Source organism: Drosophila virilis, unplaced genomic scaffold, assembly GCF_030788295.1.
Source record: "Drosophila virilis strain 15010-1051.87 unplaced genomic scaffold, Dvir_AGI_RSII-ME tig00002308, whole genome shotgun sequence".
NCBI classification, from domain to species: Eukaryota; Metazoa; Arthropoda; class Insecta; order Diptera; family Drosophilidae; genus Drosophila; species Drosophila virilis.
This window is the reverse complement of record NW_027212912.1, coordinates 1-124,243: the sequence shown is the minus strand read 5'-3', so window position 1 is coordinate 124,243 and position 124,243 is coordinate 1. Positions and strand designations below refer to the sequence as shown.

Below are 124,243 nucleotides of genomic sequence, written 5' to 3'. Positions count from 1 at the left end.
TGCCATAGGAACGATCGGTCGAAAATTAACTTGTTGTATGAAAAACATTTTGTTTTTCAAGATATCTTGACCAAACTAGGCATTTATTAGTTTTACTCTGCTCCTCATATATATGCAAAATCCTTTTAAAATCGGATTACAATATCATATAGCTGCCACAGAAACGATCGGTCGAAAATTAAGTTATTGTATGAAAAACCATTTTGTTTTTCAAGATATCTTAACTAAACTTGACATTTATTAGTTTTACTATGCATCTTATATATGTGCAAAATCCTATTAATATCGGACCACTATATCATATAGATGCCATAGGATCGATCAGTCGAAAATTAAATTTTTGTATGTTTTTCAAGATATCTTGACCAAACTCGGCATTTATTAGTTTTACTTTACTCCTCATATATATATGCAAAATCCTATTAAGATCGGACTACTATATCATATAGCTGCCATAGGAACGATCGGTCGAAAATTAAGTTTTTATATAAAAAAACATTTTTTTGTCAACATATCTTGACTAAACTCGGCATTTATTATTATTATTAAGATCAGACTACAATTTCATATAGCTGCCATAGGAACGATCGGTCGAAAATTAAGTTTTTTGTATGAAAAAACATTTTGTTTTTCAAGATATCTCGACTAAACTCGCCATTTTTGTTATTATTAAGATCAGACTACAATTTCATATAGCTGCCATAGGAACGATCGGTCGAAAATTAAGTTTTTGTATGAAAAAACATTTTGTTTTTCAAGATATCTTGACCAAACTCGGCATTTATAAGTTTTACTTTACTCCTCATATACGTGCAAAATCCTATTAAGATCGGACCACTATATCATATAGCAGCCATAGGAATGATCGGTCGAAAATAAAGTTTTTGTAAGAAAAAACATTCTGTTTTTCAAGATATCTTGACTAACCTCGGCATTTATTAGTTTTAGTACCCTCACCATATATGTGCAATATCCTATTAAGATCGGACCACTACATCATATAGTTATAATAGGATCGATCGGTCGAAAATTAAGTTTTTGTATGAAAAAACATTTTGTTTTTCAAGATATCTTGACCAAACTCAGCATTCATTAGTTTTACGCTGCTCCTCATATATATGCAAAATCATATTAAGATCGGACCACTACATCATATAGCTGCCATAGGAACGATCGGTCGAAAATTAACTTGTTGAATAAAAAACATTTCGTTTTTCAAGATATTTTAACCAAACTCGGCATTTATTAGTTTTACTTTACTTCTCATATATATGCTATATCCCTCTAAAACCGGACCACTATACCATATAGCTGCCATAGGAACGATTGGTCGAAAATTAAGTTGTATGAAAAAACATTTCGTTTTTCAAGATATCTTGACCAAAGTCGAAATTTTTACTTTTACTATGCTCTTCATATGTATGCCAAATTCTATAGATCGGATCACAAACATATAGCTGCCATAGGAACGATCGGTCGACAAACAAATTTTTGTATGAAAAAACATTTTGTTTTTCAAGATACCTTGACTAAACTCGGCATTTATTAGGTTTACTATGCTCCTTATATATATGCAAAATTGTATTAAGATCGGACCACTATATCATATTGCCGCCGTAGGAACGATAGGTCGAAAAGTAAGTTGTATGAAAAATCATTTTGTTTATTAGATATCTTGACCAAACTCGGCATTTATTAGTTTTACTTTACTTCTCATATATATGCAATATCCCTCTAAAACCGGACCATTATACCATATAGCTGCCATAGGAACGATCGGTCAAAAATTAAGTTGTATGAAAAACCATTTCGTTTTTCAAGATATCTTGACCAAAGTCGAAATTTTTAGTTTTAGTATGCTCTTCATATTTATGCCAAATCCTATAGATCGGATCACTATATCATATAGCTGCCATAGGAACGATCGGTCGACAAACAAATTTTTGTATGAAAAAACATTTTGTTTTTCAAGATACCTTGACCAAACTCGGCATTTATTAGTTTTAGTTTACTTCTCATATATATGCAAAATTCCATTAATATCGGACCACTATATCATATAGCTGCCATAGGATCGATCGGTCGAAAATTAAGTTTTTGTATGAAAAAACATTTTGTTTTTCAAGATATCTTGACCAAACTCAGCATTCATTAGTTTTACTTTACTCCTCATATATAGGCTAAATCCTATTAAGATCGCACCACTACATCATATAGCTGCCATAGGAACGATCGGTCGAAAATTAACTTGTATGAAAAAACATTTTGTTTTTCAAGATATCTTGACCAAACTAGGCATTTATTAGTTTTACTCTGCTCCTCATATATATGCAAAATCCTATTAAAATCGGATTACAATATCATATAGCTGCCATAGAAACGATCGGTCGAAAATTAAGTTATTGTATGAAAAACCATTTTGTTTTTCAAGATATCTTAACCAAACTTGACATTTATTAGTTTTACTATGCATCTTATATATATGCAAAATCCTATTAATATCGGACCACTATATCATATAGATGCCATAGGATCGATCAGTCGAAAATTAAGTTTTTGTATGTTTTTCAAGATATCTTGACCAAACTCGGCATTTATAAGTTTTACTTTACTCCTCATATATATATGCAAAATCCTATTAAGATCGGACTACTATATCATATAGCTGCCATAGGAACGATCGGTCGAAAATTAAGTTTTTATATGAAAAAACATTTTTTTGTCAAGATATCTTGACTAAACTCGGCATTTATTATTATTATTAAGATCAGACTACAATTTCATATAGCTGCCATAGGAACGATCGATCGAAAATTAAGTTTTTGTATGAAAAAACATTTTGTTTTTCAAGATATCTTGACTAAACTCGCCATTTTTGTTATTATTAAGATCAGACCAAAATATCATATAGCTGCCATAGGAACGATCGGTCGAAAATTAAGTTTTTGTATGAAAAACATTTTGTTTTTCAAGATATCTTGACAAAACGCAGCATTTATTAGTCTTACTACGCTGCTCATATATATGCAAAAGCCTATTAAGATCGGACCACTATAACATATGGCTGCCATAGGATCGAGCGCTCGAAAATTAAATTTTTGTATGAAAAACATTTTTTTTTTCAAGATATCTTGACTAAACTCCGAATTTATTAGTCTTACTACGCTCCTCATATATATGCGAAATCCTATTAAGATCGGACCACTATATCATATAGCTGCCATAGGAACGATCGGTAGAAAAATATGTTTTTGTATGAAAAAACATTTTGTTTTTCAAGATATCTTGACCAAACTCAGCATTCATTAGTTTTACTTTACTCCTCATATATAGGCAAAATACTATTAAGATCGCAGCACTACATCAAATAGCTGCCATAGGAACGATCGGTCGAAAATTAACTTGTTGTATGAAAAAACATTTTTTTTTTTAAGATATCTTGATCAAACTAGGTATTTATTAGTTTTACTCTGCTTCTCATATATATGCAATATCCCTTTAAAACCGGACCACTATACCATGTAGCTGCAATAGGAACGATCGGTCGAAAATTAAGTTGTATGAAAAAACATTTCGTTTTTCAAGATACCTTGACCAAACTCGGCATTTATTACGTTTACTATGCTCCTCATATATATGCAAAATTGTATTAAGATCGGATTACTATATCATATAGCCGGCGTAGGAACGATCGGTCGAAAATTAAGTTGTATGAAAAAACATTTTGTTTATTAAGATATCTTGACCAAACTCGGCATTTATTAGTTTTACTTTACTTCTCATATATATATGCAAAATTCTATTAATACCGGACCACTATATCATATAGCTGCCATAGGAACGATCGGTCGAAAATTAAGTTGTATGAAAAAATATTTTGTTTTTCAAGATAACTTGACCAAAGTCGAAATTTTTAGTTTTACTATGCTCTTCATATGTATGCCAAATCCTATAGATCGGACCACTATATCATATAGCTGCCATTGGATCGATCGGTTGAAAATTAAGTTTTTGTATAAAAAAACATTCTGTTTTTTAACATATCTTGACTAAACTCCGAATTTATTAGTCTTACTACGCTCCTCATATATATGCGAAATCCTATTAAGATCGGATTACTATATCATATAGCTGCCATAGGAAAGATCGGCCGAAAATTAAGTTATCGTATGAAAAAACATTTTCTTTTTCAAGATATCTTAACCAAACTTGGCATTTGTTGGTTTTACTATGCTTCTCATATATATGCAAAATCCTATTAATATCGGACCACTATATCATATAGCTGCCATAGGATCGATCGGTCGAAAATTAAGATTTTGTATGTTTTTCAAGATATCTTGACCAAACTTTTATTAGTTTTACTTTACTCCTCATATATATGTTAAGTCCTATTAAGATCGGACTACTATATCATATAGCTGCCATAGGAACGATCGGTCGAAAAATAATTTTTTTTAATGAAAAAACATTTTGTTTCCCAAGATATCTTGACTAAGCTCGGCATTTATTAGTCTTCCTACGCTTCTCATATATGTATATGCAAAATCCTATTAAGATCGGAACACTATATCATATAGCTGCCATAGGATCGATCGGTCGAGAATAAGTTTTTGTATGAAAAAATATTTTGTTTTTAAAGATATCTTGATTAAACTCGGCATTTATTAGTCTTCCTACGCTCCTCATATATGTATATGCAAAATCCTATTAAGATCGGAACACTATATCATATAGCTGCCATAGGATCGATCGGTCGAAAATAAGTTTTTGTATGAAAAAATATTTTGTTTTTCAAGATATCTTGACCAAACTCGTCAACTATTAGTTTTACTAAGCTCTTCATATGTATGCCAAATCCTATTAAGATCGGATCACTATATCATATAACTGCCATAGGAACGATCGGTCGACAAACAAGTTTTTGTATGAAAAAACATTTTGTTTTTCAATATATCTTGACCAAAGTCGAGATTTATTAGGTTAACTATGCTTCTCATATATATGCAAAATCCTATTAATATGGGACCACTATATCGTATAGCTGCCATAGGATCGATCGGTCGAAAATTAAGTTTTGTACTCGGCATTTATTAGTTTTACTATGCTCCTCATATATATTCAATCGCTATTAAGATCGGAACACTATCATATAGCTGCCATAGGAACGATCGGTCGAAAATTAACTTTTTGTATGAAAAAACATTTTGTTTTCAAAGATATCTTAACCAAACTCGGCATTAATTAGTTTTACTTTACTTCTCATATATTTTGCGAAATCCCATTAATACCGAACCGCTATATCATATAGCTGCCATAGGATCGATCGGTCGAAAATTAAGTTTTTGTATAAAAAAACATCTTGTTTTTTAAGATATCTTGACAAAACTCAGCATTCATTAGTTTTACTTTTCTCCTCATATACAGGCAAAATCCTATTAAGATCGCACCACTACATCATATAGCTGCCATAGGAACGATCGGTTGAAAATGAACTTGTTGTATGAAAAAACATTTTGTTTTTCAAGATATCTTGACCAAACTAGGCATTTATTAGCTTTACTCTGCTCCTCATATATATGCGAAATCATATTAAGATCGGACCACTATATCATATAGCTGCCATAGAACGATCGGTCGAAAATTAAGTTTTTGTATGAAAAAACATTTTGTTTTTCAAGATATGTTGACTAAGCTCGGCATTTATTAGTTTTACTTTACTTCTCATATATATGCGAAATCCCATTAATATCGAACTCGGCATTTATTAGTCTTACTACGCTCCTCATATATATGCGAAATCCTGTTAAGATCGGACCACTATATCATATAGCTGCCATAGGAACGATCGGTAGAAAATTTTGTTTTTGTATTGTAGCATGCTTACATATGTATATACATACATATGAATAAGGCTGCAACACTTTGTTGTTATGCCAACAGAATGCAAACATAAGCAGCGACTTAGTCGCAGCGCGCCTAACGATAAGTGCCCTCTGCGTATATTCAAGTGCAGACGAAATATGATCCGCACTTGATAACAACGACCGCCCAAATAGCTAAGTCAGCGTTCTCACGCTTGACCGTCGTAGTGTATACATATGTGCGCGCATGACTCTCTCTGACTCTCTTGCTGTATATAATAAGCCAAAAAACCATGTATGTAAAACGGCTGCTCACTGCTTGACGGTGGACAGCTCGAACTCGAAAAGAAAACATATAATAAAGAACCATCAAGGAAGACGGACATCTTTTAATCTTGGAACCATTACATGGCGACCGTGACAGGACGTCACAAAAACATGAAAACGTTAAGATACATAACTTCAACTCTAATTTTAAACCAGTCATAAAAGTAATTAAAGAAAGTAAATTAAAAGGAAATAACACTCAAAAACAACTGAAACAACGAGGCATCTGGAACGGCACACACCCTGGAGAATCAAAAATTAACTGAGTGACTACAGGGGGCATGAGCTCTAAAAATACTTTAAAGCTAAAAAGGCGCAGTGGCATTAAAGAGCGGATCAGGCAAAGAAAGTCTGAGATGGTAAGACTCTTATATAAGTCCCAAACCCAATACCTTGGGAAACTGCAGTCAAGCTACATGACGAACTCAAACATCTTGAGTCGTTAAACAAAGTAAAGAACCCTCCCTGTCCCTCAGAGGAAAAACTTATTAATCCAGATACACATCGACCACAGCCACAACCGATCCCGAGAAGGCAACGTGAATGCCCAGCAGACTGCGAGGGACCGCTTTACAGCCAACATTGCCTGGGCACATGTCAGCGGCCACCCACGAGTAAAAACTAGTACGAGAGGCAAACCGCCCCTTGTACCAACGCTGGAACAAGAAGAAGTACGAGAGGCAGACCGCCCCTTGTACCAACGCTGGAAAACACCAAGGGTGAACTGACCGACAGCGCCACAGAGGGCGCACAGCAAAAAAAATTTATAATTATAATTATTATTAAAATATTTGTAAAACTATTGTAATGCCCGACGACAATTGAGTCGACCGGCAAGACGTTTGGCCCGTAAAGCCATCGAAATATTAGGCAGGGCAAAATGTACATTCAGTAAAAACTGAATTAATATTAAATTTCTCACCGCCCACGGGCGTAAATACAAAAAATTTTAAATATAAACTCAAACTACAAACCTTATAAAGTTAATGAATAGCGTTAACAAAACTATAAGTTCATATATAAATCAAGGACCCAAGTATATATTAAGAATAACAACCCCAAATATGGGTTTGGTAGACGTTAAGACTGTTGACTCGACGGCTAACGTAATAAATAAAGTTGAGGTCAGCAACACAGATGTAAAATTGATAACAATTTTTGTCGTTATGATATTTGTCATATTAGTAGGACATCTATTGTACAAATTATACACGTATCATAATAAATGCATAAAAAAGAAATACCAAAGTCACGCAAATGACCTGGATAAAATCTAAATTTTTCTTGAACAATGATAAGCGACAAAATAAAATAAATAAATAAAATGAAATTTCGAGAAATATATATATTCTTATTACCAGAAATGCCTAATAATAAGTTTGCGATAGAAGTATACTTAGAAGCAATATATAATAGCGACGCAGACTTTAGAATTCGTGCATTGAATATTCTACAACAATAAGATAAAAGGCATAATTTTAAATACACTGCCATATGTTGGCATTAAAGAAATAGTGGTCCAGTGGACGGCGAGTGCCCAATTATAATGGTAAAACTTCATAAATAGAGAACTATGGAATGGAGTGAATTAGCGAAAAAAATAAATAATTTCAAAGATAAATTCGAAAAATCTTATAAGTGTGTTAATAAGAACGCACCTATAAGGGTTGAAACGCTAATTCACCACATAAACATATTAGTGCTAAACTATAATAACATAGTTCAACTTTATTTAAGTAAAGAAAATAGGCTTACAGAGCAGCATGTAAATCAATGTAAGAAAATAATCAAATCACTTGGGACTAGAATATCGAATATCAGCACTAGGCACAACATAGTAATAGATATCCCAACAGATTTAAAATTAATGGCAACTTTTGAACCAGATCAACTAGAAGAACTGAATGAGTCTAAGCCAACACTAAATAGTGACCCTGATATTGAAGCTGATAGCGACATTGAGCCACTTAAATTAACAGAACCAAACATGGCTGTAAATCAAGTGGCCTTAGACCGCGAATATGTAAGACAGTTATCGTCTACAATTCCGGAATTTGATGGCAAAAAGCTATCACTGGCCAGATTTCTAACGGCTTTAAGAATAGTCGATCGTACTAAAGGTACACAAGAAGACTTAGCCGTAGAAGTCATAAAGTCTAAAATAATTGGCCCAATTTTGTACAAAGTACAAAATGAAACATCCATTATTGGTATTATAAATAAATTAAATACCAATATCAAAGGCGAGTCAACTGACGTTATCAAAGCTAAGTTGCTTAACATAAAGCAGAAAGGCAAGTCAGCCTCGCAATATACAGCTGAAATTGACAGTTTGCGTAAGCAACTGGAAGCAGCCTATATTGACGTTGGACTAGATTTTGATAACGCAGAGAAATTTTCTACTAAAGAAACAATATCTGCCATGACAAGGAATTGCGAATACGAAAAGCTTCGCATAATATTAGAAGCGGGCAATTTCAGCAATTTCAATGATGCTATGGGTAAATATATCCAATGCAGCACTGAAATGACTGGATGCCCAAGTACAATATTGTACTACAAAGGCAGAAACGATCGTGGAAATTACAGCCGTAACAACCAAAGAGGTAGAGGCAATAGCCGCGGCAATAGTAATTTCCACTATAATGGTAATAACAACAATAGGGGTAATTTCAGAGGAAATTACCGAGGTGGCAACCGAGGTAGAAACAATTCAAACCGAGGTGGCTACCAAAACCAGAACAGTAACAATAGAGGTAATGTCCGAGTAACTCAAGGTAACTCGGAAAACCAACAGACCCCCTCAGATGTTCAAAGCCAATAAATGGCTCAATAAAAACCATCAACCTTAATCTTAGCATGTTTGTAAAAATTAAGAATGAAAGAACAGGTAAATCAATTACACTGTTAGTAGATACTGGTGCAGATATATCCATATTAAAAGAAAATACAGATATATTCGAAAATGTAAACGAAACAATTACTACCCAAATATCGGGTATTGGCGAAGGCATAATTCCTTCAAAAGGCTTAGCCTTTATAGAACTCACTACAGGCAAATATATAATTCCACATAACTTTCATTTAGTCGAACAAAACTTCCCAATACCGAGTGATGGCATACTAGGCATAGATTTTATAAAACAATATAATTGCCAACTAGATTTCACTCAAAGTGGCGACTCACTTATTCTTCGCCCAAACAACTTAAATTATCCAATTCGATTAAAAATACTTCATACTTGTGACAATAATGCCACAGTACTCCCAGCTCGTTCCGAAGTTGTCCGTGAAATACAAATTCCCTCAATACAAAATCAAATTCTTATACTAAATCAAGAAATTGATGAAGGAATTTACATCGCAAACACGATATCCAATCACAAAAATACATATGTCCGTATTATAAATACAACAAATGCCAATAAAATAGAAAACTTAAATAAAATAAAATATGAAACTTTGAACAATTATGATATAGTAAAAGAAACCAACGAAGGAAGAGACAATTTCGTTATGGAAAAATTAATCAAAAACTTTCCACCTTTATTTAAAAATCAATTAAAAGATTTATGCACCAGATATACCGACATATTCGGATTAGAAACCGAATCGATAACATCTAATAATTTTTACAAGCAAAAGCTTAGATTGAAGGATGATGAGCCCGTATACATAAAAAATTATAGAAGTCCTCACAGCCAAGTACAAGAAATTCAAGCCCAAGTGCAAAAACTAATAGACGACAAAATAGTCGAACCATCAGCCTCAGAGTATAATAGCCTACTTTTATTAGTTCCGAAGAAGTCCCTTCCGGACTCTGACAAGAAGAAATGGCGATTAGTAATTGACTATCGTCAAATTAATAAAAAGCTATTGTCCGATAAATTTCCGCTACCGAGAATTGATGATATTCTAGATCAGCTAGGTAGAGCAAAATATTTTTCATGCCTAGACTTAATGTCTGGCTTTCACCAAATCGAACTCGAAAAAAGTTCTAGAGATATAACGTCATTTTCAACGAGCAATGGCTCGTATCGCTTTACGCGATTACCATTTGGCTTGAAAATAGCCCCAAACTCCTTTCAAAGAATGATGACAATAGCATTTTCTGGTCTCGAACCATCTCAGGCCTTCCTTTATATGGATGATCTGATAGTAATCGGCTGTTCCGAAAAACATATGGTCAAAAATTTAACTGAAGTTTTTGACAAATGTAGGAAATTCAACCTGAAACTACATCCAGAAAAATGTTCATTTTTCATGCATGAAGTCACATTTTTGGGACATAAATGCACTGATAATGGAATCTTGCCAGACGATAAAAAATACGACGTCATAAAGAACTACCCAGTCCCACATGATGCGGACAGCGCTAGGCGATTCGTTGCATTTTGCAATTACTATAGGCGCTTTATTAAAAATTTTGCCAACTATTCACGTCACATAACAAGATTATGTAAAAAAGACGTTAAGTTCGAATGGACATCTGAATGCCAGAATGCCTTCGATCACCTCAAAATGGCTCTTATAAACCCAACCTTGTTACAATATCCAGATTTCGCTAAAGAATTCTGCATAATAACTGATGCAAGTAAGCAAGCGTGTGGAGCGGTTTTAACTCAAAACCATAATGGACTCCAACTTCCAATTGCATACGCATCAAGATCCTTTACTAAAGGAGAAAGTAACAAGAGTTCTACTGAGCAAGAATTAGCGGCTATTCATTGGGCAATAACGCATTTCCGACCATATATTTATGGTAACCATTTCACGGTTAAAACTGACCATAGACCGCTAACCTACTTATTTTCAATGGTAAATCCAAGTTCAAAGTTAACACGTATGAGGCTTGAATTAGAGGAATACAATTTTACGGTAGAATATCTGAAGGGTAAAGATAATTTCGTAGCCGATGCGTTATCAAGAATAGCCATAAAACAGCTACAGGAAATAACAGGCACAATCCACAAAGTCACTACAAGATATCAAAGTAGACAAAATTCCTGCGCAGGAAAATATCAGGTAGAGTTGCCAAGGCAATCTACAGAAAAAGCTTCACAGCCCAACGTATACGAAGTCATTAACAATGACGAGGTACGCAAAGTAGTGACCTTGCATATAAAAGATACGCTTTGTTTCTTTAAACATGGCAAGAAAATTATTGCAAGAATTAACATTGGTGATCTATATACAAATGGAAATATTGACTTAGGTCAACTATTCCCAAGGCTCGAAAATGAAGCCGGTATATTGAAAATAAGCCAATTGAAAATGGCACCGTGGGAAAATATCTTTGATACAATTTCAATAGATAATTTCAAAAATATGGGCAATAAAATATTGACTAAATTAAGGGTAGCGCCACTCAACCCGGTGACCACAATAACAAATAATAAAGAAAAAGAAGCTATATTGTCTACACTACATGACGACCCAATACAAGGAGGTCATACTGGCATTACAAAAACCTTGGCCAAGGTCAAACGACATTACTTTTGGAAAGGTATGACTCGAGATATTACTGAGTACATACGTAAATGTCACAAATGCCGGAAAGCTAAAATAACTAAGCATAGTAAGACCCCATTAATTATAACTGATACACCTGTACATGCGTTCGATAGGGTTATAGTGGACACAATTGGTCCGCTACCCAAATCTGATAATGGTAATGAGTACGCAATCACATTAATTTGTGACTTGACTAAATACCTAGTCGCGATACCAATACCAAACAAAAACGCTAGTACAGTAGCCAAAGGTATATTCCAATCTTTTATTCTAAAGTACGGTCCAATGAAGACGTTCATTACGGACATGGGAACAGAATACAAGAACTCAATTATAAATGATTTGTGCAAGTTTATGAAAATAGACAACATAACATCAACTGCACATCATCACCAGACAGTTGGAACAGTCGAAAGAAGTCACAGAACTTTTAACGAATACATACGATCTTATATATCAGTTGATAAAACTGATTGGGACGTATGGCTCCAATACTTTGTCTATTGTTTTAATACGACCCCTTCTACGGCACATAATTATTTTCCGTATGAATTAGTATTTGGTAAGACATGTAATCTACCAAAATACTTCAATAGCATAGCAAACATAGAACCAATATTTAACATAGATGATTATGCTAAGGAGAGTAAGTATAGATTAGAAGTAGCATACAAAAGAGCAAGAAATATGCTAGAATTAAATAAGATGAAACAAAAGAAGCGATATGACTTAAATAGTAAGGAATTAAAATTATCCATAGGAGATAAGGTTTTATTAAAAAATGAAGTAGGACATAAACTAGATTTTAAATACACAGGGCCCTATAGAGTAGAAAAAATAGAAGATAGGGATAATATAGTTATTTCCGGAAATAAGAATAAAACGTAAACAGTCCATAAGGACAGATTAAAAATTTTTAATTCATAATCAAGCATGCAAAAATACAAAAAAAAAAAATATATATATAAAAAAAAAAAAAAATAATAATATATAATAATAATAGAAATAAATAATTATTAAGGAAAATAACTCCATTGTATTACGTTATTTATTAAAAGGTGGGAGATGTAGCATGCGTACATATGTATATACATACATATGAATAAGGCTGCAACACATTGTTGTTATGCCAACAGAATGCAAACATAAGCAGCGACTTTGTCGCAGCGCGCCTAACGATAAGTGCCCTCTGCGCATATTCAAGTGCAGACGAAATATGATCAGCACTTGATAACAACGACCGCCCAAATAGCTAAGTCAGCGTTCTCACGCTTGACCGTCGTTGTGTATACATATTTATTTATTTATTTATTTATTTATTAATGGTCGACAAAACGAGTGTCTTCCTCATTATTCAAAAGATTGTACAATATAATTATATGCTAAAAGCCTAGTTAAAGGATACAATTTTCTAAATAGCATCACCGACCGATGGAGGTGTTTTATTTGCCAGTCCGGCCAGCTGTGCCCCTTTTCACAGCTAATTTTGTCAGTGACGCTATTAGAGCCTACATCTAAGCAGAAGGTTGTAAGTAGGAAAAAAGTGATCTCAAGTGAAATTAAAAATAATCTTAATTTGCTATATTAATAAAGAAAATACAATAAATAGGAAAAAAGAAAGTAAGAAAATTGTTAATAAAGTAAAGCAATGTAAGTTAGATAAAGAGTGTTAAGTGGATAGGACAAAGAGAAAAGTAATGGGAAATCACCGACACGGTGGGGGAAATTTTTTCAGCCTGTCCGGCTAGCTATGCCCCTGCTCATAGCTGGGAATGGTCAGCGACTTCCCGAAGGTATCCTGAAAGCAACGATTTTATTAGGGGTAGAGACAGTTCGGTAGAGAAAACGTGATGCAAACTATTATAATTTTTACATAGCACGCGAAAAGAATTGTGCATAGCGTAATCAGTTGTGCACGTAGATAGTAATAAGGGGCGATAATTTCTGGTTGGTCTAGCCAGAACAGAGAATTGAAGACGCCCTAGCAGAAAAGGAGAATCAATGTCGCCAATAATCAATTTATGTATAGAATTGTCCTACGGTTGATTAACGACGGAAGGTTGAGAAAAAGCAGTCTGCTGGAGTAGAACGGCAACCGAAGATTAGGGTCCCAATTTAAACCTCGTAAGGCAAAAAGCAGAAATTGCTTCTGAACAGATTCAATACGATCCTGGCTGTTGATATACTGTGGAGACCAGATGCAAGGCCAGTATTCAAGGATAGGGCGAACAAGAGAGATGTACAGAAGTTTTGTTATAAAAGGATCGTTAAACTCTTTAGACCATCGTTTAATGAATCCAAGTACACCTTTTGCCTCATTAACAATGGTATCTATATGAAGATTGAAACAGAGTTTAGAATCAAAAATAACGCCTAGATCCTTAACTGTTAGTATACGTTGCAAAGGGATATTGTCAATTGTATAACTGACAAGATAAGGTGTAGTACGATTAAAAGTCATAAACTTACACTTTGAACAATTTAGATGCAATTGATTGGCCGAATCGTCTTGTAGACGAGAATGATGTAGGGAGTTAGTGTATGATAGAAAAAGTTTGACATCGTCCGCATACATGAGTACACGGGCATGTGATATAACAGAGGGAAGATCATTTATAAAAAGTGTAAAGAGTAAAGGTCCAAGATGACTACCTTGAGGAACACCAGAAGTAACGTGAACCCTTTTAGAGGTAGTCAACCTCAGTATTACTCTTTGGGTCCTACCTTTTAAATAAGAATTAATCCAAAGTAAAAGGGACAGAGGGAAACCTATTCGGTCAAGTTTAAAAAGTAAAATGTCATGGTGCACAGAGTCAAACGCCTTACTGAAGTCAGTGTAAATGACATCAGTTTGCATTTTCGAAAGGAAAGCATCATTTACCAAGGAAGTAAACTCAAGCAGATTGGTCGTAGTTGACCGATTCTTTACGAATCCATGTTGAACAGGGGAAACAACTGATTTGCAGAAATGCTGCAAATTCGAAGTGATTATTTTTTCAAATAATTTAGGAATAGCAGACAGTTTTGCAATGCCCCTGTAATTTTGTATATCAGACTTCCCACCTTTCTTGTGAAGAGGAATGATATAAGATTCTTTCCAAAGAGATGGAAAGACAGAAGTTTCAAGGGATAGATTAAAAAGATTTAGCAATGGATAGAAAAGGGAAGAACTACACTCCTTGAGTAGACAACTAGGAATATTGTCCGGCCCAGGAGAGTAAGAAGATTTTAGAGAGTTTATAGCAAATAGGAGAGAGGAGTGTGAAATAATGGGGGGAGGTATAGAACTAGCGGAGGAAATAGTATAAGGGTAAGAATTAGTATTAGGACAGACTGAAGAGTAAGTTGATTGGAAAAAATTAGCAAAGAGGTTAGCAGAATCAGTGTCATTGCTAGCTTTATCCATCCCAAGAAAAAAGAAGATGGCAAACTTGAAGACTTACGCTTCAAGTTTACAAAACTATAAAACTGTCTCGGATTTCGGGCGAATTGCCTTTTACAACGAATTAGATAATTCTCATAGCATTGAGAATAAAGAAGAAAAAAGTTCGACTTGGCTATGGAATATTTAGCCAAGTCTGTACACGAACCAGACTTTTTAAACTTTTTAAAATATTTGGATTTTACATTTTTTAGATGTGATAATCTGGGAGTAAACCAGGGTGGTTTTGAAAAAGTAGTCGAAGGAATTGACTTAGGAATACACACATCTAAGAGGGAGTTTAGGGTGATATAAAAAGATTTAATGGCTGTATTCATATCAACTGTCATATAAGAAAGACCAATCGGTTGAATAAATAAGCTGATTCAGCAAGGAATAATTTCCTTTGCGAAAGCAATAGCGGGGCTTATTGGCTGATGAGCACGAAATGGAAGGATTACAATTTAGCATTGCAATCTCTAAAGTTGGATGATAGACATCCTCAGGAAGAGATAAAGGAGGTGACCTAGACACATTAGAAATAAGGTAGTCGTTAACAAATACAAGGTCAAGTGTTCTATTCATATGATTAGAAATTGAATTGATTTGAAACAACGAAGATCAAGCATGCAGTCTAAAAATTCGTGCTGTGCTGAGGGCACTAGATAATTTTCAGCAGTGAATAATGACCAAGAGATGTTCGGCAAATTAAAATCACCCAACACCAATAATATGTCATTATCCCGCACGTGTGAAGAAACTTCTTTAATACAAGTAATATGATTCATATAAACTTGAATATCAGAAGAAGGTGGGACATAAGAGCATGTTACATAGATATTCCGTGTAGGACAAGACACCTTAACTGAGACAATCTCAGCGTCAGTAGGCGTACTAAAACAGAATAGTTCAGACTGGAGAGTGGCTTTAACGGCAATTAACACCCCACCACCTCGAGTCGGCCGATCATTTCTAAACAAAATAAAGTTATTCGGTAATATATCAAAATCAGATATGGTTGAGTTTAACCATGTTTCTGAAAATGCTATTATGTCCGAATCGAAGGAAGTGCTGGCAATAAAAAGATTTTTTAGCTTTGAAGTGAGACCTCTGACATTCTGATAATGAATAAGGATTTGGTCAGCATGACTCTCTCTGACTCTCTTGCTGTATATAATAAGCCAAAAAACCATGTATGTAAAACGGCTGCTCACTGCTTCACGGTGGACAGCTCGAACTCGAAAAGAAAACATATAATAAAGAACCATCAAGGAAGACGGACGTCTTTTAATCTTGGAACCATTACAGTATGAAATAACATTTTGTTTTTCAAGATATCTTAACATAACTCGGCATTTATTAGCTTTAATTTACTTCTCATATTAATGCAAAATTCCATTAATACCGGACCACTATATCATATAGCTGCCATAGGATCGATCGGTCGAAAATTAAGTTTTTGTATAAAAAAACATTTTGTTTTTCAAGATATCTTAACCAAACTCGGCATTTATAAGTTTTACTATCCTTTTCATATATATGCAAAATCCTTTTATTATCGGACCACTATATCATATAGCTGCCATAGGATCGATCGGTCGGAAATTAAGTTTTTGTATGTTTTCAAGATATCCTGACCAAACTCGGCATTTATTAGTTTTACTTTACTCTTCATATGTATATGCAAAATCATATTAAGATCGGACCACTATATCTTATAGCTGCCATAGGATCGATCGGTTGAAAACGAAGTTTTTGTATGAAAAAACATTTTGGTTTTCAAGATATCTTGACTTAACTCGGCATTTACTAGTCTTATGGTCGAAAATTAAGTTTTTGTATGAAAAAACATTTTGTTTTTCAAGATATCTTGACCAAACTCGGCATTTATTAGTTTTACTTTACTTCTCATATATATGCAATATCACTTTAAAACCGGACCACTATACCATATAGCTGCCATAGGAACGATCGGTCGAAAATTAAGTTGTATGAAAAAACATTTCGTTTTTCAATATATCTTGACCAAAGTCGAAATTTTTAGTTTTACTATGCTCTTCATATGTATGCCAAATCCTATAGATCGGATCACTATATCATATAGCTGCCATAGGAACGATCGGTCGACAAACAAATTTTTGTATGAAAAAACATTTTGTTTTTTAAGATACCTTGACCAAACTCGGCATTTATTAGGCTTCCTATGCTCCTCATATATATGCAAAATTGTATTAAGATCGGACCACTATATCATATAGCCGCCGTAGGAACGATCGGTCGAAAATTAAGTTGTATGAAAAAACATTTTGTTTATTAAGATATCTTGACCAAACTCGGCATTTATTAGGCTTCCTATGCTCCTCATATATATGCAAAATTGTATTAAGATCGGACCACTATATCATATAGCCGCCGTAGGAACGATCGGTCGAAAATTAAGTTGTATGGATAAACATTTTGGTTATTAAGATATCTTGACCAAACTCGGCATTTATTAGTTTTAGTTTACTTCTCATATATATGCAAAATTCCATTAATACCGGACCACTATATCATATAGCTGCCATAGGATCGATCGGTCGAAAATTAAGTTTTTTTATTAAAAAACATTTTGTTTTTCAAGATATCTTGACCAAACTCAGCATTCATTAGTTTTACATTACTCCTCATATATATGCAAAATCCTATTAAGATCGCACCACTACATCATATAGCTGCCATAGGAACGATCGGTCGAAAATTAACTTGTTGTATAAAAAAATATTTTGTTTTTTAAGATATCTTGACCAAACTGGGCATTTATTAGTTTTACTTTGCTCCTCATATATATGAAAAAACATTTTGTTTTTCAAGATATCTTAACCAAACTCGGCATTTATTAGTTTTACTTTACTTCTCATATATATGCAATATCCCTTTAAAACCGGACAACTATACCATATAGCTGCCATAGGAACGATCGGTCTAAAATTAAGTTGTATGAAAAAACTTATCTTTTTCAAGATATCTTGACCAAAGTCGAAATTTTTAGTTCTACCATGCTCTTCATATGTGTGCCAAATCCTATAGATCAGATCACTATATCATATAGCTGCCATAGGAACGATCGGTCGAAAAGACAAGTTTTTGTATGAAAAAACATTGTGTTTTTCAAGATACCTTGACCAAACTCGGCATTTATTAGGTTTACTATGCTCCTCATATATATGCAAAATTGTATAAAGATCGGACCACTATATCATATAGCCGGCGTAGGAACGATCGGTCGAAAATTAAGTTGTATGAAATCACATTTTGTTTATTAAGATATCTTGACCAAACTCGGCATTCATTAGTTTTACTTTACTCCTCATATATAGGCAAAATCCCATTAAGATCGGACCACTACATCATATAGCTGCCATAGGAACGATCGGTCGAAAATTAACTTTTTGTATGAAAAATTATTTTGTTTTTCAAGATATCTTGACCAAACTGGGCATTTATTAGTTTTACTCTGCTCCTCATATATATACAAAATCCTATAAATATCGGATTACTATATCATATAGCTGCCATAGGAACGATAGGTCGAAAATTAAGTTATTGTATGAAAAAACATTTTGTTTTTCAAGATATCTTTACCAAACTAGGCATTTATTAGTTTTACTATGCTTTTCATATATATGCAAAATCCTATTATTATCGGACCACTATATCATATAGCTGCCATAGGATCGATCGGTCGAAAATTAAGTTTTTGTATGTTTTTCAAGATATCTTGACCAAACTCGGCATTTATTGGTTTTACTTTACTCCTCATATGTATATGCAAAATCATATTAAGATCGGACCACTATATCATAAAGCTGCCAAAGGAACGATCGGTCGAAAATTAAGTTTTTGTATGAAAAAACATTCTTTTTTCGAGATATCTTAACTAAACTCGGCATTAATTAGTTTTACTTTACTTCTCATATATATGCAATATCCCTTTAAAACCGGACCACTATACCATATAGCTGCCATAGGAACGCGATCGGTCGAAAATTAAGTTGTATGAAAAAACATTTCGTTTTTCAAGATATCTTGACCAAAGTCGAAATTTTTAGTTTTACTATGCTCTTCATATGTATGCCAAATCCTATAGATCGGATCCCTATATCATATAGCTGCCATAGGAACGATCGGTCGACAACCAAGTCTTTGTATAAAAAAACATTTTGTTTTTTAATATACCTTGACCAAACTCGGCATTTATTAGGTTTACTATGCTCCTCATATATATGCAAAATTGTATTAAGATCGGATTACTATATCATATAGCCGGCGTAGGAACGATCGGTCGAAAATTCAGTTGTTGTATGAAAAAACAATTTTTTTATCAAGATATATTGTCCAAACTTGGCATTTATTAGTTTTACTTTACTCCTCATTTATATGCAAAATCCTATTAAAAGCGGACCACTATATCATATGGCTGCCATAGGAACGATCGGTCGTAAATTAAGTTTTTGTAAGAAAAAACATTTTGTTTTTCATGATATCTTGACTAACCTCGGCATTTATTAGTTTTACTTCGCTCCTTTTATATGTGCAAAATCCTATTAAGATCGGACCACTATATCTTATAGCTGTAATAGGATCGATCGGACGAAAATGAAGTTTTTTTATGAAAAAACATTTTGTTTTTTCAAGATATCTTGACCAAACTCGGTATTTATTAGTTTAACTTTACTCATCATATATATGCAAAATCCTATTAAGATCGGACTACTATATCATATAGCTGCCATAGGAACAATCGGTTGAAACTTTAGTTTTTATATAAAAAAAGATTTTTTTTTCAAAATATCTTGACTAAACTTGGCATTTATTATTATTAATAAGATCGCACCACTGTATCATATAGCTGCCATAGGAACGATCGGTCGAAAATTAAGTTTTTGTATTAAAAAACATTTTGTTTTTCAAGATATCGTGACTAAGCTCGGCATTTCTAAGTCTTCCTACGCTCCTCATATATGTTCAAACGCTTTTAAGATCGGAAAACTATATCATATAGCTGCTATAGGAACGATCGGTCGAAAATTAAGTTGTATGAAAAAACATTTCGTTTTTCAAGATATCTTGACCAAGGGCGAAATTTTTAGTTTTACTATGCTCTTCATATGTATGTTAAGATCGGATCACTATATCATGTAACTGCCATAGGAACGATCGGTCGACAAACAACTTTTTGTATGAAAAAACATTTTGTTTTTTAAGATATCTTGACCAAAGTCGACATTTATTAGTATTATTACTCACATTTATTACTATGCTTCTATTATATATATGCAAAATCCAATTAATATCGGACCACTATATCATATAGCTGCCATAGGATCCATCGAAAATTAAGTTCTTGTATGTTTTTCAAGATATCTTGACCAAACTCGGCATTTATTTGTTTCACTTTAATCCTCATATATATGCAAAATCCTATTAATATCGGACTACTATATCATATAGCCGCCATTAGAACGATCGGTCGAAAATTAAGTTTTTGTATAAAAAAACATTTTGTTTTTCAAGATATCTTAACCAAACTCGGCATTTACTAGTTTTACTTTACTTCTCATATATATGCAAAATCCTATTACGATCGGAACACTATATCATATAGCTGCCATAGGATCAATCGGTCGAGAATTAAGTTTTTGTATGAAGAAACATTTTGTTTTTCAAGATATCTTAACCAAACTCGGCATTTATTAGCTTTACTTTACTCCTCATATATATGCAAAATCCCTTTAATACCGGACCACTATACCAAAGACAATAAAAACACTAAGATGAGTAGCGTCCATACATTTGAATGCGACGCAAAATTACTGGCCTGGCCTTTCATCTGGTCTTTGAGGCTTCGTAAGGCATGTCTGCCGACTGGTTGTTCGTTCTCCAAAGACCAGACGAACGAATGTCGAAGTCGTGGCATGCTGATGCTGACACGAGTTACGAAGTTAGCCTGCCTTCAGCAAAGCTGGTCGATGCTGCTTTGCGTCGCTTCGTTTTCGAAGTACATTGAGCGAAAAAGCTTACAACTAACGATCGACGCAAAGTGATTGTGCTTTATTAATGAAATGCATGCTTTATTTAAATGATATATTATCCTAGATATTAACAAAAAATTTTACAGGAAAATGTAAGAACTTTTATAATTTTTACACAAGGCGCTTCTTGCGCAATAACTGTGTTAAGAAAATGGCACACATAGATTGATTTCATTTTTCTTTTTGGACAGTGTATGCTCGAGAAAAGTGTTTGTCTCAGCCAATAGCGTGCGTGCACCTTACGTTGTATGCGTGAATTATACATGCATAAGATCTTTAAGGTATGTATGCATGTGTTGTTATTCACTGCTCTGGCTTTAGCTGGCAAGAAATTAATTTTGTTAGTTTTCTAGCGCAGTTCATGACCTATCCCAAATTTGTGTTGATATATGAATGCATTTTGTGTACTGAGGTTAGCTCCGCAGAAAATACTCGAAGGTCATATTTAGTTATGACCCCATTATAATTATAATGGTCTCCTCGTGGTGTTCCCTGCGTACTTTGTTCTTTATAATTCGAACAACAAAAATAATAAAATAAAAAAAAAATAATTAAATGTATCTTTGAAAAAATAATAATTTAATTAATAATTTCATATATAAAAAATTACATAAATATTTGCATCGACTTAAAAATACAAATTTTTTTGTACGGAGTACACAAAATGCATTCATATATTAACAGAAATTTTGGGTAGGTCGTGATCTGCGCTAAAAAACTAAGAAAATTGTTTCTTTGTTTCTACTCATCTTAGTGTTTATATTGTCTTTGACTATACCATATAGCCGCCATAGGATCGATCGGTCGAAAATTAAGTGTTTGTATCTTTTTTAAGATATCTTAACCAAACTCAGCATTTATTAGTTTTACTTTACTCCTCATATATATGCAAGATTCTATTACGGTCGGACCACTATATCATATAGCTGCCATAGGATCGATCGGTTGAAAATTAAGTGTTTGTATCTTTTTTAAGATATCTTAACCAAACTCAGCATTTATTAGTTTTACTTTACTCCTCATATATATGCAAAATCCTATTAAGATCGGACCACTATATCATATAGCAGCCATACGAACAATCGGTCGAAAATAAAGTTTTTGTAAGAAAAAACATTTTGTTTTTCAAGATATCTTGACTAACCTTGGCATTTATTAGTTTTACTACGCTCACCATATATGTTCAAAGCCCTATTAAGATCGGACCACTACATCATATAGCTGTTATAGGATCGATCGGTCGAAAATTAAGTTTTTGTATGAAAAAACATTTTGTTTTTCAAGATATCTTGATCAAACTCGGTATTAATTAGTTTTACTTTACTTCTCATTTATATGCAAAATCCTTTTAATACCGGACCACTATACCATATAGCTGCCTAAGGATCGATCGGTCGAAAATTAAGTTTTTGTATGAAAAACATTTTTTTTTTCAAGATATCTTAACCAAACTCGGCATTTATTAGTTTTACTTTACTTCTCATATATATGCAAGATCCTATTAAAATCGGACCACTATATCATATAGCTGCCATAGGATTGATCGGTCGAAAATTAAGTTTTCGTATGGAAAAGCATTTTGTTTTTCAAGATATCTTGACCACACTCGGCATTTATTAGTCTTCCTACGCTCCTCATATATGTATATGCAAAATCCTATTAAGATCGGACCACTATATCATACAGCTGCCATAGGAACGATCGGTCGACAAACAAGTTTTTGTATGAAAAAACATTTTGTTTTACAAGATATCTTGAACAAAGTCGGCATTTATTAGTTTTATTATAATCCTCATATATTATAATCCTCATCCTCAAAATCCTATGAAGATCGGACCACTATACCATATAGCTGTAATAGGATCGATCGGTCGAAAATTAAATTTTTGTATGAAAAAACATTTTGTTTTTCAAGATATCTTGACCAAACTTGGTATTTATTAGTTCAACTTTACTCCCCATATATATGCAAGATCCTATTAAAATCTGACCACTATATCATATAGCAGCCATTGGAACGATCGGTCGAAAATAAAGTTTTTGTATAAAAAAAACATTTTGTTTTTCAGGATATCTTGACCAAACTCTGCATTTATTAGTTTTACTTTACTCCTCATATATATGCAAAATCCTATTAAGATCGGACCACTATATCATATAGCAGCCATACGAACGATCGGTCGAAAATAAAGTTTTTGTAAGAAAAAACATTTTGTTTTTCAAGATATCTTGACTAACCTCGGCAATTATTAGTTATACTACGCTCACCATACATGTTCAAAACCCTATTAAGATCGGACCACTACATCATATAGCTGTAATAGGATCGATCGGTCGAAAATTAAGTTTTTGTATGAAAAAACATTTTGTTTTTCAAGATATCTTGATCAAACTCGGTATTAATTAGTCTTACTTTACTCCTCATATATACGCAAAATCCCTTTAATACCGGACCACTATACCATATAGCTGCCTAAGGATCGATCGGTCGAAAATTAAGTTTTTGTATGGAAAAGCATTTTGTTTTTCAAGATATCTTGACCAAACTCGGCATTTATTAGTCTTCCTACGCTCCTCATATATGTATATGAAAAAAACTATTAAGCTCGGACCACTATATCATATAGCTGCAATAGGATCGATCGGTTAAAAATTAAGTGTTTGCATCTTTTTTAAGATATCTTAGCCAAACTCAGCATTTATTAGTTTTACTTTACTCCTCATATATATGCAAAATCCTATTAAGATCGGACCACTATATCATATAGCAGCCATAGGAGCGATCGGTCGAAAATAAAGTTTTTGTAAGAAATAACATTGTGTTTTTTAACATTATATCTTGACTAACCTCGGCATTTATTTGTTTTACTACGCTCATCATATATGTGCAAAATCCTATTAAGATCGGACCACTATATCATATAGCTGTAATAGGATCGATCGGTCGAAAATTAAATTTTTGTATGAAAAAACATTTTGTTTTTCAAGATATCTTGACCAAACTTGGTATATCATATAGCTGCCATAGGATCGATCGGTTGAAAATTAAGTGTTTGTATGTTTTTTAAGATATCTTAACCAAACTCGGCATTTATTAGTTTTACTTTATTCCTCATATATATGCAAAATCCCTTTATTACCGGACGACTATACCAAAGACAATAAAAACACTAAGATGAGTAGCGTCCATACATTTGAATGCGACGCAAAATTTCTGGCCTGGCCTTTCATCTGGTCTTTGAGGCTTCGTACGGCATGCCTGCCGACTGGTTGTTCGTTCTCCAAAGACCAGACGAACGAATGCCGAAGTCGTGGCTTGCTGATGCTGATACGAGCTACGAAGTTTGTCGCCAGCCTGCCTTCAGCAAAGCTGGTCGATGCTGCTTTGCGTCGCTTCGTTTTCGAAGTACATTGAGCGAAAAAGCTTAGAACTAACGATCAATTGATTGTGCTTTATTAATGAAATGCATGCTTTATTTAAATGATATATTACCCTAGATATTATCAAATAATTTTACAGGAAAATTTAAGAACTTTTATAATTTTTACACAAGGCGCTTCTTGCGCAATAACTGTGTTAAGAAAATGGCACACATAGATTGATTTCACTTTTCTTTTTGGACAGTGTATGCTCGAGAAAAGTGTTTGTCTCAGCCAATAGCGTGCGTGCACCTTACGTTGTATGCGTGAATTATACATGCATAAGATCTTTAAGGTATGTATGCATGTGTTGTTATTCACTGCTCTGGCTTTAGCTGGCAAGAAATTAATTTTGTTAGTTTTCTAGCGCAGATCATGACCTATCCCAAATTTGTGTTGATATATGAATGCATTTTGTGTACTGAGGTTAGCTCCGCAGAAAATACTCGAAGGTCATATTTAGTTATGACCCCATTATAATTATAATGGTCTCCTCGCGGTGTTCCCTGCGTACTTTGTTCTTTATAATTCGAACAACAAAAATAATAAAATAAAAAAAAAAATAATTAAATGTATCTTTGAAAAAATAATAATTTAATTAACAATTTCATATATCAAAAATTACATAAATATTTGCATCGACTTAAAAATACAAATTGTTTTGTACGGAGTACACAAAATGCATTCATACATCAACAGAAATTTTAGGTAGGTCGTGATCTGCGCTAAAAAACTAAGAAAATTGTTTCTTTGTTTCTACTCATCTTAGTGTTTATATTGTCTTTGACTATACCACATAGCTGCCATAGGATCGATCGGTCGAAAATTAAGTGTTTGTATCTTTTTTAAGATAATTTAACCAAACTCGGCATTTATTAGTTTTACTTTACTCCTCATATATATGCAAAATTCTATTACGGTCGGACCACTATATCATATAGCTGCCATAGGATCGATCGGTTGAAAATTAAGTGTTTGTATCTTTTTTAAGATATCTTAACCAAACTCAGCATTTATTAGTTTTACTTTACTCCTCATATATATGCAAAATCCTATTTAGATCGGACCACTATACCATATAGCAGCCATACGAACGATCGGTCGAAAATAAAGTTTTTGTAAGAAAAAACATTTTGTTTTTCAAGATATCTTGACTAATCTCGGCATTTATTAGTTTTACTACGCTCACCATATATGTGCAAAATCCTATTAAGATCGGACCACTACATCATATAGCTGTAATAGGATCGATCGGTCGAAAATTAAGTTTTTGTATGAAAAAACATTTTGTTTTTCAAGATATCTTGATCAAACTCGGTATTAATTAGTTTTACTTTACTCCTCATATATATGCAAAATCCTATTTAGATCGGACCACTATACCATATAGCAGCCATACGAACGATCGGTCGAAAATAAAGTTTTTGTAAGAAAAAACATTTTGTTTATCAAGATATCTTGACTAATCTCGGCATTTATTAGTTTTACTACGCTCACCATATATGTGCAAAATCCTATTAAGATCGGACCACTACATCATATAGCTGTAGTAGGATCGATCGGTCGAAAATTAAGTTTTTGTATGAAAAAACATTTTGTTTTTCAAGATATCTTAACCAAACTCGGCATTTATTAGTTTTACTTTACTCCTCATATATATGCAAAATCCTATTTAGATGGGACCACTATATTATATAGCTGCCATAGGCTTGATCGGTCGAAAGTTAAGTTTTTGTCTGAAAAAACATTTTGTTTTTTAAGATATCTTGACCAAACTCGGCATTTATTAGTTTTACTATGATCCTCATATATATTCAAAATGCTATTAAGATCGGACCACTATATCATATAGCTGCCATAGGAACGATCGGTCGAAAATTAAGTTTTTGTATAAAAAAACATTTTGCTTTTCAAGATATCTTGACTAAACTTGGCATTTATTATTATTATTAAGATCGCACCACTATATCATATAGCTATCATAGGAACGATCGCTCGAAAATTAAGTTTTTGTATGAAAAAACATTTTGTTTTTCAAGATATCTTGACCAAACTCGGCATTTATTTGTTTTACTTTACTCCTCATATACATGCGAAATCCTATTAAGATGGGACCACTATATCATATAGCTGCCATAGGATTGATCGGTCGAAAATTAAGTTTTTGTATGGAAAAACATTTTGTTTTTCAAGATATCTTGACTAAACTCGGCATTAATTAGTCTTCCTACGATCCTCATATATGTATATGCAAAATCCTATTAAAATCGGACCACTATATCATACAGCTGCCATAGGAACGATCGGTCGACAAACAAGTTTTTGTATGAAAAAACATTTTGTTTTTCAAGATATCTTGACCAAAGTCGGCATTTATTAGTTTTATTATAGTCCTCATATATGTGCAAAATCCTATTAAGATCGGACCACTATATCATATAGCTGTAATAGGATCGATCGGTCGAAAATTAAATTTTTGTATGAAAAAACATTTTGTTTTTCAAGATATCTTGACCAAACTCGATATTTATTAGTTCAACTTTACTCCTCATATATATGCAAGATCCTATTAAAATCGGACCACTATATCATATAGCAGCCATAGGAACGATCGGTCGAAAATTAAGTTTTTGTATGGAAAAACATTTTGTTTTTCAAGATATCTTGACTAAACTCGGCATTTATTAGTTTTACTTTACTCCTCATATACATGCGAAATCCTATTAAGATGGGACCACTATATCATATAGCTGCCATAGGATTGATCGGTCGAAAATTAAGTTTTTGTATGAAAAACATTTTGTTTTTCAAGACATCTTGACTAAACTCGGCATTAATTAGTCTTCCTACGATCCTGATATATGTATATGCAAAATCCTATTAAAATCGGACCACTATATCATACAGCTGCCATAGGAACGATCGGTCGACAAACAAGTTTTTGTATGAAAAAACATTTGGTTTTTCAAGATATCTTGACCAAAGTCGGCATATTAGTTTCATTATAATCCTCATATGTACGCAAAATCCTATTAAGATCGGTCCACTATATCATATAGCCGCCATGGGAACGATTAGTCGAAAATACAGTTGTTGTATGAGAAAAACAATTTGTTTATCAAGATATATTGTCCAACCTTGGCATTTATTAGTTTTACTTTACTCCTCATTTATATGCAAAATCCTATTAAAAGCGGACCACTATATTATATAGCTGACATAAGAACGATCGGTCGAAAATTAAGTTTTTGTAAGAAAAAACTTTGTTTTTCAAGATATCTTGACTAACCTCGGCATTTATTAGTTTTACTACGCTCCCCTTATATGTGCAAAATCCTATTAAGATCGGACCACTATATCTTATAGCTGTAATAGAATCGATCGGTCGAAAATTAAGTTTTGTATGAAAAAAATTTTGTTTTTCAAGATATCTTGACCAAACTCAGTATTTATTAGTTTAACTTTACTCCTCATATATATGCAAGATCCTATTAAAATCGGACCACTATATCCTATAGCTGCCATAGGAACGATCGGTCGAAAATTAAGTTTTTGTATAAAAAAACATTTTGTTTTTCAAGATATCTTGACTAAACTTGGCATTTATTATTATTATTAAGATCGCACAACTATATCATATAGCTGTCATAGGAACGATCGCTCAATAATTAAGTTTTTGTTTGAAAAAACATTTTGTTTTTCAAGATATCTTAACCAAACTCGGCATTTATTGGTTTCTTCTCATATATATGCAAAATCATATTCAGATCGGAACACTATATCATATAGCTGCCATAGGATCGATCGGTCGAGAATTAAGTTTTGTATGAAAAAACATTTTGTTTTTCAAGATATCTTGACCAAACTCGGCATTTATTAGTTTTACTTTACTCTTCATATATATGCAAAATCCTATTAAGATGGGACCACTATATCATATAGCTGCCATAGGATTGATCGGTCGAAAATTAAGTTTTTGTATGGAAAAACATTTTGTTTTTCAAGATATCTTGACTAAACTCGGCATTAATTTGTCTTCCTACGATCCTCATATATGTATATGCAAAATCCTATTAAGATCGGACCACTATCGGTCGACAAACAAGTTTTTGTATGAAAAAACATTTTGTTTTTCAAGATATCTTGACCAAAGCTGGCATTTATTAGTTTTATTATAATCCTCATATATATGAAAAATCCTATTAAGATCGGACCACTATATCATATAGCCGCTATGGGAACGATTGGTCGAAAATTAAGTTTTTGTAAGAAAAAACATTTTGTTTTTCAAGATATCTTGACTAACCTCGGCATTTATTAGTTTTACTACGCTCCTCTTATATGTGCAAAATCCTATTAAGATCGGAGCACCATATCTTATAGCTGTAATAGAATCGATCGGTCGAAAATTAAGTTTTTGTATGAAAAAACATTTTGTTTTTTGCAAGATATCTTAACCAAACTCGGCATTTATTAGTTTTACTTAACTCCTCATATATATGCAAAATCCTATTAAGATGGGACCACTACATCATATAGCTGTAATAGGATTGATCGGTCGAAAATTAAGTTTTTGTATGGAAAAACATTTTGTTTTTCAAGATATCTTGACTAAACTCGGCATTTATTAGTCTTTCTACGCTCCTCGTATATGTATATGCAAAATCCTATTAAGATCGGACCACTATATCATACAGCTGCCATAGGAACGATCGGTCGACAAAAAGGTTTTTGTATGAAAAACCATTTTGTTTTTCAAGATACCTTGACGAAAGTTGGCATTTATTAGTTTTATTATAATCCTCATATATGTGCAAAATCCTATTAAAATCGTACCACTATATCATATAGCCGCTATGGGAACGATTAGTCGAAAATTTAGTTGTTGTATGAAAAAAACAATTTGTTTATCAAGATATATTGTCCAAACTTGGCATTTATTAGTTTTACTTTACTCCTCATATATATGCAAAATCCTATTTAGATCGGACCACTATACCATATAGCAGCCATACGAACGATCGGTCGAAAATAAAGTTTTTGTAAGAAAAAACATTTTGTGTTTCAAGATATCTTGACTAATCTCGGCATTTATTAGTTTTACTACGCTCACCATATATGTGCAAAATCCTATTAAGATCGGACCACTACATCATATAGCTGTAATAGGATCGATCGGTCGAAAATTAAGTTTTTGTATGAAAAAACATTTTGTTTTTCAAGATATCTTGATCAAACTCGGTATTAATTAGTTTTACTTTACTCCTCATATATATGCAAAATCCTATTTAGATCGGACCACTATACCATATAGCAGCCATACGAACGATCGGTCGAAAATAAAGTTTTTGTAAGAAAAAACATTTTGTTTATCAAGATATCTTGACTAATCTCGGCATTTATTAGTTTTACTACGCTCACCATATATGTGCAAAATCCTATTAAGATCGGACCACTACATCATATAGCTGTAATAGGATCGATCGGTCGAAAATTAAGTTTTTGTATGAAAAAACATTTTGTTTTTCAAGATATCTTAACCAAACTCGGCATTTATTAGTTTTACTTTACTCCTCATATATATGCAAAATCCTATTTAGATGGGACCACTATATTATATAGCTGCCATAGGCTTGATCGGTCGAAAATTAAGTTTTTGTATGAAAAAACATTTTGTTTTTTAAGATATCTTGACCAAACTCGGCATTTATTAGTTTTACTATGATCCTCATATATATTCAAAATGCTATTAAGATCGGACCACTATATCATATAGCTGCCATAGGAACGATCGGTCGAAAATTAAGTTTTTGTATAAAAAAACATTTTGCTTTTCAAGATATCTTGACTAAACTTGGCATTTATTATTATTATTAAGATCGCACCACTATATCATATAGCTATCATAGGAACGATCGCTCGAAAATTAAGTTTTTGTATGAAAAAACATTTTGTTTTTTAAGATATCTTGACCAAACTCGGCATTTATTTGTTTTACTTTACTCCTCATATACATGCGAAATCCTATTAAGATGGGACCACTATATCATATAGCTGCCATAGGATTGATCGGTCGAAAATTAAGTTTTTGTATGGAAAAACATTTTGTTTTTCAAGATATCTTGACTAAACTCGGCATTAATTAGTCTTCCTACGATCCTCATATATGTATATGCAAAATCCTATTAAAATCGGACCACTATATCATACAGCTGCCATAGGAACGATCGGTCGACAAACAAGTTTTTGTATGAAAAAACATTTTGTTTTTCAAGATATCTTGACCAAAGTCGGCATTTATTAGTTTTATTATAGTCCTCATATATGTGCAAAATCCTATTAAGATCGGACCACTATATCATATAGCTGTAATAGGATCGATCGGTCGAAAATTAAATTTTTGTATGAAAAAACATTTTGTTTTTCAAGATATCTTGACCAAACTCGATATTTATTAGTTCAACTTTACTCCTCATATATATGCAAGATCCTATTAAAATCGGACCACTATATCATATAGCAGCCATTGGAACGATCGGTCGAAAATTAAGTTTTTGTATGGAAAAACATTTTGTTTTTCAAGATATCTTGACTAAACTCGGCATTTATTAGTTTTACTTTACTCCTCATATACATGCGAAATCCTATTAAGATGGGACCACTATATCATATAGCTGCCATAGGATTGATCGGTCGAAAATTAAGTTTTTGTATGAAAAACATTTTGTTTTTCAAGACATCTTGACTAAACTCGGCATTAATTAGTCTTCCTACGATCCTGATATATGTATATGCAAAATCCTATTAAGATCGGACCACTATATCATACAGCTGCCATAGGAACGATCGGTCGACAAACAAGTTTTTGTATGAAAAAACATTTGGTTTTTCAAGATATCTTGACCAAAGTCGGCATATTAGTTTCATTATAATCCTCATATGTACGCAAAATCCTATTAAGATCGGTCCACTATATCATATAGCCGCCATGGGAACGATTAGTCGAAAATACAGTTGTTGTATGAGAAAAACAATTTGTTTATCAAGATATATTGTCCAACCTTGGCATTTATTAGTTTTACTTTACTCCTCATTTATATGCAAAATCCTATTAAAAGCGGACCACTATATTATATAGCTGACATAAGAACGATCGGTCGAAAATTAAGTTTTTGTAAGAAAAAACTTTGTTTTTCAAGATATCTTGACTAACCTCGGCATTTATTAGTTTTACTACGCTCCCCTTATATGTGCAAAATCCTATTAAGATCGGACCACTATATCTTATAGCTGTAATAGAATCGATCGGTCGAAAATTAAGTTTTGTATGAAAAAAATTTTGTTTTTCAAGATATCTTGACCAAACTCAGTATTTATTAGTTTAACTTTACTCCTCATATATATGCAAGATCCTATTAAAATCGGACCACTATATCCTATAGCTGCCATAGGAACGATCGGTCGAAAATTAAGTTTTTGTATAAAAAAACATTTTGTTTTTCAAGATATCTTGACTAAACTTGGCATTTATTATTATTATTAAGATCGCACAACTATATCATATAGCTGTCATAGGAACGATCGCTCAATAATTAAGTTTTTGTTTGAAAAAACATTTTGTTTTTCAAGATATCTTAACCAAACTCGGCATTTATTGGTTTCTTCTCATATATATGCAAAATCATATTCAGATCGGAACACTATATCATATAGCTGCCATAGGATCGATCGGTCGAGAATTAAGTTTTGTATGAAAAAACATTTTGTTTTTCAAGATATCTTGACCAAACTCGGCATTTATTAGTTTTACTTTACTCTTCATATATATGCAAAATCCTATTAAGATGGGACCACTATATCATATAGCTGCCATAGGATTGATCGGTCGAAAATTAAGTTTTTGTATGGAAAAACATTTTGTTTTTCAAGATATCTTGACTAAACTCGGCATTAATTTGTCTTCCTACGATCCTCATATATGTATATGCAAAATCCTATTAAGATCGGACCACTATCGGTCGACAAACAAGTTTTTGTATGAAAAAACATTTTGTTTTTCAAGATATCTTGACCAAAGCTGGCATTTATTAGTTTTATTATAATCCTCATATATATGAAAAATCCTATTAAGATCGGACCACTATATCATATAGCCGCTATGGGAACGATTGGTCGAAAATTAAGTTTTTGTAAGAAAAAACATTTTGTTTTTCAAGATATCTTGACTAACCTCGGCATTTATTAGTTTTACTACGCTCCTCTTATATGTGCAAAATCCTATTAAGATCGGAGCACCATATCTTATAGCTGTAATAGAATCGATCGGTCGAAAATTAAGTTTTTGTATGAAAAAACATTTTGTTTTTTGCAAGATATCTTAACCAAACTCGGCATTTATTAGTTTTACTTTACTCCTCATATATATGCAAAATCCTATTAAGATGGGACCACTACATCATATAGCTGTAATAGGATTGATCGGTCGAAAATTAAGTTTTTGTATGGAAAAACATTTTGTTTTTCAAGATATCTTGACTAAACTCGGCATTTATTAGTCTTTCTACGCTCCTCGTATATGTATATGCAAAATCCTATTAAGATCGGACCACTATATCATACAGCTGCCATAGGAACGATCGGTCGACAAACAAGTTTTTGTATGAAAAAACATTTTGTTTTTCAAGATATCTTGACGAAAGTTGGCATTTATTAGTTTTATTATAATCCTCATATATGTGCAAAATCCTATTAAAATCGTACCACTATATCATATAGCCGCTATGGGAACGATTAGTCGAAAATTTAGTTGTTGTATGAAAAAAACAATTTGTTTATCAAGATATATTGTCCAAACTTGGCATTTATTAGTTTTACTTTACTCCTCATTTATATGCAAAATCCTATTAAAATCGGACCAATATATCATATAGCTGACATAAGAACGATCGGTCGAAAATTAAGTTTTTGTAAGAAAAAACATTTTGTTTTTCAAGATATCTTGACTAACCTCGGCATTTACTAGTTTTACTACCCTCCTCTTATATGTGCAAAATCCTATTAAGATCGGACCACTATATCTTATAGCTGTAATAGAATCGATCGGTCGAAAATTAAGTTTTGTATGAAAAAAAATTTTATTTTTCAAGATATCTTGACCAAACTCAGTATTTATTAGTTTAACTTTACTCCTCATATATATGCAAGATCCTATTTAAATCGGACCACTATATCCTATAGCAGCCATAGGAACGATCGGTCGAAAATAAAGTTTTTGTAAGAAAAAACATTTTGTTTTTCAAGATATCTTAACCAAACAGCATTTATAAGTTTTACTTTACTAATCATATACGTGCAAAATCCTATTAAGATCGGACCACTATATCATATAGCAGCCATAGGAATGATCGGTCGAAAATAAAGTTTTTGTAAGAAAAAAAATTTTGTTTTTCAAGATATCTTGACTAACCTCGGCATTTATTAGTTTTACTACGCTCACCATATATGTGAAAAATCCTATTAAGATCGGACCACTACATCATATAGCAATAATAGGATTGATCGGTCGAAAATTAAGTTTTTGTATGAAAAAACATTTTGTTTTTCAAGATATCTTGACCAAACTCGGCATTTATTAGTTTTACTTTACTCCTCATACATATGCAAAATTCTATTACGGTCGGACTACTATATCATATAGCTGCCATAGGATCGATAGGTTGACAATTAAGTGTTTGTATCTTTTTTAAGATATCTTAACCAAACTCAGCATTTATTAGTTTTACTTTAATCCTCATATATATGCAAAATCCCTTTAATACCGGACCACTATACCATATAGCTGCTATAGGATCGATCGGTCGAAAATTAAGTTTATGTATGAAAAAACATTTTGTTTTTTGCAAGATATCTTAACCAAACTCGGCATTTATTAGTTTTACTTTACTCCTCATATATATGCAAAATCCCTTTAATACCGGACCACTATACCATATAGCTGCCATGGGATCGATCGGTCGAAAATTAAGTTTTTGTATGAAAAAACATTTTGTTTTTCAAGGTATCTTGACCAAACTCGGCATTTATTAGTTTTACTGTACTTCTCATATATATGCAAAATTCTATTACGGTCGGACTACTATATCATATAGCTGCCATAGGATCGATCGGTTGACAATTAAGTGTTTGACAATTGCTGTTTTTAACCAAACAGCATTTATAAGTTTTGCTTTACTCCTCATTTACGTGCAAAATCCTATTAAGATCGGACCACTATATCATATAGCAGCCATAGGAATGATCGGTCGAAAATAAAGTTTTTGTAAGAAAAAACATTTTGTTTTTCAAGATATCTTAACCAAACAGCATTTATAAGTTTTACTTTACTCCTCATATACGTGCAAAATCCTATTTAGATCGGACCACTATATCATATAGCAGCCATAGGAATGATCGGTCGAAAATAAAGTTTTTGTAAGAAAAAACATTTTGTTTTTCAAGATATCTTGACTAACCTCGGCATTTATTAGTTTTAGTACGCTCACCATATATGTGCAAAATCCTATTAAGGTCGGACCACGATATCATATAGCTGTAATAGGATCGATCGGTTTAAAATTAAGTGTTTGTATGTTTTTTAAGATATCTTAACCAAACTCGGCATTTATTAGTTTTACTTTACTCCTCATATATATGCAAAATCCCTTTAATACCGGACCACTATACCATATAGCTATCATAGGATCGATCGGTCGAAAATTAAGTTTTTGTATGAAAATCATTCAATTTTCAAGATATCTTGACCAAACTTTGCATTTATTAGTTTTACTACGCTCCTCATATATGTGCAAAATCCTATTAAGATCTGACCACTATATCATATAGCTGCAATAGGATCGATCGGTTGAAAATTAAGTGTTTGTATCTTTTTTAAGATATCTTAACAAAACTCAGCATTTATTAGTTTTACTTTACTCCTCATATATATGCAAAATCCTATTAAGATCGGATATAGCAGCCATAGGAACGATCGGTCGAAAAAAAGTTTTAGTAAGAAAAAACATTTTGTTTTTCAAGATATCTTGACTAACCTCGGCATTTATTAGTTTTACTACGCTCCTCATATATGTGCAAAATCCTATTAAGATCGGACCACTATATCATATAGTTGTAATAGGATCGATCGGTCGAAAATTAAATTTTTGTATGAAAAAACATTTTGTTTTTCAAGATATCTTGACTAAACTCGGCATTTATTAGTCTTTCTACGCTCCTCATATATGTATATGCAAAATCCTATAAAGATCGGACCACTATATCATATAGCCGCCATGGAAACGATCGGTCGAAAATTCAGTTGTTGTATGAAAAAACAATTTGTTTATCAAGATATATTGTCCAAACTTCGCATTTATTAGTTTTACTTTACTCCTCATTTATATGCAAAGTCCTATTAAAATCGGACCACTATATCATATAGCTGCCATAGGAACGATCGGTCGAAAATTAAGTTTTTGTAAGAAAAACATTTTGTTTTTCAAGATATCTTGATTAACCTCGGCATTTATTAGTTTTACTACGCTCCTCATATATGTGCAAAGTCCTATTAAGATCGGACTACTATATCATATAGCTGTAATAGGATCGATCGGTCGTAAACTACGTTTTTATATAAAAAACATTTTGTTTTTCAAGATATCTTGACCAAACTCGGTATTAATTAGTTTTACTTTAATCCTCATATAGATGCAAAATCCCTTTAATACCGGACCACTATACCATATAGCTGCCATAGGATCGATCGGTCGAAAATTAAGTTTTTGTATGAAAAAACATTTAGTTTTTCAAGATATCTTAACCAAACTCGGCATTTATTAGTTTTATATCACTCCTCATATATATGCAAAATCCTATTAAGATCGGACCACTATATCATATAGCAGCCATAGGAACGATCGGTCGAAAATTAAGTTTTTGTAAGAAAAACATTTTGTTTTTCAAGATATCTTGATTAACCTCGGCATTTATTAGTTTTACTACGCTCACCATATATGTGCAAAATCCTATTAAGATCGGACCACTACATCATATAGCTGTAATAGGATCGATCGGTCGAAAATTAAGGTTTTGTATGAAAAAACATTTTGTTTTTCAAGATATCTTGACCAAACTCGGTATTAATTAGTTTTACTTTAATCCTCATATATATGCAAAATCCCTTTAATACCGGACCACTATACCATATAGCTGCCATAGGATCGATCGGTCGAAAATTGAGTTTTTGTATGAAAAAACATTTTGTTTTTCAAGATATCTTAACCAAACTCGGCATTTATTAGTTTTACTTGACTCATCATATATATGCAAAATCTTATTAAGATGGGACCACTATATCATATCGAAAATTAAGTTTTTGTATGTAAAAGCATTTTGTTTTTCAAGATATCTTGACTAAACTCGGCATTTATTAGTCTTCCTACGCTCCTCATATATGTATATGCAAAATCCTATTAAGATCGGACCATTATATCATACAGCTGCCATAGGAACGATCGGTCGACAAACAAGTTTTTGTATGAAAAAACATTTTGTTTTTCAAGATATCTTAACCAAACTCGGCATTTATTAGTTTTACTTTACTCCTCATATATAAGCAAAATCCTATTTAGATGGGACCACTATATCATATAGCTGCCATAGGATTGATCGGTCGAAAATTAAGTTTTTGTATGAAAAAACATTTTGTTTATTTATTTATTAGTTTTACTATGCTCCTCATATATATTCAAAATGCTATTAAGATCGGACCACTATATCATATAGCTGCCATAGGAACGATCGGTCGAAAATTAAGTTTTTGTATAAAAAAACATTTTGCTTTTCAAGATATCTTGACTAAACTTGGCATTTATTATTATTATTAAGATCGCACCACTATATCATATAGCTGTCATAGGAACGATCGCTCGAAAATTAAGTTTTTGTATGAAAAAACATTTTGTTTTTCAAGATATCTTGACCAAACTCGGCATTTATTTGTTTTACTTTACTCCTCATATACATGCGAAATCCTATTAAGATGGGACCACTATATCATATAGCTGCCATAGGATTGATCGGTCGAAAATTAAGTTTTTGTATGGAAAAACATTTTGTTTTTCAAGATATCTTGACTAAACTCGGTATTAATTAGTCTTCCTACGATCCTCATATATGTATATGCAAAATCCTATTATAATCGGACCACTATATCATACAGCTGCCATAGGAACGATCGGTCGACAAACAAGTTTTTGTATGAAAAAACATTTTGTTTTTCAAGATATCTTGACCAAAGTCGGCATTTATTAGTTTTATTATAATCCTCATAAATGTGCAAAATCCTATTAAGATCGGACCACTATATTATATAGCTGTAATAGGATCGATCGGTCGAAAATTAAATTTTTGTATGAAAAAACATTTTGTTTTTCAAGATATCTTGACCAAACTCGGTATTTATTAGTTCAACTTTACTCCTCATATATATGCAAGATCCTATTAAAATCGGACCACTATATCATATAGCAGCCATAGGAACGATCGGTCGAAAATTAAGTTTTTGTATGGAAAAACATTTTGTTTTTCAAGATATCTTGACTAAACCTGGCATTTATTATTATTATTAAGATCGCACCACTATATCATATAGCTGTCATAGGAACGATCGCTCGAAAATTAAGTTTTTGTATGAAAAAACATTTTGTTTTTCAAGATATCTTGACCAAACTCGGTATTAATTAGTTTTACTTTACTTCTCATATATATGCAAAATCATATTCAGATCGGAGCACTATATCATATAGCTGCCATAGGATCGATCGGTCGAGAATTAAATTTTTGTATGAAAAAACATTTTGTTTTTCAAGATATCTTGACCAAACTCGGCATTTATTAGTTTTACTTTACTCCTCATATACATGCGAAATCCTATTAAGATGGGACCACTATATCATATAGCTGCCATAGGATTGATCGGTCGAAAATTAAGTTTTTGTATGAAAAACATTTTGTTTTTCAAGACATCTTGACTAAACTCGGCATTAATTAGTCTTCCTACGATCCTCATATATGTATATGCAAAATCCTATTAAGATCGGACCACTATATCATACAGCTGCCATAGGAACGATCGGTCGACAAACAAGTTTTTCTATGAAAAAACATTTTGTTTTTCAAGATATCTTGACCAAAGTCGGCATTTATTAGTTTCATTATAATCCTCATATATACGCAAAATCCTATTAAGATCGGACCACTATATCATATAGCCGCCATGGGAACGATTGGTCGAAAATACAGTTGTTGTATGAGAAAAACAATTTGTTTATCAAGATATATTGTCCAAACTTGGCATTTATTAGTTTTACTTTACTCCTCATTTATATGCAAAATCCTATTAAAAGCGGACCACTATATTATATAGCTGACATAAGAACGATCGGTCGAAAATTAAGTTTTTGTAAGAAAAAACTTTGTTTTTCAAGATATCTTGACTAACCTCGGCATTTATTAGTTTTACTACGCTCCCCTTATATGTGCAAAATCCTATTAAGATCGGACCACTATATCTTATAGCTGTAATAGAATCGAACGGTCGAAAATTAAGTTTTGTATGAAAAAAAATTTTGTTTTTCAAGATATCTTGACCAAACTCAGTATTTATTAGTTTAACTTTACTGCTCATATATATGCAAGATCCTATTAAAATCGGACCACTATATCCTATAGCTGCCATAGGAACGATCGGTCGAAAATTAAGTTTTTGTATAAAAAAACATTTTGTTTTTCAAGATATCTTGACTAAACTTGGCATTTATTATTATTATTAAGATCGCACAACTATATCATATAGCTGTCATAGGAACGATCGCTCGAAAATTAAGTTTTTGTTTGAAAATCCATTTTGTTTTTCAAGATATCTTAACCAAACTCGGCATTTACTGGTTTCTTCTCATATATATGCAAAATCATATACAGATCAGAACACTATATCATATAGCTGCCATAGGATCGATCGGTCGAGAATTAAGTTTTTGTATGAAAAAACATTTTGTTTTTCAAGATATCTTGACCAAACTCGGCATTTATTAGTTTTACTTTACTCTTCATATATATGCAAAATCCTATTAAGATGGGACCACTATATCATATAGCTGCCATAGGATTGATCGGTCGAAAATTAAGTTTTTGTATGGAAAAACATTTTGTTTTTCAAGATATCTTGACTAAACTCGGCATTAATTTGTCTTCCTACGATCCTCATATATGTATATGCAAAATCCTATTAAGATCGGACCACTATATCATACAGCTGCCATAGGAACGATCGACAAACAAGTTTTTGTATGAAAAAACATTTTGTTTTTCAAGATATCTTGACCAAAGCTGGCATTTATTAGTTTTATTATAATCCTCATATATATGAAAAATCCTATTAAGATCGGACCACTATATCATATAGCCGCTATGGGAACGATTGGTCGAAAATTAAGTTTTTGTAAGAAAAAAAATTTTGTTTTTCAAGATATCTTGACTAACCTCGGCATTTATTAGTTTTACTACGCTCCTCTTATATGTGCAAAATCCTATTAAGATCGGACCACCATTTCTTATAGCTGTAATAGAATCGATCGGTCGAAAATTAAGTTTTTGTATGAAAAAACATTTTGTTTTTTGCAAGATATCTTAACCAAACTCGGCATTTATTAGTTTTACTTAACTCCTCATATATATGCAAAATCCTATTAAGATGGGACCACTACATCATATAGCTGTAATAGGATTGATCGGTCGAAAATTAAGTTTTTGTATGGAATTTGTATTTTCAAGATATCTTGACTAAACTCGGCATTTATTAGTCTTCCTACGCTCCTCATATATGTATATGCAAAATCCTATTAAGATCGGACCACTATATCATACAGCTGCCATAGGAACGATCGGTCGACAAACAAGTTTTTGAATGAAAAAACATTTTGTTTTTCAAGATATCTTGACGAAATTTAGCATTTATTAGTTTTATTATAATCCTCATATATATGCAAAATCCTATTAAAATCGTACCACTATATCATATAGCCGCTATGGGAACGATTAGTCGAAAATTTAGTTGTTGTATGAAAAAAACAATTTGTTTATCAAGATATATTGTCCAAACTTGGCATTTATTAGTTTTACTTTACTCCTCATTTATATGCAAAATCCTATTAAAATCGGACCACTATATCATATAGCTGACATAAGAACGATCGGTCGAAAATTAAGTTTTTGTAAGAAAAAACATTTTGTTTTTCAAGATATCTTGACTAACCTCGTCATTAATTAGTTTTACTACCCTCCTCTTATATGTGCAAAATCCTATTAAGATCGGACCACTATATCTTATAGCTGTAATAGAATCGATCGGTCGAAAATTAAGTTTTGTATGAAAAAAAATTTTATTTTTCAAGATATCATGACCAAACTCAGTATTTATTAGTTTAACTTTACTCCTCATATATATGCAAGATCCTATTTAAATCGGACCACTATATCCTATAGCAGCCATTGGAACGATCGGTCGAAAATAAAGTTTTTGTAAGAAAAAACATTTTGTTTTTCAAGATATCTTAACCAAACAGCATTTATAAGTTTTACTTTACTCCTCATATACGTGCATTTATTAGTTTTACTACGCTCCTCATATATGTGCAAAATCCTATTAAGGTCGGACCACTATATCATATAGCTGCAATAGGATCGATCGGTTTAAAATTAAGTGTTTGTATGTTTTTTAAGATATCTTAACCAAACTCGGCATTTATTAGTTTTACTTTACTCCTCATATATATGCAAAATCCCTTTAATACCGGACCACTATACCATATAGCTATCATAGGATCGATCGGTCGAAAATTAAGTTTTTGTATGAAAATCATTCAATTTTCAAGATGTCTTGACCAAACTTTGCATTTATTAGTTTTACTACGCTCCTCATATATATGCAAAATCCTATTCAGATCTGACCACTATATCATATAGCTGCAATAGGATCGATCGGTTGAAAATTAAGTGTTTGTATCTTTTTTAAGATATCTTAACAAAACTCAGCATTTATTAGTTTTACTTTACTCCTCATATATATGCAAAATCCTATTAAGATCGGATATAGCAGCCATAGGAACGATCGGTCGAAAAAAAGTTTTAGTAAGAAAAAACATTTTGTTTTTCAAGATATCTTGACTAACCTCGGCATTTATTAGTTTTACTACGCTCCTCATATATGTGCAAAATCCTATTAAGATCGGACCACTATATCATATAGCTGTAATAGGATCGATCGGTCGAAAATTAAATTATTGTATGAAAAAACATTTTGTTTTTCAAGATATCTTGACTAAACTCGGCATTTATTAGTCTTTCTACGCTCCTCATATATGTATATGCAAAATCCTATTAAGATCGGACCACTATATCATATAGCCGCCATGGGAACGATCGGTCGAAAATTCAGTTGTTGTATGAAAAAACAATTTGTTTATCAAGATATATTGTCCAAACTTGGCATTTATTAGTTTTACTTTACTCCTCATTTATATGCAAAGTCCTATTAAAATCGGACCATTATATCATATAGCTGCCATAGGAACGATCGGTCGAAAATTAAGTTTTTGTAAGAAAAACATTTTGTTTTTCAAGATTCCTTGATTAACCTCGGCATTTATTAGTTTTACTACGCTCACCATATATGTGCAAAATCCTATTAAGATCGGACCACTACATCATATAGCTGTAATAGGATCGATCAGTCGAAAATTAAGTTTTTGTATGAAAAAACATTTTGTTTTTCAAGATATTTTAACCAAACTCGGTATTAATTAGTTTTACTTTAATTCTCATATAGATGCAAAATCCCTTTAATACCGGACCACTATACCATATAGCTGCCATAGGATCGATCGGTCGAAAATTAAGTTTTTGTATGAAAAAACATTTTGTTTTTCAAGATATCTTAACCAAACTCGGCATTTATTAGTTTTATATTACTCCTCATATATATGCAAAATTATATTACGGTCGGACTACTATATCATATAGCTGCCATAGGATCGATCGGTTGACAATTATGTGTTTGTATCTATTTTAAGATATTTTAACCAAACTCAGCATTTATAAGTTGTTCTTTACGCCTCATATATATGCAAAATCCAATTAAGATCGGACCACTATATCATATAGCAGCCATAGGAACGATCGGTCTAAATTAAAGTTTTTGTAAGAAAAAACATTTTGTTTTTCAAGATATCTTGACTAACCTCGCCATTTATTAGTTTTACTACGCTCACCATATATGTGCAAAATCCTATTAAGATCGGACCACTACATCATATAGCTGTAATAGGATCGATCGGTCGAAAACTAAGTTTTTGTATGAAAAAACATTTTGTTTTTCAAGATATCTTGACCAAACTCGGTATTAATTAGTTTTACTTTAATCCTCATATAGATGCAAAATCCCTTTAATACCGGACCACTATACCATAGAGCTGACATAGGATCGATCGGTCGAAAATTAAGTTTTTGTATGAAAAAACATTTTGTTTTTCAAGATATCTTAACCAAACTCGGCATTTATTAGTTTTACTTTACTCCTCACATATATGCAAAATTCTAATATGATCGGACCACTATATCATATACCTGCCATAGGATCGATCGGTTGAAAATTAAGTGTTTGTATGTTTTTTAAGATATCTTAACCAAACTTGCATTTTTTAGTTTTACTTTACTCCTCATATATATGCAAAATCCTCTTAAGATCGGACCACTATATCATATGGCTGCCATAGAAACGATTGGTAGAAAATTTTATTGCTGTATGAAAAACATTTTGTTGTTAAGATATCTTGACCAAACTCGCCACTTATTAGTTTTGCTTTACTCCTCATATAAATGCAAAATCCTATAGGGATAGGACTACTATATCATATAGCTGCCATAGGAACGATCGGTAGAAAATTTGATTGTTGTATGAAAAAACATTTTGTTTTTAAAGATATCTGGACCAAACTCGATATTTATTAGTGATACTTTACCCCCCATATATATGCAAAATTCGATTACGATCGGACCACTATATCATATAGCTGCCATATGATCGATCAGTTGAAAATTAAGTGTTTGTATGTTTTTTAAGATATCTTAACCAAACTCAGCATTTATTAGTTTTACTTTACTCCTCACATATATGTAAAATCCTATTTAGATCGGACCACTATATCTTATAACCGCCATTGTTTTTCAAGATATCTTAACCAAACTCGGCATTTATTAGTTTTACTTTACTTCTCATATATATGCAAAATCCCATTAATACCGGACCACTATATCATATGGCTGCCATAGGATCGATCGGTTGAAAATTAATTATTTGTATGTTTTTCAAGATATCTTGACCAAACTCGGCATTTATTAGTCTTTCTTTACTCCTCATATATTTGCAAAATCCTATTATGATCGGACCACTATATCATATAGCTGCCATGGGAACTATCGGTTGATAATTAAGTTTTTGTATGAAAAACATTTTGTTTTTTCAAGATATCTTGACTAAACTCGGCATTTATTATTATTATTAAGATCTCACCACTATATCATATAGCTGCCATAGGATCGATCGGTATATCATATGGCTGCCATATGATCGATTGGTTGAAAATTAATTATTTGTATGTTTTTCAAGATATCTTGACCAAACGCGGCATTTATAAGTCTTACTTTACTCCTCATATATATGCAAAATCCTATTAAGATCGGACCACTATATCATATAGCTGCCATAGGAACTATCGGTTGAAAATTAATTTTTTTGTATGAAAAACATTTTGTTTTTCAAGATATCTTGACTAAACTCGGCATTTATTATTATTATTAAGATCGCACCATATCATATAGCTGCCATAGGAACGATCGGTCGAAAATTAAGTTTTTGTATGAAAAACATTTTGTTTTTCAAGATATCTTAACCAAACTCGGCATTTATTAGTTTTACTTTACTTCTCATATATATGCAATATCTCTTTAAAACCGGACAACTATATCATATAGCTGCCATAGGATCGATCGGTATATCATATGGCTGCCATAGGATCGATTGGTTGAAAATTAATTATTTGTATGTTTTTCAAGATATCTTGACCAAACTCGGCATTTATTAGTTTACCTTTACTCCTCAAAATATGCGAAATCCTTTTAAGATGGGACCACTATATCATTTAGCTGCCATAGGATCGATCGGTCGAAAATAAAGTTTTTGTAAGAAAAAACACTTTGTTTTTCAAGCTATCTTGACTAACCTCGGCATTTATTAGTTTTACTATGCTCCTCATATATGTGCAAAATCCTGTTAACATCGGACCACTATATAATAAAGCTGTAATAGGATCGATCGGTCGAAAATTAAATTATTGTATGAAAAAACATTTTGTTTTTCAAGATATCTTGATCAAACTCGGTATTAATTAGTTTTACTTTACTCCTCATATATATGCAAAATATCTTTAACACCGGACCACTATACCATATAGCTGTCATAGGATCGATCGGTCGAAAATTAAGTTTTTGTATGAAAAAACGTTTTGTTCTTCAAGATATCTTAACCAAACTCGACATTTATTAGTTTTACTATATTCCTCATATATATGCAAAATTCTAATATGATCGGACCACTATATCATATACCTGCCATAGGATCGATCGGTTGAAAATTAAGTGTTTGTATGTTTTTTAAGATATCTTAACCAAACTTGTATTTTTTAGTTTTACTTTACTCCTCATATATATGCAAAATCCTCTTAAGATCGGACCACTATATCATATGGCTGCCATAGAAACGATCGGTAGAAAATTTTATTGCTGTATGAAAAACATTTTGTTGTTAAGATATCTTGACCAAACTCGCCACTTATTAGTTTTGCTTTACTCCTCATATAATTGCAAAATCCTATGGGGATAGGACTACTGTATCATATAGCTGCCATAGGAACGATCGGTAGAAAATTTGGTTGTTGTATGAAAAACATTTTGTTTTTTAAGATATCTTGACCAAAGTCGGCATTTATTAGTATTATTATAATCCTCATATATATGCAAAATCCTATTAAAATCGGACCACTATATCATATAGCTGCCATAGGATCGATCGGTCGAAAATTAAGTTTTTGTATGAAAAAACATTTTGTTTTTCAAGATATCTGGACCAAACTCGATATTTATTAGTTTTACTTTACTCCTCATATATATGCAAAATTCGATATATCATATAGCTGCCGTATGATCGATCGGTTGAAAATTAAGTGTTTGTATGTTTATTAAGATATCTTAACCAAACTCAGCATTTATTAGTTTTACTTTAATCCTCACATATATGTAAAATCCTATTTAGATCGGACCACTATATCATATAACCGCCACTGTTTTTCAAGATATCTTAACCAAACTCGGCATTTATTAGTTTTACTTTACTTCTCATATATATGCAAAATCCCATTAATACCGGACCACTATATCATATGGCTGCCATAGGATCGATCGGTTGAAAATTAATTATTTGTATGTTTTTCAAGATATCTTGACCAAACTCGGCATTTATTAGTCTTACTTTACTCCTCATATATATGCAAAATCCTATTATGATCAGACCACTATATCATATAGCTGCCATAGGAACTATCGGTTGATAATTAAGTTTTTGTATGAAGAACATTTTGTTTTTTTCAAGATATCTTGACTTAACTCGGCATTTATTATTATTATTAAGTTCGCACCACTATATCATATAGCTGCCATAGGAACGATCGGTCGAAAAGTAAGTTTTTGTATGAAAAACATTTTGTTTTTTCAAGATATCTTGACTTAACTCGGCATTTATTATTATTATTAAGTTCGCACCACTATATCATATAGCTGCCATAGGAACGATCGGTCGAAAATTAAGTTTTTGTATGAAAAAACATTTTGTTTTTCAAGATATCTTGACCAAGCTCGGCATTTATTAGTTTTACTTTACTCCTCAATATATGCGAAATCCTTTAAAGATGGGACCACTATATCATATAGCTGCCATAGGATCGATCGGTATATCATATGGCTGCCATAGGATCGATTGGTTGAAAATTAATTATTTGTATGTTTTTCAAGATATCTTGACCAAACGCGGCATTTATAAGTCTTACTTTACTCCTCATATATATGCAAAATCCTATTAAGATCGGACCACTATATCATATAGCTGCCATAGGAACTATCGGCTAAAAATTAATTTTTTGTATGAAAAACATTTTGTTTTTCAAGATATCTTGACTAAACTCGTCATTTATTATTATTATTAAGATCGCACCACTATATCATATAGCTGCCATAGGAACGATCGGTCGAAAATTAAGTTTTTGTATGAAAAAACATTTTGTTTTTCAAGATATCTTAACCAAACTCGGCATTTATTAGTTTTACTTTACTTCTCATATATATGCAATATCCCTTTAAAACCGGACAACTATATCATATAGCTGCCATAGGATCGATCGGTATATCATATGGCTGCCATAGGATCGATTGGTTGAAAATTAATTATTTGTATGTTTTTCAAGATATCTTGACCAAACTCAGCATTTATTAGTTTTACTTTACTCCTCAAAATATGCGAAATCCTTTTAAGATGGGACCACTATATCATATAGCTGCCATAGGATCGATGGGTCGAAAATAAAGTTTTTGTAAGAAAAAACATTTTGTTTTCAAGCTATCTTGACTAACCTCGGCATTTATTAGTTTTACTATGGTCCTCATATATGTGCAAAATCCTGTTAAGATCGGACCACTATATAATATAGCTGTAATAGGATCGATCGGTCGAAAATTAAATTATTGTATGAAAAAACATTTTGTTTTTCAAGATATCTTGACTAAACTCGGCATTTATTAGTCTTCCTACGCTCCTCATATATGTATATGCAAAATCCTATTAAGATCGGACCACTATATCATATAGCCGACATGGGGACGATCGGTCGAAAATTCAGTTGTTGTATGAAAAAACATTTTGTTTTTCAAGATATCTTGACCAAACTCGGCATTTATTAGTTTTACTATGCTCCACATATATATTCAAAATGCTATTAAGATCGGACCACTATATCATATAGCTGCCATAGGAACGATCGGTCGAAAATAAAGTTTTTGTAAGAAATAACATTGTGTTTTTTAAGATATCTTGACTAACCTCGGCATTTATTAGTTTTACTACGCTCATCATATATGTGCAAAATCCTATTAAGATTGGACCACTATATCATATAGCTGTAATAGGATCGATCGGTCGAAAATTAAATTTTTGTATGAAAAAACATTTTGTTTGTGAAGATATCTTGACCAAACTTGGTATTTATTAGTTTAACTTTACTCCTCATATATATGCAAGATCCTATTAAAATCGGACCACTATATCATATAGCTGTAATAGGATCGATCGGTCGCAAATTAAATTTTTGTATGAAAAGATGTTTTGTGTTTCAAGGCATCTTGACCAAACTCGGTATTTATTAGATTAACTTTACTCCTCATATACTTATATTAAAAATGCTATTAAGATCGTACCACTATATCATATAGCTGCCATAGGAACGATTGGTCGAAAATTAAGTTGTATGAAAAAAATTTCGTTTTTCAAGATGTGTTGACCAAAGTCGACACTTATTAATCTTACTTTACTCCTCATATATATGCAAAATTCTGTTACGATCGGACCACTATATCATATAGCTGCCATAGGATCGATCGGTTGAAAATTAAGTGTTTGTATGTTTTTTAAGATATCTTAACCAAACTCGGCATTTATTAGTTTTACTTTATTCCTCATATATATGCAAAATCCCTTTAATACCGGACCACTATACCAAAGACAATAAAAACACTAAGATGAGTAGCGTCCATACATTTGAATGCGACGCAAAATTTCTGGCCTGGCCTTTCATCTGGTCTTTGAGGCTTCGTACGGCATGCCTGCCGACTGGTTGTTCGTTCTCCAAAGACCAGACGAACGAATGCCGAAGTCGTGGCTTGCTGATGCTGACACGAGCTACGAAGTTAGTCGCCAGCCTGCCTTCAGCAAAGCTGGTCGATGCTGCTTTGCGTCGCTTCGTTTTCGAAGTACATTGAGCGAAAAAGCTTAGAACTAACGATCGACGCAAAGTGATTGTGCTTTATTAATGAAATGCATGCTTTATTTAAATGATATATTACCCTAGATATTAACAAATAATTTTACAGGAAAATTTAAGAACTTTTATAATTTTTACACAAGGCACTTCTTGCGCGATAACTATGTTAAGAAAATAGCACACATAGATTGATTTCACTTCTCTTTTTGGACAGTGTATGCTCGAGAAAAGTGTTTGTCTCAGCCAATAGCGTGCGTGCACCTTTCGTTGTATGCGTGAATTATACATGCATAAGATCTTTAAAGTATGTATGCATGTGTTGTTATTCACTGCTCTGGCTTTAGCTGGCAAGAAATTAATTTTGTTAGTTTTCTAGCGCAGATCATGTCTTATCCCAAATTTGTGTTGATATATGAATGCATTTTGTGTACTGAGGTTGGCTCCGCAGAAAATACCCGAAGGTCATATTTAGATCTGACCCCATTATAATTATAATGGTCTCCTCGCGGTGTTCCCTGCGTACTTTGTTCTTTATAATTCGAACAACAAAAATGATAAAAAAATTAATTAAATGTATCTTTGAAAAAATAATAATTTAATTAATAATTTCATATATCAAAAATTACATAAATATTTGCATCGACTTAAAAATACAATTTTTTTTTGTACGGAGTACACAAAATGCATTCATATATCAACAGAAATTTTGGGTAGGTCGTGATCTGCGCTAAAAAACTAAGAAAATTGTTTCTTTGCCAGCTAGAGACTTTGCCAGAGCAGTGGATAACAACACATTCAAATATGCTGTTATGTATGTATATTCACACGCATACAAACATAATTGCTTGCACGGCCTTCATAGAGCCGAAGCTGAGAGCAAATTCTATTTTTAGCTTTTTCGTTCTCTCGGCTGTGGGAGCGCAATGCTATTGATTTAATTTTTCGTTCTCAATTTTCAAAAAATCAAGCTGCATAGTAGCATTTTGTTGTATGGCGTTACTCATCTTAGTGTTTATATTGTCTGACTATACCATATAGCTGCCGTAGGATCGATCGGTCGAAAATTAAGTGTTTGTATCTTTTTTAAGATATCTTAACCAAACTCAGCATTTATTAGTTTTACTTTACTCCTCATATAATGCAAAATCCTATTAAGATCGGGCCACTATATCATAAAGCAGCCAGAAGAACGATCGTTCAAAAATAAAATCGTTCGTTTGTAAGAAAAAACATTTTGTTTTTTAAGATATCTTGACTAACCTCGGCAGTTATTAGTTTTACTACGCTCACCATATGTGTGCAAAATCCCATTATTAATGGTCGACAAAACGAGTGTCTTCCTCATTATTCAAAAGATTGTACAATAGAATTATATGCTAAAAGCCTAGTTAAAGGATACAATTTTCTAAATAGCATCACCGACCGATGGAGGTGTTTTATTTGCCAGTCCGGCCAGCTGTGCCCCTTCTCACAGCTAATTTTGTCAGTGACGCTATTAGAGCCTACATCTAAGCAGAAGGTTGTAAATAGGAAAAAAGTGATCTCAAGTGAAATTAAAAATAATCTTAATTTGCTATATTAATAAAGAAAATACAATAAATAGGAAAAAAGAAAGTAAGAAAATGTTAATAAAGTAAAGCAATGTAAGTTAGATAAAGAGTGTTAAGTAGATAGGACAAAGAGAAAAGTAATGGGAAATCACCGACCCGGTGGGGGAAAATTTTTCAGCCTGTCCGGCTAGCTATGCCCCTGCTCATAGCTGGGAATGGTCAGCGACTTCCCGAAGGTATCCTGAAAGCAACGATTTTATTAGGGGTAGAGACAGTTCGGTAGAGAAAACGTGATGCAAACTATTATAATTTTTACATAGCACGCGAAAAGAATTGTGCATAGAGTAATCTGTTGTGCACGTAGATAGTAATAGGGGGCGATAATTTCTGGTTAGTCTAGCCGGAACAGAGAATTGAAGACGCAGAAAACGAGAATCTATGTCGCCAATAATCAACTTATGTATAAGGACAACACCGAGAATTGTCCTACGGTTGGTTAACGACGGAAGGTTGAGAAGAAGCGGTCAGCTGGAGTAGGACGGCAACCGAAGATTAGGGTCCCAATTTAAACCTCGTAAGGCAAAAAGCAGAAATTGCTTCTGAACAGATTCAATACGATACTGGCTGTTGTTATACTGTGGACCAGATGCAAGAGCAGTATTCAAGGATAGGGCGAACAAGAGAGATGTACAGAAGTTTTGTTATAAAAGGATCGTTAAACTCTTTAGACCATCGTTTAATGAATCCAAGTACACCTTTTGCCTCATTAACAATGGTATCTATGTGAAGATTGAAACAGAGTTTAGAATCAAAAATAACGCCTAGATCCTTAACTGTTAGTATACGTTGCAAAGGGATATTGTCGATTGTATAACTGACAAGATAAGGTGTAGTACGATTAAAAGTCATAAACATACACTTTGAACAATTTAGATGCAATTGATTGGCCGAACACCAAAGTTGCATAGCGTTCAAATCGTCTTGTAGACGAGAATGATGTAGGGGGTTAGTGTATGATAGAAAAAGTTTGACATCGTCCACATAAATGAGTACACGGGCATGTGATATAACAGAGGGAAGATCATTTATAAAAAGAGTAAAGAGTAAAGGTCCAAGATGACTACCTTGAGGAACACCAGAAGTAACGTGAATCCTTTTAGAGGTAGTCAACCTCAGTATTACTCTTTGGGTCCTACCTTTTAAATAAGAATTAATCCAAAGTAAAAGGGACAGAGGGAAACCTATTCGGTCAAGTTTGAAAAGTAAAATGTCATGGTGCACAGAGTCAAACGCCTTACTGAATTCAGTGTAAATGACATCAGTTTGCATTTTCGAAAGGAAAGCATCATTAACCTAGGAAGTAAACTCAAGCAGATTGGTCGTAGTTGACCGATTCTTTACGAATCCATGTTAAACAGGGGAAACAACTGATTTGCAGAAATGCTGCAAGTTCGAAGTGATTATTTTTTCAAATAATTTAGGAATAGCAGACAGTTTTGCAATGCCCCTGTAATTTTGTATATCAGACTTCCCACCTTTCTTGTGAAGAGAAATGATATAAGATTCTTTCCAAAGAAATGGAAAGACAGAAGTTTCAAGGGATAGATTAAAAAGATTTAGCAATGGATAAAAAAGGGAAGAACTACACTCCTTGAGTAGACAACTATGAATAGTGTCCGGCCCAGGAGAGTAAGATTTTAAAGAGTTTATAGCTAATAGGAGAGAGGAGAGTGAAATAATGGGGGGAGGTATAGAACTAGCGGAAGAAATAGTATAAGGGTGAGAATTAGTATTAGGACAGACTGAAGAGTAAGTTGATTGGAAAAAAATAGCAAAGAGGTTAGCAGAATCAGTGTCATTGCTAGCTTTATGCATCCCAAGAAAAAAAGAAGATGGCAAACTTGAAGATTTGTGCTTCAAGTTTACAAAATATAAAACTGTCTCGGATTTCGGGCGAATTGCCTTTTACAACGAATTAGATAATTCTCATAGCATTGAGAATTAAGAAGAAAGAAGTTCGACTTGGCTATGGAATATTTAGGCAAGTCTGTACACGAACCAGAATTTTTAAACTTTTTAAAATATTTGGATTTTACATTTTTAAGATGTGATAATCTGGGAGTAAACCAGGGTGGTTTTGAAAAAGTAGTCGAAGGAATTGACTTAGGAATACACACATCTAAGAGGGAGTTTAGGGAGATATAAAAAAAATTAATGGCTGTATTCATATCAACTGAGTCATATAAGAAAGACCAATCGGTTGAATAAATAAGCTGATTCAGAAAAGAATAATTTCCTTTGCGAAAGAAATAGCGGGGCTTATTGGCTGATGGGCATGAAATGAAAGGATTACAATTTAGCATTGCAATCTCTAAAGTTGGATGATAGACATCCTCAGGAAGAGATAAAGGAGGGGACCTAGACACATTAGAAATAAGGTAGTCGTTAACAAATACAAGGTCAATTGTTCTATTCATATGATTAGGAATTGAATTGATTTGAAACAACGAAAGATCAAACATGCAGTCTATATAATCGTGCTGTGCTGAGGGCACTAGATAATTTTCAGCAGTGAATAATGACCAGGAGATGTTCGGCAAATTAAAATCACCCAACACCATTAATAGGTCATTATCCCGCACGTGTGAAGAAACTTCTTTAATGCAAGTAATATGATTCATATAAACTTGAATATCAGAAGAAGGTGGGACATAATGCTCATAGTTCTTTGCCCCTATCTAAGAAGTACCGGGAAAATAGCATGCATCATATTCTCACACAGCCAGCAATTAACAAATTGTGGCAGTGCAGAATCGTCAGGCTGCTTGAACGTGCACGGTTTCTTACAGCACGACATAATTATTAAATGCGTATGCAAGTTACGAGAACGCAGAGCAAAACCAAAACGGTGCACAAGATAGAGCAAGTAAACACTCAAAAAACAATTATTCCTACACAAACAAATTGTTTGGAGCGAAAAGCAATAGAAAAGTTTTGCGAGAGCGCGATGCACAAGCAGAAAGTATGCAGCGAACACACGCACAAACAAGTGTATGCACAGGGGAGCACCGAGGCAAAAGAATCAAAACAGGCAATAACAACAAGCACGGAACTGACGCCGCGTTTTATAAAATGCAATAATTAACAGACACGCTGCACAACAGATAACACTTTGCACAGTTTATTAAAGCTTTTTAAATTAAGCACCGAAGAATGCAAAATTTTGAAATAAAAAGATGGATAAAAGCGCAAAAATATATAAAAATCTTGGAGCACAAGTAAAACACGTCAATCACTCTCAACTGAGAACTCTCTCTCGATGATGGAACGATTCCGAAAACTATTCGCACAGGGTATATTTTACAGGTAAACGTGAACATATAAGTTTTTAAGAGACTCTTTACAATTAAATCGTCCTAGTCCATCGTCTTTGCAAAAATGGAACAGCATTAAAAAGCTACAGCCTGGAGACAACGAATGTTTGTACTCGGCTCTTAAAGATGCTAGTAAAGGAATGAGCGAATGCGACAAGGAATGCATTCTCACATGCGATGAAGTTGCAATTAAGAAAAATTTGACCTACAATACCTCTGTTTATGCTATTGATGGCTTGGAACATTTACTTGAACGTTCTAACAAAATGGGCAGTCACATTCGCGTTTTCGTTTTACTAGGCATTTTTAAAAAATGGAAATTTATTTTAAACTATTTTGTTCCTGAAACAAATATAAAAGGAGAATGCTTGAAAGCCCTTATTTTAAGAAATATAAATATTGCTGAGAATATCGGATTCACATTAAAGGGTGTAGTCTATGATCAAGGATGAAATAATAGAAAATGTACCTCATTGTTCAAAGTGACAAAGGAGAAATCTTATTTTTATAATAATAATAAGAGATATTATATGTTCAATGACATTCCTCATCTTCTTAAATCTATTAGGAATAATCTCCTAAAAGTCAAATTTGAAACTCGTGATGGATTAGTCGATTTCGACGTTATAAGGGATGTTTACGAATTTGAACAAGGATCAGTAACGAGAATGACTAAATTAACGAAAAGTCACGTGAATCCAACAAGGTTTGAGTTAATGCGAGTCTGTTTGGATACGCAAATTTTCAGTCAAACCGTAACAGCGGCTTTTAGAACTTGTAATAAAAACAAGAAATTGCAACGAGGCAGCTTCGAAGTGGCTGACGCAACCGCTACTTTTGTTGAAAAAGTTAATGACTACTTTGATTGCCTAAATAGCAGAGTTTTAAATGATAACAACCCCATGAAATGTGCACTCCAAAAATAAAATGTAGCTTGGAAAAAATTAAAAGAAATGCAGGTACACTTAAGAAATATAAGATACCAAGGCAATTTGACATATTGCATTGATGGCTTGCTCCAAACTACTGAGGCTATATTTGGACTCTTCGATGACCTGTTTAAAGACCATCCCGACAATTTTTTCTTTTTAACAAGTCGAATCAACCAAGATCCACTTGAAAATATATTTGCATCTGTTCGAACCAAAGGCGGAAACTGTAGAAACCCATCAGTTTATGAATTTAACATCAGTATAGCAAAACTAATTTCATTACACATTTTTCATTTTAACAAAAATGAAATTGCGAGTCTGATGATGATGTTATGCTGCCTGTTGAATTCGAATCAATAATATATTTACCTTACGAAAATAATGAAAGTAAGGTAGTGTCTGATAATGAATTTTCAGTATCATTATCACAAATTGTAAAAGGAAATGAAACCTATTTTGACGAACATATGGATAATATGTTAAATGATTTACCGATTGAGTTGACATCAAGTAGATATTTTGTAGGCTATATTGCAAAGGGATCTAATTGCGAAAAATGCCAAACGTACCTTATTAAAAATAATGAATTTTTAACAGCACCTTCAGAACAATTTTTATTTGAAAAAATTACTCGAAGGATTTCAGACTTTGGAAACTTAAAACGACCATCAGATTTATTTTTTAATGTTAGCAAAATTCACATAAAGGTTTTTGAAAATATATTTTCTACTATCTTATTACAACTCAACGTTAAAAAATGCATTAAAGAGCAATGTATAAAGTGCACTAAAGAAAGTGTTTACTCATCGTGGTTTGATGAAAATGATTCATGCTTCACCCATAAAATATCTCTTTTGGACAAACTTATTAAAGTTTTACTATTTAAATATTGTAAATGGACAGTGATGACGGATAGCTATAAAAAGAAAGCAAAACTTAATATACTTTCACATAAATGAACATGTTACAAAACGAATATGCAGGTATATACCATAAAAAAGAAAGAACTTCTATAATAAAATAACGTTGTTGGGGAATATGGTAATATTTTAATTAAATTAAAGCATTTCAAGTCGACTCGAAGGTCATATTTAGTTATGATTTTGCATCGGTAGCTAATTCGAGCGGCGACTTGGTTCTTTACAATTAGAACAAAAAATAATAAAATAAAAAATAATTAAAAATTATTTATATGTATCTTTGAAAACAACAAATTTGCACTTTTATTTCCTTAATTTATTTTGTATTACTTAAAAGTAATAGTTTAAATAATAATTTTAAATATAAAAAATTACATAAATATTTGTTTCGAAATAAAAATACATATTTTGTACGGAGCCAAATTTGGGTAGGTCGTGATCTGAGCGAAAAAACTAAGAAAATTGTTTCTTTGCCATCCAGAGACTTTGCCAGAGCAGTGGATAACAACACATTCAAATATGCTGTTATGTATGTATATTCATACGCATACAAACATAATTGCTTGCACGGCCCTCAGAGCCGAAGCTGAAGGCACATTCTATTTTTAGCTTTTTCGTTCTCTCGGCTGTGAGAGCGCAATGCTACAGATTTCGTTTTCGCTCTCAATTTTCAAGAAATCAAGCTGCATAGTAGCATTTTGTTGTATGGCGTTACTCATCTTAGTGTTTATATTGTCTTTGGTTTTACTTTACTCCTCATATATATGCAAAATTCTATTACGATCGGACCACTATATCATATAGCTGCCATAGGATCAATCGGTTGAAAATTAAGTGTTTGTATGTTATTTAAGATATCTTGACTAAACTCGGCATATATTAGTTTTACTTTAGTCCCCATATATATGCAAAATTCTATTACGGTCGGACCACTATATCATATAGCACCCACAGGAACGATCGGTTGAAAATGAAGTGCTTGTATGTTTTTTAAGATATATTAACCAAACTCGGCATTTATTAGTTTTACTTTACTCCTCATATATATGCAACATCCTATTAAGATCGGACCACTATATCATATAGCAGCCATAGGAACGAACGGTCGAAAATAAAGTTTTTGCAAGAAAAAACATTTTGTTTTTCAAGATATCTTGACTAACCTCGGCATTTATTAGTTTAACTACGCTCCTCATATATGTGCAAAATCCTATTAAGATCGGACCACTACTACACTATAGCTGTTATAGGATCGATCGGTCGAAAATTAAGTTTTTGTATGAAAAAACATTTTGTTTTTCAAGATATCTTAACCAAACTCGGCATTTATTAGTTTTACTTTACTCCTCATATATATGCAAAATCCTATTAAGATCGGACCACTATATCATATAGCTGTCATAGAAACGATCGGTAGAAAATTTGATTGTTGTATGAAAAACATATTGTTTTTAAGATTTCTTGACCAAACTCGGCACTTATTAGTTTTACTTTATTCCTCATATAAATGCAAAATCCTACTAGGATAGGACTACTGTATAATATAGCTGCCATAGGAACGATCGGTAGAAAATTTGATTGTTGTATGAAAAACATTTTGTTTTTAAGATATCTTGACCAAAGTCGGAATTTATTAGTTTTATTATAATCCTCATGTTACGGGGCGAAGTGAAAATAGCTGTTGACTAAGTCCTACTGGTTCTCGCATTTTTTCTGTAAGCAGCCCTCGCTGCTTACACTGGAAGCGCACCGTTAGAATTAGTTTTTACATTATAGGTCGATCGCACGCAGCTGCACAAGCTGCATTTTTGTGGAGGTTCTTTTTCGTTTTGTGCTTGCAGCTGAGCAGAAGTGAAAGAGAACAGAAGCGCGTGCGCAGTACGAATGTAAGTCTCATAATCATGTAAAATATGGGTTGTTAAATAATGAAAGAATAATAAAGATTTCAGCGTTCGAATTATATTATATCGTACCGCCTCGTACGAATCGAATGGAATCAAGTTGTTTCTCTCGATGCTAGAAGTCCCTGCCGGATCGCATGCACCTGCCAGACTCTTATCAGATGGCTGTTAAGCGCCTCAAATGTTTAGAGGCAAAGATGTCAAAAGACCCACCACTGAAAGAGTTACTGATGAACACGATGCACGATTACAAACAGAAGGGATATATCCGCCGGTTGAAGGATAGTGAGTTAGTAGCTAACATTACATCGTGGTTTCTTCCTATCTTTACAGTCACCAATTCGAACAAGAAAAAGACGGGCCTGGTTTGGGATGCGGCTGCCAAAGTTAGTGGCATGTCGCTGAACGATTGTTTGTTGAAAGGTCCAGATACACTAGCACTGGCTTACGAGCTTTGGTGAGAGAAGTTTCCAATACCTGCTCAGCGTGCCGCATACGACGCGCCCGCCCAAAGCCACCAGGGATGGGCGACCTGCCAATCGAACGATTATCGCCCTATACTCCACCGTTCACATATACTGGAGTGGATTACTTTGGCCCCTACGACATTGTCGTTGGACGGCGTCGCGAGAGGCGCTGGGGCGTGCTATTTACATGCCTCACGGTGCGCGCCGTTCACCTAGATATAGCTACGTCGCTCTCAACTGACTCATACTTATGCGTTCTGAAGTCGTTCGTGGCCAGACGCGGCTGCCCCCGCCGCATGCTGTCGAACAATGTCATAAATTTCAGAGGCGCTAGCATAGTATTAAAAGATGAAATTGAACGTATATCGCCGACTCTGATCGAGCGACAGTACCCAGAACTCGAGTTTACCTTCATCCCGCCAGGATCACCCTACATGGGAGGATCCTGGGAACAAATGGTGCGCTCAACAAAGTCAATACTGTCGGAAATTCTGACGCCTTCTGGGTTACGAGGGGAGGTGCTACGAGCAGCATTGGCTGACGTAGAAAGCGTGCTCAACTCAAGCCCTGACTTCAAATCATTTTCTCATAGGTCATTCAAGCGGATTGCGTGAGAGAGGATTACGGGAGCAAGGCGGAGCTAGCTTAGCTCGCCAGTCAATTGGCTGACCAATTTTTGAAGAGATGGCTACGCGAGTCTCTGCCTACACTTACCAGACGTACTAAGTGGTTCAACCGCCACTCGAACCAATATCAGTCGACGACATCGTATCATCATAATAGTGGACGACGGTGCCAAGCGAAACTGTTGGACAAGAGGAGTGGTCGTAGACGTGCACTGTTCAAAGGATGGCCAGGTCCGAAGTGCCGTGGTGCGAATCGCCCATGGAATTATTACTCGCCACGCCGTCAAGCTAGCTAAGCTTGACAATAAAGTTGGTAGCACACTGCACGGACGTTCGTGAATTACGTGGTGGGGAATGTTACGGGGCGAAGTGAAAATAGCTGTTGACTAAGACCTAGTGGGTCTCGCATTTGTTCTGTAAGCAGCCCTCGCTGCTTACACTGGAAGCGCACCGTTAGAATTAGTTTTTACATGATAAGTCGATCGAGGTTCATTTTCGTTTTGTGCTTGCAGCTGAGCAGAAGTGAAAGAGAACAGAAGCGCGTGCGGAGCACGAATGTAAGTCTCATAATCATGTAAAATATAGGTGGTTAAATAATGAAAGAATAATAAAGATTTCAGCGTTCGAATTATATTATATCGTACCGCCTCGTACGAATCGAATTGAATCCAGTTGTTTCTTTCGACGCTAGAATGCAAAATCCTATTAAAATCGGACCACTATATCATATAGCTGCCATAGGAACGATCGGTCGAAAATTAAGTTTTTGTATGAAAAAACATTTTGTTTTTCAAGATATCTTGACCAAACTCGGTATTTATTAGTTTTACTTTACTTCTCATATATATGCAAAATCCTATTAAGATCGGACCACTATATCATATAGCTGCCATAGCATCTGTTATAATGCAACATTCTTTGCGAAAATCAGGATATTGTAGTAATGTGGGGTGCATAAGCTTTTCTTTAAGGTATTGGAATGCGTTTTGGCATTCACTTGACCATTCAAAAGGAACATTCTTTTACCATAATCTAGTTATGTGGCGTGAATAATCGGCGAAGTTTTTTATAAATCGACGATAATAATTGCAGAATGCTACAATTCGTCTCGCGCTGTCCGCATCATGTGGGACAGGATAATTTTTGATGACGTCAAACTTCTTTTCATCTGGCAATACTCCTTTGTCAGTGCATTTGTGACCTAAAAATGTCACTTCATGCATGAAAAATGAACATTTTTCTGGATGCAACTTTAGGTTATATTTCCTACATACATTAAAAACATCAGTTAAGTTTTTAATCATGTGTTTTTCGGAACATCCTATCAACATTAAGTCATCCATATAAAGGAATGCCTAAAGCCGAAAATGCTATAGTCATCATTGTCTGAAATGAATTTGGTGCTATTTTAAGACCAAATGGTAATCGCGTGAAGCGAAATGAGCCATTGCTCGCTGAAAAAGATGTTATATTTCTTGAATTTTCTTCAAGTTAAATTTGGTGGAAACCTCAATTCTGGGGAGCGGGAATTTATCAGAAAGTAGTTTCTTGTTGATTTGGCGATAGTCAATTACTAATCGCCATTTCTTTTCTTCCGAATTTGGTAATGATTTTTTCGGAACTAACAAGAGTGGGCTGTTATACTCGGATACAGACGGTTCTACGATTTTGTCGTTTATTAATTTCCCTACTTGTTTTTGAATTACTTTAACGTGGCTATGCGGGCTTCTGTAGTTTTTAATATAAATGAGTTCATCATCTTTAAGTCTTAAAGTTTGTTTATAGAAATTATTTGTCGCTATTGGTTTGGTTTCCAGTACGAACACATCACTATACATGGTGCATAATTCTGTTAGTTGACTTTTGAATTGTTCTCTTCTTTAATTTTGAATTAGTTAGAATTGGATTAGTGCTATGAAGGTCGTAATCTGTTAAATTTTCATATTGGATTTTGTTTACTTTGACCAATTGGTCGAAATTAGTTCTGATTAGAAGCGAATGTATACAAGTTAACAACAAATAAATTCATACAGTCCCAATAAGAAGCATTGCAACACCTCATAAGAAGTGCAGCAAAATGCTGACTTGGTGTCTGTGCCATTTCCTCCACGCGCCGACTGGCAACCGCCGAAAATTCCAAGAAGAATTGCCCAACGGGCCAACAACATCAGCAGCGACGCCGCTGCCAACGCCGCTGCCGCTAAGCCACAGGTTACTAGGGCTAGAATTGATTTAAGTTTATTTAGTTGCAAATTAACATCAAATAAAGGAAGTCTTGCTTCCCTAAAAATTATATTTTTTTCATCGTTGAATAAACTTTGGAATTAACTGGCGCCCGAGCAGGGACCGGCTCGTGTTACAACAGAACAAAACGCTTCTACGTACGCGTTAGTCGGTTATACGCGAAAATAAAACCAGTGCAACTCTCGTCGATTAAATTCAACGATCGGTTAAATTCGCGAAAGGCAATTGGAACTTAATTGTTCAATTTTGCCCATCGGTGGACAACGCATCTTGTAAGGCCCGCCCGCAGGATACTCTCAACAAAGACTGGTCGCAGGATCCCCAGTAGATACCCAAAGGCTTCAAAAAGGATGAAATCCGGACCGGCAGGGGAGGTTGCCACATCAGGAATAGTACTGTAAGTTAGAAATTAAGTGAAACAAAAAAAAAAAAAAAAAAAAACAAACGAACAACTAACACAAAAGTTACAAGAATAATAAATACTAAAAATTGTAGAACGATAAGCAAGATAAAAAAGTGTAAAACGATCAACAAATATAAAGACTACGAACGTAGTATAAATTATTTCCAACTTTGCGACTCCCAAGGGACCCTCCAAAGTAGAAGGAAGAAACCAGCCACTGGTTTTAAAAAGAAAACAAAACGATCAAAAATTCAAGTAAAATATAGAGTAAAAAACTAACACTAGATTTAAATATACTTCGAAAATATCTTAAAATATACAATATAAGTAATATATCTCGTTTATGGCTAATGAAAGCAATTTAGTTAGGCCCCCAATAGTATCAGATCAACCACAGGTAGGCGGACATAACTCGAACAGACAGCAACAACGACATATCGACAGACAAAACGAACATTTACAAAATAGAGTCATGGCAAATAACGCAGAACAGATAATAGCAGCCACGGTTAGCCAGATTTTGGCACAACAACTGCCGACATTGGTAAAGCAGTTAGTCAACCCCTCTAGGGAGTTTAGTGACGTAGACGACCAAACAATAACTGCCAACCACAATTTGAATGACTTAGACAGAGTTCCGGACATAGTTAAAAGCCTCAGAGAATTCTCCGGTAATCCAGCAGAATTTAGCTCATGGAAGAAGAGTGTAGATCGTATACTCTCAGCCTATGCAGCTGAGGCAGGTTCGCCAAAATACTTTGGCATATTGCATACAGTGAGAAACAAAATCACTGGCAATGCCGACACGGCCCTCGAGTCGTATAATGTTCCCCTAAATTGGAGCGCTATCTCCAAATGTCTCACGCTGCACTACGCAGACAAAAGAGATCTGGGAACATTAGAATATCAGATGACAATGTTAGTGCAAGGTAACAACCAAACAGTAGAAGAATTTTACCAGGTCGTTTACAACCACTTGTCGCTGATATTAAATAAAGTAGGCTGCATGGAATTAAATAGGGAATCCGAAACCCTTATGACAAAAATATACCGAGATAAAGCATTAGACACCTTCATTAGAGGTTTGAAGGGAGATTTACCACGGATTCTTGGAATAAAGGAGCCAGCAGATCTACCTTCAGCCCTTCACTATTGTTTAAAACTAGAGAATCAAAGCTATCGCACTAACATGGCTTTGAATAGAAATCAACAGACACATGCCAGAAACCCAAATAGAAATATACCACCACCTACACTGCCACCTCGAACAGCTCAGCCTCATTTCGCTCAAACTTTTAGGCCACCACCCATTAGCTTCAGGCCCCAACTCCCGATCCATACACCTTGGCCAACCAATACAAACCATAGACCACCGACTTACCACAATAATGGACCGATTCCACAATATCCTAACCAACGAACCTACCAGACACAACCACAACAGGTATACATACCCAATAGACCTTCTGCACCAAAACCCCAACCACGTCCTGAGCCAATGGACGTGGACCAAAGCATCCGCACGAGGATGATAAACTACATGAACAGACCCAATTTTGAAGTAGGGAAAAGACCTCCACCACCAACAAACGCCACGGACAAAAAACAAAGAAATTTCAACATACAAACAGGAGAAGAACAGACGGAGACAGAAAACACCGACAACTATGTGACTATGGAGGAATACGTACAATCAATGCTAAATTACGAACAGCAGACTGAATACGAACAACCATTAAACGAATACGCCCAACAAATTGAAGAAACAGATGACGGACAAAATACCCAATACGAACACTCAGACATTAATTTTTTAGGATAAAGAGCTCCTCTCTTCCTTACATAGAATGTAAGATGGGGAGCGGAAAATTACTCAAAATACTAATAGATACAGGATCAAACCGAAATTACGTCCAACCAAAATTCGTGTCCGAGCCTATTCCAAACGAAAAACCCTTTGAAGCCGTCACAGTCGGCGGAAGCATTAAAATTACACACCACAAGTTCGCTAATCTTTTTAATAGAAACGATATAAAAATAAAATTCTTTCTCTTACCCACCCTAAAATCATTTGACGCCATATTAGGTAACGATAGTCTAAAGGAACTAGATGCCGTGATACAAAGCAGCAAGAATCTACTAATAATCAAGAACAACATTTGCATACCCATTAAGCAGAAAAAAATAGAGGCGGTCAACACGGTAATACCACGGACAGAACATATGACAAACGAACAAAAAAATAGCCTTAATCAACTAGTTAAAATGCACCCACACCTATTTGCCAATCCGGACGAAAAACTGACATACACAACCAACGTCAGAGCAGAGATTCGAACAAAAAACGACTCCCCCATATATTCAAAATTTTACCAATTTCCAATGTCTTTAAAAGACGAAGTACACAGCCAAATCAAAGAACTTTTAGAGGACGGAATCATCCGACCCTCCCGATCCCCGTACAATTCACCTGTGTGGATTGTTCCGAAAAAATTAGATGCCTCCGGGCAAAAGAAATATCGCATGGTTATAGACTACAGGAAACTAAATAAAGAAACTACCGCAGACAAATACCCTATACCCGAAATCAACGAGGTACTAGCACAGCTAGGCAATAACAAAGTTTTCTCTGTCTTAGATTTGAAAAGTGGCTTTCATCAAATACCCCTTAAGGAGTCAGACATAGAAAAAACTGCCTTCTCCGTTAACAACGGAAAATACGAGTTTACACGACTCCCATTCGGTCTCAAGAATGCGCCCTCAATTTTCCAGAGAGCTCTTGACGACATCCTTCGTGAGCATATTGGAAAAATATGCTTCATTTATATTGACGATATCATTATCTTTAGCAAAGATGATGAATCGCATGCGCAGCACCTCGCCGCCATATTCAGAACTCTACAAGAAGCCAACATGAAATGTCAGTTGGACAAATGCGAGTTCTTTAAAAGCAGAGTAGAATTCCTGGGATTTGTCATCTCAGACAAGGGGATAGAAACTAATCCAAACAAAATTGAGACAATAAGAAAGTACCCACTTCCAAAAACACTCAAAGATTTAAGATCGTTTATTGGCCTTGCCAGCTATTATAGGAGGTTTATAAAAGACTTCGCTAAGCTAGCAAAGCCCCTAACCTCTCTTTTAAGAGGGGAAGATGGACGCGTGTCCAAAAATCAATCAGCTAAAAAGCTCATTAATCTCAACGAAGAAGCGATCGAAGCATTCAATAAAATAAAAAATTCCCTAGTTTCGAATGAGGTAATACTTCATTACCCAGACTTCAGCAAAGAATTTCATCTGACAACAGATGCATCCAACTTTGCTATTGGGGCTGTCCTATCCCAGAACAAGCGACCCATTTGTTTCCTCTCTAGAACTCTCTCTAAAACAGAGGAGAACTACGCCACCAATGAAAGGGAAATGTTGGCAATAATTTGGGCCTTAAAAGCCCTCAAGAATTACCTCTACGGTAAAGCGAGTGTAAAAATATACACCGACCATCAACCCTTAACCCACTCTCTTAGCAGTTGGAATGGCAACGCTAGGATAAAGAGGTGGAAAGCTTACCTAGAAGAGTTTGATTACGAACTCCTCTATAAGCCAGGTAGGGATAACATTGTAGCCGATGCGCTATCACGTATCCCTGTGATCAATAATATTGGATCAGTAGCCTCCACCCAGCACAGTGCAGACAGTTCAAGCCACAACTTAATTCCGAGCATAGAAGCTCCAATCAACGTATTCAAAAACCAGATATTTCTCAGTAGAGCCAACGAAACAAATTACGAATTCCATATCCCATTCCCAACATTCCATAGGCATACAATTACTCGACCAAACTTCTCAGAACACGACCTCACGCAAATACTGAAAGCTCATCTAAACCCATCCGTAATCAACGGAATAATAACTTCAGAAGAAATAATGAACCAAATTCAGCAGATATATCCCCAACATTTTAGGAACTTCAAGATTAGATTCACTCAGTCTCAAGTAAAAGATTTAACAAATGAAACAGAACAAGATGAGAAGATATTGGTTACGCACAACAGAGCCCACCGCAACGCACTAGAAAACAAAATGCAATTGTCCGAAAGATTCTATTTCCCAAAAATGAAGCAACGAATAACAGAATTAGTCAAACAGTGTCAGGTTTGTAAAGAAGAAAAATACGATAGGCATCCCACTAACCCAAAACTCAAAGAAACACCAATCCCCGAATACCCAGGACATACAATCCACATCGACATATACACGACAGAAAAGAACTTAGTACTAACAGCAGTAGACAAATTCTCGAAATTAGCTCAGGGACGAATTATCAAATCTAGGGCAATAGAAGACATTAAAAAACCACTTCATGAAATCCTTTTTTATTTTGGCGTACCTAAAGTAGTTGTAATAGATAACGAAAAATCCCTTAATTCAGCCTCAATCACTTTCATGATGCAGGACCAATTAAATATAGAAGTTTATAAAACACCACCCTACAAAAGCGCAGTGAACGGTCAGGTAGAACGATTTCATTCAACACTATCAGACATAATGAGATGCAACAAAAGAAAACAGGAATACAGAACATTCGAAGAACTACTCAACAAATCAATATACGACTACAACTACACTATACACTCGACAACTAACAAGAGACCATTAGACATATTCTTCGGTAGAAACGTGACTACGGACCCAGACCAATACGAAAAAGCTAGGAAGGAGAACATTGACAGACTCAAACAGAAACAATCGACCGACATGCAGAATCATAACAAAAAACGTAACGACATACGAACTTACATACCTGGTCAAGAAATATTCGTCAAAGTCAATACCAGATTAGGTACCAAACTGTCACCCAGATACAAAAAGGAAATAGTTAAAGAAAATAGAAACACAACCGTACTAACAACAACTGACAAAGTAATACATAAAAGCAATATAAAAAATACATAAAAATTACAGATTCCTATTAATGATGACAATAAAAGCAACAGAAGGACACTTGGAAATTTTGAACTACACAGACGCACAAACAATTACAATTCTAAAAGGAATAGGGAAACTACATACATCGACAACACGAATCGTACAAGTCATAGAGCTAGAACAGATTAAAAACGCATTAGATAATCTCCTTTTTTACACCGAAAAAGACTTAACAACCAATACTTTATACCACACTTTACGTCACGAAATAACGCAAGCTATTGTCACTTTCGACACAATATCACTTTTCCATAAACGAAAGACTAGAGCGATCAACATTATAGGCACAGCTTGGAAGTATGTAGCCGGCAGCCCGGACAATGACGACTTAATAATGCTTACTGACAACATAAACAAACTTATAGAAAACGACAATAAACAGCTTATCATAAACAGGCAATTAGAAGATCGAATTAATAAACTCACGAAAATCTCAAACGATTTAACCAATAGCATAAGAAAGGAATCTCTCATAAGTGATGAGATAGCTATTAGCTTACAAAATCAAATTAGGCTCATAAAAGAAGAAATAATTAATATTAAGTACGCCATACAATGGGCGAAATTAAATTTAATAAATACATTCCTACTTGGCGAAAAAGAAATAGAGATAGTAAACGATAACTTTAATAAAAGCAACATGCCACCTTTAAATATTGAAGAAATGCTAGAATTCGCAGATGTATCCATTTTGCATAATGGAACCACTCTGTTTTATATTGTAAAAATTCCAAATTTAGAAGAAATAGAATGCAAAAATACTATAATAAAGCCAGTAGTGAAAAACAACAATATAATAAATTTAGAATTTAACGAACTGTTTCATTGTAATAAAACAATCTATGGCATAAACAACAATTGTAAAAGATACCATAATATTAAAATTTGTAACAAATCAAAAATTGTAAACTTGAACAATAATAATTGTATACCTAAGTTAGTTAGCGGAGAGCAAGCGCTCTGTGGCTTTAGCAATGCAGATCATATCCCGGAGATCGAGGAAATCGACGAGGGACTTATACTAGTGAACGACTTCAACGGCACTATTAGATGGCAAGAAGAGAAGAAACGCGTGAGAGGCACCTACATGATTAACTTCTGGAACGAAACCTTATTCATCAACAAACAAGAGTTCAGCAACCTAGAGGTCACCGTCATGACCCCAGGAAATCCCACAATACAAATAACCCCAATAGAAAACGAAAGAATAAAGATTCTTTCTCTGGAAGCATTAGAAGAATTGCACATCAACAACATTAAAAACATGCAAAAACTTCAGACGCACTCTATAGCAAATAGAGTCGGTTTCATAACTCTGTTCACAGTTGCCATCCTTCTTACCTGTGTATTACACGTAATGAAGAAAAATAAGAAAAATATAATACTGCAACTGAACAAAGAACAAGAGAGAACCAAAAAAGAACCAGCACATATCCAAATACAAAATACAGATGCCAACAACCTCAGGTTCAACAACATACCTTTCTTCTGATGATCGCTTGAGGACAAGCTTAAATCAAAGGGGGAAGAGTTAACAACAAATAAATTCATACAGTCCCAATAAGAAGCATTGCAACACCTCATAAGAAGTGCAGCAAAATGCTGACTTGGTGTCTGTGCCATTTCCTCCACGCGCCGACTGGCAACCGCCGAAAATTCCAAGAAGAATTGCCCAACGGGCCAACAACATCAGCAGCGACGCCGCTGCCAACGCCGCTGCCGCTAAGCCACAGGTTACTAGGGCTAGAATTGATTTAAGTTTATTTAGTTGCAAATTAACATCAAATAAAGGAAGTCTTGCTTCCCTAAAAATTATATTTTTTTCATCGTTGAATAAACTTTGGAATTAACTTACATGTTTGGATGCTGCTATTGTATTTGCAACATAAATTCCATTATGTATTTCTTGATTAGGAACAAATATATAATCATTTACTGTATTAATGTCTATTTTTCGACTTACTTGGGATCTGGCTGGCAAGAGAATTTAAATTTTGAGGTCTAATTATAAACCAGTCTCCACTTGGTTTGAAATCGACAATTGAATTTTTTAATAAAATCAATACCTATTATTCCATCACACGGTATTGAAAAATCGGAATTTACTAAATGAAATTCGTGTGGAATAATATATTTTGTGGATTGAAGTTCTATTGAAGTTGCTCCTTGAGATTTTATTACACTTTGTCCTATGCCTTGGATGTTTATAATTTTTTCTTCTTGAATTTTGAAATTGTCTGAATTTATTTTTAAAAGTGAGATATCTGCACCAGTATTAATTAGGAATGTGAGTTTGTTTTCAGTTGAATGATTATAAAAAGTGACAGATATATTAAGACTGTAATTGAAGGAATGAACCTTTGCATTTACTGGTTGTTTCCTAAAGGGTTTTGAGAGTGTTCCGGCATATTTTGCGCCATTCTCACATTGTTACTATTATAACCTTGGTTGGAGTTACCTCGGCCTCATCCTCTATTTTGGCCTCGTCTTCCTCCACGGTTATTGTAATTATTGTTATTGTTGTTACCGCCTCGGTTATAATTGTTGTGCTTGTAATTTCTGCCACGATTATAACCTCGGCGTCCTCTATTATTATTGTTTGCACCTCGTCGATAATACAGGACAGTGTTACTTTGACCTGTTATCTCCGTGCAGCTAACAGCTAACAGCTTAACAAATTTGGAGACTGCATCATTCATATTTATGAATGTGCCTGCCTGGAAGATAAGTTTTAACTTATCAATTGAACAATTTTGGGTCATAGCTTTTACAGCTGTTGTAGTGCTGTATTTGTTTGCTAGTGATTGGCTTAGACCTTCACTGATGTAGGCTCCTTCAAGGGCCTTTGCCAGTTCTTCCACCTCTTGGGAGTATTGGTTAGCCGTTTTATTTTTCTGTTGCAAATTAAGAAGCTTAGCAGATACAACTTCTACCGATTCTCCCTTTACTGCATCTGATAGTTGCGTAATGATTGCAGCAATTGTCTGCTCATTACTTATTAAATTTCTCGCATGGCCTTTATAAGGCTTATGGCCGTTAGCTCATGTGTGCCTTTTAAGATTTCTAATAGATCCAAAGAATCTAGAAAACTTTGTACATTTTCCGGCTTACCGTCAAACTCTGGTATCACAGATGTGGCTAGCTTGATAAATTCTACAACTGTTTTTGCCATGTTTACTAATTTTGTATCTTCTATTTGGTCTGACTTATCAAAATTTACCGGTGTATTTAACACCGATATAATTTGGGACCAGTCCATCTAAACTTCCGCTACTTAAATATTTTATTTAAGCAGTGGCTTAGACATTGTCTTAGTCGTTGGCTCGACTCATGTGACGCTTCGTCAGTGATTTTTTATGAAGAAGATAAATCTTCAGAAGGATGTTTACTATTACAATGAGTATTATTAGCAGTATGTTTGTTAACTGCACATGGGGAGTGGTGTCTACGACTTCTACTACGTTTACTACATTGGCAGTGTTATCATCTGCCTTTGATTGTTTTCCCCCATGTTCCTATGTAAATACTCTTGCTTTTTGATTTGACTACTACCTATGCAGACGTACTAAGACAACTGTTGTCTGCCCTAGAATCGGATGCTCGTCAATAATTGTTTTTATTTTGACGTAGGGTAGTGTAGACAAGATTATTCCGCACTATATTTTAGAACATGAATAGAGTGGACTGTAAAAAGAGCATTTTGCTTTTTAATGAATAAGCCAGTACGGGAGTACATAGCATGCCATATGTATTTGTATATATGTTGTTATATGTACATGCAGAATGCATATACATTGGAATGCGCTTGGGACCGATCGGTCAAACCGTCATAGTGCTTACGCTGCAGATCTCACGCTGCAGGCCAGTCCACATATAAGTGGCTGATCATATTACGGCACTTGGCGGTAGTTGTATTTTGTAAACAATGCGCTTGATACTCTAACTTTGAGATTGAGCATATGACCACTTAACATATTGTATACACTGCAATATGGTGGGCATATGTTTATTTGCATGTAACATGCTACAGGACTTGTCACTGTGCCGAATGTTTCTATATTTGTTTTCGTTTACTTTTACAAGACAAGTTGTTGTTTGTATCGTTCATTTGAGGTTTTATTACATATATTTATTGAATTTGATGCTTTTATTGCTTACAAGTCGGGTTTTGTTTTGCTTGTTTCTTTTCTGCCTAAAACGCATCTTAAAATGTTTTTTTTTTTTGCAATCTGTATTTTTCCTACCTATTGTTTCCAATGGCTGTACGGCCCGAACGTCTTGCCGGTCGACTTAATTGTCGTCGGGCATTACAATTTTTAAGTTTTATTTATTACTATTTAATTTAATATGTTGGGCGCTGCCGGTACTGTTGTTATAGGGTCTTCTTCTTCCCACGTTGGCATAAGGGGCGGTTTGCCTCTCTTCTTTTGTTTCTCTTCTTTACAGGTATAAATGTAAAATTTTCATCATCGTATCATCCCGTTGGGTGGTGGCGACTTTTGTTTGTTATCCATTTTTCATCGTTATATAATTAGTCGTGCAGTAATCGCCCCTCAAATAAAGAGTGTCCACATTTTCATTATAATCATCAGTCGTGCACAAGTATGTTTTTAATGCCCCTCTCATTAGGGACAAACATTTTCAACATATGTGTTTTTCTTCATAACGTTTTCCATTCAAATTCATCAACATTCATTGGCGGTTGTGTATATATCATATCTTATCTTCCATTTCAACATTATACATTATCATTATACTTTGGTCCTTGTATTCCCATTTTGTCCACAATTAGTCGGGGATGTGATCAACCCTTGTTGCTGTGAGACGCTCGACCGCCCTGCACTATTACTTTTTAACATGTTCGTGACACTTGTCACGGTCGCTATGTAAAAAGAGCACTTATTGTCAATGAAAAAAGGCCAGCACGTCAGTGCTGTTTAGTATCTTTGTTCAGAATAAATTTATTCAGTTTTTATAACGTTCGCTTAGCCTATGGATATACACATATACTTATGCTGTTATTCGTTAACAGCTACAAAGAGAGGGGAGTGAGTAGCTCGCATATGCCTGTATTAGTGAGCATATATATTGCTCACGGAATGCGCTCAGACGGAGCGTGGGATATGCAGCATAAGCATAAACGGTCAGCTAGTGAGGCTAGTGAACCGCGCTGCGTAATATGAGACCGAGCCAATACATAATGTGGCTCTGGGCTCGTTTACCATATTATTGTTATTGTATGCAACAAAGTGCTGCATACTTTATATTTAAGTACGGGGTATTCTGTAAGGGCATATACGCACTACACTCTATCATTTAGCTGCCATAGGAACGATCGGTCGAAAATTGAATTGTATGAAAAAACATTTCGTTTTTCAAGATATCTTGACCAAAGTCTACATTTATTAGTTTTACTATGCTCTTCATATATATGCAAAATTGTATTAAATTCTGACCACTATATCATATAGACGCCGTAGGAACGATCGGTCGAAAATTAAGTTGTATGAAAAAACATTTTCTGTATCAAAATATCTTGACCAAACTCGGCATTTATTAGTTTTATTCTGCTCCTCATATATATGCAAAATCATATTAAGATCGGATAACTGTATCATATAGCTGCCATAGGAACGATCGGTCGAAAATTAAGTTGTATGAAAAACATTTCATTTTTCAAGATATCTTGACCAAAGTCGACATTTATTAGTTTTACTATGCTCTTCATATATATACTAATTGTATTAAGATCGTACCACTATATCATATAGCTGCCATAGGAACGATCGGTCGACAAAAAAGTTTTAGTATGAAAAAACATTTTGTTTTTCAAGATATCTTAACCAAAGTCGACATTTATTAGTTTTACTATGCTCTTCATATATATATGCAAAATTGTATTAAGATCGGACCACTATATCATATAGCCGCCGTAGGAACGATCGGTCGAAAATTAAGTTGTATGAAAAAACAATTTGTTTATCAAGATATCTTGACCAACCTCGGCATTTATTAGTTTTACTCTGCTCCTCATATATACGCAAAATCCTATTAAGATCGGACCACTATATCATATAGCTGCCATAGGAACGATCGGTCAAAAATTAAGTTATTGTATGAAAAAACATTTTGTTTTTCAAGATATCTAACCAAACTTGGCATTTATTGGTTTTACTATGCTCCTCATATATATGCAAAATCCTATTAAGATCGGACCACTATATCATATAGCTGCCATAGGAACGATCGGTCGAACATTAAGTTGAATGAAAAAGCATTTTGTTTATTAAGATATCTTGATCAAACTCGGTATTTGTTAGTTTTACTCTGCTTCTCATATATATGCAAAATCTTATTAGGATCGGACCACTATATCATATAGCTGCCATAGGAACGATCGGTCGAAAATTAAGTTGTGTGAAAAAACATTTCGTTTTTCAAGATATCTTGACCAAAGTCGACATTTATTAGTTTTACTATGCTCTTCATATATATGCAAAATTGTATTAAGATCGGACCACTATATCGTATAGCTGCCATAGGAACGATCGGTCGACAAACAAGTTTTTGTATGAAAAAACATTTTGTTTTTTAAGATATCTTGACCAAACTCGGCGTTTATTAGTTTTACTCTGCTCCTCATATATAATATATAAAGCTCGGTATTTATTATTATTATTAAGATCGCTTCACTATATCATATAGCTGACATAGGATCGATCGGTCTAAAATTAAGTTTTTGTATGTGTCTGGTTACACAGCCAAACAACGGGAGCGACCTCGCAACTGATAAGAGCAGCATCTTAATTTTATCTTATAATGCTCGCTCTGCAAAGCAAGTGCCTAAATTTCGCTCTTAAGAATTTATTTACATAGAGCTGCCGCTCTTCGCTGTAACGATCGTTTTATTGCCCTAGCTTTACTTATGCGAAGGCCTCGATGCTGCGCATCGAATTAGTTAAGTCAGTTCGCTTCATGCATTTGGTACGCATCGGCGACTTGCATTACTCAAAATTATAACTAATAATTGTCTATTCGCTTAAATTGTCACGTACTAATTCGCGTTCGCTTGCTTATATAAACTATTGTTCTTAAACCAGACCAATTCGGGTCTGCCTGCTTCTTGTAACTTTAAGAAATATAAAACAATTTTGAACACAAAAAATAAATAGTTAATTATTTCTATTTGTGAAAGCTATTGAAAAAGCTCAATAGCGCAACATTTGGTGACCCCGACGTGATTTTTTATTTTTTTTGTTGTAAGATTATTTGCTTTGCATTAAAGCAATAATCTTAAAAGACATCACCTGGCATTTCGTTTTGTGCACTTTATATACATACATAGTTATCGCCGTCGCTTTGCCTACTCTCTCGGTCGCGTAAAGTCCTTGCTCACTCGTGCGGTACTTATGTAAAAGCTATTGCCGTTACTTCATTACATAGCTTGACACTTGCGTTGGCCGAAGTTCTTATTGTACAACTATTGTTTTTTGAACGGTTTGCATGTACTAGCGATCACCGTTGTTAGTTACTCAGCTAGTTTCGCACGCGCTTTCTTTCGGGCTTCTAATGGCAACCGAAAATAATGCCTCTAGTGCAGTGCCCTCTTGCAACCAGGGTGACCTTTCTGAAGCGCAAAGCCATTTCAATTTATGACAGTTTGCAAACACTTCGAAATTCTCTAACTAATTCGCCACTTAGTGCAATTGATGAGTGCGGTCTTAGTGTTAGGCTGAAGCAAATCGAGCGGCTTCAGACCTCATTTGATATTACTCACACTAGCCTCGAAGAACTAGACTTTGATGAAATCGGTAACAGATTGCTTGAGGACTTCGACGAGTTAGCAGTTTCCATGGAAATTTCCGTTCGGAGTGAAATTGCGAAACGTGTCTCAATATTGCCCTGCTCAACATTTCGCGACCAATCTGTGCTGCCCTCGCGGACAGTTAGAGCTAAGGCATCGCCAACACTACCCTCAATAAAGTTGTCTACGTTCAGTGGTGGTTACACAGAATGGGCCGACTTTTATTCTATGTTCACAACCTTCATAGAAAATCATCCTGATCTAGCAGATATTGAAAAGCTGCAGCATCTTCGATCGTACCTGAAGGATACAGCGCTGGACGCGATTCGATCATTGGAAATAACAAACGATAATTATGCCATAGCACTTAATTTATTGGAGAAAATGTTTAATAATAGGCGTTTGGTTTTTCAGGCACACATACTTGAGATATTGGGGCTCAATAGGGTGGCAGGTGGATCGGCCGTGTCGCTAAGGGAGTTATCCGACCAATTCAACTCACATTTTCGCGCGTTAAAGAGCATGGGCAACTCCGAACAAATCGCTGGATGCATCATTGTCCAGATTATTTTACAAAATCTGGACCCAATATCACAAGCCAAATGGGAAGAAAGGCTAGAGGATTCGTCGTTCGTTAATTTAATACCATTGTGTGAGCATATGGCTACGTTTCTGGAGCAGAGTTGCCGAACAATGGAAGCCGTAAATTTTGCTATGGCAAGCTATGTCCCTAGCCATCAGGTGGGAAAAACTAGAGCAATTAACACCAGTAGATTGTCATTTATCGCCACTAACCACGACGCCCCTGTCTGCGTCTTTTGTGACAGCCCTGGTCATAGTATATATAATTGTTCTCGATTTGGAAATTTGACCCCTGCATTACGGCTTAGGGAGGCAAAACGTGTTGCATTGTGCTTGAATTGCCTAAAGAAAGGTCATCAATTGCGATCATGCAGCTCTGTATGCTGTCGGCCCTGCGGGGCGAAACATCATTCTCTGCTGCATTTAAACAATTCCGTATCTCCGTCTGGTCAGCTGACTGAGCCTGCAAATTCATCGCCGATAGCCCATGCCTCTTTCGCTAAGTCATCGCCATCTACCTCCACATCTCTTGTTGCCCAGTATTTCAGTAGTGATGTTGTCGTCTTGGCTACGCCTTTGATCTTTGTAAGAATTCGCTCCGGCACTTTGATATCTTGTCATGCCCTTTTGAATTCTGGTTCTCAGCTTCACCTTATAACGTCGCGCCTTGCTCAACAGCTTCAGCTAAGGAAGCACAAGTCCTCAGCCATTGTCTCTGGTCTATGAGATTCTCGTTTTGAAACAGAAGGAAAAACGGTCACTATCACAATACAGTCTCAAGTCTCTGAATACTTAACATGCCTTACAGCTCTGGTAGCGCCTAACATAACTGATAGTCAACCGAGTTTTACTATCAACATGACGAATTGGAACATTCCCGATAACATAAAACTTGCAGATCCGTCTTTCTTTAAACCTCAACGAGTGGACTTGCTACTTGGAGCTAGCCTGTTTTACAACCTTCTCAGCGTCGGCCAGATAAGGCTTCCCCCAGGACTACCGTGTCTACAAAAAACACGGTTTGGTTGGGTAGTTTCTGGAGGCGGACCGCGCTTGTGTGGTTCTATGTTAATGGCAAAGCATACTGCGGGCAAACTTGAGTCAAGCTCTGAAGAACGTGCTGATGAATTGGTTAGAAGATTTTGGGAGATAGAATCCTGCTTGGAAAGTACACCTACCATTTCAAAGGAAGAAAACATCTTTGAAGAACATTTCGTAAAGACTCATATCAGATTGCCTAGTGGCCAATATTCAGTTCGCTTACCCTTCGAGCGAAGTTTGGAATGTCTGGGGACGTCATACCAACAAGCCTTTCGTCGGTTCCTGACCGTGGAACGCAAACTACAAAATCGTCCAGATCTAAAGATTCAATATTCAAACTTTCTAAAGGAATATTTGTATCTTGGTCATATGTCGCCTGTTGCTCCAGAGTCTATAGGACTTTGTCAATACTTTCTTCCTCATCACTGTGTCTTTAAAGAAGACAGTTCAACGATAAAACTGCGAGTCGTTTTCGACGGCTCAGCAGCTACCTCGTCAGGTTATTCATTAAATGAACTATTGATGGCTGGACCTGTTATTCAAAGCTCCCTGTTTCATATTCTTCTTCGCTTTCGTAATTTCCCGATCGACCTAACAGGAGATATTGGAAAAATGTATCCCTGCGTACGCGTTTCAGCACCGGATGATTTTCTTCAATGCATTCTGTGGCGAGACTCGCCAGAACAGGATATAAAGATTTTTAAGCTGGATACAGTTACATACGGAACAAAGCCAGCTTCATTCCTCTCAATCCGTGCTATGTATCAGCTGTCTATGGATGAACAAACTAATTTTCCACTTGGATCTCGGATTTTGCGGCGTGATTTCTCGCTTTGCAAAGCAAGTGCCTAAATTTCGCTCTTAAGAATTCATTTACATAGAGCTGCCGCTCTTCGCTGTAACGATCGTTGTATTGCCCTAGCTTTACTTATGCGAAGGCCTCGATGCTGCGCATCGAGTTAGTTAAGTCAGTTCGCTTCATGCATTTGGTACTCATCGGCCACTTGCATTACTCAAAATTATAACTAATAATTGTTTCTTCGCTAAAATTGGCACGTACTAATTCGGGTTCGCTTGCCTATATATAAACTATTTTTCTTAAACCAGACCAATTCGGGTCTGCCTGCTTCTCGTAACTTTAAGAAATATAAAACAATTTTGAACACAAAAAATAAATAGTTAATTATTTCTATTTGTGAAAGCTATTGAAAAAGCTCAATAGCGCAACATTTGGTGACCCCGACGTGATTTTTTATTTTTGTTGTTGTAAGATTATTTGCTTTACATTAAAGCAATAATCTTAAAAGATACTACCTGGCATTTCGTTTTGTGCATTTTATATACATACATGATTATCGCCGTCGCTTTGCCTACTCTCTCGGTCGCATAAAGTCTTTGCTCATTCGTGCGGTACTGATGTAAAAGCTATTGCCGTTGCTTCATTACGTAGCTTGACACTTGCGTTCGCCGAAGTTCTTATTGTACAACTATTGTTTTTTGAACGGTTTGCATGTACTAGCGATCACCGTTGTTAGTTACTCAGCTAGTTTCGCACGCGCTTTCTTTCGGGCTTCTAATGGCAACCGAAAATAATGCCTCTACTGCAGTGCCCTCTGCAAACAGGGTGACCTTTCTGAAGCGCAAAGCCATTTCAATTTATAGCAGTTTGCAAACACTTCGAAATTTTCTAACTAATTCGCCACTTAGTGCAATTGATGAGTGCGGTCTTAGTGTTAGGCTGAAGCAAATCGAGCGGCTTCAGAGCTCATTTGATATTACTCACACTAGCCTCGAAGAACTAGACTTTGATGAAACCGGTAACAGATTGCTTGAGGACTTCGACGAGTTAGCAGTTTCTATGGAAATTTCCGTTCGGAGTGAAATTGCGAAACGTGTCTCAATATTGCCCTGCTCAACATTTCGCGACCAATCTGTGCTGCCCTCGCAGACAGTTAGAGCTAAGGCACCGCCAGCACTACCCTCAATAAAGTTGTCTACGTTCAGTGGTGGTTACACAGAATGGGCCGACTTTTATTCTATGTTCACAACCGTCATAGAAAATCATCCTGATCTAGCAGATATTGAAAAGCTGCAGCATCTTCGATCGTGCCTGAAGGATACAGCGCTGGACGCGACTCGATTATTGGAAATAACAAACGATAATTATGCCATAGCACTTAATTTATTGGAGAAAAGGTTTAATAATAGACGTTTGGTTTTTCAGGCACATATACTTGAGATATTGGGGCTCAATAGGGTGGCAGGTGGATCGGTCGTGTCGCTAAGGGAGTTATCCGACCAATTCAACTCACATTTTCGCGCGTTAAAGAGCATGGGCAACTCCGAACAAATCGCTGGATGCATCATTGTGCAGATTATTTTACAAAAGCTGGACCCAATATCACAAGCCAAATGGGAAGAAAGGCTAGAGGATTCGTCGTTCGTTAATTTAATACCATTGTGTGAGCATATGGCTACGTTTCTGGAGCAGAGTTGCCGAACAATGGAAACCGTAAATTTTGCTATGGCAAGCTATGCCCCTAGCCATCAGGTGGGAAAAACTAGAGCAATTAACACCAGTAGATTGTCATTTATCGCCACTAACCACGACGCCCCTTTTGCGTCTTTTGTGACAGCCCTGGTCATAGTATATATAATTGTTCTCGATTTGGAAATTTGACCCCTGCATTACGGCTTAGGGAGTCAAAGCGTGTTGCATTGTGCTTGAATTGCCTAAAGAAAGGTCATCAATTGCGATCATGCAGCTCTGTATGCTGTCGGACCTGCGGGGCGAAACATCATTCTCTGCTGCATTTAAACAATTCCGTATTTCCGTCTGGTCAGCTGACTAAGCCAGCAAATTCATCGCCGATAGCCCATGCCTCTTTCGCTAAGTCATCGCCATCTACCTCCACATCTCTTGTTGCCCAGTATTTCAGTAGTGATGTTGTCGTCTTGGCTACGGCTTTGATCTTTGTAAGAAATCGCTCCGGCACTTTGATACCTTGTCGTGCCCTTTCGGATTCTGGTTCTCAGCTTCACCTTATAACGTCGCGCCTTGCTCAACAGCTTCAGCTAAGGAAGCACAAGTCCTCAGCCATTGTCTCTGGTCTAGGAGATTCTCGTTTTGAAACAGAAGGAAACACGGTCACTATCACAATACAGTCTCAAGTCTCTGAATACTTAACATGCCTTACAGCTCTGGTAGCGCCTAACATAACTGATAGTCAACCGAGTTTTATTATCAACATGACGAATTGGAACATTCCCGATAACATAAAAATTGCATATCCTTCTTTCTTTAAACCTCAACGCGTGGACTTGCTACTTGGAGCTAGCCTGTTTTACATCTTTCTCAGCGTCGGCCAGATAAGGCTTCCCCCAGGACTACCGTGTGTTCAAAAAACACTGCTTGGTTGGGTAGTTCCTGGAGGCGGACCGCGCTTGTGTGGTTCTATGTTAATGGCAAAGCATACTGCGGCAAACTTGAGTCAAGTTCTGAAGAACGTGCTGATGAATTGGTTCAAAGATTTTGGGAGATAGAATCCTGCTTGGAAAGTACACCTACCACTTCAAAGGAAGAAAACATCTTTGAAGAACATTTCGTAAAGACTCATATCAGATTGCCTAGTGGCCAATATTCAGTTCGTTTACCCTTCAAGCGAAGTTTGCAATGTCTGGGGACGTCATACCAACAAGCCTTTCGTCGGTTCTTGACCGTGGAACGCAAACTACAAAATCGTCCAGATCTAAAGATTCAATATTCAAACTTTCTAAAGGAATATTTGTATCTTGGTCATATGTCGCCTGTTGCTCCAGAGTCTATAGGACTTTGTCAATACTTTCTTCCTCATCACTGTGTCTTTAAAGAAGACAGTTCAACGATAAAACTGCGAGTCGTTTTCGACGGCTCAGCAGCTACCTCGTCAGGTTATTCATTAAATGAACTATTGATGGCTGGACCTGTTATTCAAAGCTCCCTGTTTCATATCCTTCTTCGCTTTCGTAATTTCCCGATCGCCCTAACAGGAGATATTGGAAACATATCCAGCAACATTCCTCTCAATCCGTGCTATGTATCAACTGTCTATGGATGAGGAAACTAATTTTCCAATTGGATCTCGGATTTTGCGGCGTGATTTCTACGTTGATGACCTCATTTCAGGGGGTGATTCAATTCAAGAAGCAAAGGAACTTCTTAATCAGACGGCTGGAATCTTGGCAAGTGGGGGCTTCAAGTTGCGAAAGTGGTGCTCAAACAATTATGCTGTACTGAAAGGGATACCTGTAGAGGACAGAGAATCTTCCGTAAAGTTTGATGATGGTAGCGACCACACCAAAACTCTTGGACTCGCTTGGGACTCAGCGTCGGATCGATTGTTGTTTTCGTTTTCGTCCATTCAGCAGAGATCTAAACCATCAAAAAGGTCAATACTATCGACCATAGCTCGCCTGTATGACCCGCTTGGACTCATAGGGCCGGTAATTGCCAAGGCTAAAATCTTTATGCAGCAGATCTGGAAGGAGAAGCTTGAGTGGGACGAGAGCTTGCCATTATCACTGGCAACAGCTTGGCATGATCTTTGCTGCAGATTTGAGAAGGCACAGTTTCTTAAATTTCCTCGTCTCGTGTCAATACCTGCAGCAGAGTTAGAAGTTCACAGTTTCTGCGACGCCAGCATCGAAGCATATGGGGCCTGTATCTACGTCCTTTCTCGATAAACAGCAGCCAGTTGTCAGCTGTTGTGTTCCAAATCGCGTGTAGCTCCTCTGAAAACAATCACAGTTCCAAAGATAGAGCTCTGTGGTGCCGCCTTATTATCTAATCTCATGCGTGAGATATCTAAAATGAATCTGTTTGATGGAAAATACTGTTGGTCGGATTCTTCTGTATGCCTTTCCTGGATAAGGACCGAGCCCTGCAAGCTCAATGTGTTGTGGTTGTGGTTAATCGCGTCACAGCAGTTCAAGAGCTAACTAATGGCATGGAATGGCGTTACGTGCCTACTTCACTCAACCCGGCAGATATACTCTCGGGAAGATCTACGCCCAGTGAATTAGATCAATCGTCACTGTGGTTCAATGGCCCAGAATTTCTAGTTAAAAACAAATTGGACTGGCCTGCTTCTTGATTATCAGAAAGGACAGAACTCGAACTTAAAAAGGGTCCTTATTGCGTCATCTCCCTTCGTTGATATAACTGTCACTTGTAAATACGTCAACTCATTTGATACAATGCAGCGTATATTCGGATATATTTATAAATTCATACACAGAAGCAGGCATCCTGGACTAACAGTGTCTGATATACAACATGGGACCCAACTCTTACTAAGACTCGTCCAGAGAGCACACCTGTGGGAAGAGATCAAATCATTGCAATCGAGAAGAGTTGTTAAGCCGTCAGTTGTATCGCATCACTTAAGCCTTTTTTGGATGATTTCGGAGTTCTTAGAGTTGATGGGCGCTTGAAAAACTCTTCACTGAATTTCGACGCTCGTCATCCAATAATTCTCCCGTGTCACCACCCCATCACAAACTCAGTCATCACACGGTTTCACAATCGGGACTTACACGCTGGTCCACGGGCACTACTTGCTCATATTCGGTTGCAGTATTGGCCGATTGGTGGAAGGAAGACCGTATCCAAGGTGGTTGGAAAATGTGTGAGATGCTTTCGTGCCAAGCCTCGATTAATAGAGCATGATCTGCCCAAAGAACGTTTGACTGTTTGTCGAGCCTTTGAAGTCTCTGGTGTTGACTATTGTGGACCATTTTTCTATAAGCCAGACGCGCGAAATAAAGCTACATGTTACATGGCTGTCTACGTCTGCTTCGCGACTAAAGCGGTTCACCTGGAACTGGTCAAGGATCTGTCGACAGCTTCTTTCTTGAATGCGCTTAAGAGGTTTATATCGACTCGAGGCAGGCCATCTCAGATATGGTCGGACAAAAACGAGCTTCTGGATCTCAAGCGTCTATTCAAAGGTAATCATATTGAGTCAGTGCATAATTTTTGCATGGCTGATTTCATTGATTGGAAATTTATACCTCCTCGTTCGCCGCATTTTGGCGGCATTTGGGAAGCAGCAGTGAAGACAGCGAAACATCATTTTTATCGTGCTGTTGGATATTGTGTTCTCAACTTCGAAGAGTTTCGCACCCTAGTCTGCCACATAGCATCGATAATTAATTCCACGCCATTGTTTCCTCTTTCAGAAGATCCAGATCTAGATGTGCTCACTCCAGCTCATTTCTTGATTGGTGGACCCAGTTCATCGTTCTTTGAACCTGATGTGACGCACCTTCAATTCAATCGTCTGGATGGTTGGCAACGCGTGACGTACGTCCAACAACTGTTTTGGTCTCGCTGGCGTGAAGAATACTTAACACTGCTTCAGCAGCGCTCCAAATGGCGTACTTCGAAACCAAGCCTATGCGTCATTGACATAGTCCTCGTAAAGGATGAAAATCTGCCGCCTCTAAGGTGGCCACTGGCGAGAATCACAGAGTTAATCGTGGGAAAGGATGGAGTCGCTCGAGTAGCCATTTTGCGCACCGCAACAGGAGAAACGAGAAGAGCTGCAAACAAGCTATGCCTATTTCCCATCAGGGAATCTGTTGAAAGCCCATGCCTTCCAACGGGGGCAGAATGTCTGGTTACGCAGCCAAAACAACTGGAGCGACCTCGCAACTGATAAGAGCAGTATCTTAATTTTATCTTCTAATACTCGCTCTGCAAAGCAAGTGCCTAAATTTCGCTCTTAAGAATTCATTTACATAGAGCTGCCGCTCTTCGCTGTAACGATCGTTTTATTGCCCTAGCTTTACTTATGCGAAGGCCTCGATGCTGCGCATCGAGTTAGTTAAGTCAGTTCGCTTCATGCATTTGGTACGCATCGGCCACTTGCATTACTCAAAATTATAACTAATAATTGTTTCTTCGCTAAAATTGGCACGTACTAATTCGGGTTCGCTTGCCTATATATAATCTATTGTTCTTAAACCAGACCAATTCGGGTCTGCCTGCTTCTCGTAAGTTTAAGAAATATAAAACAATTTTGAACACAAAAAATAAATAGTTAATTATTTCAATTTGTGAAAGCTATTGAAAAAGCTCAATAGCGCAACATTTGGTGACGCCGACCTGATTTTTTATTTAAGAGACACCACCTGGCATTTCGTTTTGTGCACTTTATATACATACATACTTATCGCCGTAGCTTTGCCTACTCTCTCGGTCGCGTAAAGTCTTTGCTCATTCGTGCGGTACTTATGTAAAAGCTATTGCCGTTGCTTCATAGCTTGACACTTGCGTTCGCCGAAGTTCTTATTGTACAACTATTGTTTTTTGAACGGTTTGCATGTACTAGCGATCACCGTTGTTAGTTACTTAGCTAGTTACGCACGCGCTTTCTATCAGGCTTCTATTGGCAACCGAAAATAATGCCTCTAGTGCAGTGCCCTCTGCAAACAGGGTGACCTTTCTGAAGCGCAAAGCCATTTCAATTTATGACAGTTTGCAAACACTTCGAAATTCTCTAACTAATTAGAGATTAAATAGACGTTTGGTTTTTCAGGCACACATACTTGAAATATTGGGGCTCAAGAGGGTGGCAGGTGTATCGGCCGTGTCGCTAAGGGAGTTATCCGACCAATTCAACTCACATTTTCGCGCGTTAAAGAGCATGGGCAACTCCGAACAAATCGCTGGATGCATCATTGTGCAGATTATTTTACAAAAGCTGGACCCAATATCACAAGCCAAATTGGAAGAAAGGCTAGAGGATTCGTCGTTCGTTAATTTAATACTATCGTGGGAGCATATGGCTACGTTTCTAGAGCAGAGATGCCGAACAATGGAAACCGTACATTTTGCTATGGCAAGCTATGCCCCTAGCCATCAGGTGGGAAAAACTAGAGCAATTAACACCAGTAGATCGTCATTTACCGCCACTAACCTCTGTCTGCGTCTTTTGTGACAGCCCTGGTCAAAGTATATATAATTGTTCTCGATTTGGAAATTTGACCCCTGCATTACGGCTTAGGGAGGCAAAACGAGTTGCATTGTGCTTGAATTGCCTAAAGAAAGGTCATCAATTGCGATCATGCAGCTCTGGACGCTGTCTTTCATTCTCTGCTGCATTTAAACAATTCCGTATTTCCGTCTGGTCAGCTGACTGAGCCTGCAAATTCATCGCCGATAGCCCATGCCTCTTTCGATAAGTCATCGCCATCTACCTCCACATCTCTTGTTGCCTAGTATTTCAGTAGATGTTGTCGTCTTGACTACGCCTTTGATCTTTGTAAGAAATCGCTCAGGCACTTTGATACCTTGTCGTGCCCTTTTGGATTCTGGTTCTCAGCTTCACCTTATAACGTCGCGCCTTGCTCAACAGCTTCAGCTAAAGAAGCACAAGTCCTCAGCCATTGTCTCTGGTCTAGGAGATTCTCGTTTTGAAACAGAAGGAAACACGGTCACTATCACAATACAGTCTCAAGTCTCTGAATACTCTGGTAGCGCCTAACATAACTGATAGTCAACCGAGTTTTACTATCAACACGACGAATTGGAACATTCCCGATAACATAAAACTTGCAGATCCGTCTTTCTTTAAACCTCAACGCGTGGACTTGCTACTTGGAGCTAGCCTGTTTTACAACCTTCTCAGCGTCGGCCAGTTAAGGCTTCTCCCAGGACTACCGTGTCTTCAAAAAACACGGCTTGGTTGGGTAGTTTCTGGAGGCGGACCACGCTTGAGTGGTTCTATTGTAATGGAAAAGCATACTAAGGGAAAATTTGAGTCAAGTTCTGAAGAACGTGCTCATGAATTGGTTCAAAGATTTTGGAAGATAGAATCCTGCTTGGAAAGTACACCTACCACTTCAAAGGAAGAAAACATATGTGAAGAACATTTCGTAAAGACTCATATCAGATTGCCTAGTGGCCAATATTCAGTTCGTTTACCCTTCAAGCGAAGTTTGGAATGTCTGGGGACGTCATACCAACAAGCCTTTCGTCGGTTCCTGACCGTGGAACGCAAACTACAAAATCGTCCAGATCTAAAGATTCAATATTCAAACTTTCTAAAGGAATATTTGGATCTTGGTCATATGTCGCCTGTTGCTCCAGGGTCTATAGGACTTTGTCAATACTTTCTTCCTCAACACTGTGTCTTTAAAGAAGACAGTTCAACGACAAAATTGCGAGTCGTTTTCGACGGCTCAACAGCTACCTCGTCAGGTTATTTATTAAATGAACTATTGATGGCTGGACCTGTTATTCAAAGCTCGCTGTTTCATATCCTTCTTCGCTTTCGTAATTTCCCGATCGCCCTAACAGGAGATATTGGAAAAAAGTATCGCTGCGTACGCGTTTCAGCACCGGATGATTTTCTCCAATGCGTTCTGTGGCGAGACTCGCCAGAACAGGATATAAAAATTTTTAAGCTGGATACAGTTACATACGGAACAAGGCCAGCTTTATTCCTCTCAATCCGTGCTATGCATCAGCTGTCTATGGATGAGGAAACTAATTTTCCAATTGGATCTCGGATTTTGCGGCGTGACTTCTACGTTGATGACCTCATTTCAGGGGGTGATTCAATTCAAGAAGCAAAGGAACTTCTTAATCAGACGGCTGGCAACAGCTTGGCATGATCTTTGCTGCAGTTTTGAGAAGGCACAGTTACTTCAATATCCTCGTCTCGTGTCAATACCTGCAGCAGAGTAAGAGGTTCACGGTTTCTGCGACGCCAGCATCGAAGCATATGGGGACTGTGTCTACGTCCTTTCTCGACGAACATCAGCCAGTTGTCAGCTGTTGTGTTCCAAATCGCGTGTAGCTCCTCTGAAAACAATCACAGTTCCAAAGCTAGAGCTCTGTGGTGCCGTCTTATTATCTAATCTCATGCGTGAGATATCTAAAATGAATCTGTTTGATGGAAAATACTGTTGGTCGGATTCTTCTGTATGCCTTTCCTGGATAAGGACCGAGCCCTGCAAGCTCAATGTGTTGTGGTTGTGGTTAATCGCGTCACAGCAGTTCAAGAGCTAACTAATGGCATGGAATGGCGTTACGTGCCTACTTCACTCAACCCGGCAGATATACTCTCGAGAAGATCTACGCCCAGTGAATTAGATCAATCGTCACTGTGGTTCAATGGCCCAGAATTTCTAGTTAAAAACAAATTGGACTGGCCTGCTTCTTGATTATCAGAAAGGACAGAACTCGAACTTAAAAAGGGTCCTTATTGCGTCATCTCCCTTCGTTGATATAACTGTCACTTGTAAATACGTCAACTCATTTGATACAATGCAGCGTATATTCGGATATATTTATAAATTCATACACAGAAGCAGGCATCCTGGACTAATAGTGTCTGATATACAACATGGGACCCAACTCTTACTAAGACTCGTCCAGAGAGCACACCTGTGGGAAGAGATCAAATCATTGCAATCGAGAAGAGTTGTTAAGCCGTCAGTTGTATCGCATCACTTAAGCCTTTTTTGGATGATTTCGGAGTTCTTAGAGTTGATGGGCGCTTGAAAAACTCTTCACTGAATTTCGACGCTCGTCATCCAATAATTCTCCCGTGTCACCACCCCATCACAAACTCAGTCATCACACGGTTTCACAATCGGGACTTACACGCTGGTCCACGGGCACTTCTTGCTCATATTCGGTTGCAGTATTGGCCGATTGGTGGAAGGAAGACCGTATCCAAGGTGGTTGGAAAATGTGTGAGATGCTTTCGTGCCAAGCCTCGATTAATAGAGCATGATCTGCCCAAAGAACGTTTGACTGTTTGTCGAGCCTTTGAAGTCTCTGGTGTTGACTATTGTGGACCATTTTTCTATAAGCCAGACGCGCGAAATAAAGCTACATGTTACATGGCTGTCTACGTCTGCTTCGCGACTAAAGCGGTTCACCTGGAACTGGTCAAGGATCTGTCGACAGCTTCTTTCTTGAATGCGCTTAAGAGGTTTATATCGACTCGAGGCAAGCCATCTCAGATATGGTCGGACAAAAACGAGCTTCTGGATCTCAAGCGTCTATTCAAAGGTAATCATATTGAGTCAGTGCATAATTTTTGCATGGCTGATTTCATTGATTGGAAATTTATACCTCCTCGTTCGCCGCATTTTGGCGGCATTTGGGAAGCAGCAGTGAAGACAGCGAAACATCATTTTTATCGTGCTGTTGGATATTGTGTTCTCAACTTCGAAGAGTTTCGCACCCTAGTCTGCCACATAGCATCGATAATTAATTCCACGCCATTGTTTCCTCTTTCAGAAGATCCAGATCTAGATGTGCTCACTCCAGCTCATTTCTTGATTGGTGGACCCAGTTCATCGTTCTTTGAACCTGATGTGACGCACCTTCAATTCAATCGTCTGGATGGTTGGCAACGCGTGACGTACGTCCAACAACTGTTTTGGTCTCGCTGGCGTGAAGAATACTTAACACTGCTTCAGCAGCGCTCCAAATGGCGTACTCCGAAACCAAGCCTATGCGTCATTGACATAGTCCTCGTAAAGGATGAAAATCTGCCGCCTCTAAGGTGGCCACTGGCGAGAATCACAGAGTTAATCGTGGGAAAGGATGGAGTCGCTCGAGTAGCCATTTTGCGCACCGCAACAGGAGAAACGAGAAGAGCTGCAAACAAGCTATGCCTATTTCCCATCAGGGAATCTGTTGAAAGCCCATGCCTTCCAACGGGGGCAGAATGTCTGGTTACGCAGCCAAAACAACTGGAGCGACCTCGCAACTGATAAGAGCAGCATCTTAATTTTATCTTCTAATACTCGCTCTGCAAAGCAAGTGCCTAAATTTCGCTCTTAAGAATTCATTTACATAGAGCTGCCGCTCTTCGCTGTAACGATCGTTTTATTGCCCTAGCTTTACTTATGCGAAGGCCTCGATGCTGCGCATCGAGTTAGTTAAGTCAGTTCGCTTCATGCATTTGGTACGCATCGGCCACTTGCATTACTCAAAATTATAACTAATAATTGTTTCTTCGCTAAAATTGGCACGTACTAATTCGGGTTCGCTTGCCTATATATAAACTATTGTTCTTAAACCAGACCAATTCGGGTCTGCCTGCTTCTCGTAAGTTTAAGAAATATAAAACAATTTTGAACACAAAAAATAAATAGTTAATTATTTCAATTTGTGAAAGCTATTGAAAAAGCTCAATAGCGCAACATTTGGTGACGCCGACCTGATTTTTTATTTAAGAGACACCACCTGGCATTTCGTTTTGTGCACTTTATATACATACATACTTATCGCCGTAGCTTTGCCTACTCTCTCGGTCGCGTAAAGTCTTTGCTCATTCGTGCGGTACTTATGTAAAAGCTATTGCCGTTGCTTCATAGCTTGACACTTGCGTTCGCCGAAGTTCTTATTGTACAACTATTGTTTTTTGAACGGTTTGCATGTACTAGCGATCACCGTTGTTAGTTACTTAGCTAGTTACGCACGCGCTTTCTATCAGGCTTCTATTGGCAACCGAAAATAATGCCTCTAGTGCAGTGCCCTCTGCAAACAGGGTGACCTTTCTGAAGCGCAAAGCCATTTCAATTTATGACAGTTTGCAAACACTTCGAAATTCTCTAACTAATTAGAGATTAAATAGACGTTTGGTTTTTCAGGCACACATACTTGAAATATTGGGGCTCAAGAGGGTGGCAGGTGTATCGGCCGTGTCGCTAAGGGAGTTATCCGACCAATTCAACTCACATTTTCGCGCGTTAAAGAGCATGGGCAACTCCGAACAAATCGCTGGATGCATCATTGTGCAGATTATTTTACAAAAGCTGGACCCAATATCACAAGCCAAATTGGAAGAAAGGCTAGAGGATTCGTCGTTCGTTAATTTAATACTATCGTGGGAGCATATGGCTACGTTTCTAGAGCAGAGATGCCGAACAATGGAAACCGTACATTTTGCTATGGCAAGCTATGCCCCTAGCCATCAGGTGGGAAAAACTAGAGCAATTAACACCAGTAGATCGTCATTTACCGCCACTAACCTCTGTCTGCGTCTTTTGTGACAGCCCTGGTCAAAGTCTATATAATTGTTCTCGATTTGGAAATTTGACCCCTGCATTACGGCTTAGGGAGGCAAAACGAGTTGCATTGTGCTTGAATTGCCTAAAGAAAGGTCATCAATTGCGATCATGCAGCTCTGGACGCTGTCGGACCTGCGGGGCGAAACATCATTCTCTGCTGCATTTAAACAATTCCGTATTTCCGTCTGGTCAGCTGACTGAGCCTGCAAATTCATCGCCGATAGCCCATGCCTCTTTCGATAAGTCATCGCCATCTACATCCACATCTCTTGTTGCCTAGTATTTCAGTAGATGTTGTCGTCTTGACTACGCCTTTGATCTTTGTAAGAAATCGCTCAGGCACTTTGATACCTTGTCGTGCCCTTTTGGATTCTGGTTCTCAGCTTCACCTTATAACGTCGCGCCTTGCTCAACAGCTTCAGCTAAAGAAGCACAAGTCCTCAGCCATTGTCTCTGGTCTAGGAGATTCTCGTTTTGAAACAGAAGGAAACACGGTCACTATCACAATACAGTCTCAAGTCTCTGAATACTCTGGTAGCGCCTAACATAACTGATAGTCAACCAAGTTTTACTATCAACACGACGAATTGGAACATTCCCGATAACATAAAACTTGCAGATCCGTCTTTCTTTAAACCTCAACGCGTGGACTTGCTACTTGGAGCTAGCCTGTTTTACAACCTTCTCAGCGTCGGCCAGTTAAGGCTTCTCCCAGGACTACCGTGTCTTCAAAAAACACGGCTTGGTTGGGTAGTTTCTGGAGGCGGACCACGCTTGAGTGGTTCTATTGTAATGGAAAAGCATACTAAGGGAAAATTTGAGTCAAGTTCTGAAGAACGTGCTCATGAATTGGTTCAAAGATTTTGGAAGATAGAATCCTGCTTGGAAAGTACACCTACCACTTCAAAGGAAGAAAACATATGTGAAGAACATTTCGTAAAGGCTCATATCAGATTGCCTAGTGGCCAATATTCAGTTCGTTTACCCTTCAAGCGAAGTTTGGAATGTCTGGGGACGTCATACCAACAAGCCTTTCGTCGGTTCCTGACCGTGGAACGCAAACTACAAAATCGTCCAGATCTAAAGATTCAATATTCAAACTTTCTAAAGGAATATTTGGATCTTGGTCATATGTCGCCTGTTGCTCCAGGGTCTATAGGACTTTGTCAATACTTTCTTCCTCAACACTGTGTCTTTAAAGAAGACAGTTCAACGACAAAATTGCGAGTCGTTTTCGACGGCTCAACAGCTACCTCGTCAGGTTATTTATTAAATGAACTATTGATGGCTGGACCTGTTATTCAAAGCTCGCTGTTTCATATCCTTCTTCGCTTTCGTAATTTCCCGATCGCCCTAACAGGAGATATTGGAAAAAAGTATCGCTGCGTACGCGTTTCAGCACCGGATGATTTTCTCCAATGCGTTCTGTGGCGAGACTCGCCAGAACAGGATATAAAAATTTTTAAGCTGGATACAGTTACATACGGAACAAGGCCAGCTTTATTCCTCTCAATCCGTGCTATGCATCAGCTGTCTATGGATGAGGAAACTAATTTTCCAATTGGATCTCGGATTTTGCGGCGTGACTTCTACGTTGATGACCTCATTTCAGGGGGTGATTCAATTCAAGAAGCAAAGGAACTTCTTAATCAGACGGCTGGCAACAGCTTGGCATGATCTTTGCTGCAGTTTTGAGAAGGCACAGTTACTTCAATATCCTCGTCTCGTGTCAATACCTGCAGCAGAGTAAGAGGTTCACGGTTTCTGCGACGCCAGCATCGAAGCATATGGGGACTGTGTCTACGTCCTTTCTCGACGAACATCAGCCAGTTGTCAGCTGTTGTGTTCCAAATCGCGTGTAGCTCCTCTGAAAACAATCACAGTTCCAAAGCTAGAGCTCTGTGGTGCCGTCTTATTATCTAATCTCATGCGTGAGATATCTAAAATGAATCTGTTCGATGGAAAATTCTACTGTTGGTCGGAATCTGCTGTATGCCTTTTCTGGATAAGGACCGAGCCCTGCAAGCTCAATGTGTTTGCGGCTAATCGCGTCACAGCAGTTCAAGAGCTAACTAATGGCATGGAATGGCGTTACGTGCCTACTTCACTCATCCCGGCAGATATACTCTCGAGAGGATCTACGCCCAGTGAATTAGATCAATTGTCACTGTGGTTCAACGGCCCAGAATTTCTAGTTAAAACCAAAAAGGACTGGCATGCTTCTTGCTTGTCAGAAAGGACAGAACTCGAACTTAAAAAAGGGTCCTTATTGAGTCATCTCCCTTCATTGATATAGCTGTCACTTGTAAATACGTCAACTCATTTGATACAATGCAGCGTATATTCGGATATATTTATAAATTCATACACAGAAGCAGGCATCCTGGACTAACAGTGTCTGATATACAACATGGGACCCAACTCTTACTAAGGCTCGTCCAGAGAGCACACCTGTGGGAAGAGATCAAACCATTGCAATCGAAAAGAGTTGTTAAACCGTCCAGTTGTATCGCATCACTTAACCCTTTTTTGGATGATCTCGGAATTCTTGGAGTTGATGGGCGCTTGAAAAACTCTTCGCTGGATTTCGACGCTCGCCATCCAATAATTCTCCCGTGTCACCACCCCATCACAAACTCAGTCATCACACGGTTTCACAATCGGGACTTACACGCTGGTCCACGGGCACTTCTTGCTCATATTCGGTTGCAGTATTGGCCGATTGGTGGAAGGAAGACCGTATCCAAGGTGGTTGGAAAATGTGTGAGATGCTTTCGTACCAAGCCTCGATTAATAGAGCATATAATGGGTGATCTGCCCAAAGAACGTTTGACTGCTTGTCGAGCCTTTGAAGTCTCTGGTGTTGACTATTGTGGACCATTTTTCTATATGCCAGACGTACGAAATAAAGCTCCAGTCAAATGTTACATGGCTGTCTTCGTCTGCTTCGCGACTAAAGCGGTTCACCTGGAACTGGTCAAGGATCTGTCGACAGCTTCTTTCTTGAATGCGCTTAAGAGGTTTATATCGACTCGAGGCAGGCCATCTCAGATATGGTCGGATAACGCTACCATCTTTGTCGGAGCCAAAAACTAGCTTCTGGACGCTTCTCAAGCGTCTATTCAAAGGTCGTAATCATGTTGAGTCAGTGCATAATTTTTGCATGGTTGATTCCATTGATTGGAAATTTATACCTCCTCGTTCACCGCATTTTGGCGGCCTTTGGGAGACAGCAGTGGAGTCAGCGAAACATCATTTTTATCGTGCTGTTGGATCTTGTGTTCTCAACTTCGAAGAGTTTCGGACCCTAGTCTGCCACATAGCATCGATAATTAATTCCACGCCATTGTTTCCTCTTTCAGAAGATCCAGCAGATCTAGATTTCTTGATTGGTGGACCCAGTTCATCGTTCTTTGAACCTGATGTGACGCACCTTCAATTCAATCGTCTGGATGGTTGGCAACGCGTAACGTACGTCCAACAACTGTTTTGGTCTCGCTGGCGTGAAGAATACTTAATTCTGCTTCAGCAGCGCTCCAAATGGCGTACACTGAAACCAGGCCTATGCGTCAACGACATAGTCCTCGTAAAGGATGAAAATCTGCTGCCTCTAAGGTGGCCACTGGCGAGAATCAAAGAGTTAATCGTGGGAAAGGATGGAGTCGCTCGAGTAGCCATTTTGCGCACCGCAACAGGAGAAACGAGAAGAGCTGCAAACAAGCTATGCCTATTGCCCATGAGGGAATCTGTTGAAAGCCCATGCCTTCCAACGGGGGGAGAATGTCTGGTTACGCAGCCAAAACAACTGGAGCGACCTCGCAACTGATAAGAGCAGCATCTTAATTTTATCTTCTAATACTCGCTCTGCAAAGCAAGTGCCTAATTTTCGCTCTTAAGAATTCATTTACATAGAGCTGCCGCTCTTCGCTGTAACGATCGTTTTATTGCCCTAGCTTTACTTATGCGAAGGCCTTGATGCTGCGCATCGAGTTAGTTAAGTCAGTTCACTATTGTTCTTAAATAATAGGCACAGACCAATTTGGGTCTGCCTGCTTCTCGTAACTTTAAGAAATATAAAACAATTTTGAACACAAAAAATAAATAGTTAATTATTTCTATTTGTGAAAGCTATTGAAAAAGCTCAATAGCGCAACAGTATGAAAAAACATTTTGTTTTTCAAGATATCTTGACCAAACTCGGCATTTATTAGTTTTACTTTACTCCTCATATATATGCGATAATCCTCATATGTATGCAAAATCCTTTTAAGATCGGACCACTATATCACTAACCCCTGTCTGCGTCTTTTGTGACAGCCCTGGTCATAGTATATATAATTGTGGAAATTTGACCCCTGCATTACGGCTTAGGGAGGCAAAACGAGTTGCATTGTGCTTGAATTGCCTAAAGAAAGGTCATCAATTGCGATCATGCAGCTCTGGACGCTGTCGGACCTGCGGGGCGAAACATCATTCTCTGCTGCATTTAAACAATTCCGTATTTCCGTCTGGTCAGCTGACTGAGCCTGCAAATTCATCGCCGATAGCCCATGCCTCTTTCGATAAGTCATCGCCATCTACCTCCACATCTCTTGTTGCCTAGTATTTCAGTAGATGTTGTCGTCTTGACTACGCCTTTGATCTTTGTAAGAAATCGCTCCGGCACTTTGATACCTTGTCGTGCCCTTTTGGATTCTGGTTCTCAGCTTCACCTTATAACGTCGCGCCTTGCTCAACAGCTTCAGCTAAAGAAGCACAAGTCCTCAGCCATTGTCTCTGGTCTAGGAGATTCTCGTTTTGAAACAGAAGGAAACACGGTCACTATCACAATACAGTCTCAAGTCTCTGAATACTCTGGTAGCGCCTAACATAACTGATAGTCAACCAAGTTTTACTATCAACACGACGAATTGGAACATTCCCGATAACATAAAACTTGCAGATCCGTCTTTCTTTAAACCTCAACGCGTGGACTTGCTACTTGGAGCTAGCCTGTTTTACAACCTTCTCAGCGTCGGCCAGTTAAGGCTTCTCCCAGGACTACCGTGTCTTCAAAAAACACGGCTTGGTTGGGTAGTTTCTGGAGGCGGACCACGCTTGAGTGGTTCTATTGTAATGGAAAAGCATACTAAGGGAAAATTTGAGTCAAGTTCTGAAGAACGTGCTCATGAATTGGTTCAAAGATTTTGGAAGATAGAATCCTGCTTGGAAAGTACACCTACCACTTCAAAGGAAGAAAACATATGTGAAGAACATTTCGTAAAGACTCATATCAGATTGCCTAGTGGCCAATATTCAGTTCGTTTACCCTTCAAGCGAAGTTTGGAATATCTGGGGACGTCATACCAACAAGCCTTTCGTCGGTTCCTAACCCTGGAACGCAAACTACAAAATCGTCCAGATCTGAAGATTCAATATTCAAACTTTCTAAAGGAATATTTGGATCTTGGTCATATGTCGCCTGTTGCTCCAGGGTCTATAGGACTTTGTCAATACTTTCTTCCTCAACACTGTGTCTTAAAAGAAGACAGTTCAACGACGAGTCGTTTTCGACGGCTCAACAGCTACCTCGTCAGGTAATTTATTAAATGAACTATTGGCTGGACCTGTTATTCAAAGCTCGCTGTTTCATATCCTTCTTCGCTTTCGTAATTTCCCGATCGCCCTAACAGGAGATATTGGAAAAATGTATCGCTGCGTACGCGTTTCAGCACCGGATGATTTTCTTCAATGCAATCTGTGGCGAGACTCGCCAGAACAGGATATAAAGATTTTTAAGCTGGATACAGTTACATACGGAACAAGGCCAGCTTCATTCCTCTCAATCCGTGCTATGCATCAGCTGTCTATGGATGAGGAAACTAATTTTCCAATTGGATCTCGGATTTTCTTCGAATCTGTTCGATGGAAAATTCTATTGTTGGTCGGAATCTGCTGTATGCCTTTTCTGGATAAGGACCGAGCCCTGCAAGCTCAATGTATTTGCGGCTAATCGCGTCACAGCAGTTCAAGAGCTAACTAATGGCATGGAATGGCGTTATGTGCCTACTTCACTCAACCCGATATATCAACGAAGGGAGATGACTCAATAAGGACCCTATTTTAAGTTCGAGTTCTGTCCTTCCTGACAAACAAGAAGCATGCCAGTCCTTTTTGTTTTTAACTAGAAATTCTGGGCCGTTGAACCACAGTGACAATTGATCTAATTCACTGGGCGTAGATCCTCTCGAGAGTATATCTGTCCTCTCTGTATAGCTGTCACTTGTAAATACGTCAACTCATTTGATACAATGCAGCGTATATTCGGATATATTTATAAATTCATACACAGAAGCAGGCATCCTGGACTAACAGTGTCTGATATACAACATGGGACCCAACTCTTACTAAGGCTCGTCCAGAGAGCACACCTGTGGGAAGAGATCAAATCATTGCAATCAAAAAGAGTTGTTAAACCGTCCAGTTGTATCGCATCACTTAACCCTTTTTTGGATGATCTCGGAATTCTTGGAGTTGATGGGCGCTTGAAAAACTCTTCGCTGGATTTCGACGCTCGCCATCCAATAATTCTCCCGTGTCACCACCCCATCACAAACTCAGTCATCACACGGTTTCACAATCGGGACTTACACGCTGGTCCACGGGCACTTCTTGCTCATATTCGGTTGCAGTATTGGCCGATTGGTGGAAGGAAGACCGTATCCAAGGTGGTTGGAAAATGTGTGAGATGCTTTCGTACCAAGCCTCGATTAATAGAGCATATAATGGGTGATCTGCCCAAAGAACGTTTGACTGCTTGTCGAGCCTTTGAAGTCTCTGGTGTTGACTATTGTGGACCATTTTTCTATAAGCCAGACGTACGAAATAAAGCTCCAGTCAAATGTTACATGGCTGTCTTCGTCTGCTTCGCGACTAAAGCGGTTCACCTGGAACTGGTCAAGGATCTGTCGACAGCTTCTTTCTTGAATGCGCTTAAGAGGTTTATATCGACTCGAGGCAGGCCATCTCAGATATGGTCGAATAACGCTACCATCTTTGTCGGAGCCAAAAACTAGCTTCTGGACGCTTCTCAAGCGAAATCATGTTGAGTCAGTGCATAATTTTTGCATGGCTGATTCCATTGATTGGAAATTTATACCTCCTCGTTCACCACATTTTGGCGGCCTTTGGGAGACAGCAGTGGAGTCAGCGAAACATCATTTTTATCGTGCTGTTGGATCTTGTGTTCTCAACTTCGAAGAGTTTCGGACCCTAGTCTGCCACATAGCATCGATAATTAATTCCACGCCATTGTTTCCTCTTTCAGAAGATCCAGCAGATCTAGATTTCTTGATTGGTGGACCCAGCTCATCGTATGGTTGGCAACGCGTAAAGTACCTCCAACAACTGTTTTGGTCTCGCTGGCGTAAAGAATACTTAACTCTGCTTCAGCAGCGCTCCAAATGGCGTACTCCGAAACCAGGCCTATGCGTCAACGACATAGTCCTCGTAAAGGATGAAAATCTGCTGCCTCTAAGGTGGCCACTGGCGAGAATCAAAGAGTTAATCGTGGGAAAGGATGGAGTCGCTCGAGTAGCCATTTTGCGCACCGCAACAGGAGAAACGAGAAGAGCTGCAAACAAGCTATGCCTATTGCCCATCAGGGAATCTGTTGAAAGCCCATGCCTTCCAACGGGGGAAGAATGTCTGGTTACGCAGCCAAAACAACTGGAGCGACCTCGCAACTGATAAGAGCAGCATCTTAATTTTATCTTCTAATACTCGCTCTGCAAAGCAAGTGCCTAATTTTCGCTCTTAAGAATTCATTTACATACAGCTGCCGCTCTTCGCTGTAACGATCGTTTTATTGCCCTAGCTTTACTTATGCGAAGGCCTCGTTGCTGCGCATCGAGTTAGTTAAGTCAGTTCGCTATTGTTCTTAAATAATAGGCACAGACCAATTTGGGTCTGCCTTCTTCTCGTAACTTTAAGAAATATAAAACAATTTTAAACACAAAAAATAAATAGTTAATTATTTCTATTAAAGCTATTGAAAAAGCTCAATAGCGCAACAGTATGAAAAAACATTTTGTTTTTCAAGATATCTTGACCAAACTCGGCATTTATTAGTTTTACTTTACTCCTCATATATATGCGAAATCCTATTAAAATGGGACCACTATATCATATAGCTGCCATAGGAACGATCGGGCGAAAATTAAGTTTTTGTATGAAAAAACATTTTGCTTTTCAAGACATCTTGACTAAACTCAGTATTTATTAGTTTTACTTTACTCCTCATATATATGCAAAATCCTATTAAGATCGGACCACTATATCATATAGCAGCCATAGGAACGATCGGTCGAAAATTAAATTTTTGTATGAAAAAACATTTTGCTTTTCAAGGTATCTTGACCAAACTCGGCATTTATTAGTTTTACTATGCTCTTCACATATATTCAAAATACTTTTAAGATCGGACCACTTTATCATATAGCTGCCATAGGAACGATCGGTCGAAAATTAAGTTATATGAAAAAACATTTTGTTTTTCAAGATATCTTGACCAAAGTCGACGTTTATTAGTTTTACTATGGTTTTTATATATATGCCAAATCCTATTAAGATCGGACCACTATATCATATAGCTGCCATAGGAACGATCGGTCGAAAAACAAGTTTTTGTATGAAAAAACATTTTGTTTTTCAAGATACCTTTACCAAACTCGGCATTTATTAATTTTCCTACGCTCCTGATATATGTATATGCAAACTTTAAGATCGGACCACTATATCATATACCTGCCATAGGAACGATCGGCCGACAAACAAGTTTTTGTATGAAAAAACATTTTGTTTTTCAAGATATCTTGACCAAAGTCGACATTTATTAGTTTTACTATGCTTTTTATATATATGCGAAATCCTTTTAAGATGGGACGACTATATCATATAGCTGCCATAGGATCGATCGGTCGAAAATTAAGTTTTTGTATGAAAAAATATTTTATTTTTCAAGATATGCAAAATCCTATTAAGATTGGACCACTATATCATATAGCTGCCATAGGATCGATCGGTCGAAAATTAAGTTTTTGTATGAAAAAACAATTTGCTTATCAAAATATTTTGTCCAAACTCGGCATTTATTAGTTTTACTTTACTCAGTTTGGTCAAGTTATCTTGAAAATCAAAATGTTTTTTTCATACAAAAACTTGTTTGTCGACCGATCGTTCCTATGGCTGCTACATGATATAGTGGTCCGATCTTAATAGGATTTTGCATATATATGAGGATTATAATAAAACTAATAAATGCAGACTTTGGTCAAGATATCTTGAAAAACAAAATGTTTTTTCATACAAAAACTTGTTTGTCGACCGATCGTTCCTATGGCAGCTATATGATATAGTGATCCGATCTTAATAGGATTTTGCATATACATATATGAGGAGCGTAGTTAGACTAATAAATGCCGAGTTAAGTCAAGATATCTTGAAAAACAAAATGTTTTTTCATACAAAAACTTAATTTTCGACCGATCGATCCTGTGGCAGCTATATGATATAGTCGTCCCATCTTAAAATGATTTCGCATATATATGAGGAGTAGCGTAAAACTACTAAATGCCGAGTTTGGTCAAGACATTTTGAAAAACAAAATGTTTTTTCATACAAAAACTTAATTTTCGACCGATCGATGCTATGGCAGCTATATGATATGGTGGTCCGATATTATGGGATTTTACATATATATGAGAATAAAGTAAAACTAATAAATGCCGAGTTTGGTTAAAATATCTTGAAAAACAAAATGTTTTTTCATACAAAAACTTAATTTTCGACCGATCGTTCCTATGGCAGCTATATGATATAGTGGTCCGATCTTAATAGGATTTTGCATATTTATGAGGGGCTTAGTAAGACTAATAAATATCGTGTTTGGTCAAGATATTTTGAAAAACAAAATGTTTTGTCATACAAAAACTTAATTTTCGACCGATCGTTCCCATGGCAGCTATATGATATAGTGGTGCGATCTTAATAGGATTTTGCATATATATGGGGAGCATAGTACAACCAATACATGCCGAGTTTGGTCGAAATATCTTGAAAAACAAAATGATTTTTCATACAAAATCTTAATTTTTGACCGATCGATCCAATGGCAGCAAGATATCTTGGAAAACAAAATGTTTTTTCATACAAAAACCTGTTTGTCGACCGATCATTCCTATGGCAACTATATGATATAGTGGTCCGATCTTAATAGGATTTGGCCTACATATGAAGAGCATAGTAAAACTAATAAATGTCGACTTTGTCGACCTGTTTGTCGACCGATCGTTCCTATGGCAACTATATGATATAGTGGTCCGATCTTAATAGGATTTGGCCTACATATGAAGAGCATAGTAAAACTAATAAATGTCGACTTTGCTCAAGATATCTTGAAAAACGAAATGTCTTTTCATACAACTTAATTTTCGACCGATCGTTCCTACGGCAGCTTTATGATATGGTGGTCCGATCTTAATAGGATTTTGCATATATATGAGGAGTATAGTAAAACTAATAAATGCGAAATAGTCCCTCAGTCTTAAGGCTATCTTAATGAAACTTTGTCCCTATTTCTGTTGCACGCAGCACATATGTCAAAACCAGCTCGATCAGGCTACTATATCATATAGATGCCATAGGAACAATCGGTCGACAAACAAGTTTTTGTATAAAAAAGCATTTTGTTTTTCAAGATATCTCAACCAAACTCAGTATTTATTAGTTTAACTTGAATCCTCATATATATGCAAAATCCTATTAAGTTCGGTACACAATATCATATAGCTGCCATAGGATCGATCGGTCGAATATTTAGTTTTTGTATAAAAAACATTTTGTTTTTGAAGATATCTTGACCAAACTCGGCATTTATTAGTTTTACTTTACTTCTCATATATCTGCAAAATCCTATTAAGATCGGACCACTATATAATATGACTGCCATTGGATCGATCGGTTGAAAATTAAGTTTTTGTATGTTTCTCAAGATATTTTGACCAAACTCGGCATTTATTAGTTTTAATTTACTGCTCATATATATGCAAAATCCTTTTAATATCGGACCCCTATATCATATAGCTGCCATAGGATCGAGCGGTTGAAAATTAAGTATTTGTATGATTTTTAAGATATCTTGATTAAACTCGGCATTTATTAGTTTTACTTTACTCCTCATATATATGCAAAATCCTATAAAGATCGGACCACTATATCATATGGCTGCCATATAAATGATCGGTAGAAATTTTGTTTGTTGTATGAAAAAACATTTTGTTTTTAAGATATCTTGACCAAACTTGGCACTTATTAGTTTTACTTTACTTCTCATATATATTCAAAATCCTATTAATATCAGACCCCTATATCATATAGCTGCCATAGGATCCATCGGTTGAAAATTAAGTTCTTGTATGTTTTTTACGTTATCTTGACCAAACTCGGCATTTATTAGTTTTACTTTACTGCTCATATATATGCAAAATCCTATTAAGATCGGTTCACTATATCATATAGCTGCCATAGAAACGATCGGTCGAAAATTAAGTTTTTGTATGAAAAAACATTTTGTTTATTAAGATATCTTGACCAGACTAGGCATTTATTAGTTACTCTGTTACTCTGCTCCTCATATATATGCAAAATCAAATTAAGAAGAGACCACTACATCATATAGCTGCCATAGGAACGATCAGTCAAAAAAAAAGTTTTTTTATGAAAAAACATTTTGTATTTCAAGATATCTTGACCAAACTCGGCATTTATTAGTTTTACTTTACTCCTCATATAAATGCACAATTCTATTAAAATCGGACCACTTTATCATATAGATGCCATAGGGTCGATCGGTTGAAAATTAAGTATTTGTATGTTTTTCCTTGATTAAACTCGGCATTTATTAGTTTTACTTTACTCCTCATATATATGCAAAATCCTATTAAGATCGGACTACTATATCATATAGCTGCCATAGAAACGATCGGTCGAAAATAAAGTTTTTGTATGAAAAAACATTTGTTTTTCAAGATATCATGACTAAACTCGGCATTTATTAGTTTTACTACGCTCCTCATATATATGCAACATCCTATTAAGATCGACCCCTATATCATATAGCCGCCATAGGAACGGTCGAAACTTTAGTTGTTGTATGAAAAAACATTTTGCTTATCAAGATATCTTCCCCAAACTCGGCATTAACTATTTTCCCTGCGCTTCTTAGATACGGCACTATAAACAGTATGAAAAGGGTCGGTCTGCAAGGGTATTAGATCTTTGGCGTGCCGAAGATAGCCTTTCTTGCTCGTTTTTACAAATTTGTGATCATTGATATAAATTTTTTTTATTTTAATATATTTGATTTAATTTAACTCCATTCAACTTTAAATTTTTTATTCATCTTTCCTAGAAGAATTTAAATTTTCATTATTTTATTACCATTTGTTTTTCATAATACTAAAATTTTTTTTTTTTAGGTTGATCAGTCCCCATTTTTTTTAATGAAACGTTTCATTAATTATATATTTTTAACCTATCCTTATGTACTTTTTGTTTTTTATTTTTACTATCTTTATGTTATCATTATCTTCTATTTTTTTCTAATATATATGGTCTGGGTCTAATTTGTGGCTTGCTTCATTTCTTATAAGTACTTTATCTCCTATTTTTAATTCAACATTTTTTGTTTTTTCATCGTATGCTAAGTTCCTATAAGCCTTGGCGTTTTCTAACATAATTCTAGCTCATTTATATGCCATTTCTAATCTAAACTTTATTTACTTAGAGTAGTAGTAGGATATATTTAATTAGTTTTATTTAAATTTATGGACTGTTTTGGTAGTCTGCCAAATACTAGTTCGTATGGACAATACGCATGCGTTGTTGATGGTGCCGTATTGAAGCAAGATGTGAAACATTGAATCCAGACATCCCAATCAGTTTTGTCTGCAGAGATGTATGAACGAATGTATTCATTAAATGTTCGATGACTTCGTTCTATTGTCCCTAATGTTTGGTGATGGTATATAGTAGAGGTGAGATTCTCGATCTTCATATATTTTCATAAATCAGTTAATTTCTGGTTTTTATACTCTGTTCCCATGTCCGAAATGAACGTCTTCATTGGACCGAAATTGAGTATGAAATTTTCGAATATAACCTTTGCGACATTATTTCCGCTCTTGCTTTTTATTGGAATGTTTTTCAAGATATGCAAAATCCTATTAAGATTGGACCACTATATCATATAGCTGCCATAGGATCGATCGGTCGAAAATTAAGTTTTTGTATGAAAAGCAATTTGCTTATCAAGATATTTTGTCCAAACTCGGCATTTATTAGTTTTACTTTACTCAGTTTGGTCAAGTTATCTTGAAAAACAAAATGTTTTTTCATACAAAAACTTGTTTGTCGACCGATCGTTCCTATGGCTGCTACATGATATAGTGGTCCGATCTTAATAGGATTTTGCATATATGAGGATTATAATAAAACTAATATTTGCCGACTTTGGTCAAGATATCTTGAAAAACAAAATGTTTTTTCATACAAAAACTTGTTTGTCGACCGATCGTTCCTATGGCAGCTATATGATATAGTGGTCCGATCTTAATAGGATTTTGCATATTTATGAGGGGCTTAGTAAGACTAATAAATATCGTGTTTGGTCAAGATATTTTGAAAAACAAAATGTTTTGTCATACAAAAACTTAATTTTCGACCGATCGTTCCCATGGCAGCTATATGATATAGTGGTGCGATCTTAATAGGATTTTGCATATATATGGGGAGCATAGTACAACCAATAAATGCCGAGTTTGGTCGAAATATCTTGAAAAACAAAATGATTTTTCATACAAAATCTTAATTTTTGACCGATCGATCCAATGACAGCAAGATATCTTGGAAAACAAAATGTTTTTTCATACAAAAACCTGTTTGTCGACCGATCGTTCCTATGGCAACTATATGATATAGTGGTCCGATCTTAATAGGATTTGGCCTACATATGAAGAGCATAGTAAAACTAATAAATGTCGACTTTGTCGACCTGTTTGTCGACCGATCGTTCCTATGGCAACTATATGATATAGTGGTCCGATCTTAATAGGATTTGGCCTACATATGAAGAGCATAGTAAAACTAATAAATGTCGACTTTGGTCAAGATATCTTGAAAAACGAAATGTCTTTTCATACAACTTAATTTTCGACCGTTCGTTCCTACGGCAGCTTTATGATATGGTGGTCCGATCTTAATAGGATTTTGCATATATATGAGGAGTATAGTAAAACTAATAAATGCCAAGTTTGGTCAAGACATCTTAAAAAACAGAATTTTTTCATACAACTATCAAATTTTCTATCGATCGTTTGTATGGCAGCCATATGATATAGTGGTCCGATTTTAATAGGATTTTGCATTTATATGAGGAGTAAGGTAAAACTAATAAGTGCCGGCTTTGGTCAAGATATCTTGATAAAGAAACTATTTGTTCATACAACAACTTCATTTTCGACCGATCGTTCCTATGGCAGCTTATGATATAGTGGTCCGATCTTAATAGGACTTTGTATATACATAAGGAGTATAGTAAAAATAATAAATGCCAAGTTTCTCGTGAAATGTGTAACGCATAGAAGGAGACATATCCGACCCCATAAAGTATATATATTTTTGATCAGCATCAACAGCCGAGTCGATAGAGCCATGTCCGAGTCGATAGAGCCATGTCCGTCTGCCCGTCTGTCTGTCTGTCCGTCTGTCTGTTTCTATGCGAACTAGTCCCTCAGTTTTAAGACTATCTTATGAAACTTTGTCCCTATTTCTGTTGCACGCAGCACATATGTCAAAACCAGCTGGATCGGGCCACTATATCATATAGATGCCATAGGAACGATCGGTCGACAAACAAGTTTTTGTATGAAAAAAAAATTGGTTTTTCAAGATATCTTAACCGAACTCAGTATTTATTAGTTTAACTTGAATCCTCATATATATGCAAAATCCTATTAAGATCGGTACACAATATCATATAGCTGCCATAGGAACAATCGGTCGAAAATTAAGTTTTTGTATGAAATAACATTTGGTTTTTCAAGATATCTTGACCAAACTCGGCATTTATTAGTTTTACTAAGCTCCTCATATATATGCAAAATCCTATTAAGCTCGGACCACTATATCATATAGCTGCCATTGGATCGATCGGTTGAAAATTAAGTTTTTGTATGTTTTTCAAGATATCTTGACCAAACTCGGCATTTATTAGTTTTACTTTGCTCCTCATATATCTGCAAAATCCTATTAAGATTGGACCACTATATCATATAGCTGCCATAGGAACGATCGGTCGAAAATTAAGTTTTTGTATGAAAAAAGATTTTGTTTATCAAGTTATCTTGACCAAACTAGGCATTTATTAGTTTTACTCTGTTCCTCATATGGATCGGTCGAAAATTGGGTTTTTGTATGAAAAACCATTTTGTTTTTCAAGATATCTTAACTAAACTCAGCAATTATTAGTTTTACTCTGCTCCTCATATATATGCAAAATCATATTAAGATCAGACCACTATATCATATAGCTGCCATAGGAACGATCGGTCGAAAATTAAGTTTTTGTATAAAAAAAATTTTGTTTTTCAAGATGTCTTAACCAAACTCTGTATATATTAGATTAACTTTAATCCTCATATATATGCTAAATCCTATTAAGATCGGTACACAATATCATATAGCTGCAATAGGAACGATCGGTCGAAAATTAAGTTTTTGTATGAAATAACATTTTGTTTTTCAAGATATCTTGACCAAACTCGGCATTTATTAGTTTTACTATGCTCCTCATATATATGCAAAATCCTATTAAGATCGGACCACTATATCATATAGCAGCCATTGGATCGATCGGTTGAAAATTAAGTTTTTGTATGTTTTTCAAGATATCTTGACCAAACTCGGCATTTATTAGTTTTACTTTACTCCTCATATACATGCAAAATCCTATTAAGATCGGACCACTATATCATATAGCAGCCATTGGATCGATCGGTTGAATATTATGTTTTTGTATGTTTTCTTGACCAAACTCGGCATTTATTAGTTTTACTTTGCTCCTCATATACATGCAAAATCCTATTAAGATCAGACCACTATATCATATAGCTGCCATAGGAACAATCGGTCGAATATTAAGTTTTTGTATGTTTTCAAGATATCTTGACCAAACTCGGCATTTATTACTTTTACTTTACTCCTCATATACATGCAAAATCCTATTAAGATCGGACCACTATATCATATAGCTGCCATAGGAACGATCGGTCGAAAATTAAGTTTTTGTATGAAAAAACATTTTGTTTTTCAAGATATCTTAACCAACCTCGGCATTTATAAGTTTAACTCTGCTCCTCATATATATGCAAAATCCTATTAAGATCGGACCACTATATCATATAGCTGCCATAGGAACGATCGGTCGAAAATTAAGTTTTTGTATGAAAAAAGATTTTGTTTATCAAGATATCTTGACCAAACTAGGCATTTATTAGTTTTACTCTGCTCCTCATATGGATCGGTCGAAAATTGGGTTTTTGTATGAAAAACCATTTTGTTTTTCAAGATATCTTAACTAAACTCAGCATTTATTAGTTTTACTCTGCTCCTCATATATATGCAAAATCATATTAAGATCAGACCACTATATCATATAGCTGCCATAGGAACGATCGGTCGAAAATTAAGTTTTTGTATAAAAAAAATTTTGTTTTTCAAGATGTCTTAACCAAACTCTGTATATATTAGATTAACTTTAATCCTCATATATATGCTAAATCCTATTAAGATCGGTACACAATATCATATAGCTGCAATAGGAACGATCGGTCGAAAATTAAGTTCTTGTATGAAATAACATTTTGTTTTTCAAGATATCTTGACCAAACTCGGCATTTATTAGTTTTACTATGCTCCTCATATACATGCAAAGTCCTATTAAGATCGGACCACTATATCATATAGCAGCCATTGGATCGATCGGTTGAAAATTAAGTTTTTGTATGTTTTTCAAGATATCTTGACCAAACTCGGCATTTATTAGTTTTACTTTACTCCTCATATACATGCATAATCCTATTAAGATCGGACCACTATATCATATAGCTGCCATAGGAACGATCGCTCGAAAATTAAGTTTTTGTATGTAAAAACATTTTGTTTATCAAGATATCTTGACCAAACTAGGCATTTATTAGTTTTACTATGCTCCTCATATATATGCAAAATCCTATTAAGATCGGACCACTATATCATATAGCTGCCATAGGAACGATCGGTCGAAAATTAAGTTTTTGTATGAAAAAAGATTTTGTTTATCAAGATATCTTGACCAAACTAGGCATTTATTAGTTTTACTCTGCTCCTCATATGGATCGGTCGAAAATTGGGTTTTTGTATGAAAAACCATTTTGTTTTTCAAGATATCTTAACTAAACTCAGCATTTATTAGTTTTACTCTGCTCCTCATATATATGCAAAATCATATTAAGATCAGACCACTATATCATATAGCTGCCATAGGAACGATCGGTCGAAAATTAAGTTTTTGTATAAAAAAAATTTTGTTTTTCAAGATGTCTTAACCAAACTCTGTATATATTAGATTAACTTTAATCCTCATATATATGCTAAATCCTATTAAGATCGGTACACAATATCATATAGCTGCAATAGGAACGATCGGTCGAAAATTAAGTTCTTGTATGAAATAACATTTTGTTTTTCAAGATATCTTGACCAAACTCGGCATTTATTAGTTTTACTATGCTCCTCATATACATGCAAAGTCCTATTAAGATCGGACCACTATATCATATAGCAGCCATTGGATCGATCGGTTGAAAATTAAGTTTTTGTATGTTTTTCAAGATATCTTGACCAAACTCGGCATTTATTAGTTTTACTTTACTCCTCATATACATGCATAATCCTATTAAGATCGGACCACTATATCATATAGCTGCCATAGGAACGATCGCTCGAAAATTAAGTTTTTGTATGTAAAAACATTTTGTTTATCAAGATATCTTGACCAAACTAGGCATTTATTAGTTTTACTATGCTCCTCATATATATGCAAAATCCTATTAAGATCGGACCACTATATCATATAGCAGCCATTGGATCGATCGGTTGTATATTATGTTTTTGTATGTTTTCTTGACCAAACTCGGCATTTATTAGTTTTACTTTACTCCTCATATACATGCAAAATCCTATTAAGATCGGACCACTTTATCATATAGCTCCCATAGGAACGATCGGTCGAAAATTAAGTTTTTGTATGAAAAAACATTTTGTTTTTCAAGATATCTTAACCAACCTCGGCATTTATTAGTTTTACTCTGCTCCTCATATATATGCAAAATCATATTAAGCTCAGACCACTATATTATATAGCTGCCATAGGAACAATCGGTCGAATATTAAGTTTTTGTATAAAAAAAATTTTGTTTTTCAATATATCTTATTCAAACTCTGTATATATTAGTTTAACTTTAATCCTCATATATAAGCAAAATCCTATTAAGATCGGTACACAATATCATAAAGCTGCAATAGGAACGATCGGTCGAAAATTAAGTTTTTGTATGAAATAACATTTTGTTTTTCAAGATATCTTGACCAAACTCGGCATTTATTAGTTTTACTAAGCTCCTCATATATATGCAAAATCCTATTAAGCTCGGACCACTATATCATATAGCTGCCATTGGATCGATCGGTTGAAAATTAAGTTTTTGTATGTTTTTCAAGATATCTTGACCAAACTCGGCATTTATTAGTTTTACTTTGCTCCTCATATATCTGCAAAATCCTATTAAGATTGGACCACTATATCATATAGCTGCCATAGGAACGATCGGTCGAAAATTAAGTTTTTGTATGAAAAAAGATTTTGTTTATCAAGTTATCTTGACCAAACTAGGCATTTATTAGTTTTACTCTGTTCCTCATATGGATCGGACGAAAATTGGGTTTTTGTATGAAAAACCATTTTGTTTTTCAAGATATCTTAACTAAACTCAGCATTTATTAGTTTTACTCTGCTCCTCATATATATGCAAAATCATATTAAGATCAGACCACTATATCATATAGCTGCCATAGGAACGATCGGTCGAAAATTAAGTTTTTGTATAAAAAAAATTTTGTTTTTCAAGATGTCTTAACCAAACTCTGTATATATTAGATTAACTTTAATCCTCATATATATGCTAAATCCTATTAAGATCGGACCACTATATCATATAGCTGCCATAGGAACGATCGGTCGAAAATTAAGTTTTTGTATGAAAAAACATTTTGTTTTTCAAGATATCTTGACCAAACTCGGCATTTATTAGTTTTACTAAGCTCCTCATATATATGCAAAATCCTATTAAGCTCGGACCACTATATCATATAGCAGCCATTGGATCGATCGGTTGAAAATTAAGTTTTTGTATGTTTTTCAAGATATCTTGACCAAACTCGGCATTTATTAGTTTTACTTTACTCCTCATATACATGCATAATCCTATTAAGATCGGACCACTATATCATATAGCTGCCATAGGAACAATCGGTCGAATATTAAGTTTTTGTATGTTTTCAAGATATCTTGACCAAACTCGGCATTTATTACTTTTACTTTACTCCTCATATACATGCAAAATCCTATTAAGATCGGACCACTATATCATATAGCTGCCATAGGAACGATCGGTCGAAAATTAAGTTTTTGTATGAAAAAACATTTTGTTTTTCAAGATATCTTAACCAACCTCGGCATTTATAAGTTTAACTCTGCTCCTCATATATATGCAAAATCCTATTAAGATCGGACCACTATATCATATAGCTGCCATAGGAACGATCGGTCGAAAATTAAGTTTTTGTATAAAAAAAATTTTGTTTTTCAAGATGTCTTAACCAAACTCTGTATATATTAGATTAACTTTAATCCTCATATATATGCTAAATCCTATTAAGATCGGTACACAATATCATATAGCTGCCATAGGAACGATCGGTCGAAAATTAAGTTTTTGTATGTAAAAACATTTTGTTTATCAAGATATCTTGACCAAACTAGGCATTTATTAGTTTTACTATGCTCTTCATATATATGCAAAATCCTATTAAGATCGGACCACTATATCATATAGCAGCCATTGGATCGATCGGTTGAATATTATGTTTTTGTATGTTTTCTTGACCAAACTCGGCATTTATTAGTTTTACTTTGCTCCTCATATACATGCAAAATCATATTAAGATCAGACCACTATATCATATAGCTGCCATAGGAACAATCGGTCGAATATTAAGTTTTTGTATGTTTTCAAGATATCTTGACCAAACTCGGCATTTATTACTTTTACTTTACTCCTCATATACATGCAAAATCCTATTAAGATCGGACCACTATATCATATAGCTGCCATAGGAACGATCGGTCGAAAATTAAGTTTTTGTATGAAAAAACATTTTGTTTTTCAAGATATCTTAACCAACCTCGGCATTTATTAGTTTTACTCTGCTCCTCATATATATGCAAAATCCTATTAAGATCGGACCACTATATCATATAGCTACCATAGGAACGATCGGTCGAAAATTAAGTTTTTGTATGAAAAAAGATTTTGTTTATCAAGATATCTTGACCAAACTAGGCATTTATTAGTTTTACTCTGCTCCTCATATGGATCGGTCGAAAATTGGGTTTTTGTATGAAAAACCATTTTGTTTTTCAAGATATCTTAACTAAACTCAGCATTTATTAGTTTTACTCTGCTCCTCATATATATGCAAAATCATATTAAGATCAGACCACTATATCATATAGCTGCCATAGGAACGATCGGTCGAAAATTAAGTTTTTGTATAAAAAAAATTTTGTTTTTCAAGATGTCTTAACCAAACTCTGTATATATTAGATTAACTTTAATCCTCATTTATATGCTAAATCCTATTAAGATCGGTACACAATATCATATAGCTGCAATAGGAACGATCGGTCGAAAATTAAGTTCTTGTATGAAATAACATTTTGTTTTTCAAGATATCTTGACCAAACTCGGCATTTATTAGTTTTACTATGCTCCTCATATACATGCAAAGTCCTATTAAGATCGGACCACTATATCATAAAGCAGCCATTGGATCGATCGGTTGAAAATTAAGTTTTTGTATGTTTTTCAAGATATCTTGACCAAACTCGGCATTTATTAGTTTTACTTTACTCCTCATATACATGCATAATCCTATTAAGATCGGACCACCATATCATATAGCTGCCATAGGAACGATCGGTCGAAAATTAAGTTTTTGTATGTAAAAACATTTTGTTTATCAAGATATCTTGACCAAACTAGGCATTTATTAGTTTTACTATGCTCCTCATATATATGCAAAATCCTATTAAGATCGGACCACTATATCATATAGCAGCCATTGGATCGATCGGTTGAATATTATGTTTTTGTATGTTTTCTTGACCAAACTCGGCATTTATTAGTTTTACTTTACTCCTCATATACATGCAAAATCCTATTAAGATCGGACCACTTTATCATATAGCTCCCATAGGAACGATCGGTCGAAAATTAAGTTTTTGTATGAAAAAACATTTTGTTTTTCAAGATATCTTAACCAACCTCGGCATTTATTAGTTTTACTCTGCTCCTCATATATATGCAAAATCATATTAAGATCAGACCACTATATCATATAGCTGCCATAGGAACAATCGGTCGAATATTAAGTTTTTGTATAAAAAAAATTTTGTTTTTCAATATATCTTAACCAAACTCTGTATATATTAGTTTAACTTTAATCCTCATATATAAGCAAAATCCTATTAAGATCGGTACACAATATCATAAAGCTGCAATAGGAACGATCGGTCGAAAATTAAGTTTTTGTATGAAATAACATTTTGTTTTTCATTTTAGATGTGATAATCTGGGAGTAAACCAGGGTGGTTTTGAAATATTATATAGATATATATATTATAGTAAATCATCAACAATATATAAATATATAAATATATAATAATTTATAAAATTTATATTAATTTATATAAATCAAAAGAATCATTAGATAAATCTTTAAAATATAGATTTTTTTTTACCATATTTGTAATGATTTTTGGATTGCGAAATTTTTTATTTAAATTGTTAATTATATAATAATATATTAAATATTTATATATATATAGATTATCTATTAATCTAGACTTAGTATACAAAAATGTTTTTTTAAAATTTATTAATTTAAAAATAGATAAATTTTCTTTATATCTATTTTTTCTTAATTTGCAAAAAAAAAAAAAAAATTAGAATGATTTTTTAATAGCCTTAAAATTGACTTTAATTTAATAGGGTTATTGGTATTAATTTTTTAATTAAATTTAATTATTTAGTAAATTTATAATTACATATTAATGATTTATTTAATGGGTTTACTTAAATTAATTTTATTTAATTTATTTATTTTTAAAATTTGTAAGTTTATTAAATTTTGTAATTTTTATAAGTTATTAAAATTAAAAAATCATTCTATTTTTATTTTACTAAAATGTAGTATTATTATATAATATTAATTATTTTAAAATTATGTAAAAGTTTAAAAATTTATGTATTAATATGAAAAAATTAAATAATATTTAATTTTCATTTTTATTTTTAAATGGAAATTATATTAATAGGGGTTTATTTTTGATTATTTTGGATTCTAGTGATTAAATAAAATTATTATAAATTTATTAAATTATAAAAAAATAAAATTTTAAATAAATTATTAAAAAGAGATTTATAAATAGTTTATTTTATATTAAATCATTTAATTAAATTTATAAAGTTTTATTTTGGCTTAAAAGTTTGTTATTAATTTGATTTATATGTAAATTTTTGTGTGAATATTTAATAATTTAAAAAATTATTAAATTTATTATAATCGCAGTAATTAATTTTATTAGTTAAAGAAATTTAGAAATAGCAATATTAAAGAGTATAGATTAAATTGGTGCCAGCAATCGCGGTTACACCAATTATACAAATGAATTTTTTTAGTAAAAGTTAAATTGGTTTAATTTAAATATAATTAAATTTATTAAGTGAAATTTTAAATTTAAAATTTTTATTAAGTGAATAATTGAAACTTGAAAATTTTAAATAAAAACTAGGATTAGATACCCTATTATTTAAAATGTAAATATAAATACTTAAGTAGTAATAGTTAAGTTCTTGAAACTTAAAAAATTTGGCGGTATTTTAGTCTATCCAGAGGAACCTGTTTTGTAATCGATAATCCACGATGGACCTTACTTAAGTTTGTAATCAGTTTATATACCGTCGTTATCAGAATATTTTATAAGAATATTAATATTCAATAATTTTTATTAAAATTTATATCAGATCAAGGTGTAGCTTATATTTAAGTAATAATGGGTTACAATAAATTTATTTAAACGGATAAAATTATGAAAAAATTTTTGAAGGTGGATTTGGTAGTAAAATTATAAAGATTAATAATTTGATTTTAGCTCTAAAATATGTACACATCGCCCGTCGCTCTTATTATTAAGGTAAGATAAGTCGTAACATAGTAGATGTACTGGAAAGTGTATCTAGAATGACAATTTAAAGCTTATTAAGTAAAGCATTTCATTTACATTGAAAAGATTTTTGTGCAAATCAATATAAATTGATTAGATTTTATTTATTAATTTTATTTATTTTATTTTAGAATATTAAAAATAATTATATAAGAAAAAGTTTTAGTATTGTTTAAAGAAAAAATAATTTTAATAATAGTTTAATAGTATTGTAAAAGAAAATTGAAATATTTTGAAAAATTTTTATTTTAAAAGAAAATTTAATTTATTGTACCTTGTGTATCAGCGTTTATTAAATAAAAAATATTTAAATATATTTTTCTCGATTTTAAAAGAGTTAATATAATATTAAAGTTAATGTAATAAAATTATTTTAAATATTATATTAGAAATGAAATGTTATTCGTTTTTAAAGGTATCTAGTTTTTCAAGAAATAAATTTAATTTAGAAATTATAAATTTATTTAAAAAATTTTTTAATTAAATAATTTATAATTTTAATATTTTATGGGATAAGCTATAAAATAAATTTTTAAAAATAATAAATAAATTTAAAATATATATGCTTAGAATTAGCAATTATTAAAAATTGTGTTATAATTTATTTTATAAATTAAATTATTTATTATATTTTAAATTTTTATTGAAATATTAATTTTAATTTTTTAAATTAAGAAATAATGATAGAATTAGTATATTTTATTGTAAAATAAATTTAAATGATAAGTTTAAGTAAAGAATTCGGCAAAAATAATATTCGCCTGTTTAACAAAAACATGTCTTTTTGAATTAAATTTAAAGTCTAACCTGCCCACTGAAAATTTTTAAATGGCCGCAGTATTTTAACTGTGCAAAGGTAGCATAATCATTAGTCTTTTAATTGAAGGCTGGAATGAATGGTTGGACGAAATATTAACTGTTTCATTTAAATTTTTTATAGAATTTTATTTTTTAGTCAAAAAGCTAAAATTTATTTAAAAGACGAGAAGACCCTATAAATCTTTATATTTTATTTATTTTAATTATAAAGATTATTTTTATTATTATAAATTAAAATATTTTATTGGGGTGATATTAAAATTTAAAAAACTTTTAATGATTAAAATCATTAATGTATGAATATTTGATCCATTAATAATGATTAAAAATTTAAGTTACTTTAGGGATAACAGCGTAATTTTTTTGGAGAGTTCATATCGATAAAAAAGATTGCGACCTCGATGTTGGATTAAGATATAATTTTGGGTGTAGCCGTTCAAATTTTAAGTCTGTTCGACTTTTAAATTCTTACATGATCTGAGTTCAAACCGGCGTAAGCCAGGTTGGTTTCTATCTTTAAAAATATATAATATTTTAGTACGAAAGGACCAAATATTAAAATAATTTTATTTTTATTTAGAATAATATTAATTAATATAACTATTTTGGCAGATTAGTGCAATAAATTTAGAATTTATTTATGTAATATTTATTACAAATAGTACTTGTTTTATATAGAATTGATTATATCTTTAGTAGGGAGTTTATTATTAATTATTTGTGTATTAGTTAGAGTAGCTTTTTTAACTTTATTGGAACGAAAAGTTTTAGGTTATATCCAAATTCGTAAGGGTCCTAATAAAGTTGGTTTAATAGGAATTCCTCAACCTTTTTGTGATGCAATTAAATTATTTACAAAAGAACAAACTTATCCATTATTATCTAATTATTTAAGATATTATATTTCGCCTATTTTGTCTTTATTTTTATCTTTAGTGGTTTGAATATGTATACCATTTTTTGTAAAATTATACTCTTTTAATTTGGGAGGGTTATTTTTTTTATGTTGTACTAGATTAGGAGTTTATACAGTTATAGTAGCTGGGTGATCTTCTAATTCAAATTATGCTTTATTAGGGGGTTTACGGGCTGTTGCTCAAACTATTTCTTATGAAGTTAGTTTAGCTTTAATTTTATTATCTTTTGTATTTTTAATTGGGGGGTATAATTTTTTATACTTTTATTATTATCAAACTTATATTTGATTTTTATTTATTTTATTTCCTATAGCTTTGGTTTGGTTAACAATTTCTTTAGCTGAAACTAATCGAACACCTTTTGACTTTGCTGAAGGGGAATCTGAATTAGTATCAGGGTTTAACGTTGAGTATAGAAGAGGAGGATTTGCATTAATTTTTTTAGCTGAGTATGCAAGAATTTTATTTATAAGTATATTATTTTGTGTAATTTTTTTAGGATGTGATGTGTTTAATTTATTATTTTATTTAAAATTAATATTAATTTCATTTATTTTTATTTGGGTTCGAGGTACTTTACCTCGGTTTCGTTATGATAAATTAATATATTTGGCATGAAAGTGTTTTTTATCTTTTTCATTAAATTATTTAATATTTTTTATTGGTTTAAAAATTTTATTGTTTTCTTTATTATTGTGAATTAAAATTAGTAATTTATTAAGTTAATAGAAAGTAAGATTTCTATCTTATGTTTTCAAAACATATGCTTATTCAAGCTCATTAACTAATTTAAAAGATTATCTCATCATTTATTTACTAAAGGGTTAATAATATAGTATAAAAAATAAACAACGGTTAAAATTTGTCCAATTAAAACATAAGGTTCTTCTACAGGGCGGGCTCCAATTCAAGTTAATAAAATTACTGTTACTACTATAATTCAAAATAAAATCTGATTAATTGGGTAAAATTGAATACCTCGGAATTTTCTTAGGTTATAAAATGGAAGAATTATTAAAATTGCAATTGAAAGAACTAAAGCAATTACTCCTCCTAATTTATTGGGAATAGATCGAAGAATTGCGTAAGCGAATAGAAAATATCATTCTGGTTGAATGTGAGCTGGTGTTACTAATGGGTTAGCTGGGATAAAATTATCTGGGTCTCCCAATAAATTAGGATTAATTAAAATTAAAGAAATTAGTAAAAAAATTATAATAATAAATCCGACAATGTCTTTGTAGGTAAAATATGGATGAAATGGGATTTTATCTCTATTTGAATTTAATCCAATTGGGTTATTTGATCCTGTTTGATGAAGGAATAATAAATGAATTAAAGTTATTGCTAATACAATAAAAGGTAAAATAAAGTGGAATGTAAAAAATCGAGTTAAAGTTGCATTATCAACAGCAAATCCTCCTCAAACTCATTGCACAAGATCAATTCCAAGATAAGGTACTGCTGATAATAAATTTGTAATAACTGTTGCTCCTCAAAAAGATATTTGTCCTCATGGTAATACATAACCTATAAAAGCAGTTCCTATTACTAAAAATAAAATAATTACTCCAATTATTCATGTAGGTGTAAATAAATAAGATCCGTAGTAAATTCCTCGTCCTACATGTAAATAAATACAAATAAAGAAAAAAGAAGCACCGTTAGCGTGTATTGTTCGTAATAATCATCCGTAATTTACATCACGACAAATATGATTAACTCTATTAAAAGCTAAATTTACATCTGCGGTGTAGTGTATAGCTAAAAATAATCCAGTTAAAATTTGGATAATTAAACATAATCCTAATAAAGATCCAAAATTTCATCATCTTGAAATATTAATAGGTGCAGGAAGATCAACTAAAGCATTGTTAGCAATTTTAAATAAAGGGTGGGAGGTTCGTAAAGGTTTGTTCATTAATTTATAATTCGTAATGGTCCTTTAAATATTTTAGTAATTTTTACAATAACAATCAAGGTAATTAATAAATAATTTATTAAAAGAATTGTAATTAAGTTGGTAGGAAAGTTATAAAGTTTATTTAATGATAACGAATTTTCTATAAAATAAGAATAATTTGATGAAATTGATTCTATTTCATTATTTAATAAAAAAAATCTAATTGAATTTTTGTCGATAAAAAAAATTAAAATTAAAGATGTAAAAAATAGAGAAATTGAAATTATTGTTAATTTAATTGATAAATTAAATATTTCATTAGAAGCTAAAGATGTGACATAAATAAATAAAACTAATATACCCCCTAGAAAAATTAAAAATAAAATATATGAGAATCAAAATGTTTTTGTTATTAATCCTGTAATTAGAGAAATTAAAATTGTTTGGATTAAAAGTGTTAATCCTATGGCTAATGGGTGAATTATATTTATAAAAATAATTGAAGTTAAGAAAATTAAAGAATATAAAATTATTTGAAGAATTTCAAGAGGTAGTTTATATAAAATATTAATTTTGGGGATTAATGAAAAAGAAATTCTTTTCTCTTGAAGTTTTAAAAGAATTAATCTTATTTTTGATTTACAAGACCAATGTTTTTATTAAACTATTAAAACTAATGATTATAATTTTGTACTGAAGTTTACCAATGATTTTATTTATTTGTGGGTTATTTTGTTTTGTTTCTAACCGAAAACATTTGTTATCAATACTTTTAAGTCTTGAATTTATTGTTTTAATTTTATTTTTTATATTATTTATTTATTTAAATATAGTAAATTATGAAAGTTATTTTAGTATAATATTTTTAACTTTTAGAGTTTGTGAAGGTGCTTTAGGTTTATCTATTTTAGTGTCAATAATTCGAACACATGGGAATGATTATTTTCAATCTTTTAGAATTATATAATGTTAAAATTAATTTTTTTTTTAGTATTTTTATTACCTCTTTGTTTTATTAATAATATATTTTGAATGGTGCAGGTTTTATTATTTTTTATTAGTTTTTTATTCTTATTAATAAATAATTTTATAAATTATTGAATAAATATTTCTTATTTTTTAGGATGTGATATACTTTCTTATGGGTTAGTTTTATTGAGTTTATGAATTTGTTCTTTAATATTAATAGCAAGAGAAAGAGTTTATAAATACAATAACTATAAAAATTTATTTTTATTAAATGTTGTTATATTATTATTATTACTTGTTTTAACATTTAGAAGAATAAGTTTATTTATATTTTATTTATTTTTTGAAAGAAGTTTAATTCCAACTTTATTTTTAATTTTAGGTTGAGGGTATCAGCCTGAACGATTGCAAGCTGGTATTTATTTATTATTTTATACTTTATTAGTTTCTTTACCTATATTAATTGGAATTTTTTACTTAATAAATAAAATAGGAACAATAAATTTTTATTTAATAAATAATTTTATATTTAATTATGATTTGCTATATTTTTGTTTAGTATGTGCTTTTTTAGTAAAAATACCAATATTTTTAGTTCATTTGTGGTTACCTAAGGCTCATGTTGAAGCTCCTGTATCTGGTTCTATAATTTTAGCTGGAATTATATTAAAATTAGGGGGTTATGGTATGTTACGAGTTTTATCAATTTTACAAATAATAAATCTAAAATATAGATTTATTTGAATTAGAATTAGATTAGTTGGAGGAGTTTTAGTTAGATTTGTTTGTTTACGTCAAACTGATTTAAAGGCTTTAATTGCTTATTCTTCAGTAGCTCATATAGGGATTGTTCTAGCAGGGCTTTTAACTATGTCTTATTGAGGTTTATGTGGATCTTATAGATTAATAATTGCTCATGGACTTTGTTCTTCTGGGTTATTTTGTTTAGCTAATGTATCTTATGAACGATTAGGGAGACGAAGCTTATTAATTAATAAGGGACTTTTAAATTTTATACCTGCTATAGCTTTATGGTGATTTTTATTGAGATCAGCAAATATAGCAGCCCCTCCTACATTAAATTTATTAGGTGAAATTTCTTTATTAAATAGAATTGTTTCATGGTCTTGAGTTTCTATAATTATACTTTCTTTATTATCTTTTTTTAGAGCTGCTTATACTTTATATTTATATTCATTTAGTCAACATGGAAAAATTTTTTCTGGAGTTTATTCTTTTAGAAGAGGTAAAATTCGTGAATATTTATTAATATTATTACATTGGTTACCTTTAAATATATTAATTATAAAAAGAGATATATGTTTATTGTGATTATATTTAAATAGTTTAAAAAAAATACTAATTTGTGGTGTTAGTGATATGAATAATTCATTTTAGATCGTGAAATATTTGTCAATTTGTAGAATTAGATTTTTAAATTTAATTTCTATTAGAATAACATGTTTTTTTTGTAGTCTTTATTTTTTATTAAATAATTTAGTATATTTTATTGAATGAGAAGTAGTTTCCTTAAATTCTATATCAATTACTATAACTTTTTTATTTGATTGAATAAGTTTATTATTTATGTCTTTTGTGTTAATAATTTCTTCTTTAGTAATTTTTTACAGAAAAGAATATATAAGAGGAGATGTTAATATTAATCGTTTTATTATATTAGTTTTAATATTTGTTTTATCTATGATATTATTAATTATTAGACCTAATTTAGTAAGAATTTTATTAGGGTGAGATGGATTAGGATTAGTTTCGTATTGTTTAGTTATTTATTTTCAAAATATTAAGTCTTATAATGCTGGTATATTAACAGCTTTATCAAATCGAATTGGGGATGTAGCTTTATTATTAGCTATTGCATGAATATTAAATTATGGAAGATGAAATTATATTTTTTATTTAGAAGTTATGCAAAATGAATTTGAAATAATATTAATTGGATCTTTAGTAATATTAGCTGCTATAACTAAAAGTGCACAAATTCCATTTTCTTCTTGATTGCCAGCTGCTATAGCTGCGCCAACTCCAGTGTCTGCTTTAGTTCATTCGTCTACATTGGTAACTGCAGGAGTGTATTTATTAATTCGGTTTAATATTTTATTGAGAAATTCTTGAATAGGACAGTTTTTACTTTTATTGTCAGGTTTAACTATATTTATAGCAGGTTTAGGAGCTAATTTTGAATTTGATTTAAAAAAAATTATTGCTTTATCTACTTTAAGTCAATTAGGGCTAATAATAAGAATTTTATCAATAGGTTTTTATAAATTAGCTATATTTCATTTATTAACTCATGCTTTATTTAAAGCTTTATTATTTATATGTGCAGGAGCAATTATCCATAATATAAATAATTCTCAGGACATTCGTTTAATGGGGGGTTTAAGAATTCACATACCTTTAACTTCAGCTTGTTTTAATGTATCAAATTTAGCTTTATGTGGGATACCTTTTTTAGCTGGGTTTTATTCAAAAGATATAATTTTAGAAATTGTTATAATTAGAAATATTAATATATTTTCTTTCTTTTTATATTTTTTTTCAACTGGGTTAACAGTTTGTTACTCATTTCGGTTAGTTTATTATTCTATAACAGGAGATTTAAATTGTAGTAGTTTGAATGTATTAAATGATGAAGGTTGAGTTATATTACGAGGAATAATAGGTTTATTGGTTATAAGAATTATTGGGGGTAGAATATTAAATTGATTAATCTTTCCTGTGCCTTATATAATTTGTTTACCTTTTTTTTTAAAATTATTAACTTTATTTGTTTGTATTTTTGGAGGTTTATTTGGTTATTTAATTTCAGTAAGAAATTTATATACAATTAATAAATCAATAATTTTATACAATTTAACAAATTTTATAGGTTCAATATGATTTATACCTTACATTAGAACTTATGGAGTTATTTTTTATCCTTTAAATTATGGTCAAATTGTTAGTAAAAGTTTTGATCAAGGTTGATCAGAATATTTTGGAGGTCAACATTTATACCAAAAATTATTAAATTATTCTCAAACTTTATTTTTAATTCATAATAATAATTTAAAAATTTATTTAATATTATTTGTATTTTGAATTTTAATTTTAGTAAATTTTTTATTATTTTTATATTTAAATAGCTTATATTTAGAGTACAACACTGAAGATGTTGGGGAGATTATTTAATCTTTAAATATAGTGAATTTATTTTAGTAATTTATAAAAATAATAAAATTTTATTTTTACAATGAAAATGTAAAGTTTTATTTTTAAACTATATAAATAGAAGTATAAATGGAATTTAACCATTAAAAGAAAAAAGTTAGCAGCTTTTACTTGATCACCATACTTCCTTAATTGGAGTAAAAGCTCAATTCTATCATTAACAGTGATAAGCCTCTAATTTGGCTTCAATTAAAGAATAAGGGTAAAATTACCTAAAATTAGGTCGAAACTAAATGCAATAAATCGCTTCATATTCAAAAATTGTTATAAGGTAGATTGAAATATCAATACTTTTTAAATGCAAATCAAATGTTATAATTAACTACAACCCCGTTATTAATTAAGAAGATCAATTTAATATACCTTGATTTCATTCATGATATAGCCCAATTAATAAAATAAAAATAAAAATTATTGAAGTTGTTGATCAAATTATTAAATTTGAAAATTTAAAAATAATGATTATAGGGAGAATTAAAGCAATTTCAACATCAAAAATTAAAAAATAATTGTGATTAAAAAAATCGCAAAGAAAATGGTAACCGAGAAGATGATTTTGGATCAAATCCACATTCAAAAGGAGATCTTTTTTCTCGGTCAACTAAGGTTTTTTTAGATAAAATTGAAGCTAAAATTATAACAATAAAAGAAATTATTATAATTACTGTGGCGATAAAAAGAATTGAAAAAATTATCAATACTATTAATAATAGACCTTATGATTGGAAGTCATATATACTTTTATACTATATTGATATAATAAATTTATTAACCTCCTCATCAGTAAATTGTGATATATAAAAATAATCAAACTACATCGACAAAATGTCAATATCATGCTGCTGCTTCAAAGCCAAAATGATGGGCTTTAGAAAAGTGATTATTTAAATGTCGTAATAAACAAATTAATAAGAATGTTGTTCCAATAAGAACATGAATCCCATGAAATCCTGTAGCTATAAAAAATGTTGAACCATAAACTGAATCTGCAATTGTAAATGGGGCTTCAATATATTCATAGGCTTGAAGTATTGTAAAGTAAATTCCTAAAAGAACAGTAAAAAATAGCCCTTGAGTAGTTTGTGAATGGTTTCCTTCCATTAATCTATGATGAGCTCATGTTACGGTAACTCCTGATGTTAATAAAATTGCAGTATTTAAAAGAGGAATTTGAAAAGGGTTAAAAGAAATAATTCCAGCAGGTGGTCATGATGCTCCTAATTCAATTGCTGGGGATAAACTTCTGTGGAAAAATGCTCAAAAAAAACTCACAAAAAATAAAACTTCTGATAAAATAAATAAAATTATACCTCATCGTAAACCAATAGTTACAGGGTAAGTATGTAATCCTTGATAAGTTCCTTCTCGAGATACATCTCGTCATCATTGATAAACAGTTAAGATAGTAATAATATTTCCTAAAAAAAATAATGATGTATCATATTGATGAAATCACTTAATTATTCCTGAAACAGTTGTTATTGCACCAATTGCTCCTGTTAATGGTCATGGTCTGTAATCAACTAAATGAAATGGATGATTTGAATGTGTAGACATTTATTTTATATACTTATATATTTGTATATATATATATATATATATATATATATATAAATAAATTAATTAACTTCTCTAGAATAAAGTGTTCTTAAAACAGCAAATACATAAGATTGAATTATAGCTACAGCAGATTCAAGAACTAATAAAGCAATTTGAGCTATTAATAAAAAAGTGACTAATATGTAAGATATAGAGGGTCCTGTGTTTCCTAATAAAGTTAATAATAAATGACCTGCAATTATATTAGCAGTTAATCGAACTGCTAAAGTTCCTGGTCGAATTACATTTCTAATTGTTTCAATACAAACTATAAAAGGCATAAGAATTGCTGGGGTTCCTTGAGGCACGAGGTGGGCAAATATATGTTGAGTGTGGTTAATCCACCCATAAATTATAAAAGATAATCATAGAGGTAAAGCTAATGAAAGAGTTAATGTTAAATGACTTGTTCTTGTAAAAATATAAGGAAACAAACCTATAAAATTATTGAAAAGAATAAGAGAAAATAAAGAAATAAAAATAAATGTTGAACCGTTATGACCTGAGGGTCCTAAAAGAGTTTTAAATTCTTTATGTAAAGTTGATAAAATTGTATTTCAAAAAATATTATAACGAGAAGGTATTAATCAATAAATAGAAGGAATTATTAAAAGACCTAAAAATGTTCTTATTCAATTTATTGATAAACCGAAAATTGCTGATGGGTCGAATACAGAAAATAAATTTGTTATCATTTTCAGTTTATTGAATTTAAATTAATATTTTTTAATTCATTTGATTTAGGGGAAGAAGGTATATAAGCATAATAATTTATTGAGCAAATAAAATAAAAGTAATAGAAAAATAAAAAATAAAGTTAATCATTTAATTGGAGCTATTTGTGGGATTAAAAATATTAATAATTTAATAATTTTAGTTTGACATACTAATGTTATAATTTTAACTAATTTTTTAGTTCATTAGAAGTAAGTGCTAATTTACTATAAAATGGTTTAAGAGACCAGTACTTGCTTTCAGTCATCTAATGAAGAATTTACATTATTAGAAATTCATTTAATAAAATAATTTACAGGAACTCTTTCAATTACAATTGGCATAAAACTATGGTTAGCTCCACAAATTTCTGAACATTGACCATAAAATAATCCTGGACGGTTAATGAAAAATTAGTTTGGTTTAATCGTCCTGGGGTTCCATCAACTTTTACTCCTAAAGCTGGGATTGTTCATGAATGAATTACATCAGCTGCTGTTACTAAAATTCGAATTTGAGAATTTATTGGTAAAACAATTCGGTTATCTACATCTAGTAAACGAAACCCATCATTTGAAATTTCATTTGTAGGAATTATATATGAATCAAATTCAACATTATTGAAATCTGAATATTCATAACTTCAGTATCATTGATGACCAATTCTTTTTAAAGTTACTGAAGGTTCATTAATTTCGTCTAATAAATATAATAAACGTAAAGATGGGAATGCAATAAATAATAAAATAATAGCAGGTAAAATTGTTCAAATTATTTCAATTAATTGCCCGTGTAATAAAAAAACGATTAATGTAATTATTAAAGAATAATATAAATATTAAATATCCAACTAAAACAGTAATCATTACTAAAATCAGTAATGCATGATCATGAAAAAAAATTAATTGTTCTATTAAAGGAGAAGCTCTATCTTGAAGACCTAAATTAGCTCATGTTGACATTTATTTTCTAATAAAAGTAAAAATTCTTTATATATGGAGCTTAAATCCATTGCACTAATCTGCCATATTAGAAATTAATTAGTTAATAAAGGTAATTCAGAATAGCTATGTTCAGCAGGAGGAGTATTTTGGTATCATTCAATTGAAGAATTTAGTTGAATTGGGGTAAATAACTTGACGTTGGGACACTAAACTTTCTCAAATAATATAGAAAAAAAATAAAATTCCCAATAAAGAAATTGAGGATCAATAGTTGAAATTCATTTCATGTAGTATAAGCATCTGATAATCAGAATATCGACGTGGCATTCCCGCTAAACCTAAGAAATGTTGAGGGAAAAATGTTAAATTTACTCCAATAAATATAATAATAAATTGACTTTTTAATCACTTATTATTTATAGTTAATCCTGTAAATAAAGGGTATCAATGTACAAATCCAGCTATAATTGCAAATACTGCCCCTATTGATAATACATAATGGAAATGAGCAACTACATAGTATGTGTCATGTAAAATAATGTCAACAGATGAATTTGCTAAAACAACTCGGTTAATCCTCCAACTGTGAATAAAAATACAAATCCTAAAGCTCATAAAATGGCTGGTGAATAGGAAAGTTGTGTTCCGTGAGTGTAGCAAGTCAACTAAAAATTTTAATACCT

General features: G+C 34.2%; 1 pseudogene; it reads left to right on the top strand.

Moving 5' to 3' along the window:
• The first annotated feature begins 57,727 nt into the window (after positions 1 to 57,727).
• On the top strand, positions 57,728 to 118,409 carry LOC138911731 (NADH-ubiquinone oxidoreductase chain 1-like; annotated as a pseudogene).
• The last annotated feature ends 5,834 nt before the right edge of the window (positions 118,410 to 124,243 follow it).